This window comes from Rhododendron vialii, chromosome 9a (assembly GCF_030253575.1).
Source record: "Rhododendron vialii isolate Sample 1 chromosome 9a, ASM3025357v1".
Classification (NCBI taxonomy): Eukaryota; Viridiplantae; Streptophyta; class Magnoliopsida; order Ericales; family Ericaceae; genus Rhododendron; species Rhododendron vialii.
This window is the reverse complement of record NC_080565.1, coordinates 32553864-32698042: the sequence shown is the minus strand read 5'-3', so window position 1 is coordinate 32698042 and position 144179 is coordinate 32553864. Positions and strand designations below refer to the sequence as shown.

The following is a 144179-nucleotide window of genomic DNA, read 5'->3' as shown; positions in this document are numbered from 1 at the left end:
ATTCGGCTACATCTTTTTATAATTCTTTAAAAAGAAGGAAGGGTTATTCTATCTTGGAAACTTTAGGATGTTTGCTTGAGCATCATTAGAAATAAGATAAGTTGTTCAAATACTACGCAAAGAAACTTATAAGTTCTCTGTATCTCTGAAATTGAATTCTAGTATTCTTGGTGTTAAAACGTGCATCAATGCCAATGAATATCTGATCCACTCATCCTCTCATCCAGCCCAGAATGGGTGCTTCTTACTCTGGTTACATGATTCTATGACATTCCTTTCTTCCCTATTTAGGCCTGGCATGTGCATGAAAACAACCGTGAAGTTGAGCTAGTGGATGCTAGATTGTTAAAATTTGACGAGGAAGAAGTAAAGCGAGTTATACGAGTAGCTCTTTTGTGCACCCAGACATCCCCACAGCAACGCCCCTCCATGCCGCGTGTAGTGGCGATGCTTTCAGGAGACATTGAAGTTAGTGCAGTTACTTCACGGCCTGGATATTTTACTGACTGGAACTTCAACACAACCAGTTTTATGACTACGGATACTCCAAGTGCAGAAAACGAACATAGCCAATTCAGTTCATCAACGAGTCGGATACTCCAAGTGCAACAAACATAGCCAATTCCGTTCATTAGCGAGTGCAAGCATCGCAGCAAATTCGAGGTTAGAGATTTTCAACGTAATAAATGGGTTTTTATTTGGGATTTTTTGAAAAAAAAATTCTTTTTTGTAGTATGATTGATTTTTGTGAAATTTTGCAACACCTTTAATTTCACATGGATTATGACTTTATGTGAATAATTATAATGCTCATTAAATTGGAATGTGTTTATTCGGAATGGATGTGTAACATGGGGTGCCTACAAGGGGCATTGCCCTCCCAATTAATTGATGTCTACTGGAGGTATGGTTCTATGCAAAAAGGTGCCCTAGAAAGAGGCATGATTTTTCCTAATTAATTGCCTTCAAAAGACGTGATTCTTTTTAATGTGTGTCTAATAAAGACGTGGCTTTTCACGAAAGGGTGTCTGTAAGTATGTAAATAGATCCTTTGTAAAGTCATTCAACATATCAAAAACTTCATATATATTGAGTTCTTCTCTCCACACACACTCTCTGTATTTTAGGCTTACTAATATTCTGGTATTTTGACGAAATAGAATATTCGTTCTTGTTTCCTTTACGTTTGCTTAGTAGATATTATATCTATGATCTCCGTTATGCAATTGCAAACAAAAAGAATTCTGAGTTCGAACTTCGTTGTGACCATGCATGTCGTTTCCATATCTCAAATTAAAACAAAATTTTTACAACTACTGCATAGAAAAAGGCCAAGCTGTATCAATTTCAACTAATTTCTACTTCAATTCGAGAACGTGATTCAATTTAGTTTTTGTATTTTAAAACTGGGATATCGAAAGAGTTTCGATTTTTGTAAAGCAGTTGGAAAAAGTTAAAGGGTACGTATAGAATCTGATTTTCTCCTTCAGCTTGATTATGAACTGTCCATTAATATCGATTCAAGAGCTATTAGAGTAATTTTTTATACTCCAAATAAACCCACGGGTCTCTCCAGTGGCGGCTCCAGGAATTTGTAATAGGGTGTTCATAAATTACCTTAACTCTACTAGCTAGTGTATTGACCAATAATATATGTGCAAAACCTCTTATATTAGTATAAATAGTGCGGACAAAAAAACATAACCTTTATTCTAAAACAATTAACGACGAGGCAAAATGAGAACTTAAAAATATACACTATATTATTTTAAAAAAAATTTAAACTTTTTTTTAAGTTTTCAGCCGACCTTTTCGAAAATACATTGTTTGTTTGAATGACATGATGAGATTTTCTATCGCAACCTTAAAGTTGAAGGAATATCATTCAAGTTAATGGGGTTTTGCAATGTAGTTGAATTTTTTTAAAGTTTTGCCTGTAATTCTACAAGCTAACTAGATAAAAAATAATAATAAAGTAGTTATTGTCACGAATGCGAAACTAACACATTTAGACCATTGACAATGGAGATGGGATAGAGAACGCAGATCATAATACTTAAACCACTAGATTCTTCTTTTTTGCTCTATTTTTTTTCTACCATAATTTTTTTTTCCATTAGGGTTGTGAGTTTTGTTTGAGGTAATGTGTTAAGTGTTCAAGTATGAATTGCCTAGATTTATGGGCTATAATTGGGTTGTGATTGAGTGTTTAATTGGTTGTTGGGTGTTCAATTATTTTTGGGTTAAATGTTCAAGATTATTAGAATTGGGTGTTCATTGATATTTAAATTGGGTGTTCAAAACAAGACTAGCCCATAATTTTTGCATGTATTCTAAGCAAAACAAATAATTTTGGGTGTTCATGTGACCATGGAAGGGTCCATGTGCAGCCGCCTCTGGGTCTCTCGGCTATCAAGAGTTTACGAGCTTGCATGTGAGCAAAATATCATAGACGCATAGTTCAAGTGCTCTTATTAGGATGAGCTGTATCTAAGTACGCTTCGTTTAATAGCACGCCTTGACTTATAACAAACATGTGTACTTGTTTGACATTTAGAACTTGAGTTAATTCTAGGCTAGTCCTAATATTGGATTCCATAGCCCACTAAGTCTTATGGGGTAAAAGTGCAATGCTCATTAAGTCTTGTGGGTGTAATTTTATTTCTTTACCCCACTTTAAATAGCAACAAATGAACACAGCCCATCATTTAGGGTTTCAAATGAATGCAACCCCCCCTCCCTTGTTAGCCCCGCCACCATCGGCTACTCCTCCGCCGGTCTCAATCACGCCACCGACCACTCCTCCGCCGGTCCTAGCTCCACCGTCAGCTACTCCTCCCCCGGTTGTTCCACCCCCGCCGCCTCCATGGACGTCAATGCCTCTGCTGCCACCTCCGTCTGCAGCCTCCATGGACGTTGATGCCTTCGTCGCCTCCGTTTGGAACTGCAATCGCCGTTCTTACAATTAACAGTGTTAATTTTAAATTTGGACAGAATTTAACACTGTTAATTATAAATTTAGACAAAATTTAACACTGTTAATCGTGATTGTAATTAACACTATTAATTATAAATTTGGACAAAATTTAACACTGTTAATTATAAATTTAGACAGAATTTAACACTGTTAATCATGGCGGTGGTGATGGTGGCAGCGGTGGTGGTGGTCGAGTGGTGGTATATGAGGTTATATAGGCCAACTATTAATGAACACTGTTAATTGTGGTGTAAATTTATATAAAAATTAGCACCATTAATTTAGAAAGGAATTAACACTATTAATTTAGATAAAAATTAACATTGTTAATTGTGGTGGTGGTGGCGGCAGCGACATGGTAGTGGTGATTATGGTGGCGATGGTGGTGGCGACGTGGTGGTGATGGTGATAGTGTTGGTGGATGGTGAAGTGGTGGTGGTACGTGGTGGTGGCGGTGGCAGCGTTGTGGTGGTGGTAGTGTAGGAAGTTGTGTGGGTTGACTATTAATTAGACAAAAATTAACACTGTTAATTGTGGTGGTGGTGGTGGCGGCAACGACGTGGTGGCGATGTGGTGGTGGCGGCGACATGGTGGCGTGGTGGCAATGTAGTGGTGGTGGTGGTGGCAGCGATATGGTGGTGGTGGTGGTGGCGGCGGCAGTGGTGGGGTGGAGTGGTGGCGGCATGGTGGTGGCGGCGGCGGTGGTGGTGGCGGCGGCGGTGGTGGCTGGATCGTCTCTCTCCAATCTTTTTTTTACGAGGGGTATTTTTGTCAACAAAATAATGAAGAGGACTTACTAGGCTATAGGCTCTTTGGTAGGACCTAGTAGGCTATTCTTTAACCAGACAAGACCAGCCAAGAAGTTCCCCTTATAACTTCAAGTTCTTAGGATTGAAAGTAGAGGTGGCAATTTAGATCCAGTAATGTGGTTTCTCACCCAAACCCATCCATTTATAATTAGCTCAAACCCACCCATATTTAAATATGGGTTGTAATTGGGCCAACTTAATAAACCTACTGATTTTATGGGTTTAGATGGGTTGGATATGGGTTCAATATGGGTTGGAACTAAAAGATCCACTTGCCATTATTTTTAATTTGCACCCACCCATCTCAACTTATTTTCACAACTAAACTCCCGTTATTTTTAATCACTAATCTCTCTCTCTCCCCCTCTTCAATCCCGTTATTTTTAATCATTGCTCTCTCTCTCTCTCTCTCTCTCTCTCTCTCTCTCTCTCTCTCTCTCTCTCTCATCTTGGATTGTGTTTTGATGGAGAGATTAAAAATTCTACGAATTGGGAGATGATGATGTGCAGTAGTGTGCGCAGTACCGTGCTGCGCACCTCCGAACCATCGGATCGTGCATCCGATGGCGCAAATCTCATCTCAACAATGAGCGATTCTCGATCGTTAGTTGCCGATATGAGATCCGAGCCGTCAGATGCACGATCTGACGGCTCGGAAGTGCATAGCATCCGAAGTCCAAATTTCTACATGGTGAGAAGGGAGAGAGGGTTTTACTTTGGACTGTCCAACACACTTTTGGAGTGACTTATTTTTGTTTTTATTCAATTTTTTTTTGCATTTGTTAGATTTGCCTCAAACTTTTAGGAATTATAATCGAAAAAGGATAATTTTTTTCATCAAAACTTTTAGTTTTCTTATAAAAAAAAAGAAGAAGTAAAAAGCTGTCTTTTTTTATTTATATTTGTCCTTTTCAAAACAAAAAATATGAGTTTCAAACAAAAAAAATTAATTTTTTCAATTTCTCTCGCCGAGACGAATCAATAAGTCACAAAAATTTTACGCAAAATTAAACTAACAAATGCGATTTTTTTTAATAGAGAAAAAAAGTCACTCCTTACTTTTTAATCCAAACCACCCTAAACTATTTTGAAAATCAAAACAGACTTTTTTTCCGACTCGACGCATGAAATAAAATGGGAACGTCAGCCAAATGCCACATATATAAAAGGAAGGAAATGGGTTGGGTTGGGTTTGGGTATGAATTGACCCATATTTGACCCAACCCGTTTTAACACGTCTACTTTTGACCTGTATTCAACCGGCCCATATTCAACCCGTCCAAACTCGCCCATTTGCCACCTCTAATTGAAAGGCATCCTCCTTGAATTTCCTCCTTGTTCTTCTTTTGCATTAATGTTTTATTTTATAGCCTTGTTTCCAAATTAATCTTTTGCTTATATATATAGATTTTTTTTGGGTAACCGAGATGTCTAGGCCAGCTTACGCGTACCTCGAGGGATACTAGCACAGCAACCCACCGCTATGGCCCCCACTAAAATCATGATTTGCTTCAGGGGGGAATCAAACTCTGCCATGTTGCAGCCTTGCAGACTCATATTTGCCCTCACCATTGGGGCAACCCATGGGTGGGTATATTTTGCTTCTATTAAACAACACCAAACAAGATTTTTGTTTTTGCAAACAAAAATAAAGCTTTTTTTCTTTCCAATATATTATAGTAAGTATCACATAGGAAGTACTCCGATTCTCTTCAGCCTTTGACAACCACAACTGAGAAAGCAATTTAGACCCCCTCTGGAGATGGGAAATTTCTGCTAGAAGCCTGTACAGCTTGGAAAGCCCTTTAGAAATAAGAAGAAATAAGTCACGAGTTCACGTTAATCTTGTTCAAAAACAAAACAAAAAAGTCCCCTAGTTCACATCGTTTTGCGTCTCTTATACGCGATGTAGGCCCTGAAAGATGATAAATTTTTCAGTGCCGGGTGGGCACGGACCACATGGTGCCGAGCACTCATTTCGGCTATCCAAACGTGTTTTCAATGGCCAGATTTGTTTGGGCTTGGGGGGATGTTTTGGTAATTTTACACTAAAAAAATTACCTAAACAGATTGAGCTTCACTATATCTTGGAGATGGCTTCGCGGTAACCTGATGCACACCTGACTGATCACTCAAATTGGTTGGGGCGAATATCATTTTGTGATTCTTTTTTATTTGGAATGAACTTAATTAGTAGTCAACTACTCTTGTTGATTTGTTTTTTTTTTCATCGGCAAAAAATATTTTATTAATCTTTTAAAAGACTTATAAAGATTAAACCAATTGTCGAATTTGGTAGTCAACATTGATTTTAGAAAAATGGAACAATTTTTTTTAAAGAGATGTCTTATAAAAGGAAATGAGTTGGACTTTTTAAATGGTGCAAATACTTCGTTCAAGTTTTTAAAAATAATAACTGATACCAAAGGAAAGACACAATTTGACAAGAAATTATTTATAATTTTGAATAAAAATGTAAAATGCGTACAAATAATTAAGAGCTCTTTCGGAACAGTTGAAATTCCAAATTTTGTAATTTTGAGCCACATAAATATTAGAAAAGAGAAAAGGTTAATTTGAACAAAAATTAAATCCATTAGAAAAAGTAAAATCATTTTCAGAGCTTTATCAAAATAGTTAAATGTAACTTATTTTTTGAATAACTCGTCATTTGAAGAAAGAAATTTTACGCATTAGAAGAATGAATGCAATAGCAAAAAAGTCATACCGTTGCCACCAAGATTGTCAATACAGCATCGTGCCAGCCGGTACATACCGTTGTTTCATAAAACAGGAACCTCACTACTCTAGCTAGTTTCGTTCCGATTCCAATACAGTTCGGGTAACGGCCATATCGGAAAATACCGATCCTGGATGAAGGTAACACACAGTTTTTGTTTGGATTTTGCTATGTTACAGACATATTTCCACGGCTCGTGATCCTAGGGTATTGCGGGCCCGATATATGATTTCTATTGAAAAATAGATTGTGGAGTATAAATTTTGTGGACTCATATAGACTAGCTGCAGAAGAGTTGGTAACACTTGAGAGATTTCGATCTTAGAGATCTGAGAGCTATTCTTAACTCTCCGGACTTGACCACCAAACCAACCGCAACCATGTTTGCAAATCAATTAAGAAACGATCCCACACTAAAAATCTGAATTATATATATAACCAACAGATTGGAGATCAAACAATATCCAGAAAACAAAAAGTTTACTCTTGGTTCGTAAGGACTAGTACCGGGCCACTGCCCCCTTTTGATTTAGCAATAAAACCGATCTCCTTTCCGGGTTTAACAAAAAATGTGTGAAAGCCCACAACGACCCATGCATGATCGGTGCATCTCCTATTGCGGTAATGAGTAGAAGCAAAATAAAGTAAGCAGAGCAAGAACCAAAACAGAGTACTACATCAAAAAAACCATTGGAGAGAGAGAGAGAGAGAGAGAGAGAGAGAGAGAGTAATGCATACCCATTGCAGACTTCGGTGGCCATTGGGAGAGTGTCTTCTGTGTTTCTTTTGTTCATCCTTCCCTGGAAGTTATGTTTTTGTGAGTGAAACGTTGACCTTTGAACTTGTCCTAATTTACAGTTTAAACATTGTAACCTTCTTATTTTAATAATCAAATTTCTTTATTTTCTGTTCAAAATAAAAATATAGTAGAGGACACTCCGGGTCAGGTCCGGACTCCGTGATATAAGCTTAGGTCCGGACTTTTACTGTAAGCCGTTGGATTGTGTTTTCAATGGTCCGGATCTGCGGAAGATTTATGACCGGTCACAATTAACATTTTTCCTTAGAAAAATTTCATTAAAATCTGGACTACTGAAAACACGATCCAACGGTTGAGTGGTGGTGCGGACCTAAGCTCCGGTTAGGGCGCCTTGATAGAAATCAGACTGTAGTAGAGGATGTGTATTTATAGGTCCAACTCAACTAGCTATGGGTACCAAAGGGTTGCGTACTGATTGTGTAACAACTTCGTGCTATGCACGGGTTATCGCTAGTTCATAAAATAATAAGACAAACCCGGGCATAGCATGGGTCATCGCTGGTAGCTAGCACTTCTCATGATTTATGGAATTGGTCAAATCCGATACCTAGAGTGACTCCATTTGAATTCAGATATTCTCTATATACTAGTTGTGTGCTTAAGATTATATTCCTTAATCAAACTACTATAAACGATAGCAAGTCCTGGCCAAGAAGCTTTTGGCTCAATGGCATTAGATGTGCAACTAGCTAGGTGCTAGGAGTATAGATGTCAGGAGTCCAACTTCTCTTTGACTCTTCCAACGTGTTAATCTAATTTATTCTAACAGTATGGACTTTTGCCAATAAAAAACGATAGCAAGTCGTGATTTTGAAAATTAATTTTTCCATGATCACCCTGCTCATTCTCACCTTGCCAAACACCCATCACCGTCAATTCTCCACGGAGCACAGCCCGCCCACTTCTGCTCCTCCCTTATTAAGGAATCCATCACCGCGAACCATCATCGAGCAATATGAATTGTTATGCTGGCCATTGATTATATTTAGGAGCAGTACTTTGCTGATATTAGTTCATGTTAGCTCCAATTGGATTGGAGCTAAAAAGCAATTACTATTTGTCTAGTGGGTCTGTTAAATTGTTGTCCTGGAAAATCTGGATTTTGATTGATATTACAGACCTCTCCTTTTGGAAGGTCGTACGATGCACTCTTTTATAGGTGGAGAAATTTGGCATAACCTAGTGAAAAAGGCGAGTGTGTTAACGCTTATGGATTCCATGAATATCACTGGTTATTGAATTCTAGTACCACATATTCACAAGAACCTGGGGAGGTGCTGTGCGACGCTGTGCATATTCGGACCGTTGATCTTGGCAATCAGCGGTCCAGATTGCACGGTGTTGTGTGCAATCTCAACCATCCAAATTTTTGTTAATAACCTGTGCATAAGCACGGAGCATCGTTAGGAGTAATTTTGTTGTAGGGAAAAGTGAGTAATTAATGCCGATAAAATATAAAAGTAGTAATTAATTACTAATATGATGAGCCTTCTCAGTCTTTTTAAGGTGCTTTGATGAATCCCAGTTTAATGGGCCTACTCCATGCCTCATGGAGAGATAGTTGATGTCTATATATAGTAGGAGTATAAACTACGATTAAAGAAGGTGTTTTTTTTTTTTTAGAAGCATCCCAAATTTGCCACACGTCACCTACTTATAATTGTTATCGTATTTAATTAACATATAACTCGTGCTATTCTATGCACAGGGAAAATCCAATTATCCAAATGCACCCTGTTGGTGTACATCACACAAATTTTCGCTTGATGTACATTAAACAATTAAGTAAGCTTTTGTACTTCAAATTCGGGGAAAAAATATTCAGAAAATGTGATAAGATTATGTCACATGTATCACATTGAAATTTAACTAACAATCCAATGAATTCTCGGGACTAGTCGTATCCACGTTCCTTCTCACGAAAAATCATTATGCAATAATATATAAGATATATGTGCGTGCATAAGGGTCATCATTTAGCCCGGAGGCCCGCAGCCAGCCCCGCCCATCGGGCTTTTATCCGGCCAGTGGTTTGTAATGGGCGGGCTCGGGCCTATGAATTTTTACTTGGCCCGGCCCGTAGGCCCGCCCGTGGTACCCGCCCAATAGCCTGCCCACGGGCCCACCCATTAGCTCAAAATTCCACAAAATCTTTTCTTTTTTCCCTTGCCCAAGGATACGGTCTGTTCGATAATTAACTTGAGAGTCCCTGAATTAGTCGAAACATTGTTAGTAATTAAGCAGGTCAACCTTTAACTTTGGAGAAAAGTATTTGTATACGCATATTTGTGCAAAAAAAGAAAGAGAGAAAAAAGAAAGAAAGATGAGTTTTCCCACAGCAGCAAGTCTAGAAGGTGAAGAAACATGCCCACTAATAAACAAAGCCATGCCTCCTATTTTCAGCTAAAGGAAATTATGTACCACTCTTTCACTTTTTCACCATGCTACTGTCTTCTTCTTTTTTTCCGCCCGTTGGCACACCCGGCTTTTGGCCCGCTCATTGGCCCGCCCGATTTTTGGCCCGCTAGCCCCGTTAATTGGGCTAACCCATGGGCCGGGCTTGGGCTTCAATTTATGATAGGTAGCCCAACCCGCCCGTCCCGCAAAAAAGTAAAAGCCCGGTCGGCCCGGCCCCTGAGCGGGCTTGGATAGTGACTTGGCGGGCTGGGCCAGCCCGGCCCGGCCTGATGATAACCCTTATGCGTGCATGTATGTTGTTCAAAGACTCATAAAAAATTTATTTCATATCTAATTTCTATTCTCACAATCTTCCATGCGACGTTGGTGTAGTACAAAAAGGGACTTTTACACCACTAAAGTAAAAGGAAATTGATTTTCACACTTCTCTTTTATCTAAATGCACTCCTTCTTCTTCTTCTTTTTTTTTTGTAGTGATGTGAAATTACATTATTATCCTTTTTATGTCTGAAGAAAAATGTATAAAGGGTAATTTTGTAATTCTACATGAATAAAGACAAAAATGAAGTGCACTAGAACAATAGGGGAGTGTGAAAATCAATTCCCAAGTAAAAATTGGCATATGTGGGATGGAAGTCTATTTGTAGATGAAGATATAATAAGGACGAAGCATCGGACACATTTGTCGAATAAATCAACAGAGACTCACTCACCTATCAAATATAATACCATATAAATACCTACAATCGAGATAATCTTCTTCGTCTTCTTTTCTCTCATTTTTTTTTTTTATAATAAAAGCATCGGATGTCTCGAGATTGGAGTATGTGATCGAATGAATAAATAGTTTGGAACTAAATAATCTATTTGTAGGATGATTCCACCGTTATCAGGCATTGTTTGACTCTGCATTTTTTTATTCTCTTTCGAAAATATTTTTTTCGATATTCCTAATTGGATCAAGAGTATGCATATTACCTAGGAATAGGACCCTTAATTACTCCAAACCCAAAGTAGTAGTACTACTCCATAAATTTTTGGCAACAAAGGTCACAGCGTAGTTATTTTAAATTCAAATGTTTCTCACAATGCAGATGTGGACTCGAATAACTGATTTGTACCTGCCAAAGAATGCAGATGTTCGTTTGGGAATTTTGAAAGTAATAAGTAGAGAGAGATAGAAAAAATTTATTGAAATCCGTGCCTAGAAAATTTGTATCCTCTAAACGAAAAGGTCATTATGACCTTAAAATAAAGGAAACAAAAAGAAAGGCAAATAATGTTAGGGTTTTGTCAATGTGTGCCCCTAAGGCACATGATAAAGCACTTGATAATGTTCATTAAATGAGATTAATTAAACCCCACTATTGTAGAAAGTAGTGAAAGTAATTTGAATATTGGATGAAGAGTAAAATTTATTTTGGAGACCAAAATACCTCTTAATTTTTCCCTCCCCTCCATTTCATTTGTGTTCATACCTTTTTTATTTTGCCCTTTCACATTCTTGTCTTTTGACTAAGTAGTGACATTTTTCCTACCAAACACAGTAGAAACCCGACATGTGAAAGGATTTTGCTTCGTGTAACCATAAAATGTAATTTTATGGTTTGAAAAGCTTCTTAAAAAATGTCCCTGAAAATATGTACATGAAACTTGAAGGATTTTGTTTTGCGTAAACAAAAAATAAAAACTGGCGATTTGAACGAGTCATACCACTGTAAAGGGTGACGATTGTCTCTATATTAGTCGATATAATAATATTGCAAGTGTTTAGAGAATAAAGGCTTACACACAGAGCCATTAGATTGCCGTGTATTTATAATACAATTGGTTACAAGAGATAAACTTCACCATGGTCTAGGATACATACAACTGATAAGAATACAAAGATTAGATAACTAAACTAACTCTACTTATCTTTATCTAACATCCCCCGCAAGCTGATGGGGGTCGAGACCTCAACTTCGGCTTGGAAGAAAGCTCACAGAAACGGCTAGTGGGGAGGCCTTTGGTAAAGAGATCGGCAATTTGATCCTTAGTACTGAGATAATGGACCAGGAGATCACCATGGGCTACCTTTTCGCGAACAAAATGGTAGTCGATCTCGACGTGTTTGGTGCGAGCATGAAGAATGGGATTGGAAGTAAGATATGTCGCACCAATATTATCACACCACAACACGGGGGAAGATGGTTAGTACAGGCCGAGCTCAAATAGTAGAGATTGAATCCAAGAAAGCTCCGCAGTTGCATTGGCGAAGGCCTTGTACTCGGATTCTGTGGACGAGCGAGCAATGGTTCGTTGCTTGCGCGAGGACCAAGAAAGCGGCGATCATCTGGGCAACCCGCCCAATGGGAATCCGAAAATGCTTGCAATTTCAAGTGAGTTGAACGAGAGATAAGTAATCCAAGATTAAGCGATTGACTAAGATAACGTAGAATTCTTTTGACCAGGATCCAGTGCTCATCAGAAGGGTTTTGCATGAATTGGCAAACTTTATTAACAGCAAATGATATGTCCGGGCGAGTAAGAGTTAAATATTGCAGAGTGCCAACAACTTGACGGTAAGCGGTCGGGTCCGAGAACGGTTTGCCACCGGATTTGGAGGGTTTAATGGCAGCTGAAAATGGAGTTTGCATACCCTTGCACTTGCTCATATTTACTTTGGCGAGAAGCTCTTGAATATAGCGTCTTTGAGATAGCAAAATACCTTCCGAGTGAGGAACAACCTCGATGCCCAAAAAATAATTTAGTGGCCCCAAATCTTTCAATGCAAAACTAGAGCTCAATCTGTGAATGAGAGATGATATTATAGAGGAGTTGTTACTTGTCACCAAAATGTCATCGACATAAATGAGAACAAATATTTGAACCCCCTCATGAGAATAAATGTAGAGTGATGTGTCGGTTTTTGAGGCAATAAAACCAAGATTAAGAAGCTCAGCAGTAAGTCTGTGAAACCAAGCACGCGGCCGCGGCGCTTGTTTAAGGCCATAGAGACTGCGATGTAGTTTACATACATGAGTAGGGTGATCTGGATCAATAAAGCCAGGGGGCTGAGACATGTAAACTTCTTCTTTAAGATGGCCATGCAAGAAAGCATTGTGAACATCAAGTTGACGAACCATCCAACCACGAGATATGGCAAGCGCAAGAATAATGCGAACTGTGGTTGGTTTAACACAGGACTGAACGTCTCCATATAATCAACACCATACTGTTGACTAAATCCTTTAGCGACAAGGCGCGCTTTATAACGCTCAAGAGAACCATCTGCCTTGCGCTTGATGCGGTACACCCACTTGTAACCAACAATATTCTTGTTTGGAGATGAAGGAACAAGGGTCCAGGTGCCATTACGGTAAAGAGCATTAAGCTCATCCGCCATGGCGGAACGCCAATGAGGACTTCTACTGGCCTGAGAGAAGCTAGCTAGTTGGTTCGATTTCGGAAGAGGTGGAGGAGTTAGTAGCAAGGAGAGCATGAGATGATTGAGCCAATTTGGTATGTTTGCGCTTGGTCATGGGATGAGTGGGTCGTTTAACGAGGACAGGAGATTTTGGTGGAGCAGAGAGGTCAACAACTAGCTTCAAACCACTTGAATTGGATATAGGAATTGGATCCTGGGGAGGAGTAGTAGGTGGTGAGGATAAGGAAAAAGTGGTGGACTTTGGAGTTGATAAAGTTTGATCAGGTGGGTGGGGGGATAAGGGAAGAGTTGGAGTATTGATGTGGGAAGGAAATTTGAGTGGAGTGGGAGTCTGAGGGGATAAATGTGGTGGATTGGAATTTGTTGGAGATTGCAAGATATTGGGTGGAAAAAGGGGAGCAAATGCCCAAGGTGAGGGCGTAGAGGACAACAGTTTCAGGCCCAGTAGAGAGGGTCCGGAAAATGGGAATGTATACTCATCAAAACGGATGTGGCGAGCAATATAAATGCGATTGGAATTGATATCTAAACAACGATATCCGAGATGTGAGTTACTGTACCCCATAAAAACACACGGACTTTGCTTGCGATATGGACGGAGGTGGGGAAAACAAAGACAACCAAAAACCTTCAAAAATGAGTAATCTGGAGCTTTTTGAAATAGACGTTGAAATGGATTTTCCTGAGAAATGGCTGTAGATGGTAGGCGATTTATGAGATAAACGGCTCTTTCAAAAGCATAATTCCAATATTTTGCAGGAACCAAACTATGAGCCATTAGAGATAACCCAGTTTCAACTATATGGCGATGGGGACGTTCAACAGCCCCATTTTGTTGATGAGTATGTGGACAAGGCAATCGATGGACCATTCCAAGTTTTTCAAAATAAGTGTGGATCTTGCGGTATTCACCACCCCAATCAGATTGAATGTACTTGATTTTAGAGGAAAAAAGACGTTCAACCATTGCTTGGAATTTTGGAAAAATAGTGAACACTTCGGATTTATGAACCATGGGATAATACCATATGAACTTGGAAAAATCATCCACAAATATAACATAAAAACGATATCCATTATTTGAATAGATAGGAGACGGGCCCCATACATCAGTGAAAATGAGCTCCAAAGGAGCACTACTAATTGAATGGGTAACAGGAAGTGACAACCTAGAAGACTTCCCCAATTGACAAGCAGAACAAACAGAATGAAAACGACTAAAAGAACAAGGCACTTTATTTTGACGAAGCACATGACGGAGAGCCTCCCGATGGGGATGCCCGAGACGGCGGTGCCAACAATCTAAAGAAACACGCTCAACAGCAAAAAGAGAAGGTGGAGACGACACGGCAGATGAAGGAGTGAAGTGATAGAGGCCATCTTTATTCTGCCCGGAGAGAAGAGTTTTCTTGTTGACTTGATCCTTGACAAAGAAAGACGATGGGTGAAACTCAAAAAATACAGAATTGTCTTTGCAAAATTGATGAACAGATAGAAGAGATTTGGTAAGAGCGGGAACATGGAGAACATTAGAAAGTTTAAATTGAGAAGAAGGAGAAGAAAGAAAGGAAGTACCAGTGTGAGAAATAGGAAGGCCCTTACCATTGACAAAGCGGAGTTGGTCAGTACCGTGATAAGGTTCAGGATGAGTGATGGTAGAGAAATCAGGCGTGACATGGTGAGTGGCGCCGGTATCAGGGAACCAATCATAATTATGGGCTAGACCATTGTTGGAGAAGGCCGCAAGATGCGCGGCAGGACCTTGCTGAGCATGATTATACCTTTGGTTGCATGTGGACGCCATGTGGGAAGTACCATTGCAAATTTGGCAACGAGAACGATTGTCACCATAAAAAGGGCGAGAATCCTGACCACGACCACCCCTGCCTCGACCACGAGAGCGGCCACCAGAAATGAAGGTACCGCGATCACGGTTAAAGTTGCGATCACAGTTAGAATTGGAGGTACCGCGATCACGATTAGATGGGCCATTGCGCTGAACCAAATTGGCCATAGGGGAGGGGTCAGGACTCAGGAGCAGCAGCAGAAATTGTAACAGCCGACGCAAACGAATCAGCATTCAGAAACTCATGACTGAGGAGAAGGGCATGCAATTCAGCAAAAGAAACAGGATCGGGACGGGCTGCAAGTGTGGTAACAAGGTCCTTAAATTCCGAACGAAGGCCCTTGAAAACATAGATGTTGAAATCAGTAGGGGATAACGGATGACCAGCGGCAGCCAGTTCATCAGAAATGGATTTAGCCCGATGAAGAAATGAGGACACAGATTTATCCTCTTGCCTGATTTGTTGCAATTGCATGTGAAGCTGTAGGATACGGGTGTTGGACGGAGACACCAATGACGCCTCGAGAGTTTCCCATATGGCCTTAGATGTGGTGAGGCCAACTGCCAAGGGAAAAACTTCATTAGAAAGGGAACCGATGAGAAGACTCATTAGCATCTGATCTTGACAGACCCAAACATCGTAGGCCGGATTTTGTGGTCCCCAAGGATTAGCATCATTGGGTGCTAGGTGAGAAGGAGGACACGGATTGGTGCCATCAACAAAACCCATCAGTTTGTGGCCACGAAGAAAGGGAGCAACTTGTGTTTTCCAGTAAAGGTAATGGTGGTAGTTAGCTTGAGAGTGAGAAAATGGTGGGCACTCGGAAAAGACGAGGTGGAAGAATTGCAAGATATATATGGAGAGGAAAGAGGCAAACTGGTAGCAGAAGAGGAAGAGGATTCAGAAGCCATTTGACTTTGAAGCTCTGATCATACCATATAATAATATTGCAAGTGTTTAGAGAATAAAGGCTCACACACAGAGCCATTAGATTGCCGTGTATTTATAATACAATTGGTTACAATAGATAAACTTCACCATGGTCTAGGATACATACAACTGATAAGGATACAAAGATTAGATAACTAAACTAACTCTTCTTATCTTTATCTAACAGTCGATAAATTAACATGGGTTTTGTTTCAAATGGCGGGTTACAACTGTGTTTGGTAGAAAAAATATTACTATTACATAGATGCCAAAAGACAAGAAGGTGAAAGGACAAAATAAAAAAGGAGGGAACACAAATGAAATGGAGCGGAGGAAAAATTAAGGGGTATTTTGGTCTCCAAAATAAATTTTACTCTTCATCCAATATTCAAAATACTTTCACTACTTTCTATAATAGTGGAGTTTAATTGACCTCATTTAATAAACCTTATCAAGTGCTTTATCATGTGCCTTAAGGGCACACATTAACAAAACGGTTTTAGGGTTAATATGATATGGTCTATTAACTTGAGTGAAGATCGGAAAAAGAACTACGAAATCACTACCATTGGTGCAAATAAAGTTATAATCGTGGCAACACCAAATTATCAGAATATATATTAATTTGGGATATCGGGGACTCTGATGTCCCAATGAAACGGTTTTGGATGGCAGAGTGTTTCAACCCATGAAACAGCGCCGTTTCGGCGCCATCACATGGGTTTGAGGGAGTCTCTTTGGTTGTTATTATTATTATTATTATTATTATTATCAATAATAATAATAATAATAATAATAATAATAATAACCACCGAATATTCTGACCAGCTTCTTCCGCGTGCACCTCAACTAATTTTGGTATCCTGAAATAACGACCAGACAAACCCTGCAACAGTTAGTTTAAATGTTTGACCTCCGTGAAATTCGAACATGCAACCTTATGGAGGACAATCACTTGGAGTATTGCTTTTCTCATTCCTATTTGGCCAAACTTCTTAGGCCTAAGATTGCAAATTTTTAGATATCGGGTCCTACATAAGTTTCATTCTTCAACCTTTAAGATTTTATTTATCAATTAATGCTTTCTTTACTATTTTAACATTTAACTTATTTATACCAAACTAAGGAATTGGCTAAAAGAAATTATGCTCGGTCATATGTTTGATTACTAACGATCATGTAACAATCTCAAAACATTAAATATTAGTGAATGCAATTGGAAAAAGTGGTCTACGAATGGAAAAGTACATTGAATTTACAATTTTCGACCACATATCAAAAGGGTAATTTTGAAAAACCATAAAGTTGAAGACTGACGATGGCATTGCCTTAAATTCACAATTTAAGGCAATTTAAAAGTATTTTAGCATTTACTTTATACCAAACCAAAGGGTAATTTAGAATTTTGTTGACACGGATGATTAACTTAAAAAATAAACCGTGAATTCAACAAAAATACAAAAATAAAAAATACTGAAATGAAAAAAGAACAAAAAGGTAGCTCGAACTCACGTTACTCACCCTCATATATGGCTGTAAATGAATTGAGCCATTTGTGAACTATTCGAGGCTCAACTCGGAAAAGACTCGCTCGAGTTCGATTTGTTTACTAAATGAACCGAACCTGAACCTCAATTTTAGGCTCGTTTCATAAATGAGCCGAACATGAACGTAGCAGTATTCGGCTCGATTAGGCTCGCGAACCTGGAATATATGTATATCATGGGAATTTTATATAGTTACATAGTGAAAATTTTAAAACTTGTACAAGTCTTAAATGTTTACAATTAAAAAAAACTTACTTATGTTTATGTTTTTATTATTTTATATGTATATGAACGTATTTATGCACATATTAAAAATTTTATTTGTAGCTTTAGACCTGTATGAGAGCATAAATATATGATATTATTTGGTAGGCTCGTGAACAAGTTTAAGTTCGACCCAAACCTAGGCAAACTCGGTTCGAGTTCGGCTTGCCATAATTTCATTGAGTTCGGCTCGAGCTCGAGTTTGCTAAAAAACCTAATGAACGAATCTGTGCATTCTAATATTCAGTTCGTTTACAGCCCTACCCTCACATGAGAAGTTCATGTTTTGGATGGGTCGGTCATTAGCCCATTCCTCTAGACGTCAAAGTTTGGTGAGGTACGGACCAAGCAATCAGGCCTGAATTTAAAGTTGGTCCAAGAAGCCCAAACACGGGTCAACCCATTTGGTTCTGTATTCTTCTCTTGATAATTGAAGTGATTGATATTTGGGCCATCAAAACGGCATGCACACATAGGGGTGGCTGCCCGTTCTCCATGTATGGTTTTCGTATCAATGAAAGTACCCTCTAAAGATTGAAAAAAAAAAAAAAACCAGCATGCACGCATGGGGGCCGGTTTGGCCAATAACATGACGAAAGAAACATGAAACAAACAAATTCAACTGTTTAAAGCTGACTATTGTCTAGCTTCAATCACCAATGGAGAAATATATTTGAAAACCCCATGAAATGTAGCCATAACTCACACTACTTGTTTCACTCATAGAGTCATAGTAGAAGATGTTAGTAGGAAATAAAGACGAAAGTTGTGATCAGTGCTTGCGAGAGGTCTTCTCTTGCAGGTTCTGGAGGTGGCGGTAGCTAATCGGTGGCGGCTGCAGTGGAGTTTTTGGAGGTGGCGGTTCTATAGTAGCCGTCGGTCTGTGGTGGCGTCTTGGGGCTAGCGATGGCTAGGGTTTGTAGAGTAGGGTTTGGTTTTCTTAGGTTTTTTGGGTTTGGGCTTGGCCCACTTGATGTTTGAGCTTGGCCCATTTAAGTGTATGTCTAGAATTCGGGCTTGGCCTATTTGGTGTTTGGGCTTCGGCGCTATGGTGTTTCATTCAATACTCTATTGGATATTGATGTACCCATATCGAGTTCAATAAAATTTAGGGAAAATGACGCCCAATGACGTGTTTTGATAATTAATACCCGTCAAGGACATTTTGTTCATTAACAAATATTCTTAGCATGTCCTTAAAAGGTACTGTATTAATTATCAAAACACATCCTGAGCTGTTATTTTCCCTAAAATTTATATTTTGCCGATAAAAAAATAAAATACAAAAGTTGTGATTTCGGAGCCAAAATCAATGATATCGTCTCTTGTAAGAAACGCATTACATTAACCAGAAAATAGATTCACGAGTTAATCCAACCAAATTCTAATGGTTGTTTTGTGCTGGAGTTTTACCCGACAACATTAGAATTGGTATTGGTGATTGCTTTGTGCAATTCGTCACAAAATTGGATCAAAAGTACTAGGTATCCAAAAAATATACCCCGAATACATTTTTTTATTTATGACGACTTTTGGGGGTTTTCACATACACCTAGAGATACATCAGACCAAAGTCGCCAAACCAAGGCAAAACACAGCCAACACCGACAACCATAACAAAATTGCCTAAAACCATGCCAAAAAAACAAACTAAAAGAACCGGTGAACCCATTACAGGGAGAAGTTAGAACTGGCCCCTTCTTTGTCTCTCTTCTCTCTTTGACCAGTTTTATCACCAAAGATTGCAAAATAAATAAATAAATAATAATAACCACCGGATATTCGGACCAGCTTTTTCTGCGTGCACCTCAACTAATTTTGGTGTCCCGACAACATTAGAATTGGTATTGGTGATTGCTTTGTGCGATGGGTCACAAAATTGGATCAAAAGTACTAGGTATCCAAAAAATATACCCCGAATACATTTTTTATTTTTGACGACTTTTGTTAGCGGTAAGATCGATGTGATTTCGGGGTACCTTGCATTGCTCAAATTGGATTTCGATCGGTATGATCAGTCTCTCGCTTACCATTTAAGAATAATCATTCCATGGGAGATTCGACACTGTTAAACAATTCCTGCAACATTCTTAGTTTACCTTATCCATATCAATACAGAGGGAGAAGGGTGAAATTGCTAATAGGAAGGCTGCAGAATTTGCAGAGTTAGAGGATGTTGATTTTATATACTTGGAGGGCGCCCTCTCTTTCACCGGAGTTCTGATTTTTTATGTCCTTGTTTATTGGTCAATTGGCTCGGTTTGAGGTCTAGCAAGGGTGTTGACGGTTCTTTTAGTTTGTTTTTTTGGCATGGTTTTAGGCAGTTTTGTTGTGGTTGTCGGTGCATGTTGGCTGTGTTTTGCCTCGGTTTGGTGACTTTGGTCTGATGTAGTGTATGTGAAAACCCCCAAAAGTCCCACATCGGTGATCCGGTGGGTCCAGGAAATTGCTTATAATATATAAGGACATGCTTCGAGTTATTGTCTAAACTGATAGTATTAAGCTTTTGAACTACGTCAGTTGGCGTGGAGGTGCTCTGCCTTTCTAGCCTTTTGATTGGTTGGGATTAGGTCATCATATTTGCACATATATAAATACATCATAAACCCACTCTTAGAGAAAGAAGAAGAGAAATGATAACAAAAGACTTGTATCATGTATAGTGTGTAAGATTTTCATGTACCGGAGTTTTAGCACCAACAAGAAGAAAGGTCTTTTTCTTCCATGTAGGGTACTAATTGTTATAAAAAAACTTTAACAATTTTACATTAATGTGACAATATATATAAAATTTAAGAGGTAAACTGTAATTTTGGAAAAAAGAAACCATAAATTTTAAACGGCCTATGCGATATAATATTTATATATAGATTACATTGTACTCCGAAAACAAACATGAATGGTTGCTGCCTTTTAGTATTTGTTTGTTGTCTTGCTGTAATAGTGTAATGTTATGGAATGTAATATAACTAATAAGTGTTTGCACTTTGTATTTTTAGTTAGCAATAACATCATTTTATTTTAATGGAAGGAAATCCGTGGATAATATCGGGACCGAACCGTGAGATTTTTGGATTAGGACTGGATTGCATTTTTTTAAAAACCATGAGATACGGATTAATAGGATTGGATTTGTTGGGAAAAATATGCTGAAGTTTCCATGAAAAATCCTAGATCAACTAGGCTTAAAAATATTTGCTATTTTTTATCTTTTTAATAAATAAATCCACCAATCAATATATAAGCTAATCACTCGAACGAGAAGCAATAAAGAGATGAACACAAGATATACGTGGAAAACCCAAAACGGGAAAAACCACGAGAAGGAATCAAACACTACTAAACACGAGGTTACAAGAACTCTTACGATAAGTTTGAACTCCAGAAACCTAAACCTAGACGCTCTTGCCGAATCCACGTACACCTCTCTGAATGCTTGACCGCCGCTGTCTTGAATCTACAAGCCTTCCGTTTGCCGCCCGGAATCCACCGAAAGACTTTGCTCAGAGATTAACTGAGTTGACGTTGTAAACCTTTTGAAGTTGTCTTGAACGCTCAAAGATCCATCGATCTTCTTTTTACTCCAAGATTCAAAGCAAAGACAACCATCTTGATTATTTGAACTTAAAACCCTGCGTCACTTTTCGGCCTCCCCGTTCTCTCGTTATTTTCCACTTTAAAGCATATGGATTTTTTTGCCTTAATACCTCCGTGACCTAGCTGCCAACTAAAGGATACTATTCATCACAGTCAAATAGTCTAGTGCCCTAGTTGCCAATATAGTCTAGCTGCCAATAATTTAGACAGGAGTCCTCGATTGATCTCCGATTGATACCCCCGATCAATCAGGTCCAAATTAGCTCGATTTACTCATTCTCAATTATACAATACTGATTTCCTTCCACTTCCTAAACAGACACTCTAGAAATGAAAGAAAAGAAAATACAATTCGATAAATAGGGATACAAATAAATGTGTGTTTTATCTTGGAATTTGCCAACACAGAGAGGCCATGGCCCGTGGTCCTAACAATCTCCCCCTTTGGCACTTCCATGACTAAACACACTCAACACTGAAAACTTATCCCCTAACAGATTGAGGTCATGACCTGTGAAGCTGCAAAAACACTAAAAGACATAATCTGTTATAAGCGAACAAATTTCTCCCCCTTTTTGTCATGGATTGACAAAGAAAAAACAGGGATAAATGAACAACATATGCTAGGACTCGCAGATAAACCAATGAAGCACATATAGACTAAGCATAAACACAAATATATCGATGGAACCAAGATACTCCCACTCACCAAACAAAGAAATGCTCCCCCTCATTATATTCCGCCATATATACCCATAGAGAGGGATCTCAATGAGACAAAAGAATATAAAATGAAGCACTCAATCACCAAGATATATTGCACACAAAAGAAACATCTCATGGTACCCCAAGTTATGATTGCTTTCAAAGGAGTTACCCTAAGAAAATTTCAAAGAACGGCCATGGGTATGAAATCATGCAAGTGTTATAGTGAGTGTGTGTAATGATAGCCTTAACAATAGAATCAACTCATCCCTATGACGTCATATCAACTAAGAAGGGACCAACTTACATCATTCTCCACAAGGGTGGCAGACCAACTCCAACCCGCATGAAATATGATCATATCAAAAATGGGGTTAAGTGAGTATATAACATGATATTCTCCCCCTTAAGAGATGCCAACCTTATAACCAAATAATCACACAATATTTTTGCACCGTCATGGGTGGCTTTCATACATCTAAGGCCGTAGCTTAAATCCATGACGCAAAACGAGAATACATGAGGTGCAAGTCAATGGTAGCTTACACGTGCACATAGAGGTAGCCCTTTCCTCAGGTCTTTCAATTTTTTATATTTTCTTTTTTTTTAACCAATCAAACCGAGCCAATTGACCTCACATGGGGTATGCAAGTCAAAGGTCAATACCCAAGGTGAATGACATAGGATGTCCACCACAAGGACAAATATTCACCCAAAGAGATAAGGATCAATTTCTCAAGGCTATCAATGGGCGTGTACAAACACATGCAATGACTGCCATACACATGATTTTTTTGATAAAACTCTCATGAAAGTAGCTCTTAAGAAGGCATGCATGACAAGTACGAACCATGAGATGCACTATCATGAGATATAGCAAGGCATCAAGATGAAACATAGCATGCTCAAAGACATCCCAAACCATGTGGGTCATAGAAACAACCTTTTTTTTTATTTATAAATATTGAAAAACACAAAAAAAAAAAAAACAAGAAATGCAAAAATAGCTACGAAACTCATAAAGCTAGGCAATAGATTATTAGCATAAAATATCCTAGTCTATGAATAAGGACCATGCCTCAAAAAGCAAGGTCAACATCTCTAGATGACCCATTAGCATCTAGAGAGATACATGTATGATTCACTTGAGGCTTGACATCCGAACTTCTCACCCAAAGTGTTCGGATTCTCACTTTCTCTACTTTTGCCTTAGCCTTCGGAAATGACTTAGATTGGTGAATCACATTGTTCTTACGTGTAGGCATGTGCTTGTGAGTCCTACCCCAAAAACTTTTATCATAAAAATTAGAGTGAGAATGGGGGTATCCAATCAATTGATAACAATTTGGCCTTATGTGACCCTTGACACCACAATGGTGACAAATGGGTATGAAACCCCTTTGCATAGGGGGGCTAGGAGGAGTAAGCTTTCGAGGTGCATTATTATTTTTCTTGCCATAAATGAAAGATGAAGGATTAGAATAGTTACCTTTATCCTTACCAAATCCATGATTATCTTCGCTTTTAGAAGTTGATGCTTCCTTTTGAAACCCAAGGCCGGTTTTATTCGAGATTCCCCTTTGCACTCCAATGATCTCTTCTAAAGCCTTTGACCCTGCATTCATTTTCTTAAATGTAGCATTGGCTTTGTCAAGCTCAACTTGCAAATTAGCTACCTTCAAATCAAGAAGCTTGTTAGTTTCATAAGACACATGCAAATCAATCCCAAGTTTACCATTCATACTCTTAACATCGACAAGTTCATTAATCAAAGAATCTCTATCATTCTCAACTTGACTCACCCGAGCTTGAGCTTTCAAAAGCTCTTGCTTGAGTTTTACATTGGACTCATCGCTCTTCTTCGCTTCACTAGATAGCTCAATGTTAGTCTTAGTCAACCTCAAGCTTTCTTTATAGAGTTCATTGTAGGCTTTCTGCAAACTCTCTTCTTCCTCACTCTCGCTATTGCTCAAATACTCATTTTTCACTCTCTCATCTTCTAACTTAGACTCACTCACATGGGGATGCACAGAAGCTCCTAAAGCCATGACTTTACTATTTCCCCCACAATTTTCTTCTTCATCAGAGTCACTATCATCCCAAGTTTTGACATTATAGGATTTATTTTTTTGTTTGTTAGCACACTCTTGGGCAATATGATGGTTGCGACCATAATGTGTGTTGTAATAAGATTACCCCAAGCGTAGGGCTAGGTCGGTTGAAAGCATAATACCCGAAAGTCCGGGGTCGAATCCACAGGGAGCGCATCCATAACTTGTTTCAGAGATTAGCTTGTAGAGAGTTTTAGCGTTAGGACCGCCAACCGATCTTTGGCATTTAGACGGCCAACTTGAAGGATTTGGTTAACTGGCTACTTAACCTAACTACGGCTTTTTGACTGGAGATTAAACTAAAGGCTCGGTTTAGGGATAACTAACACCCGTAACGCAAGGATAAGCTCGATTCGTCTCTTTTTAACGAAAGGGTTAAAGATGCCTGGGGTCCTTTTTGAGCATTTAGACAAACACGAGGAGGGACATAGCTCTAGGTATCAAATGTGGCAAGAAGATTAACCTTTGCCTACATTTGATCCAAGAGAGTAACACCTCAAAGTTTTGATTCATAAAATAGGTCCTTGCCATGTTTAATCTGGAAAACAGGAGTTCTCAAGAGGAGAACGAGCCACACCCCTGGTTACGGGATGTTAATCATCCCATAACCTAGCCTTGCTACACTACTCACACATAATGCAAGGAGAAGTGATATGGATTAGGATTCGGAAGAGAGAACACGAAATCATGCTGAGAACAGAAATAAAAACTAGATTAATAAGGATCCCGAAGGAACTTACAACATTAATGAAAGCAATCACCCTCCAATTCCCCCAATCAATGCTCCATTAATGAGGGAGAAAAGAGTTGGTGAGAAGAGGCGGTAGAGAGAGAAAGAGCTGAAGTCCAATAACATAACATAACCCTAAAAAACAAGCAAGAGAGTATTTATAGCACCCCATTAAAGTTACAAAAGAAAAACCAAAAGAAAATAAGAATCTGCAGAAACTGGGGATTCCTACCGGTAGGCATTGATCTCCTACCGGTAGAACGGCTTCGAGCAAAAAGGGGGACACTGAACAATCTGGCTTCCTACCGGTAGGCATTGATCTCCTACCGGTAGAACTTGAATGATGCAAATTTGTGACCTCTCTGATCAGGCGTTGGACCGGTAGAGCAGGCCCTCCTACCGGTAGGAATGGGATTATACCAGTAGGCATTGATCTCCAACCGGCAGAACTTCCTTTTCTACGAAACTTTTTCAGCTTCTTCTGGGCTTTTCCAAACTCTCCGGGGCTTCGACACAGCTCCTCCGGACTCCGCTATCGATGCATTTATACCTCCCGGGTCCCCGATTCACAAAGGAAAAAGTTCACGGCGTACAATCCGCCTTATTAACGAAAAGAACCTGTAAACACCAAAAGCGCACCTTTCGCGCAATATCATTCAAAAACATAGAGTTATGTGCGCGCGCGTACCAAAAATGAGCGAGATTAGCCCGAATATAACCACAATTGTGGGCTTATCACACCCCCCTACTTGGACTTTGCTAGTCCCTAGCAAAAGATGTACACTACGAAAGCAACTACCAAATCTCCCCAACACAACAAGGTATGAAACATATGCTTGAACTTCAAAGTAGCAAGAATCAAACTAATTTTTGTTTTTTTTCAAAAGGGTGCAACAATCATCTCACAACCAGGCCATGAACTATATTAAACAAATCTCATTCAAGTGAACCACGTGAGGGGGAAAGCACGACCGAGTTTCGATTCCAGCACTCACAAAGGTAACACTCAACAACTCTTAAGCTTGAACGAAGCAACCGCTATGCAAAACATATCCCATGATCAAATACCAAAGGCTAAAGCGATAACGGGAACAAAAGAGTTACGCATGCAAACAAAGAACCGCTCGACAGAGAATTATAGTAAAAAAAAAACAAAGATTATTGAAATTCAAAACAAGACATAACTAGAGTAATAAAAGATTCCGACAATGCATTGCAAAAAGCACAACGGTGCACCTGAAATCAACTAAGGGCTTTTTGGCTTATAACGAATTACGGGAAACGAAAAATAGATTAAACAAAGTGATTCCTAGCCTATGCTAGCTTGGTAAATTACCCACGACAGGAACCACAGCCTAGGCTACCCAAACCACCAAACACCTAACCAAACAAAAATAAAGAACGAAAAGTAAACGACTGACTCAATAAACGAGGACTTGACTTAATCACGGACTCGACAAAAGCTAATTCTAACACCCGCATTCTCCAACACATCATATACCACCACCATCACTGAGCTCCCGGGCCAAAGGTGCGCTAAAAAACCATCGGGTCATATTGCTGCTCCTACTCACGGATCTCATCCTCATTAAGCTCATCCTCCGGGTACTCCGGGCTACGATGCTCCCCAATAGCGCGATCCGTTGCTAACTCCACTGGGGGCTCGTACCTCCTCCCCGACTGTTCAGCCATCTGCTCATAGTAAAAATTTGCCTTGTGATCCGCCCTCCTTTGGTCCTCCTGAATTTCAGCCGCACAGCACAATAGCTTAGACAGGAGCTTCTTTAAATTTGACCCTTTTCTTCTGAGGAACGGAACCTGAGGGGGCTTGGGAAGGGCCGGCTTGAGGAGGTGCTTGGCCTTGCGCCTGGGCCCGGGCTTGGGCTTGGGCGAGGGCACGGGCTTCCCGAGCCCTTGTCACATTCGTCTTGCTTTTATGCTCCGAAGTAGCATTGATAATGCTCGGTGAGCTAGGGTCAAGCTTTTGGTTGTCTAGGCGGAGACCGTTGGCTAGGCAAAACTGGGTGATCATTGCAGGAAATGGAAAATTCAACCCCTTCTTGTATGAATGCTTGAATTGCACCAATTGATCAAAAATCCATTTAGCATAGTCCATGGTTTCAACCGGATTCATAAACACATACAGCAATTTAAGTTCCAAATCTCCCGGTGTCTTCTTCATCCCACGGGGATAAAGGTTGTAATGCAGAACCTTGTTCATGGTCCTATACTCATCTTTCAAATCACCTCCTGCTTCCCCCAAAACACCCCCCTCAAATACTTCGGCGTAAACTACATTCATATCAATATCCTCCTCATCAGGTCGAGGATACGTGATGGTCTCAGCCTCCGGTCGTTCATAACCCAGGTATTCAGCAATGGTATCCGGGGTTATTATCATGTCAACACCGCCAACTGTGGTCTCAATTTCTGAATTCTCAATATCATATTTCATACGTGAAAAGAAATCAACAACCCAGTTCTTAACATAGCCCCTAACCTCCTTAAAGAAATGCTGCATACCTTTTTCCCGGATGACGTTGATGTACCCATTCTCCGCCAAGCTATGCTCGCAAACTTGCCGCTCGCATGTAACTTTTCGCCCCTTAAGGGTGGCCACCCACTCGATGTGTTTCTTCCTCTCTCCCTCCTCTTTTCTTTTCTTCCTGCGCTCCTCCTCTTGCTTTCTCGATGGCCCACTGTCCCTCTTCCGCGTACCCAGATCAACTCTCTTCCCGGTTCTATCCCGCGAATACATCACATTCGACATGGCAAAAGGCAAAAATTTGTGAATCTAGGGCTAGGGGGTTTGAGATATTGAGGTTTACAGAACAAATTGGGGAATGATTATGAAGGATTAGGGATGAGAGAAGATGAGAAAATGGAAATTGGGGTGTTAACTTGGTGGGTTTCTTGGGAAAATTTCGAGTGGAGAAGAGAGAGTTACCTGGGTGTGCACAGTGGAGAGATGTGGATCCACGAGTTTGAAATTAGGGAAATGGTTTGGGAAGATTGGTGAAGTTTTGGTGGGATTTGGAAGGGTTAGGGGTGGATTTCCATGGGTTTTGAAGAGGAGGAGATTGGTAACCGTCGGTTTGGAAGAGGAGGGAGAGAAGGAGTTGGGTTTAAAACAAAAATGAACCGACTAGGCCTTTTAAATTTTTTTCTGGAAGTCAGCCGACCTACCGGTAGGCACTGATCCCCTACCGGTAGAACTTCCTTTTGCACCGTCAGATGGCCTTTCTGCTTGCTGTTTGTACTGGTAGGCTCGACCTCCCTACCGGTAGAACTTCTGGAAATCTGAAAGCTGCAGATTGACTCGCCAAAGCAATTCTCCACCTCCAATTATTCCCAGCCACACCCAAAATCAAAAAGTGCAACCCCAAACGCCCTTCCAACAACCGGTTTCCTAAGCTTTTCAAAAGAATTGGACTCGGACACAGCTCAAATATGGATCAAAAGTGACAATATGTGGTTTATTCACAAAAACAATGCCTTGAATCATCTTTCAAACACACCTTAGCCTCCTTTGCAATGCACAACCAGAATAAAAAAATACCAAAGTATGTACAAGAGAAGATGGAATCCTACTCTAAGGGTAAGAAAATCTAAAGAAACATGGGATACGACAAAAATGAATCTCCACTCTACATGCTCAACCGACTCAAATGCACTTAAAGATTTGTTCCACACGGTTCATGGCATGTTAACGAGATGAGTTGCACAAATTTCAAGAGATGCATTCACATCGATGTCCTTGCTACATACGAAACCAAAACGAGCATATGCTAAGTAACTTAGAACAAGGGGAGATTCTGCAAAAAATTTTACAATATTTAAAATTCTAAGCAAAATCGAAAATGCAAACCATAAATAATCAATCCCCCCCAACTTGAAATATGCACGCCCTCGATGCAAAGAGATGGACGATAAGGGAAGGGAGAACAAAAATGTACCGACGGGGTGGAATGTCAACCACCCGATACCTCGACCAAGTTGGAGGATTTTTCGTCAATGCCACCGGTCGTCATCGGAACCGCTTCCAAGGCCCACTCTTTCGGCCCCGCCATCGGAACCATAGCTAGTCGCACAGAGCCATCGCCGGAGCTTTCTTGGGCTAACAACCGCGACACAGAGTCGCACCCATGCTTAGGGCTCCTGAATGCCTCACTCACCCTGGCTTTTAGACCCAAACTACCAAGGCTGGTGCGGTAGCATGTTACCCTGCAAAAGACTGAAGAACCAACTACCTACTAGGAGACAAATGACATTAGTACCGCCGGCTCATGGTAGCCCGGCACAAAAATTATTATGCACAAGTATGTAAACCATCGAATCGTCACGTGATTAAACGGGTACTACTTTTCTGCCCATGGTTCGCATAAGGTGTCGCAAAGCAAGATAGACAACACCCTAAGCGAAACACAGGTGGCTATACCGGACCACAAAAGATTTGCCCTTACTAACCGGAGCTGGGAACACGAGCCTTGTTTGAATAGCGGCGTGCGAAGCTATAAACCCAAGTCAATGATGGGTACCTCCGAAAAGGCCGGGCCTTCCAAACAATTAAGTCCAGAAGTACGCAAAAGCTCCCCGTGAAAACATTTTTTTTGAAAAGTCAAACCAATGGATCATCCACATACACCGGAGCGATCAAATCCTCCGTGATTTCATTACTTGCAAAATTTTCCAAAAACGGCTTAAGTCTCTGGCCGTTAACCTTGAAAACATTTCCATTCGAAGGGTTCACAACTTCAATTGCCCCATGGGGAAAAATGGTTTGTACTACATAAGGACCAACCCAACGGGACCGCAACTTGCCCAGAAAAAGATGAAGTTTTGCATTGTAAAGAATAACTTTCTGACCGACGCCAAAAATTTTCCGTTGGATGTTCTTATCATGGAAATCCTTCACCTTAGACTTGTAAATGTCCGTATTATCGTATGCATCCCTCCGGATTTCTTCCAGTTCATTAAGTTGGAGTTTGCGTTGCGCGCCAGCGGCGGGCAATCGAAAATTTAAAGCTTTGATGGCCCAATAGGCCTTATACTCCAACTCCACCGGAAAGTGACATGCCTTACCGTATACAAGCCGATAAGGCGAAGCGCCTAAAACGGTCTTATACACGGTACGATATGCCCATAAGGCATCGGTCAGACGGAGTGACCAATCCTTGCGATTTGGATTAACGGTTTTTTCTAGAATGCGTTTTACCTCACGGTTTGCAAGCTCGGCTTGGCCATTGGTCTGAGGGTGGTATGCGGTGGACACCTTGTGCGTGATCCCATATTTCTTCATGAGCGCTTCGAAAGGCCGATTACAGAAATGAGAGCCTTGATCACTTATAATGGCCTTTGGTGTGCCAAACCGGGACAAAATGTTCTCCTTGAGAAATTCCAGCACCACCTTGTGATCGCTGGTCTTGGACGGGATGGCCTCCACCCATTTGGAAACATAGTCCACCGCGAGGAGAATGTAGAGAAAACCATACGACATGGGGAATGGCCCCATGAAATCAATCCCCCAACAATCAAACACTTCAACGATAAGGATATTGGTGAGGGGCATCATATTCCTCCGAGTCACCGCACCCAACTTCTGACAAGCTTCACAAGTTCGACAAAAGGAATACGCATCCTTGTGAAGTGTGGGCCAGTAAAAACCACATTGGAAGACCTTGGCAATGGTCTTGGTATGGGAAAAATGGCCACCGCACTCCTTGGAATGGCAAAACTGCAAGATCCCTTGTTGATCCTCCTCCGGAACACAACGCCGAATAATGAGGTCCGGGCAAAATTTAAAAAGATAAGGGTCATCAAAGCCGAATCTTTTCACCTCTATGAGAAAACGCTTCCTATCTTGTGCATTCCATTGGCTAGGAAGTTGCCCGGTTACAAGGTAGTTGACAATATCGGCGTACCAAGGGGTAGGAGAAACAGCAAACAGTTGCTCATCGGGAAAGGTGTCGACAATTGGGAGATTGGCCTTACGGTCCTCAAACTCAAGCCGAGACAAATGGTCGGCTACCACATTCTCTACTCCTTTCTTATCTTTGATAGTGAACCGAGCCTTTGCGTCCTGCTTTGCAAAAAGGTACTTGAGGGCTGCATGATCAGTGAAAACTGTGATAGGAGTTCCCACCAAATATGATCGAAATTTATCCAAAGCGAAGACGACTGCGAGCAGCTCCTTTTCAGTCGTTGAGTAGTTCATTTGCGCGTCATTCAGCGTTTGTCTCGCATAGGAAATGTAAGGATGCTTATCCTTCCTCTGGCCAAGAACGGCTCCCACAGCATAATCACTTGCATCGCACATCAATTCAAACGGGAGTTCCCAATCCGGAGTTTGCACGATTGGAGGAGAAGTAAGACTCGATTTCAGTTTCTGAAAAGCCTCATTGCAAGCGCTGGTCCATTCAAAAGGAGCATCTTTAGAGAGAAGATGACACAAGGGATGCGATATGGCGGAGAAATCCTTAATGAACCGCCGGTAGAACCCTGCATGGCCTAGGAAGGAGCGGATGTCCTTTACGCACTTGGGCGTTGGAAGATTGGCAATCAAGTCAATTTTGGCTTTGTCCACCTCTATGCCTTTTTGTGATACGATATGCCCCAAGACGATGCCCTGTGTAACCATGAAATGGCATTTCTCCCAATTCAGCACAAGATTTTTCTCCTCGCATCGCTCCAACACTTTGTCCAAATTTAGTAAACAATCCTCGAAAGAGTCCCCGAAGACCGAGAAATCATCCATGAAGACTTCGACAATGCGCTCCACCATATCACTGAATATACCCAACATACATCGGGCGAAGGTGCTCGGAGCATTGCACAACCCAAATGGCATTCGCCTATACGCAAACGTCCCATAGGGGCAAGTGAAAGTGGTCTTTTCCTGATCATCCAGAGAGACCGCGACTTGGTTGTACCCCGAATAGCCATCGAGAAAGCAATAGAAAGCATGACCGGCAACACGCTCGAGGATTTGATCAATAAACGGGAGAGGGAAATGATCCTTGCGAGTGCATGAGTTGAGCTTCCTGTAGTCAATGCAAACTCGCCAACCGGTGGAGACCCGAGTGGGCACTAGTTCATTATCGGCATTGGCTACCACCGTGACTCCAGATTTCTTCGGAACAACTTGTATCGGGCTAACCCATTTGCTATCAGCGATAGGGTATATAATGCCAACGTCTAACAACTTCAAGACCTCTGCTTTGACCACCTCTTTCATAATGGGATTTAAACGGCGTTGGGGTTGACGGGAAGGTTTGATGTCATCCTCGAGATAAATATGGTGAGTACATAAGGAGGGATCAAATCCTTGAATATCAGCAATAGACCACCCAATAGCTACGCGACGCCGCTTCAATACCTCCAAGAGTCGCGATTCTTGATGCTCATTCAATGAAGAAGAAATCACCACGGGAAAAGTGGCATCGGGCCCAAGGAAAGCATACTTAAGAGTATCGGGCAAAACCTTTAACTCAAGCTTTGGAAATTGCACACTTGAAGGGAGACTCTTGCTTGCTACGGCGGTAGCGCTTCAAATTTTGGGGACCAAACAGCCGTCTCACACACATCTTCCATGTCGAGCAAAGAATACAAGTACTCCACCCCCGGTGAATCTAGAAATGCCTCCTCTTCAGCGGTAAGGCAAACTTCCTACGGATCCTTGTAGAAGAAAGTATCGACGTGCTCTTGGACCAAAGAATCTATAAGATTGACTTCATGAACACACTCGTCATCCCCCATTTGGCTGTCGATATTAAACACATTCATCTCCATCCTCATGTTGCCGAAAGTGACGTTTAGCAAACCGCTTCGGCAATGGATAACAGCGTTGGAAGTGGCCAGGAATGGACGCCCAAGAATGACCGGAGTCGACGTTGACACTTGCGAGGAGGGCACAGGGCATGTATCCAACACGATAAAATCCACCGGGTAGATAAAGTTATCCACTTGCACGAGTACATCCTCCACCATCCCGCGTGGGACACGAATGCTTCTATCGGCCAATTGAAGGGTAACGGATGTTGGCCTCATCTCCCCCAATCCAAGTTGCTCATAAACAGCATACGGGAGCAGGTTCACACTAGCCCCCAAATCAAGGAGAACTTTCTCGATCTTTGTGCCTCTGATTGTGATGGAAATAGTGGGACACCCCGGATCTTTATACTTAGGAACCACGTTGGTTTGAATAATAGAACTCACTTGCTCTGTCAACAACACCCTTTTGTGAACATTTAACTTACGCTTCTGAGTGCATAAGTCCTTGAGAAATTTGGCATAGGTAGGGATTTGCTTGACTGTATCCACCAACGGAATGTTGATCCTCACTTGCTTGAAAAGCTCATAGATCTCAGAGTTGTTGTTGGCATGGGCTGGAGCTTTCAAACGTTGGGGAAACGGGGCTGGAATTTGAGGAACGGGAGCCTTGGGTTCTTCTTCCTGAGATTTTGCCGATTGCTCACCAACGGGAGAGGGCTCCGAGGTTGGTGAGTCAATAAGAACATCCGGCTCTTGCACAACGATTGGCGTAACCCGTGGCTTGCTAGGCTTGGGGACAACGGCCGTATCAATTTCCTTGCCATTCCGCAATGTTATAATAGACTTGGCTTGCTCAGGACTGGGCACCGAAGAGCTCCCCACATAATTGGTTCCTTGCGGATTTGCTTGGGGTTGAGTCGGAAGTTTCCCCTTTTCTTGTTGGAGAATTCCCACCGTATTAGTCAACTTCACCATTTGATTCTTGATTTCCCCGAGTGTTTGAGTGGTTTACTCGTTGAGGGATGTTTGGCTTTGCATGAAAGATGACATAATCTCCTCTAGGGACCGCTTCTGAGGTTGAAATTGATTTGGCCCTTGCGGAGGTCCCGGAGGTGCAAACCCCGGTGGTTGTTGATGTTGAGAAAACCTCGGCGCTCCTTGAGATTGAGAAGGCCGGAAAGCTTGGTTTTGTTGAGGCTGTGGAACTTGTGGCGGTCCGGGAGGTTGAGAATCGCTCCACCCGAAATTAGGATGCATCTTCCACCCCAGATTGAAAGTTTGAGAATAAGGGTCAAACCGTTGATTAACGGCGTTGACCTCTGATGGGCCGGTTCCTTGAAGAATATCCTTGACGGTGGGGAGCATTTGACAATCCCCCGTAGCATGACCTGCAATTTCACATAAAACACAAATGTCTTCCGCCTTGGCCACAGAGGCCACCCCAGCGACTTTGTTAAGTTGTAAAGTTTCAATTTGGCGGGAAAGCTGGGCGACCTTGTGGGCTAGCTCATTTTGTTCATTCAATTGGAACTTGCCGGGATTGCTCGGAGCCGGATTAAACACATTCTTTTCAGAGGGGTCTGAGCAATCCCAGTTTTGAGTTTTTTTCGCTAATTCCTCAAAATAGTCCCACGCCGCTTCAGGGGTTTTTGCCATAACTCCACCGGTACACATGCTATCCATAAGGTGTCGAGTACTTTGGAAACATCCCTTTAACAAGTACTCGACCTTTTGAAAAGTCGGGAGGCCATGATGTGGGATGGAGTTTAGCAAATCCTTGTACCTTTCCTAATATTGATAAAATGATTCCCCCTCTTTTTGTTTAAACATTTGGATTTGATGCATGAGTTCCTTTGTGAGATGAGGGGGAAAAAATTTCATGTAGAAAGCCTTTGATAAATCCGCCCAGTTTGCCAAAGATTGGGGCCTCATATTATTCAACCAAATCTTTGCTTTGTCTTCTACTGAAAATGGGATGAGTTTTAGCTTTGCGGACTCAAGTTGAGCAGGCGTGGACACTATTGAGGATACCAACTCCTCGAATGCCCGCATATGAGTGTACGGGCATTCTTTGTCTTTGCCATAAAAAGATGGCATCATGTTAATGTGATGCATTTTCACGGTGAAAGTATTCGCCTCGGTTGCGGCCGGAAGGACTATAGTGGGCCGCGGAGTAGAACGGGCCGGATTCATGTAGTCACTCATTGTCCTTTCGGGCACGACCGGTGGCATTTCGCCTTCACCGTTTCCGGGCATTCTTTCTTGAGGAGGGGTTCTTACAGAAAAAGGAGTTCTTTGGGGTGGTGGTGTCCTTGCTCGAACCCGACGAGGAGTTTTGGGTCGAGGAGGAGAAAAAGATCTATGAAGCCTTTTAGAATTTGGGCTCCGAAAGGCACCACGATGACCACCACGCATACACTCTAAAACCCCTTCTCGCGAATTAATGGGCAACAAGAACAAAGTAAACAGACAAGAGGGGCTATGCCGCCGCCTCCTAACAACAGCTTCGAGGGGCTATGCCGCCGCCTCGATAAGAGAAGACAATAAAAGAAAAATGTGATATGTACTTACTCTAGCTTCGTTAAACCTCACGTTTGGGAGACTCAAGTTAGAGGTATCCACTGGGTTAAGTATAAATCACACCAAGTAAAATGAAACGGGATACTTACAATGGTTTGGGGAGCCTCCAAAATAAGCTATAAAAGAAAGCGCTCCCCGGCAACGGCGCCAAAAATTCTTGCGACCATAATGTGTGTTACAATAAGATTACCCCAAGCGTAAGGCTAGGTCGGTTGAAAGCATAATACCCGAAAGTCCGGGGCCAAATCCACAGGGAGCGCATGCATAACTTGTTTCGGAGATTAGCTTGTAGAGAGTTTTAGCGTTAGGACCGCCAACCGATCTTTGGCATTTAGACGGCCAACTCTTTTCTCCCTCCAATTCCCCCAATCAATGCTCCATTAATGAGGGAGAAAAGAGTTGGTGCGAAGAGGCGGTAGAGAGAGAAAGAGCTGAAGTCCAATAACATAACATAACCCTAAAAAACGTGCAAGAGGGTATTTATAGCACCCCATTAAAGTTACAAAAGAAAAACAAAAAGAAAATAAGAATCTGCAGAAACTGGGGATTCCTACTGGTAGGCATTGATCTCCTACCGGTAGAATGGCTTCGAGCAAAAAGGGGGACACTGAACAATCTGGCTTCCTACCGGTAGGCATTGATCTCCTACCGGTAGAACTTGAATGATGCAAATTTGTGACCTCTCTGATCAGGCGTTGGACCGGTAGGGCAGGCCCTCCTACCGGTAGGAATGGGATTATACCGGTAGGCATTGATCTCCTACCGGTAGAACTTCCTTTTCTACGAAACTTTTTCAGCTTCTTCTGGGCTTCTCCAAACTCTCCGAGGCTTCGACACAGCTCCTCCGGACTCCGCTATCAATGCATTTATACCTCCCGGGTCCCCGATTCACAAAGGAAAAAGTTCACGGCGTACAATCCGCCTTATTAACGAAAAGAACCTGTAAACACCAAAAGCGCACCTTTCGCGCAATATCATTCAAAAACATAGAGTTATGCGCGCGCGCGCACCAAAAATGAGCGAGATAAGCCTGAATATAACCACAATTGTGGGCTTATCATATGACCAAACCCCATGCACTCGTAACACTGGGGACCCAATGATTTGCTCTCTTTCCTCTCTTTACCCTTGGAAAACCTACCATTCTTTTCTTTCGAATTAGGACCAAAGGTTTTATTCTTTTTAAAAAACTTTCCAAATTTTTTAACAAATAAAGCCATTTCCTCTTGGTCCAATTCATCGTCATCACTACCCGAGACCTTATAACTATCTTTAAACTAGAAAAACCCAAGGATTTTTCCTCGTTTTTGTTCTTATCTTTTTGAGGTCTGTATTGTGACAATTTAGTTTCAAAAGTTAAGAGGTGACCAACAATTTCCTCAACCTTCATGGAATCAAAATTAGGCATGCATTCAAGAACTTCAACTTTTGTAATAAACCTCTCAGGTAATGAACGCATGATTTTCTTAATAATTTTTTCTTGAGAGATAGGCTCACCTAAGTTAAAGCTTGAGTTCACCACTTCACTCAACCTAGCATAAAACTCACCAAACGTCTCATTATCTTTCATCCTGATCATCTCAAATTCAGTTATGATGCTTTGAAGTTTTTGTTGCCTCACCCTACTATTCCCCTCATGAGTAATGGTTAAAATATCCCATGCATCCTTAGCAATTTCACAAGTGGAAATACATTGAAATTCAGGCAAAGACACACAACCAAATATAGCATTAAGAGCACATGAATTATATGTTTCATTCTGATGATCACCGTTGGTCCATGACTCATAAGACTTTCGAGCATTTTTACCATCCACGGTGGATGTAGGCTCGGTATAACCATTAACAACTTAGAGCCAGACTCGATTATTTTGAGACTTTAAATAAGCCTTCATCCTAGCTTTCCAATATGCATAATTAGACCCATCTAAAATAGGAGGTTTCGCAACAGCAGAGTTATGAAAATTAGGATTTTCCATAATAGCAAATTAGAAAAAAAATAGGATCCGCTCTAAGAATAATCCCTAATATTACGAGCAACCCGCTCTGATACCAATTGAAAAATCCTAGATCAACTAGGCTTAAAAATATTTGCTATTTTATCTTTTTAATAAATAAATCCACCAATCAATATATAAGCTAATCACTCGAACGAGAAGCAATAAAGAGATGAACACAAGATATACGTGGAAAACCCAAAACGGGAAAAACCACGGGAAGGAATCAAACACTACTAAACATGAGGTTACAAGAACTCTTACGATAAGTTTGAACTCCACAAATCTAAACCTAGACGCTCTTGCCGAATCCACGTACACCTCTCTGAATGCTTGACCGCCGCTGTCTTGAATCCACAAGCCTTCCGTTTGCCGCCCGGAATCCACCGAAGGACTTTGCTCAGCAACGTTGTAAACCTCTTGAAGTTGTCTTGAACGCTCAAAGATCCATCGATCTTCTTTTTACTCCAAGATTCAAAGCAAAGACAACCATCTTGATTATTTGAACTTACAACCCTGCGTCACTTTTCGGCCTCCCCGTTCTCTCGTTATTTTCCACTTTAAAGCATATGGATTTTTTTGCCTTAATACCTCCGTGACCTAGCTGCCAACTAAAGGATACTATTTATAATAGTCAAATAATCTAGTGCCCTAGTTGCCAATATAGTCTAGCTGCCAATAATTTAGACAGGAGTCCTTTGATCTCCGATTGATACCCCCGATCAATCAGGTCCAAATTAGCTCGATTTACTCATTCTCAATTATACATACTGATTTCCTTCCACTTCCTAAACAGACACTCTAGAAATAAAAGAAAAGAAAATACAACTCTATAAATAGGGATACAAATAAATGCGTGTTTTATCTTGGACTTTGCCAACACAAAGAGGCCATGGCCCGTGGTCCACAAGTAAATCACGAAGAAAATAATAAAACTGCAGCTAGTGAACGTAATCCAAAATGCGCAAACCACAGACCAAACAAACACAAGGAATTTTTACGTGGTTCCCCCAAAAACTGAGGTACGTCCACATGACCGGAGTCCAATTCCATTATCAACAAATGTTCTTACAAATGGGTTTACAAGAGATTCAAGATCTCACAAACACCCAAAGGTGTATCCAACAAACTCCAAATACAAAAAGAAAAGACCTCACCAAATAGATGAACAAAACCCTTCAATGTAGCTGAACGGAGAGCCCAAAATCAGAGAACAAATCAGCCCTCAAAGTTGACGAAGAAGCTGCCGAAATCAGGAGAAAACAAGGGCTGCACTTGCTTTCCATCCTCCATCGAAACACACTCTCACACACAGTGCACTCTCTCGTTTTTTTCTCTTTCTGGTAGTGGAGATAATGTTCAAAGCAGACAAAAACAAATTAGCTTCCAGGAAAAGCTTTTCTGATTCCAACAAATCATGTGTCAAACATGTGCTCCAAAGTGTGTAGAATATTCCAAAAACTAGCCCACACAAATATAACTCATTTGGGCCAAACAAAAATTATAATTGGGCTAACGAATATTGGGCTTCCACTAGGGAGGGAACCCAACATTCTCCCCCTTCCCGACTTATGTGGAAGGATTGACCAAACCTGACAAAGCTCGAAATTTATTATGTTTGTCCTTAGACAAAGCCTTAGTCATCATATCTAAAGGATTATCATCCGTGTGGATTTTCTCAAGTTGCAACAACTTCATGTCAAGCGTGTCCCGAATCCAATGATATCTAACATCAATGTACTTTGATCGAGAATGGAAAGTGGATTTCTTGCTCAAATGCATTGCACTTTGACTATTACAAAAGAGAACATACCTCTCTTGATTCAAACCCAACTCTTGCAAGAACTTCTTCAACCACAACAACTCCTTGCAAGTTTTGGTAATTGCAATGAACTCCGCTTCCGTAGTTGATGGAGTGACACATTTTTGCAAACTTGATTGCCAATTGACAGCTCCCCCTGCAAAGGTCATCAAATACCCCAAAGTGGACTTCCGAGAATCAACATCACCCGCCATGTCGGCATCTGTGAATCCATCCAACACAGCTTTACCATTTCCGAAACACAAACAAACTCTAGAAGTACCCCGGAGATACTTGAGAATCCATCTAACAGCTGCCCAATGTTTTTTGCCCGGATTTGAAAAAAACCGACTAACAACTCCAACCGCGTGAGCTAAATCCGGCCTAGTTCAAACCATGGCATACATCAAAGAACCAACTGCTGAAGTGTAGGAAAATTTTTCCATCTCCGCGTTGTCTTTTTCACTTGTAGGACATTATTTCAAATTAAACTTAAAATGATTCGCAAGCGGACAACTAACAGGCTTTTCCTTACTCATGTTGAACCTCTCAAGAATCTTTTCAACGTAACTTTCTTGAGACAACCAAATCAGCCCCTTCTTTCGATCACGAGTAATTTTCATGCCCAAAATTTGCTTTGCCGGTCCCAAATTTTTCATAGCGAAGGATTTACTCAACTCCAACTTCAACTTGTTGATCTTCATAGAATCTTGTCCCACAATTAACATATCATTGACATAGAGCAAGAGAATAATAAAATTTCCATCCGGAAACTTTTTCACAAACGCACAATGATCCGAAGTGGTTCTTAAATAACCATGATCCACCATAAAAGAATCAAATTTCTTGTACCATTGCCTCAGAGCTTGTTTTAAGCCATACAAGCTCTTCTTCAATTTGCAAATAAGGTTTTCCTCCCCTTTTTCTTTGAAGCCTTTGGGTTGCTCCATATAAATCTCCTCCTCTAAATCACCGTGAAGGAATGCGGTTTTCACATCAAGTTGTTCGATCTCAAGATTCAAGCTTGCGGGCATACCAAGAACAACACGAATGGAAGACATTTTCACAACGGGAGAAAAAATTTCATCAAAATCAATACATTTTTTCTGCCCAAACCCTTTCACCACGAGGCGTGCCTTGTACCTCAAACTTTGGCCATCATGCTTCAATCGGTAAACCTATTTGTTTTTCAAAGCTTTCTTACCCTTAGGTAATTTCACCAAATCATAAGTGCGATTTTCAAGTAAGGACTTCATTTCATCTTGCATAGCCTTAGCCCACTGACATTTCTTATCATGCTCTAAGGCTTCTTGGTAGTTCTCCGGCTCCCCCTGTTCTGTTACCGTCACAAATTCATCGAGAGAGTACTTTCTTGATGGTTGCTTGTCTCTAACGGATCTCCTCAACTCCGATTGCGGTGGTGGCTATTGAATTGGTTGCTCCTCCTCATTTTCCAACTCAACTTCATTCGGAACATCAACAATTTCACCAACTTCAAGAGGAGGCTCCACATCGTCTTCATTTTCAACATGTGTCGAAGGTGAAGGAGTTGGCTTCAAGTCAACAAGATCACTAACAATTTTCTCTGGTTGATCATCTTTGTCAAAGTCTTTAATTGTTTGATTTTCAAGAAAGACAACATCTCTACTCCGAATGATTTTCTTGTCAACCGGATCTCACAGTCTATAACCAAATTCCTCATGCCCATAGCCAAGAAAAATGCATTGTCTTGCCTTGTCATCAAGCTTGGACCTTTCATTTTTCGGAATGTGAACAAATGCCAAGCAACTGAAAACCCTCAAGTGATCATAAGTGACTTCTTTGCCCAGCCAAATTTTTTCGGAACATCGCCATTCAGAGGAACCGAAGGAGACAAATTAATCAAATCAACCGTCGTCGTCATTGCCTCCGCCCAAAAAGACCTTGGCAAATTCGCATGTGAAAGCATGCATTGTATCCTTTCCATCATAGTGCAGTTCATCATCTAGGCGACTCCATTTTGTTGAGGAGTTTTCTTGACGGTCTTTTGGTATTTAATGCCTCGGCTATGACAATATTCATCAAACGGCCCAAGATATTCACCACCGTTGTCGAAACGAACACATTTCAACCTCTTCCCGGTCTCTCTTTCAACCTTGGCCTGAAAATCTTTAAACACATCGAAAACTTGATCGTTAGTTTTTAACGGATAAGCCCATAATTTTCTCGAATGATCATCAATAAAGGTAACAAAATAAAGGGCACCACTATACGATCTAACTTTCAAGGGACCACAAACATCTGAATGAACCAAATCCAATACATTAGGTTTTCTAGTAACAGACTTGAAACGAAATGCAACTCTATTTTGTTTACTAGCCAATTAAGCAATGAACACAAGTTTTAAGAGGGGTACCTTTGATATCGGGTATGAGCTCTTTCTTGGCAAGAACATGCATCCCCTTTTCACTAATATGCCCAAGCCTATTATGCCACAATTCGGTAGAGGAGCCATCATCAAGTGTCTTTACAAACCCCTTGCTAATTTTTCCTTTCATCGTGTAAAGTGAGCAAGTCGTGTTCCCTTTAGCCACCACAAGAGAACCCTTCGTGAGCTTCCATTTTCCATTACCAAAATGGTTGTTGGAGCCTTCATCATCCAACTTTCCGGTAGAAATCAAATTGAGACGAATGTCCGGCACAAGCCTCACATCTTTAAGCACCAACTTGCATCCAACACTTGTTTCCAAGCAAATATTAACCATGCCAATAATTTTCGACAAACCTTCATTTCCCATATGAACACACCCAAAATCTCCTCCATTGTAGGAAGTGAAGAAATCGGCTCTTGAAGTGACATGGAATGAAGCACCGGAATCAATCACCCAATCAGTATCTTGGCTAACCAAATTGACATAACTCTCATCACATACAACCACAAGTTCACCATCGGAAGAGACCGCCGTTAAATTTTCTTGCTTCTTTTCACCATGCTTCCCACAATTTTCCTCCTTGAATTTGAGCTTTAGGCATTCCCGCTTCATGTGGCCTTTCTTTTTACAATAATGGCACTTTATATCTTACTTTGACAGTGATCTTCCCCTCAAACTCCCACGGCTTTGATCACGATTGAGGGGAGTGCTACTTCTACCTCGAGATCTCCCCCCTTGGGTTAACAACAAGTGCCTCCGAATGAGAAGAACCGGTGGATTTCCTTCTCGTCTCTTCATTCAACAAACTACTAGCAACTTGGCTCATAGAAACAACTCCATCCGGCGCCGAGTTTCTAACCGTAACAACCAAAATTTCCCAATTCTCGGGTAGAGAATTAAGAAGCATCAAAGCCTGCAATTCATCATCAAACACAATCTTCATAGAAGCAAGTTGATTAACGATACTATTCATTTCATTCAAATGTTCCGCAATAGACTTGCCCTCTTTAAATTTCAAATTCACCAATTTTTGAACAAGAACGCTTTATTAGTGGCCGATTTTCTATCATAGAGACTTTCCAATTTCTTCCACAAATCATAAGCCGAAGTTTCGGTGGAGACATGATGAAAAACACTATCGTCAATCCATTGACGAATAAGCCCAACAGCTTTTCGATTCAATGTGGTCCAATCCTCATATTTCATATCGATGGGTTTAGCCGTATCACCCTCTACAGGCCCATGTAACTCTCTATAATACAAGAGGTCTTCCATTTAAATTTTCCAAGTCACCCAATTAGTTCCATTGAAACTAATCATTCTACCCACATTTCCTTCCACGATTTACACCAAAATAATAAACCCTAGCCAACCGTCGGCTCTATACCAGTTGTTGGAAAAAATATGAGGAATTTCCCCCAAGTAAATCACGAAGAAAAAAATAAAACTGCAGCGAACGTAATCCAAAATGTGCAAACCACAAACCAAACGAACACAAGGAATTTTTACGTGGTTCCCCCAAAAAGTGAGGTACGTCCACGGGACCGGAGTCCGATTCCACTATCAACAAATGTTCTTACAAATGGGTTTGCAAGAGATTCAAGATCTCACAAACACCTTAAGGTGTATCCAACAAATTTCAAATACAAAAAGGAAAGACCTCACCAAATAAGCCCAAAATCCGAGAACAAATCAGCCCCCTACGTTGACAAAGAAGCTGCCGAAATCAGGAGAACACAAGGGCTGCACTTGCTTTCCTTCCTCCACCGAAACACACTCTCACACACAGTGCACTCTCTCGTATTTTTCTCTTTCTGGTAGTGGAGATAATTTTCAAAGCAGACAAAAACAAATTAGCTTCCAGGAGAAGCTTTTCTGATCCCAACAAATCATGTGCCAAACATGTACTCCAAAGTGTGTAGAATATTCTAAAAACTAGCCCACACAAATATAACTCATTTGGGCCAAACACAGATTGTAAGAGCATCTCCAACCCATACTCTATTTCTTTATTTTGGAGGAAAAACATTCTCCAACCCATCCTCTAAAACTCTCCTCCATTTGGGAGGATGAACTTTGATCCTTTAAATATAGAGGATGATGGAAAAAATAGAGGATCTCCTCCAAATATGTGTTGGAGTTGAGAAATAGAGTGTTGGGTTGGAGTTGAGATAAATAGTACAATCCTCTAAATCTACTTTTCAAATAAAATAGATTAATTTGATCCTCTCAAATAGAGATTTGGAGGGTGTTGGATTGGAGATGCTCTAATTGGGCTAACGAATATTGGGTTTCCACTAAGGAGGGAACCCAACAGAATTTACAGGAATCCAATCCAATCTGAACCGTGGACAGCCCTACTAACTTTGCATGATACCACTTTTAGAGAGAGAAACCTTTCCTCTTATATTCATGTGGTTTCTGATGCATTAATAGAATATTTTAAACTTGGTGTTTGATTATTTTTGTTTGTCAATTTAGTGTTATTCTCATACTCCATGAATACACTCTAGATTGATTATCTTTGTCCAAAATCTTCATCACACTCATATCAGACACCTGGGCTTTTATTGCACCTAGAAGACTAAAATATTTTTTAGTCATCTTTTGTTAATCTAGAGAAATACTCTAATAATCAAGTATTTTTTCTTGTTTGATTTGTTTTTCAAAATCCTTCACATTTTTAATTCAGCATACATTGTTGCCTATCATTCTACATGGCCAAATGATATTGGAGCCAGCTTGACCCGGAGAGCAAGGTGGTTTCGCTCGAGGAGTCCATGGAGTCAAGAAGGGGCACATGGTGCTAGCTAGTCAAGAAGATGAGTTAGGTGTGACTTGGGATAAAAGTAAGTAACTCATAACTTGAAGTCTTCTTGTTAAACATTTGATTTATGAAAGTTGAGTAGATTAGGCCGTGGTTTTATGTATAGGATTTGTTGACCCTAAGTAGTTTCCACGTATATATCGTATTCTTGCTCTTTAGCTTTATTGCAATTTACTTTGATGTTGATTTGAATTGCATAGTATAGAACTTGGTTTGTGTCTTTGAATTTTTGGTTGAGCTAATTTTTAATTGGTCGTCCCATCCACCTCCCCTCTGGAACTCTTTGAGTGCTTTTTATAATTTCACATTCATTCGTGCGTGAAGACGGGGTTAATTTCCTTGGAATGAAGACTGATGTTTGTTCGGAAAATATTTCCTGCCCTAAGTGATCAAACCACAACCAAAACGCACACACAAACACATGGTTATGTGGTTCCCAAAATGGGAGACTCCACAGCATAGTTCTGAATACCGTTTCGGACAGGGTACCGGTTTTCCTACTGGTACGGTACGTACCGGTACCGGTCAGGTACCGGGTACCGTTTCGGATTTACCGCAACTACAATATATATAATAATTATAATTCAAAAAATTCCCCCATACCATGCAATTTATCATAAAACACATATGTATTTGCCTTTTGTCCCACATTGCTTTGTTACAAAACTCTTTTCCATCTTAAATGATTTTGCACACTAGTGAACTTGTGAATGAAGATCCAAGAAGAGGTTTCGCGCGCTCAGGAAAATGGGCCGTGGCCAAAGGCAATTTGGAAAAACTGATTCCGAAATCAATTAACCGGGTGCGCGTCACGGGTTATTCGCGCGCAGGGGGGGTGCAAATCCGGGATTTGAGCCTTGCGCACGTACTATGGTTAAGCCCACGTTTTACTAAAATTCTAAAACCGGCAACGTTCCAGAATAAGCGTTCCGGAACGGTATTGGGGTGTTAGGGTACCGGTTTTCTGTTTGTGTGTGTGTTTTGGTTGTGGTTTGATCACGGGGTATCTGTTTTCCGGCTGGTATTTCCCGAAACGGCCGGTACCGACCGGTATTTGGTCCGGAACAGTATTGAGGTGTTAGGGTACCGATTTTCTTCAAATCCGGTACGTACCGGCCGGTACGGAACGGGATTGACAACTATGCTCCACAGAGGTAACCGGAGCAATTAATCAGAAGGCAGAAGCTTTACAAGTTGTTCCTCACAACACTCAACACTCTGATGAGTCTGACCATTACATTGCTCAGTAGTCAATACAACTGTCAACCTGGCTAATCTCTCAGATTTCTGATTCAAATACAAGAACCTCAAGCTTAGTGGCGGCTCCAGAAATTTATAATATGGTGTTCAGAAATTATCTTTAACTCTACTAGCTAATCTCTTAACCAATATAAATATAAGTACAAAATGTCATATACTAGTATAAATAGTGCGGTAAAAAAAATAACCTTTATTCTAAAAAAAATTAACTACGAGGCAAAATGATAACTTAAAAATATATACTTGTTTTTTCAAAAAAAATAATTTGTTTCTTAAAAGTTGCATAGTAGGTATTGTTTTGAGAATGGATGAGGATTTTTTTTTTTTTACAATTGTCCTAGATGAGATCTCATATTTTATGCCAACGTTTAATCGGTGTATTAATCTACTGAAACACTTTTTTGCAGAGAATATGTTGAGACTGACCTTCTCTAAAATATGATGTTCTTTAGGATAACATGATGAGATTTAATTTTCTATCGTAGTCTAAAATTTAAAGAAATATTATTCAAGTTAACGGAGTTTGCAATGGAGTTGAATTTCTTTAAAGCTTTGTCTTCTATTAGCTAATAAGACAAAAACAAATAAAATAGTTATAATTCTCATAAATGCAAAATTAACACATTTAGATCATCAACAATAAAGATGGAGAGGTAACGCAAAACATACTGACACCAATAAATCCTGCTTTTTTCGCATTCTTTTTCATTTTCTTTTTTCTCTTTCTTTTTGAGTCAAGTCTTCAATTCTTTTTGAGTCAACAGAAAAAGTTGGCCGTCCTGGCCCGTCCAACAAGTGGCTGAGACAGATGTGACCTGATTTTCTCTTTGGTGCATGTGCTTGTGAGTACGATGGGAGCCCCACCCTCCCTGGTCAACAAAGCAATAGGAATGGTACTAGAACTCCCTCTGTTCTAAATTAATACAGTAGTCTATTTCGGTCTCTAATAAATTTTTTAGATTGTTAATATCTTTATATCTATAGTGAATTTTATGTGTAATATGAATTTCATATGATAAATTTCAATTAATTCTATTATACAAAGTTCTTAAAATTTTTAAAGATATTATAAATTAAAAGATATTAACATTTTAAAAATTATATTGGAGACTGAACCGGAGATTAATTTGGATCCAAGGGAGTAGCTCGCCAGCTAGTATATCATTCCACTTTTGAAAAAGTTTATTTTTTTTCAAACGGAGATAATTTTAAACTCAAATATAATAAAAATAAAAATTATTTTTTCAATTTTTTTTGTTCCGTTTAAAAAATCGTAATGAAATCTATCAAACAAGATTCATATTTATAAAAAAATTATTTAAATAAATACATAATTTTTAAACTTAAAATTACATTCTTTCCAAAAAATTCTTCCCCCCCTCCCCCCCGGGTGTATACGCGTTCTGTCACTGTCCATTTTTGAAGAACCCTGTCCATTTTTGAAAAGCCACCCCACCACCCCCCCCCCCCCCCCCCCCCCCCCCCCGGGTGTATACGCGTTGTCACTGTCCATTTTTTAAGAACCCTGTCCATTTTTTAAGAGCCACCCCACCCCCCCCCGGGTGTATACGCGTTCTGTCCTTTGCCACTCCCCTTCCCCTCGAGATTATTCCATGCCCCCAGGCATAGTCACGTGGTGCTTCGGGACTTTCTGCACCACACATTTCAGTGTAAACCATTGAAATGTGTGGTGCAGAAAGCCCTGGAGGCACCACGTGGCAATGCCCTTGGGGCATAGTATAATTCCCCCACCCCTCCCCCCCCCCCCAAGAGATTATTCCATGCCCCCGGCGCATAGTCACGTGGTGCCCCGGGGCTTTCTGCACCACACATTTCAGTGTGGATCACTGAAATGTGTGATGCAAAAAAGGCCTGGAGGCACCACGTGGCTATGCCCTTGGGGCATAGTATAATCCCTCCCGGTGTATACGCGTTCTGTCCTTTTTGCCCCCCCCCCCCCCCCCCCCCCCCCCCCCCCGGTCTTTAATATTGTATATAATCTGAAGTTCTGAACACGAACATATAGGCTAGGCTTGAGTGGATCTCCCTTGATTACCAATCCATTTAACTTAGGAAGAGGAGAGTAATGGATGGATCACCAACACAATCAGTTCTTTGTGCCTTGGCCTTTTACTTTGTTTCCCTCCTGGACGTGGTTCAGATTGTCCAAGCTCAAAATGGTACTACTCCTCCTTCCGAAGGTACTCTCTCTCTCTCTCTCTCTCTCCTTCTATTTATCTTTTTTACCAAAACAATAACAGTTGCTAATAAATAATACATCACGAGGAAACTCTATTCTTAAACAAGGGATCAAGAGACTAGCAGTAGGGACTCAGTCCAAAAACTACATCCAACTCTAATTAAATCCACTACTCCAAACAGACGGAGTACTGTAGAAAATAACCAAAAACATCCACCCATGGGTGATAGAAGCCTCACAAACGGAGAGCAATCCTACACACGGACACCAAAGAAAACCAAAAAAAAAAAGAAAAATCGTTAACAAACAGTTGTCAGATACACGGCGGAAAAGGCGGAGGAGGGTGGCAGATGGTGGTTTGGGAAGGAGGAAGATGGGGGTGAAGGGGGAATGAGAAAAAACCCCCCGAAATCTAAGATCGGAAAATGAAAAAACCCCACGAGGAGGAGAAATTCCTCTCTTCCATCCCGTTCTTTCGTTGAATTGGGGATGGGTTGGCACCTTTCCCGCTACCCCTTTGTCAATGATTTATTTATTTATTGGTAAGTAAGAAAACATGGCTTTGCATGTGGAAGCGCAATAATTGGTGTTTGGGGGCTGAACAAATATACTCCTATGAGTTTTGGCATAATACATTTTTGATTTTTGGGTTTAGAGAGCAAAAACGGGAAAAGCTGCAGCTTTTCCCATTCTCCTTTTCTACTTCTCATATTTGTTGGAAACAAAAAGACCAAATTACCCTTTACTTATTTTGGAAATAACCACACTCCTAATAATTAAATATTAACCTCCCTCCTTGTCCCTACATTTTACATTTGCCTTGGAAGTTTGAAGATCAGCAGAAAGAGTGTTCCTGGGTTCCTAATCGTTAACTGCTTTTCGAACCCAACTCATCAATTCTGTATAGCATAGCAGCCCATTAGTTTTGTGTTTTTGTCTTTGGGATCATCTCTAAGGCCATTTACAGTGGTATAATAAAAAATTGATAACCAAAAGTTGACATATCAGCTTTTGATTATTCATTTAAGAGGTTGCTAAGTTTAACAATGTTGAGATTCACAATGGTTACTTCTAGTCCATAACCAAAATAAGAGGTCTACTACAATTTGACTCTCTCTCTCTCTCCCACCATTCATCCATTACGTTTTTTTTGGGCAAAAATATATCGATTCCCTCCCTTAATTTTGGGGAAAAAATCAGTGACTTTCTTCTCTCCTATTATGATTTTATTTTATTTTATTATTTTTTTTTTGGGGGGGGGGGTTGTCACACCCAAAAAATGAGAAGTGACCGGCCGTGAACCATGAGGCTAACCCATGGAACATGCAGCCTGAATAAATCAAAGTAACCGAAAATCAAATGATCGTTTTTTCATTATTAATCAAATCAAAAGCCAAATATGCTCATCATAAACATGGGGCACAACCATCCCATGAACCAAACAATATCCAATAATCCAACAATAATTAAAAGAATTTGTTATCTAACAATTGTTTCAAATGCGGAAGCGATTTTTAAAATAAAACTAGAATGAGATACCCTTAGGAGGTCAACAAAAGAAAATCCCCGAGATACCGCCAAAATCTTTTCCTAACTCCCCAACATGCCTGAAAGAGAAGTTGGAATAAATCCGTCAGCTGACGAGCTCAGTGAATAGCAAGTATGTATATTAAATAAAGTTGAAAGCGGGGATGAAAATAATTTACCATTAAACATAATTTGGCATACGAGGTGTCCAATAGAATAATAATTAATCAATGAAGTATTTAATCAATAAATATTCTTGGTGGTGATCACAACATTAACTCCATCAACAATGGGGAACCACAATCAAATAGTACCATGGCCAAAATAAATCTCATCAAAATTGGATCCAATATTGAACTTAGAGTCACAGGGTTGGCAGCCCGTGGTACTTTTCCCTAAGACGATCCGGCGAAAGAAAGCCTTTGAGCATTAGGGTCACCGGCCTAACATGGTCTTTTCCCTAATGGCCAGGGTCATCAACACGAGAAGGAATAAGTTCCCTGGACTTTCGAAATAAATGTTCCCATTAATATCCACCAAGTTCTCACCAAAAAGAATATTAACAATTGATCTCAGAAAATTCATCTCATGCCAATTTATAGAACAACTTTTAAACAGTTTTGAGTCTCTGAAAAACATTCATATAAATTTCTGAAGGAAATACTTTTAAGGGACACTGAGATCTTTCAAAAATACCTTTCAAAAATACCTAACATATTTAACTACTCACCTGGGTCCAAATATAATGCAACTCGAGTACGCAAAAAGATGCTAACTTGAACAAAGAGAATCATATAACATTATTATCGCTAACTGTATCAACATATCTAATATACGACTACCTAAAAAGATGAAACCTAAAGCTATAAACCCCACTTAACTCCAAACTCAATAATTTGTTTTCCTCAACGAAAGGGCTAGACACCTGTTCCAAAACTAATAACTTCACCTTCCAATAATCAACTACAATCTTGTTCCCAATATACTGAGCACATCCATAGCCATTGTCATTCATTGACATGGCATCAACAACCCCATGGCAAGAACCATATACGGCCAAAACCCCACTGATGACAACATTTAAAATGGAACTCATACCAAAGTCATCATTCACAGCACACACAAACCACCACACCGCCACACACATCGCACATCTCTCTCTCTCTCAAACTGCATCCGGGTAAATTAGACACTAAGAAAAAAAATGTGTTACAAAGGATTCTGACACTTCCTATCTAGAGGTAATACTTCAACTTAATGGAACCAAAATGAAGAAGAACGTGAATTGATAGAGGTGATACTTCAACTTAATGGAACCAAAATGAAGAAGAACGTGAATATATACCGCAACTGAGATTGAAAGCAAGATTATCAAAGGACGCCTCAAGAACCTTTACACGGCTGTTGCGGCTCTCCCAACGCCCTGCTCTCAATATTCGATCTCTTATAATATAACCCTAATCTAATATAACTGACCCACGTTCTCCCTAAATAATAGGTAACCACTTACTAAAAGTACTTAAATACGGTACAACACTGAATACTAAAACTATTTAGACTTTAACCCCAATACTATAGTGCCGACAACAATTTATATTATGTTGAGAGAGAGAAAATACCAATTAGGATCCAAACCCTAAATCATTTTTATTTATTTATTACAGAAATATAATTATTAGGAATAAGAAAAGAAGGGGTACTGTAACGAGGGGGGGGGGGGGGGGGGGGGGGGGGGGGGGGATTGGAAATTTATCAATTCCCTCCTTTCTTTAGTAAAAAATCAGAGGATTCAAAGCTTCCTCTTCCATTCTCCTTCCCTCTTAATGAAATTTTTGAGCACCTCTTCTTCCCAAAATGATGGAATCACAGTCACAATTCCAAAGCCCATTGGAAGAAAATCAAAAGAAAACAAGGAAAACAAATTACTTGCAATATGAAGATGAAACACGCGAAAAAGAGAAGAAGAAAATACCAGTTGAAACATGCGTGTATACAAATTTGGGAACCGGTTAACTTATGTGGTGTGGGGTTCACAATTTTTTATTATTAAAAAAAATTGCTAGTTTTGGTAATCCAAATTCCAAAATTTGATTATTTCTAAGGATGTTGCTAAGTTTGATTATATCATTGTGAGCCATCTTTTGAACCAACATTGTTAACTTTAAAAATAATTTGCTTTTGATTATACTATTGTGGATGGCCTAAGAGAAGGTATAATTGCTAATCTTCTGAAATTGGCAGTAATATTGGGATTTTAATCTTTGAAAATTTTCTTGGAGGCTTTCAATTACCAAAAAATAAAGAACAAAAAAGTCTTCAAACCAAAAAACATAATCTTTTATGTCACATCATTATTTTACTTATTTTTATTTCTTTCCTATAAATTGAAAAATAGTTTGAGATATATGTTCACATAACAAAGAAGAAAACAATTTCCCAATATAACTTTAAAAAATTATTAACACATTATTCATACACATTACTTATATACTATAATAAAGGGGCAACATGGTAAAAAAATTAATCCATAATTTATTTTCAACACATAGCTTCTAAACACTACTCTTGTTACAAAAAGTTAAAAAGGCAGAAAGTTGAAAATGAAAAGCCAAAAAAGTAGGCTCCCAAATATCTACGTAGTTTCTCTCGCTTTTTCTTTTTTTCTTTTTCCACGAATAGAACACTTGTATTTAGTAGCGCTGTAGCGGGCACCAACGTATTGCACAATGAGGAATTCAAGTGGCAATATTCCTTCGAATTCAGGAATACGGTAGTAAATCTCATCTTATCATATCCTAAAAAAGAGAATAATTTTAGAAGGTTGGCCCCAAGCCCCCAACCTATTCTCCACAATTTATTTCCCCAACCTATGCTGTCCAAAGATGTCCTTCAAAATAACTAGTTTGCTTCCTCTGAAATTTCTTTGTGTTGGAAATTCGATGGACCAACTACACTTAAACTGTTGGAGATAATTTAAAATTTTAACATTTAATATGGCTTTGGATTCTTTGCTCATTTATTGTGTTGACCTCATTACCCTCCCCTTATCATCATCATATATAACATTTACTACATACACTATATATGCTGGTTTCTTGATTTTGGAAATCTACGTATATATATACCTATACCAAGTCAGTACATAGAGATACACACTTCCCAGCATATTACTCTTCTATAGGAAAAGAAAAAACCAGAGAAGGTCATGGGGCGGAACACAAATGATTTTTTGGTCTTGAGTTTCACTACATACATATTTTCATTGTTTTGAGCATATGGGCGGTTTTTGGTTCAAAGAAAGTTTTAACTGCACACAAACCTTTTTAGGATTGTTTTATCTTGGGAGTGGAATGTCATAAAACTCGGTGCAAGAGGGGATGTATCTTCTCTTATGACAACTCTTTATGCGTGGCTCGATCTACATAAGTTTTCTCTTAAATTGCTACTTATGATGAGCTTATATTATTCTCTCAATATTTTGTTGTTGTGGTGTTTTTTCTAGTTATTATAGTTTGCAAAAATTCTAACGAATATTTCCCACATAAACAAGTAGGAGAGATTTGAGGGAGGAGATAACACAGTATTTGTGTAATAAACACTTCACGCTAGTTCATTTACACATAGACTACTTCATTGTGGTGCATAAACGCCACTCAACCTCACTCTTTCTAATCACTCTCTCTACTTTCCATCACCTTGGTAACACCTTAGAATCACAATCACTAGAGTACATAGTTTATATAGACTCCGCAAAAACTCAATGTTGCGCAAAGTTTTTAGATTGGTCCAGAAGAGCTGAACAAAAAATGAGCTTAGAAATAGCATAATAAAATTATGAGGTTGAACCAATACTTGATGTAGCGTCCCATCATAGATCAATATGAACATCACTAACTGCTCCATAAGAAAATCAGTTATTGCTGCTACCTGTTTTTGGATGTCTTTTTTGAAAAAATTGGATACAATGAAGAAATAAAGTTATTGGAACCTAGCCAACTATACAAACTACTAGATGTCTCTTTACACGCATACATGAACATTTCAACTAGACTCATGAACTGCATACATAAACTGCACCATTCATGTATCACGTGTCTACTAAAATCAAGTTTTGATCTTTTCAACACTTTCTTCAACGAATTGAGTCACCATCCAAATTTAACTCCTTTGACCTTGTCTTAAGTAAAGCTTTTGACCGAAGTGTGTTATTTTTTTTTTTCAAGCGGTAGTAGAAGTGTAAGAATTAGAGAATGAATTCTGTCCGGCGCCGGCAAACAAGGGGTTTTCCGCCACCCTAGTGTGGGCCCCCACCGCACGTTTTTTTTTTTTTGGTAATCCGAACTGTGCATCTTGTAGGGTCTGCAAAATAATGTATCTACGCAAAAAATTAACTTGTCCAAATATCGATGTATGTGTCAAAAGTTGAGTTTTATTCGGAAATATGGACGGCATGGATCTGTCAACTGTTTTTTAAGTTAAACTATCCACAGTCGTCTATTCTTTCATCTTAAACTCAACTTTTGACATATCTATCGATATCCGGACAAGTTGATTTTTCGCGTGGATACATTATTTTGCAGGCCCTATATGATGAACGGTTCGGATTATCCAAAAAAAACCACGAAAGAGGCCCACGGGGGTGGCAGAAAACCCCCCTTTTCCTCCGCCTCCGGAAAGAATGTTTTCTCTAAGAATTATACTATAAAACTGTAGAATTGTATTGCCAATTGACTGTTAATTTGCGTTATGGTTTAGTATTTTCTTTTCAAAACAAGATTACCATGTCAGCTCTAACTCTTTCTTTTCTTTTCTTTTTTGGAATTTCGGGCAGTGAGTGCTTTGAACTCCGTCTTCAACCAATGGAGAATATCCGCAAAATATTATCAATGGAACATAAGCGGAGAACCATGTAGTGGAGCCGCCATCGACACTAGCTGGGCCATCAACAATAGAGACTACAATCCCGTAATCAAATGCGATTGCAATGGGACTGTTTGCCACATTACCCAACTGTAAGTCTCGATCTTACTAGAAAATACTACTAAGAATTTTCTCCACGATCGATCCCCATATGATCCATATTGGAGTATGTCTAATTGGCACTATTCGCAAGAAATGTTGTACTAATATTGTCTAGTGGTACAATCCCAGGAAAAATGATCCTCGTCATTCACCCACCCCTAATTTCCTGTAAAAAAACAACCGGAAAAATGATCCTAAATCATCATGACCACTAACTTCGGAGCACAGTACTCCAACAACCAAATCCCCACCCCCAATCCCATTTCATGAAATCCGAATTCAAATCCTCAACGGGGTTTTCATCTTTTACCAAAATCACTCTTATCTTTTTCAGCTACAATCCCACTTTTTGAGCTCAAATTCGGACCCTCCATGGGATTTTCATCTTTTTATACCAAAGTCACGGCCTTTTTCAGCTTCCTTATTAACCTCCAAAGCCTTCTTTGCATCAACTTCAACATATTCAAGAACCCATTATTCGTCGACGGCGTCAAGCTTTGTTGCAACACAAGAAGGCAGAAGCACCACAAAATCAAGTGAAACCCGTAGAATCTCCTCCACGAACCGACCCGAAAGCCCTTGAACCAGTAAGCCGCGAGTCCCTTGGTGAGTACCGAGTCAAAATCGGCCACAAACACAACATTCTTGTCCGAGTCATGGTAGGCTCGGATGCAGACCTGAGAAACACAACCCTTTACCTTGTTTTCGCTTGTTTTGAACTAGGTTTCGAGGGGTTTGAGGTTTTTGCACTCTGTCTCCGATTCCTCCCTCACCCAAACCACTATCTTTTCTCACCACCACCTCCGTGAAACCCCCACAGCCACATCTCTCTATTCTCTTCTCTTCTATTTTTTTCTTTTTTCCCCGTTTTCTTTGACAGGAATTTGGGGTGAGTTAAATGACGAGGATGCCCCTCATTTTGACAGATGGGGTAACGACATTAGACTTGGGGACTTGATTGGTACAAAATTGATACGTTGGGGACTAAGTATCTTCAATGTTTACATCAGGGACGAAAATGAGACAAAAATAATACTTTGGGAACCAAAAAAATTAATAAGCCTACAATCCCAGCTCAGTCAAGCCAGAAAGTGATGAGTGCACTAGGGAAGAGTTTGGAGTGAAAACAACTACAGATTGTATTAACCATTGGAGATGGGATCGTCATTTGCAATGTAGGTTAATTAAGGAGGGTGATTTTGAATGACGACGAATGATAGAAAACGATTTGAGCCGGGATGATTTTTGAATTGTATTGAGGGTGATAAAAGAGGTAGAAGGCCAAGAAGAGAACTAATTACTGATTCCTGATGAAGTCATTTTGAAGTAAAGCTATCGTGATTTATTACTAAAATTCCTAGATTGATGCTAGGACTACGATTTGCCTTTGACGGGATTACTTCAATCACACCACACACACACACAAAAAGAAGGCTGTGCAAAATCATGAAAACCGGTCCAGACCTAAGAGATCCGTGTTTGTGCGGCAGGCCTCCGAAGGACCCAACAGAAATCTGACGATTATTGATGGTCGTGATATTGAGAAAATAACCAAACCAAACACATATGCGAAAAAGCAACGGATAAACCAAACCAAATAAACAAAATGAATAGGAAAGACCAACATATACGTGGTTCGGCTTACAGCGGTAAGCCTACTCCACGGGAGCGAATGAGAGACGATTCCATTATGTGAAGAGAACGATACTCCGAAGAGCTACAATAGTGACAAACAAACGAAGCCCTCACAAAAAGACTCTCACAAATCCCAAAATACAAGTTCTCTCACTAAATTAAAAGCCCAATTGGAATCTCTCACCAAATTCAGACTCTCTCATCAAGTCTCACAAAACCCCTAGGGTTTAAACCAAGAGACACAGATGGAATATTGTTCCACAAACGTGACCGGATGTCACACAGAAACAGTTGATTCTTACGAAACCGTACAGTTTCAACCAAAAAGAATCACTGAAACAAATGATCTTCCAAATGGTCAGTTACCCAAAAAGACAACGAGGGGGCGGGGGGTTGTGTGTGTTAATAGGGTTGCTAATTAAAATTGCCATAAAAATAATCTCTAACAATTTTTTAATCAAAACAATATGAGCAAGTAAAAGAGAGAGTTAGAGAGATAGAACCCGATTATAGTGGTTCGGTCTAGAGTTGTCCACAGTCCGACCTAATCCACTTCCACTAATCTCCAAAAAGATTACAAGTAGTAAGTATTGTGGGTGCTTACAACAATCGTACACCTCTAGCTTTCCCAAGGAGCTAGTGCAACAGCAAGAGTTTTCTCCGAAAGCTCTTGAAAACAATAACACCCAAATTCAACACAGATTTGGTCTTCTAAGCTTTCGAGTGTTTGACTTAAACACTCCCTTAGGATTTACAAGTTTGTGAAGAAAGTATAAAAGATAATTGCTCACGACTTGTATAGATTTTCTCTCAAGGAAAATATGAAAGTGGAAGAACAAGGAGAATTGTAGGCTTGGTCTTTTGAGGATTTGCTCTTTGAAAGATGTAGAATGTTGTAGCTTGTCTCTTGGTGCTCATCAATGAATTCTTCATCCCTTATATAGTTATCCATCCACCTACTAGTCGTTCATAAAATATTGGAGCTGTTGGAGAGTTGATCAGAGGAAAATATAGCCATTGGAACTTTACTGATCAGCAGAAATTACTCTGATCGGTCGTCTGGGTGGTTGACCAGGTTGTCGTCCGATTGTTCGTCCGGTGCCCTCCGGTTGACACACTTCTCTGGTCTGTCAGCCAACCTGTTAGCCGGTTCGTTAACCTATTCCTCAAAAATTCATCTAAATAGATTCGTTAGTTCATGTATTGAACTCACTAAGTCTATATGGGAATAGTACATTAAATCAAAGAGACTTGTGCAATATTTTAGGGTCAAGGGAGTTTAGTTCAGAAATATCTTTGTGACAAGTAATTTGTATTTTGCCGAGGAATAAAAAACACATCATCAAAAAATAAATAATCGTAATGCATATAATTTTCCAACATGGGCGAAGGCCTACAGAACCCATCATAGAAGGGGCAACCAGAAGCAGATGAAAATCAAACAGACAAACCCTAAGGTTCTACAGATGAGACCCCCTAGAGGCCTCTCAGAGGGATTCACTCACAGAAGTCCAAACCCTAATAAGAGGCAAGGCTATATTTATAGCCACAAATTGCTTCCTAAAGCTAGAATCCTTGCTAGATTATGTTTTCTTTGCATATAGAGTCCAAAACCAAAAAGAAAACTCCAAAACCAATCTTTAGAAGGTCCAAAATATATCCAAAATCGACTGAAACGCGCACGCTGGTCTGGACCAGCTTCGGACGAGACATGCTAAGAGCAAATTCTTCCTCCCCGGTGACCCATAGTCCAGACCACCAAAACCTTGGTCTGGACCAATCCTGCTACGAGCTCCAAAATCACATGTTGATCGCTTGTCCAGACCACCAAGGCCATGGTCTAAGCTACGGACGCTGGGAAGACCAAAATCGAGTCGAATCCAACAAATCTCCACCTCAGCGAGATATCCAAGTACCATACCAACAACGGCACACCAACCAAAATCCCACAATCCAAACCTTTTGAATTTTGTCCGTGGAATAGTAGTCCGGACACAGATTGAATAATTAGAAAACCGTGACTCACGGTTTGGCCCACAAATTTTCATTACAAAACCGTGGATTAATCGAACCAGACCGTGAGATATTTATTTTATGTAAATAATATATATATATACACACACACACACACACACACGGGGCAGTTCTGGGAACATCTAAAAAAACATCTCAAATCTCAATTTCATAGTTTTCGATCAAATTTTTATAATCCAAACCATTCAATGTATGTAGAATGTGATTTTAACGGTGCCCGCTAGAAATTAACAAAAAAAATGACCGGGAAAGGCTTGATTTGAGCAGTTTTTATTTGAACCGTTCAATAAAAAACTATTCGGAACTATTCAGATCAAGCCCTTCCAGGTCATTTTTTTTGCTGATTTCTCGCGGGTACCCTTAAAATCACGTTCTGATCACATTGAGCAACTCGAATCATTGAAATTTGATCAGGAATTATGAGAAGTTTTTTTAGATATTTTTATAGATGTCTCGAGAACCGCTCTGATATATATATATATATATATATATATATATATATATATATATATATATATATAGAGTTACGTTCCGGTGATGGATCTCTCATTTTATTAAAATGCGGGACTCCCCTAGCCGATTGAATTTTGATGATCCGAGCCGCTCAAAGTTATCAGAATGTGATTTTAAGGGTCCCTGTGAGAAATCAGCAAAAAAAATGATCGGGAAGGGCTTCATCCGAGCAGTTTTCATTGAACGGTTCAAAAAAAACTGCTCGGATGACGCTCTTCCCGGTCATTTTTTTTGCTGATTTCTCGCGAGGACCCTTAAAATTACGTTCTGCACACATTAAACAGTTCGGATTTTCAAAATTTGATCGGAAAATGAAAGTCCCTCATTTTATTAAAATGAGGGATCCCTCACTTGAAAATTCTATATATATACTAGTGCATGCCCGTGCCTGAAGGCACAACTCGAACGATCAACACAAGCGGACTCATGCACAATATATCAACCCCTGTCCAACAAATTCAACTATGCAAAAAATAATGACCCAAGCATATTCATGAAATCGCCCGTGCCTAAAGGAATGGCAGGGAGATGTTCGGGGAGATCATAAGTATAGGCTAGTACTAAACTTCTGGAAACAATGCCCGATTTAAAGCCATCTAATTCATGAGTGTAGTACTTAAAAAGGATGTAAGGATTCAACTTGGCACATTGATCACGATGACGCATCACAATTTTGTACATGAATCAGCCAACCTAAGATAGTTTTAATTCACGATTGAAGAAAGATAAACGACTAACATTAAACACCTACAAATTCCAATATAGAGAACACAATTAAATGAAAGGGTCAGCTTGACAAAGCTACAAAAGGGTCAATAAGCAACACCAAGTATTCTACTGTGACTGAAGCCTTAAGGTACATCTCCTCCCCATTTTGAAGCCAACAATTGATCCTACACGATTCTAGCTTTAAGGAACAAATAAATCCCCGAGGAACAATCTTGATAAGTTAACTACATCATGTAGCCACAATTTTACCTAAAAACACTTGCTCATATAGGAGAAACTCACACCATAAAGGTGACAATCATACATTTTCTGCAAAGTATGTTGTTAAGTGTGAAGTACATTTGTTGTGGTTTGTTGTTGTGTTGTTGCTCTTGTTACTCTTTGGTCTCAAATTTGGCTGTCACTTTTGCTGCATATGGACTTCCATATGGTGTCCTTTTCTGTTGCTGCTATTGGGCTCTTCCGTGCTCATTTCTACTGCTACTATTGTCTTCTTTGGTGGCAAGTTCTGATGCTGTTCTTATTGCCTAGAGGCTGTTCTTATTGCCTAGAGGTGTTTCAAGCTGCAATTTGAAGGTGTCAAATGGTTTTCTTCAGCTGTTGAAATTTCCATCAAAGGAATCTAACCAATCAGGTGGTGTACAAACAAAGGGACATAAGGATTAAAAAATCATCAATATCCGAAAAAACTCATACATAACCGACAAAGTCAATCATAATTCAAAATACAAAGGAGCAAACCCAAAATAATACATATTTTCCCAGTCTCTGAAAGCGTGTTAGTAAAACGCAGAATGGTCGGCACAATTCTACATCCTAAACCAATGATAGAGGCTTGTTATGATAGGGCCAAAATGAAAAACTACCCGAACAAAATTGCAATTTGGTAATTGGCTAACCATTGTCATCAAGAACTCTATAGCAGCGTATCCATTCCATAGAGGATTGTGATATGAACTTCATTTCGGGGGTGAATTTAACCTCTCCTCTAGGAAAATTCAGGACTTGATATAGTGAGAGATTTCAGAAATATAGATAGCAAGACTTATAGTTAGTTACATACAATTGCACAATGTAAATCCTGAAAATTTGACATAAATATGGAGTCTCATGATTAATTCTTTGACAAAGTTGGATGATTCCTGACAAAAACAAAAAAGGAGACTATAAGTCTCTAACGATTGAGGAGGAACATGCCTCATTTTAACTCTGGCAATCAATTTCTCTAACAAAGAACGTGCCTGATTTGAATCCAACCTCATAGCAAATGAAAAGCCCCTTATCCTGGTTGATTCGTTGTGTAAATTCTATGTTACTTAAAAGGTCTTTCGTAGGATGTCCCTGCTATACACCATTTTTCCCGTTTGTGTGGGATCGTAAGGGAATTAACAATCACACTTGGGACAAAAGAAATCCCAAACTCACACTCTATCAAAGGACTTGGAAGCTTCAGAGATAAGTTCCAATTTGTTAAAGGAATGGCTACCATCTAAAAAAGCTAGATTGATGAGCAAGTGACAATATAATAATCTTAGAACATGAAACTCCTCCTATTAAACGGCACGAGAATGGTTCTCACTAAAAAAGTAAAACTGAATGGTTCATCAAAAGTGTGTGTGGTAATCCGTGGAAGTCATCTTGTACGGTTGTACCCAATAAATCCATGGAAGTTGTCCACTCTTAAGAATCCGAAACAAAATCATATAAACTAAAAGCTTATTTGGACATAAAAATTGGATAACACAATTGCAAAAATAAAAACAAAAAATGTGGTTTTCCTATTGAAGTGTTCAAATCAGATATTTCATTAAATTGGGAATCATCGGAAAAACTAAGTTAAATAGAGCATAAAGAACAAAAATATGAAACAAACACGTGAGATGCATGTGTGTAAAAATAAAAACACATCCAATATTGACCACAAAAAAAAAAAGAAAAAAAACATCCAACCAACATGGAACTTTCTTTTTTTTTAAGAAGATACATACAGGAAGTATCAAATAGAATCATACCACCCAAGGGAAATTTGATGAGGACAGCCACCAAATCCCCTTTGCATGCATCACCTGCATATATGCAAGAGGAGCATAAAAATACACAAAACTGAGCTCTCAAAACAGAGGTGACAAAAACAATATGAGTCAAAGTCATTAGATGGGGAATCTGATAACTTGTCTTACGAATGTGAAGCACAGTGCTTTCTCCAACCAGTGTACTGCATTTCGAATGTGGTGAAATTTAGGAGAGGACCATCAAAATATACAAAACTAAGCTCTCAAAGTCATTAGATGGGGAATATGAAGCACGTACTGCGTTTCGAATGTGGTGAAATTTACTAATTCCAGTGAGGCGTAGCTTATCATTATAGTGCTAGCTATCCACTTCTCTAAGTAAAACAATTAGGAAATCCTTATATTGATTCAAACAACAGCATATGGAAACATGTAATCAAGCAAAGCAACCAACAAAAAAAAAATTACTATCTTAGATGCTCTTTAATGCGCCCAATGTGGGTGTCTTTGTTCCCAGTCTACCTCAACCCATTTTTCCTCAAATATACCTACATTGCTCCACTTTCAGTTTCTCCACCTGCCCAATTGCCACCAACGAACCAAATGAGTTTGAAAACCATAAAATTAGACTTTTTTGCAACTTCAAAAACCTATTCAATTTAAAACTCAAGAACAAAACTCAAAATAACCATATGAAACCCATTTGTTTACCAGTGATGGTGGAAGAGTGGTTACCTTTGACCTCGGTTGTTCCCGCTACTTGGGTGAGCGCAAAGTTCGATCGGCCACAGTTGGCGGTAGAAGAAATCCCTTGGAGAGAGAACAACCATAACCTGAGAAGTACTCATACCTACGACAACATGAATCATGTAGGTAATCGGTGTTCTTTCGGTCTATGCCATGGGAATGAACAAACCCTAAACCCGTACTTTTTTTTTAGTGAAAGATGAGAAGAAATACAAACCTTTTGGGGTAAAGAAGAACTACATGCCATCGATTCGAACCCTGAGAACCTCGAACGGTGGTGGTTCCAGTGTTGACTTGTCGCGCCGGTTGGTGGTGTTAGTGGTGTCCAATCGGGATCGCCAGAGAGGAGCGACTGGGATTCAGTTTCCGAGGGCTTGTGGTGGTGTTGTAGGTAGGAGGGAGAGAGGGATGTGGTGGGTCTATGGTGGTGGGTCGATCGAACAAAGAGAGAGGGAGGGAGAGGAGACAGCCGGAAAGTGATTTTTCCCAAAAAGAAAAAGAAAAAAAGGACAACAGGAGTGTGAAGGATGAGAATAACGGTGCGGGTAGGGTTTCCCACAAAAAGCCGTTTATGGTAACCCTTGGATGGATCAAGTATCTACCAAAATGCCATTGTAAAATGAAGGGTAGAGATTTATGGAATGATAGGGATAAATCTTGAGCGTTGGTTATCTATTGAATTCAAACACAGCTCTGTTTTACTATATATATATAAGTCCCTTACTTAGCTTACGTGCAGACCTCATAAATACCGATTGAATTTTGATGATCCAAACCGTTCAATGTGATCATAACGTGATTTTAAAGGTTCCTGTGAGAAATTAAAAAAAATATGTCCGGGCTTATTAATGTACTCCGTTGGATAAAACCGTAACTGATCCACGAGTCACAGATTGGATTGAAATTGAACCATGGGACTTTTGGTTCGGACACGAATTTCATTTTGTAAAAATCATAACTAATGGTTCGGTCCTTGGATTTCTAGGAAATTCGATCCGATCCGGACCGCAAACAGGCCTAACAAAAATACCAATCACACGGGGTATAGAGATTTACATGGAAAACCCTTAAATGGATGAAAACCATGGGAAGAAATCATGCACTAGAAATATTATTCTTACTCATCGAATCCTAAGAATAATTTCATGTCGAACCCACGTTCATTGTCCCTTGCATGATCACCAAATCTTGAATCCACAAGCCTTCTAAAAACGCTTTTTGAACTTCACAAAAGTTCTTCGTTCGAAGTTTGAACGTAGTTGATTGAAAGCAACTTGAAGATGACTTGATGCGGTGAAACTCCTTCGTACCAACATGAGTGAACAGGACATTTAGTGCTCGACTGCTTGTCGCCCATTCATTTTTCTCAGTCTTTGGTGTACTTCGCACTTGGTTATGGAATGACGACTCCAGTTTCAGTTGGAGGTGCATATTTGACCTCACATGCAGTACTCCAGACATCCTCGTCGAAAGCCTTTGAATAGGCTCAATCTTTTCCCTCCCGTGATCGGAGTTTGTTCTTTCTAGCGGCGAAGAGTTCATTCTTTCTAGTGGCCAAGGTGTTACATGGTCTTGGGTAAAACTCGACCCTGAAAGCTAGCTATTGAAGTGAGTGAACCCTCACACTTATATACTTCATATTACTTTGGTTCTCAGACAATGTGGGCCTTTGTTTCACAGGAGGACAGTTTGAACTCAACTCCATTGCAAATCAAGGGTCCGCTTAGAACTCAACGATTCCACATTATAGGGACCCGCTCTGATACCGAATGAAATTCCAAGATTGATGCAAGGACTATTATTGGCCTTTGACTAGATTACTTCAATCACACAAGGATCAAAGATAAATCACGGGAAGGAATCATGTGGCCACTGGCTTTGAAGTTTGAACATAGGTGATAGAATACCTCTTGATGTCATGACTTGATTAGGTTTAGAGATCCATAGATCTTCGCGTTTCTTCAAAATACACAGACCCTAGCACTCCCAGAAGTTTGGAGATGAAAATGAGAGCTCTGGGAAATGAATACAGCGCTCGGTACCGTAACTAATCCATTTTTATAGAGAAGCCGGTCACAACTTGACAATTTTGCTTGAGCGATGAAAAGTCACTCGAGCGAACTCATTTTCGCTCAAGCAAAAGCATCCAGTAGACCTTGCTTGACATCTCGCCTCATGGTCTCTGGAACAAATTTTCCAGCTTCAATATTGCTTCAATGCTTTCCGAAAACACTGGACTAATAATGACTACCAGAATCGTATTCAATAAAAATCAAATACAAATTCCTTTTCACAACCCTAGACAGACACTTCAGAAAGAAAGTAAAAGAACCATACAAGTCAATAAAAGGGAATACATGCAAATGCGTGTTTTGGTCAAGAACGAGCCAACCAAAAGCGAGCTCGGCCTATAGAGCTTACATTTACCATGCAGTTGAAGTCGGAACCTTGATTTATGAACTCAAGCTCTTAGTACCGTTTGTTGAAGTCTTCCCACTTACTGCTTCCCTTATTTACTGTTTTGTAACAGCAAAGTCCGTGCTCTGGATGTTACAGGACGAATCCCGGAGGAGCTGTGGTCTTTGACTTCCCTCATATATTTGTATGTTTACCCACTGATGTTTTAGTTTAAACAATGTTTCATTTTCCATGCCAGAAAAAATGTTACGTTTTCTCTATGTGAACTATGACACACTATCAAACTGAAACCTTCAAAATCGTGATTCTGATCGTCTCCATATATCTACATGTGTAATGCATCGTTGGATAATTTTTTTTTAACTATGTCATTCAAAATTCTCTCTCATCACACAATGGTTTACTAAGTTTCCTCCATATTTTGCAGGAACTTGGCCGAAAATTACCTGACTGGTCCCCTGTCTTCATCCATTGCCAATCTAACTCAAATGCAGTGGCTGTAAGCCACCTTATTTTTTATTTAACGTTGTTTGCAGGTTGTTAATATTTTATCCATGTCTAGCTTAACTCCTTTAACGGTCTGACACCTCATTTAATTGTTTTCAGGTACCTGGCGTTTAATGCATTATCGGGGGAGGTTCCAAAGGAACTTGGAAAACTAACTAATCTGTCACTATTGTATGTTATTCTTGTGTCCACAACTGTGTCATTTACGTAACATATTGTAATTTGGATTTTTTTTATATCTAAATCAGTTGTTTGCTGCAGTGGCATTGAGTTCTTTATTCCATTGAAATTTGGAGTCACTCGTACGTGTAACTGAAAGATGAGCCTATTTTCTGATGTTGTTAACTTGGTAATTTGCAGAAGCATTAGCATTAATAACTTCTCAGGCTCTCTCCCATCAGAATTGGGGAATTTGGTAAAATTAGAGAAACTGTAAGTGCTGAGACATTCCCTAATCTATTTTCTCTCTCTTTTTTTTTTTTTGTTGAGTAAAATGGGTGAGGAGGGGGCGACGGGGCATAGCAACTCTCTCTTGGGAGTGACCACAAGGACTCCAGACCTACGGCGGGCCCTGGAAGGGACCAAAGAGCCATAACAACTACCGCCCCACCAAGGGCTAGTGGACTACTACCGGGCTTCGCATGAGGACCAAGTTCGAGTGGGGGTTGTTAGCACGTTTCGAACTGGTGACCTCCTAACCAAAAATCAGCAGTTACAAAAATCCACCCGATTATAGGAAATTAGGAATTAAACCAAACCAAGTTCCTAACAGAGAAACTTTAATAATTTCGGTTTTTTAATACAGTTAATAAAACTGAAGTTCTTTATATACTAGTTCGTGGCGGACTGGCTGCTATGAATTCTACGTGGAGTAGCTGGCACATATTCTAGTTTCTCTCCTTCTCCACAACTATTTTGCAGAAAAGGAACCCTGATGTGTTCTCAAGTTTCACATATTCTATAAGGCTAGCATTGCATGCAAAAAGTTTGAGCATCATACTAACATAATTCTCTGCCTTGACAGCTACTTCGATAGTTCTGGAGTTAGTGGAGCTATTCCATTTACATTTGCTGCTCTACAAAGCCTCTCGACAGTGTAAGTTCTTTCTGGCTCATCCTTTGTCTTATTTGGTAAACTTGAACATGTTTTTAATAGTAGTAATTGTTTTTGTGATAAAAAAAGAATTTTTTTTGAGGGTTTCAGGGAGGGTTCGGATAATGAACTCACAGGGAGCATACCTGAATTCATAGGGAACTGGTCAGAACTTAGCTCCCTGTAAGCAATTTGTACGCTGTGTCCTCTTTATTTCGATCATTTTACCCTGATCAGTGTTTTACTTAATACTAGATAGTAGATACCAATGTTTGGTAATGGAGATACTTTTTTAATTAAAGTATTGATACTTCATTCAGTAACCTCTATTATATGTAATCAGTGAATTTACGTAGTTAGTTCATCTGTAGGAGGTTTCAAGGAAACGCCTTTGAAGGTGGAATACCATCAACATTTTCCAAATTGACCTCGTTGACGGACTTGTGGGTGTTAACTCTTTCTACATCTTTTCTTCATGTTTAGCATATGAATGATGTTCACTTCTCTTCTATAACATACTGCCTTATTATATAGGAGAATAAGCGATTTATCTAACGGAAGCTCTTCACTGGCATTTCTGAAAGATATGACGTCTCTGGAGACCTTGTAAGGCAACACTGTTATAGTTGACAATCAATATTGATATATTTTCGTCTTTATGATCCTCCATTAGGAAAAATTTCAAAAAAACTGCTGAACTTACACCGCAATGTCCCATACCTCCAAATTTCTATTAATATTAATTTAACCTCCAACGTTTACCAAAATTTTTCAATTATGCCTTTGCCGTCAACTTCCGTCAATTTCCAAACAGGGAAGGCTGAAGTGGCCCCCCTCTCCGTCATCCCAATTGTTACAAACCCTAACATCCAATCTGCAGTGGTATTAGCTCCTCTCCTACACCAGGTAAAGGATAATGAAAGCTCAGTCCGGAAGCTCAAATATCCGAGAAAATAGGCAAGCAATCCCATGGAGAGTCATCGGTGCCGGCGAAGGTGGGGAACTGCAGTGGCGGTGGGTGTAAGGGTCTGTGTTAAATTGAAAGTCTTGGACGGTGAAGATGAGTTAGAGAGAGAATTGGAGGGTCTTGGACACGTGGTGCTTCATAAGTGGGGACGGAGACCATGTCATGAGCATGTATACTTGTTACACAAAATATTTGTCAACATATTGCATCAAAAAATTGATGGATATTGACGGCAAAGGCATAATTGAAAAATTTTGGTAAATGTTGGAGGTGAAATTTACATTTACACAAGTTTGGAGGTCTATGTGACATTGCGGTGTAAGTTCAGCAGGTTTTTTGAAATTTTCTCCCTCCATTATTGTTTACAAACTTAACTAACCAAGTGGTTTCTCGCCTGGCAGAATTCTAAGGAATAACAATATTTCTGGTACTATCCCCTCCAATATTGGTGATTTTCAGAGTTTGTCTCAACTGTAAGTTATAGCTGCTAAATTTGCATCTGCCTCCATGCGCTTCAACCTAAAAGTTCGGCAATTGATAATCAGATTGATGAGGATGGGTCAACATCTCTCTATTAAGTAAACGTAAACGTCTAGTTTTTAACGTTTTAAAGCTAACTTGTAACAACCTTGTTCTGTCGAATTTTCAGGGATTTGAGCTTTAACAATTTAACTGGACCAATTCCCGATTCTCTCTTCAATTCGAACTCTCTCGCATACTTGTAATAAACATTCTCTCTTACTTCTGATAAACAAGTTGTGCAATGTTTTTTTCTAAAAGCATTTTAGAAAATATGAATGTTTATGAGTTGAACTAGTTCATGTATGTTCAGGTTTCTTGGGAATAATAAATTGACTGGAATGCTTCCCACGACAAAGAGTCCTTCTCTTCTGTATATGTAAGTCAGTATTACATAACCATTCATAGTTCAAGAAGATCGTATGCAGGTGGTACTTGGACGTTTATGGTCGTTATGTAGAGTTCCTAGAATGTCATGGTTAGATGATTTCAGAAGCATAACCCACTACTGTACAGTCATATGATTTGATTACTTATTAAATTGTATAGGTTCAATTTTGGGCAAATCATTGTGGAGTAAATTGTTTATAACTTTAAGGCCGCATCGTTTGTATTGATAGTTCCTTTAGACATAAAAGGAAACAAGTAGGATTGCCAACATGTCCATCATTCGTTGCTTGGAAAATTTTTTAATGTTAATGCGCATCTTTGCTACTATGTTTTGGCGCACAAATATGAGAACCTGTATAGTGGCAGAGCTAGAATTTTGATACCAGAGGGGCCGGCTTAACATTTATATATTTTTATCGGAACTTATACTTATTATATCATAAGGGTTTTGCTTTTCAGTTCATTACATTTGTTCATTGAAATGATTTTTTAGGCTATTTCAATTGTCACTTGTTTATTTTTTTATTTACAAAAGAAATTGAGAAATGAGAATGTAAAATAACCAATTTTTGTATCTAATCGAAGCAAAATTATTAAGATTATCAGGTATATAATTATACGCGAATAATTATCAATAACATTCACAATCAGATATATATAAAAGAAAATTTTTCAAACTCAGGACGTTCGGGGAGCTGGCCCCCCAGGCCCCTACATATCTCCGCCCTTGAACTTGTATCTTAAAGAAGTGTTTGGGAAATGGAAATCTTGATTCATGCAGTCATGGTAGTATATTGATATGTAAGCGGATGATGAAATATGAGGCTTCAGCGGTCAAATGTAAGACTGAACAATTTATCGGTTCTCAGTAGAACAAAAATCTCAACTAAGCATCCCCATTATGTCGTTGCCTGCAGAGATGTGTCATACAATCAATTATCGCCGGCACTTCCATCTTGGGCGATCAACAGGTGATTCTCTCTGTGCTGTATGTTTTTAACGGTATTCTGTGGTCTCTGAACATTTAGTGATACAAAAAGAAAGTTGTGTAATTTCCTATATACAATTCGAGTGTTGAACAACATGATTATGGTGCTGTTAATGCACGAGTTTGTCAGCTTTAGAGGATGTATGATCGTAAGTCCTAAATGTAAACGGAAAACAGATATTTTTCAAGTTGTTCTGATATGAGATACCATGTCTGAATTCTGCCGTTTATTTCTTCACTCACAATTTATGTACTTAGCTGAATGAGATTTACCACTTAGTTTTTGTATCCCTTTCTTATATTCAGTGTTCTTGTGTAATGGGACCGGACCCTTGACGAAATTGGCCGGCATCTATTTTTCAAAATTTTGCGATGTGATTTGTGCAAATTGATTGTTAGAAGTCCAGCAAATGGGGCCTATGTAAGAAGTTAACTAGACGTACAACTTTGGAAGCATTCTGTAGAAACTTTATATTCATCTCAAAACCAATTGGAATGAGTGGAGAGGTCCCAAATATTATTAAGTGATCACCCATTCCACTCCCAAGCAATGTGGGATACTCTATTTCTTTAACATCCCCCTTACGTGCAGCCGCGTTTGAGGTCTGTCTCGTGTGACCACTTTTTGGTTCTTATCATCGTGCAGCCTTTTTGCTCCGTGCTCATGTTATACATTGGAATGAGTGAATTTTTGGTTCTTATCATTGGAATGAATGAATTTTTTTAAACATTGATTGGACTGGAGTAATAATACTTGAAAGCTTAAACATTGATTAGTTATACTCCGTGCTCATGTTCTTTGTTTCCACAAGAGATGTTGCTAACTGTACCTGATGAATCATTCAACTTCAATTGCGTTAATTATGTGGGAAATTCAACTTGCACTAATCAATATCCATTCTTCTTCTGCATACAGTGTTATGGCTACAGGATTGGACTGTATTCCAGAGAATCTTCCCTGCCTTCGTAGTTCTCCTAAGTGTAAGTGCAATTTAGAACCTCCCCTTACACTTTCTATATGTTGCTGGAAAGAGGATCTTTGAGTTTAGTGTTCTTTGAACCATCAAATCCTTTTAATAATTCTAAAAGTAGGTCAACTTAGACTGGTAACTGTTAGCTGACTTGGTACACAATGCTGGGCTCTTTTCCTAATTGTTTAAGCTTTGGGAATACAGAAATCCTATTGGTACCGACGGGTACCATAGGGAAAATGTACCGACGGCCGCCGGACGGCCGTCTCCGGCCACCGGACGGCCGATCCGAGCCGTCCAAAAATTTTAAAAAATAAAATCGAGTGGGCCTACGCGAGAATCAATGGCATCCGAGGTGTGTAGGGTACTTGATCCGAGCACCCATTTTTCGTGTATATTTGTATATACGTGTATATACACGAAAAAGGGGTGCTCGGATCAAGTACTCTACACACCTCGGATGCCATTGATTCCCGCGTAGGCCTACTCGGTTTTATTTTTTAAAATTTTTGGACGGCTCGGATCGGCCGTCCGGTGGCCGGAGACGGCCGTCCGGTGGCCGTCGGTACATTTTCCCTATGGTACCGTCGGTACCAATAGCACTACTCTTGGGAATAATTGGTGACTTGATGGTATTAGAGCTTCAGTCCGTAGAGGTCGAGCCCGTTCCAGAACACCTTCTTAAAAAATAAGTACTTATTTCACATTTTCAAACTAAAAAATAACGTAAATAAAAAATAATTTTTCAATTTTTTTTACACCGTATTAAGATCTCATTGAGATCTTTCAAACAAGATCAATATTGCATATTTTTATATGTCAATAAGCCCATCATTTTTGAGCTTAAAATTGCCTTCTTAAAAAATAAGTACTTATTTCGCGTTCCGGAACGAGGCCTAAGTCAATCCAAGTCTCGTAACTTCTGTTCATTCCATTGTTTTATGTTACTCTGCACTCTTTGTGTGCGCATCTGTACACCTTATTCGGTGTTGCTTTGATTGCCTCTTGATATGGGGAATGGGCCGTACATGGTGGGGTGTTACATAGTTTAATATTTGCGTGTACGTTAGGATTTTGGTTTACATTTGAGAAGGAGATCCAATGAGTTAAGTGGAAGTTATTAAAAGGAATAATCAGAGTTAGGTAAAGGCCACTTACCTAAAATAATCAACAATGCTGAGGAAGATTAGAAGATGCAATGAATTTAGGTTCACCTACCTCATCTCTTTTTTTTTTCTTTTTTTTTTTTCAATCGGTCACCATATTATTAATTACCGTATATGGGACATGTCTAGCGAAGCCTCCCTACGATCCAATCCGGAAAATTTGTTGAAAAAATTGAAAAATCCTTTCATGCGGTTAATTTTTTTGAAGACCACTGCATTGAGTTTGATTGTGGTACTACCTTTGAGATTTGAAGGCTATGTAGATTTATTTAGTGCTCCTTTCCAATTTTTTCTTCTTTTATTTCCACCAAGTGTTGTTGCTAGTCAATGGCCTATTTTTGAGTTCCAATCTTACAATGCCCTTGGCCAATGAAAGGCTATAAGAAACCTTCTTCTTCTTCTTCTTTTTCTTTCAAGGTGACAATTTTATACTTGTCAGATGAAGTGAGAAATTCCTTTCCTTGTTAATATCAAAAACTTCACATGTAAAATGCAGCGAAGTCAAGTAGTTTGTCTTCATAAAGTGTAAATTCCCACTTCTAGAAGTTCATTAAACCCATAAGATGCATCACATGATCAAGGAGATGTGGCTGTTTTTTCTTTTTTTCTGGTGCACCTATTTGAACTCTAATCTGATGAATTCCTCTTCCCCAATGGTTTGCAGATTCCGACTTTGCGATTAATTGTGGTGGTCCAGAGATAACATCTAGTAGTCAGATTGTATATGAGCGGGATAACGAGGCTCTTGGTCCGGTTGCCTATTATGGTCCAGCTACTTATTATGAGGCTAGTACAAAACGGTGGGCAGTAAGTAATGTCGGGCTCGCCAACGATATAGACAATCCCCAGTATACGAGTGTCTCTTCATCTCCGGTCATAACTAATTCGGACTCGAGGCTGTTCCAGACAGCACGAATATCACCGGGATCACTAAGATATTTTGGGCTGGGACTTGAGAATGGTAATTACAATGTGACTCTCGAGTTTGTAGAGACAACATTCTTAAATCCCCCAACTTGGAAAAGTCTTGGAAGGCGTGTTTTTGATATATACATCCAGGTCAGTGCCGCGTTATCACAATTGGTATTTTTTTTTTTTTTTTGATAGTCCTAATCTTTGTTTGAAAGAAAAAATAACTACAAGCTAGGAACAACAGCAGGAGTCCTAGGAGCAATCTGCCAAGAACAGCATAGGGCCAAATTTAAGGGGGTCAGCTTTACATTGGAGAAATTGGAGGGGAGTGGCGTTAACAAAAAAGAAAGTTGCAAAATCAGCCGCCTATAAAAACTATAAATCATCCAAATTCATATAATCAATTGTTGAATAAAAATCGGCTGTTGAAATCTAAACAATCATACTTACTTGGAGAAGCATCCTCGTCGCCCTGGCCGGAGTGTTTAGCCGATCATGGAGTTTTTCCCTCTGCCACAGCCGCGGCTGTTATGACTTATGCGTGTAAAAAAGATCCCCCGAAGTCCGGTTGCGGTCCTTTTTTATATTCATCCCATGCCCCAGTTTCCTAACTAAGAGATTAACCCTCCTACAAGCACAGACCATATATTCTTTAATTTATTGGTGGAGCGTTGGGCCCACCATTTAGAAATATTTTATACCACTTAACCTGCACATGCTACATGACACTCACAAGCCTGAATTATCTGTTCAACTTCTGGATCATCTTCGCACTAATTAAATCGAAGTCCAAATTGGTTGGACTGTCACCATTTGTTAGCTCTTCACATTTAACTCCTCAATTTAGCTCCGAATGTCATCCAAACGGCTCCGTGGATCCTGAAACGAGCAAAACGAGTATCAAGCTCCAAGTAGTTTGCAAAATGGATATAACAAATCTAAGTTAAGGGGCATAAATAGGTGTATTTATCCACCTATTATCCTTAATCCTAAGGCATCCTCCAATGGCCATCCAAAGAATGAAAAAATGTCGAGGAATGGACATGGAGTTCCAGATTAGGTGATGCCAGTGTACTGTAGGTTGGTGGATTCTGATAGCATATCAAGTATATATGCAACCTTAATGGTCGAATGTGAAGAGATTGTCCATGGAACTTGATCAAGTCTAGCATAGTTAGGATGGAAATGTGGAAGACGAGATGTTGGGAAAGGCCAAGTCCATTGAGTGATATAAACAAGATTTGGACACTCCAGCATCAGTACGGATAACTGATGAAAGGCCAAAATATATGCATATGAGGCAGCCAATTGTCGTGCCAGAGGAATGTGCTATTCCCATCAACAATAATATGCTTGATAAAGGGTCTAGCAATAGCCCTGAAGGCTAAGAATTTTTCTCCATGTCCATGAACCGCTAGAAGGAACTTCTAGAGTCCAGAAACTCTTTCTTTGAATAAGATGCTTATAGCACCATTTAACCCATAGATAATTATGATGAGAGCAAATATATCACAGCTGTCTTAGGAAGTTTGCATGATTCCATTCCTTATTCCCTCTTAAACCAAGTCCTCCTTTTTGAGGCGAGCAAACATTAACCAAGCAGCTTTGTTAGAGTGGGAATATGCTTCAGTACCAGTCCGTAGGAAGTTTCTGAAGAGCTTCTCAATATTCAAGCAAACTGAGTTGGGAAGAACAACATGCATGGCCAAGGAAACTTGTATACGAAAAAGGACTGACTTTATGAGTTGCAATCTTCCAGCGTATGGTAAAGGACTTATTGGCCCGACTTCTGATTTTATCCTGGATTTTAGAAATGAGACCTTTGCAATCTGCCACAGAGAGTTTTGAGGATAATAGGGGGACATCCAAATATCTAACTTGAAGTGTACCCATTTGGAAGCCCAACAGAGAACACGTGATCTCCTTGTCCTGATTTTACATCACTAAAAATACACCCTACTCTTGATCTTGTTAGGCTGCAGACCAGAGTATTAACAACTTGAAAAGACTGATTGTTGGGGTAGCACAAAATAAACAAGTCATTGGCAAACATATGTGAGTAATCCCTAGTTCTTTCAACCGGGGGTGGTATGAGAACTACCCGAATTAATGTGAATTTGGAAGCTCCTGGAAAAGAATTCCATGACCAAGGTCAATAGGTATGGGGAGAGGCGTGTTACACTGTTTTGGGTAGAACTCATCCCCAAAAGTTAGCTATTGAGTGAGGGAGCCCTCGCGCTTATATACTTTATGTTACTTTGGTACCGAGGCTATGTGGTACTTTGCTTCATACCCTCCCTCAAGCGCAACGTGCTCACTCAGCAACACTTGCTATCTGTAGGTCCGAGACACGCACCCTACCCATTTTTGGTACCTAGCATTGATACTACAATAAACCATAAAGATCACAACTATTGGCGGCGATTGTTAGTTTTCCATCACGCTACTGCTACCGTGATAGATCTGGGTGTGATTTGTAAGTTTTCCATCACCCAGATCTATCAGATCTTTTGACAATCAAATGAAGTGATCGCAGATCTTTTGCCAATCAAAATTAGTTGTTGGTCACCAAAAGATTTTCTTGGGGCGAAAATTTTAGTTTTAGCTAGTAAATTTAGTAGACAATAGTGTTTTTTATTGTAGTGTTCACTTTGTATTTTATGAAAATTATCACAACCTGCAAATTGTAACATTATAGACAAACTTTAGATTATTTTTTTTTAAACTAACTATTTCACATGAATTTTGTGTTTATATTGAATTTCAATTTCAATGGTGGCTTCTCAATTGGATTTTGATACTTTTCAGATAAGGTTAAGCCATAATAATATAATTTCTTTTTTACCTAATGTGTCAAACGTATACTTGGAAGACATCCGAAATAACTAAATTTCACTACTACAATAAATCATAAAGATCACGGCTCGCCCACGTGAAAATTGGGTACTAATGGAATAATCCACCCGTCGTTGAAGAAACAACTGGGCACTGGTGGAACCCAGTTGTGGGATTTGCCTTCTCTCTCTCTCTCTCTCTCTCTCTCTCTGGGTGTGAAGATAAAGATGAAACGTAAAGATTTTTTGGGATGAGTGTAATTAGGGTTTATCTTCTTACCTTTTGTAAAAAAGAAAAAAAAGAACTTTTCAAAGTTCTTAAATGACATCATTTTTCTCACATAACTTTTCAAAGTCTACCTAAATGAGTACCATTCCACCCACGTGAAAATTCAGACTGCACGCCTAAGTGGATAGGCTTTTTATCTCGCCGCAAGAGTGAGATCATTTATCTCATTTTTTTCCACGCTAAAGTTTTTTTTCACGTTACAAGGATGAGGTCATTTCTCTTTTATCTCGCCACAAGAGCGAGATCTTTTATCTCATTTTTTTTCAACCTAAAATCTTTTATCACGCCACAAGGGTGAGGTCTTTTCTCTTTTTTATCATGCCCACAAGGGTGTATGAGGTCTTTTCTCTTTTTTATCACGTCCATAAGAGCGAGATCTTTTATCTCTTTTTTTTCCGCCCTAAAATCTTTTATCACGCCGCAAGAGTGAGGTTGTTTTTCTTTTATCTCGCCGCAAGAGCAAGGTCTTTTATTTCTCGCTAAAACCCACTTTTTATCTCAGCTTTGGACTTAAACTGAGATAAAAAAAAATTTAAGCACCATTTTTTATCACGATTTCAATGAAAATCGTGATCTTTGTAAATCTGCTTAGTGTGATGCATATCTATTATTGTAGTAGTGTTATATACCATAGTACACGGTTTTGGACAGAAGTCAACACCAAAAACTAGCTACTGAAGTGAGGGTGCTCTAACACTTATATTATTCATACTATTACTTTGGTACCCTGTGAGACTTCGCTTCACAAGGGGATCCCCTTAAGTTGTTACTATTTTTTTGGTTCTTAAGTTATCAACCTCTTCATTATAGGGGAATTTGGTTTGGAAAGATTTCGACATAAAAAAGGAGGCCGGTGGGGTATCTTTCAAAGCTGTTCAGATTGATTTCCGAGCTCAGATATCAAAAAACTACCTTGAAATCCATCTATTTTGGGCTGGTAAAGGGACTTGCTGTATACCTACTGAAGGTACATATGGACCTTCTATTTCAGCAATCAGTGCTATCCAAGGTAATATGTTTTGTAAATATTTGATGCAAGTTTAAAAATGTTAGTTACAATTTTCTTATGACTAAGATTTTCTACAGATTTCATTCCCACTGTTGGTAAAAACCCTACATCCGGCAAAAAGAGTAAGACTGGTATGATTTTGGAGATTGTTGTTCCTGTTGGAGTTGTAAGCTTTCTATCTTTCCTTGCGCTCTATTGGTTTGTCCTTTGCCGAAAAGGGCCGGGATGGGACGACGATGAAGGTAAAAATGATGATGACGAAGGTAAAAATACGCAGGAAATTAGTATGTCGAGTGTGTTATTGGGCTATGACTTTTGTTGTCCTGTGTGTGGTTCTGCTATTGTTTATTTGTAATGTTGTTTTAGATGTATGGTCCTATGCTAGTTATTTTTGTGTTCTTAGTAGCGTTAGGATTGCTAAATGCTTTCTGTGTGATTCGTGGCGTGTTCAGACATGATGGAGGTATGTGTAAATGTTCTCTTAAACACTCCCCTTTCTAGCCAACCAGCAATCCTATTATAAAATAGCTCATCCCTCCCCTTTCTTTCTCACCAGTGACTACATTAAATCCTCAGGTTTTCTTTGTCGAATGAGGGAAAAAAAGTAAACCCATAGTCGAAGAAACACATTTTGGCACTGCCCTTAGTGTCCTGCCCAAAATTAGTATGTTGTAATAACCACTGTCTTACATCATCTGCTACTCCCTATGTCTCATTTTTTTGTCCACTTTGACTTTAATAGGCGAAAGTACATAAACACCCCATCAACTATCATTTTTTCTCACGAAGACCCCCTCACATTTAAGAGCACCCATACAGACCTCCTCAACTAATATTCGTTACCCAAGTGACACCCTTCCATCTCTAAACCGTTTGCGATGAACCCCCTCATCCATAAATCGGACAAAATACCCTTATTGCATTACATATATACACCCCCTCTAACCCTTCTCTTTCTTCTCTCTACAAACAGCCTCCAATCAAAATCCAAAATCAGCAAACAGGTCTTAAACTTTGGTTCTTATTTATATATATATATATATATATATATATATATATATATATATATATATATATATATATATATATATTTAAACACTTCATCTCAACCATTAAAATCAATTATTGGATTAAAACTTAAAAGAACATTATTCTCTTCCCCATCTCAATCACAGGTAATCTCTCCCTCTCCATTTAAGCTATTCTCTCTCTATACCCTAACCAACTAACCACTGGTTCTGGTGACCTTTTTCCTCTCTCCTCCAATACATACACACACTCTCTCTAAAGAAAAGTTTTAAAAAATAGAGATGGGAAAAGCAACGTAGCAGCTGCGTCCGATCTACTACCACCACCATTCTCCTCGACTTCTCTTTTCCCACACCTCTCTCCTTTCCCTCATGTTCTTCCCTTCTCATTTCTTATCAGCAAAAGAACCACCGCGGCACCGGCCGCCGTCGCACCACGGTTTTGAGCTATTTTTTATGGTTATATATAGAAAGTTCTCTTTAAAATGATTGATATAAGGAAAAAAGAAATTGTATAAAACGAAATAAAAATAAATAAATAGAACAACGACTGATAGAATAAAGGTATAATATAAATGCTAAGGGGTCTTCGTGAAACAAAGTGATAATTGAGGGGGTGTTTATGTACTTTTGCCTTATAAAAAAAGGGTATCTTAGTCATTTCTTCCATTCCGTTAACAGAGTTAGCATTTTTTCCGTTTTTAGTAATTGAAGGGGTCTGTATGGACGCTTTTAAATGTGATAGGGTCTTCATGAGAAAAAGTGATAGTTGAGGGGGTGTTTATGTACTTTCGCCGACTTTTAATGTCCTAAAATATTGTATATTTTTAAAGACTAATGGATCAAAAGCTACACAATACCCCTTTTACACCTTACTGTTTGAGTTAAAGTAATAATTTTTCAAAGGTAGGAGGGTAACTTTTGGAACATTGAGCTTCTATTGGTGTAATGATTATGTTCCTTAAAATGTTCTATTCTAAATTGGTTAAACAAATTGGGATGGAGGGAGTAACAATGTGCTACAGAATGATAATGATCATCCTTTAAGCGTAATAGATACGTAAGTTGAGTATTAATTTCCTTGCATATTCACAAACACTGGTTTTAACTGTACTTGCAGATCTCCTAGGGATGGATGTTAGGCCCTACACTATCAGTTATGCAGAACTAAAGGCTGCAACAGAAGATTTTAATCCTGCAAACAAACTTGGGGAGGGAGGCTTTGGACCCGTTTTTAAGGTAAACATCCTTCTAATAAAAGACAGGCGGTCCTGGAACAACTTCATATTGCTTTTATGAAATAGCACCCATCAACGGACTCCCTTGAATATTGCCACTTCACCTCTGCTTTTCCCTTTTGTATATGGATGGCAGCAATACGCTTGTACCATCACATTTTTGCAGTGCTTTTCGTTAAAATAAGACCATGGAAAATACAAACCCTGCTGTTCTAGATTACTTGCTTAGAACAGCAATTTATTGGTCCATACCATTTTTGCTTTTCATCAGATCAGAAACCATGGTCGGGACTACACAATATTTCTCAAAATTTTAAAATTTTCATATTCTCTAGGGAACACTTAATGATGGGAGGGTTATTGCTGTCAAGCAACTGTCTATGGCCTCCCGCCAAGGAAAGGATCAATTTGTTGCAGAGATTGCTACAACATCTGCTGTTCAACACCGAAATCTTGTGAAATTGTATGGATGCTGCATTGAGGGGAACAAACGACTGATTGTGTATGAGTATCTTGAAAACAAGAGTCTTGATCAGGCATTGTTTGGTACAGGACATCACCTTTATTATCAAAGCAAATTATAGATCTTGAATATGGTGAATAAGTGAAAAGTTTAACTGTTTGGCATGTGTCAAGCAGGGAAGACAAGTTTGTTTCTTAACTGGCCCATCCGCTTTGATGTATGCTTGGGTGTAGCAAGGGGTCTAGCTTATCTTCATGTGGAATCTCGGCTTCGCATTGTGCACAGAGATGTTAAGGCCAGCAATATTCTTCTTGACTCTAACCTCAACCCCAAAGTTTCTGATTTTGGTTTGGCCAAACTTTTTGATGACAAAAAGACCCACATCAGTACCCGTGTTGCAGGGACATTGTAAGATTCTCCGCAGTCAATCTCCATGTATTCTTCAGTGTTATTGGTTTCAATATTCTATTTTGGTACTGTTTGTAGCTGAAGTATTAACTTACATGTGATATGAAATTTCAATGGTTACTGATGCAGAGGGTATCTTGCACCTGAGTATGCTTTGCTTGGGCAACTTACAGAAAAGGCCGATGTGTTTGGCTTTGGTGTTGTAGCTTTGGAGATTGTCAGTGGAAGGCCAAATACTGACTCAAGCTTGGAAGAAGAAAAGATCTATCTCCTTAAATGGGTATGTTTCACTTTCTTTTAGGCACTCATTAGTTGTTGATCCTTCGAAAAGTTCCAAATGGCTGCATATTTGGTCATGGGCACAGTTTGTTTTGACTGTGGTTACTGATTCGGCTACATCTTTTTATAATTCTTTAAAAAGAAGGAAGGATTATTCTATCTTGGAAACTTTGGGATGTTTCGCTTGAGCATCATTAGAAACAAGATAAGTTGTTCAAATACTACACAAAGAAACTTATAAATCCCCTGTATCTCTGAAACTAAATTCTAGTATTCTTGGTGTTAAAACGTGCATCAATGCCAATGAATATCTAATTCACTCATCCTTTCACCTAGCCCTGTATGGGTGCTTCCCACTCTGGTTATATGATTCTATGACATTCCTTTCTTCCCTCCTTTTTAGGCCTGGCATGTGCATGAAAACAACCGTGAAGTTGAGCTAGTGGATGCTAGATTGTTAGAATTTAACGAGGAAGAAGTAAAACGAGTTATACAAGTAGCTCTTTTGTGCACCCAGATATCTCCACAGCAACGCCCCTCCATGCAGCGTGTAGTGGCGATGCTTTCAGGAGACATTGAAGTCAGTGCACTTACTTCACGGCCTGGATATTTGACTGACTGGAACTCAGACACATCCAGTTTTATGACTATGGATATTCCAAGTGCAGAAAACGTACATAGCCAATTCAGTTCATCAACAAGTCGGATACTCTAAGTTTAACGAACATAGCCAATTCCGTTCATCAGCGAGTGCAAGCATGGCAGCAAATCCAGGGTTAGAGATTTTCAACGTAATAAATGGGTTTTTATTTGGGATTTTTTGAAAAAAAAATTCTTTTTTGTATTTTGATAGATTTTTGTGAAATTTTGCAACACCTTTAATTTCACATGGATTATGACTTTATGTGAATAATTATAACACACATTATATTGGAATGTGTTTATTGGGAAAGGAAGTGTAACATGGAGGTGCCTACTAAGGGCATTGCCCTTCCCAATTAATTGATGTCTATTGGAGGTATGGCTCTATGCAAAAAGGTGCCCTGGTAAGAGGAATGATTTTTCCTAATTAATTGTCTTCAAAAGACGTGATTCTTCTTAACGTGTCTAATAAAGACGTGGCTTTTCACGAAAGGGTGTCTGTAAGTATGTAAATAGATCCTTTGTAAAGGCGAAAGTCTATCGACACAGACAAAGGGTGCACATATCGGGCACAGATTTCGATGTGGGGCCTACTACGGGTCCCACACAAAAAATTTGAGTAATTCATTAAATTTAAAACATTTTTTTAAAGGCTCTTATGAAAAATCAATTCAATCCGATACCGATAAGTACTCGATCTAATCATATAAGTTTTCATTCAAGTTCAAAGTTGAATGAAAATTAAGTTAGATGATTAGATCGAGTACTTCTAGGTATCGGATTGAGCTGATTTTTTGTGCAGGGGGGGGGGGGGGGGGGGGGGGGGGGGGGTTGGGGGACCCTTGAAAAAATGTTTCAAATTTAATGAACGGCTCAGATCATTTATGTGGGATCCTTAGTGGGCCCCACATCGAGATTTATGCACCCTTTGTCTGTGTGAATAGCACCTCTATTTGTAAAGTCATTCAACATATCAAAAACTTCATATTGAGTTGTTCTCTCCACACACACTCTCTGTATTTTAGGCTTACTAATATTCTGGTATTTTGAAGAAATAGAATATTCGTTTTTGGTTCTTTTACGTTTGCTTAGTGGATATTATATCTATGATCTCCGTTATGCAATAGCAAACAAAAAGAACTCTGAGTTCGAACTTCGTTGTGACCATGTCATTACAATATCAAATTAAAACAAAATTTTTACAACTACTGCATAGAAAAGGCTAAGTTGTATCAATTTCAACTAATTTCTACTTCAATTCGTGAATGGGATTCAATTTAGTTTTTGTATTTTAAAACTAGCAATTGAAAGAGTTTCGATTTTTGTAAAGCAGTTGGAAAAAGTTGAAGGGTATAGAATCTGATTTTCTCCATTAGCTTGATTAAGAACTGTCCATTAATATCGATTCAAGAGTTTACGAGCTTGCATGTGAACAAAATATCATAGACGCATAGTTCAAGTGATCTTACTAGGATGAGCTGTATCTAAGTATGCTTCGTTTAATAATACGCCTTGACTTATCCGTTATAACGTATAACCTACCAATCAACTTTGCAAATAATAACAAACATGTGTACTTGTTTGACATTTAGAACTTCATGTTCTTAGGATTGAAAGTAGATGTGGCAATTTGTGTCCAGTAATATGGGGGTTTCATCTAAATCCATCTATTTATAATTAGCTCAAACCCACCCACATTTAAATATGAGTTGTAATTGGGCCAACTTAATAAACCCACTTATTTTATGAGTTTAGATGGGTTGGAACTAAAAGATCCACTCGCCGTTATTTTTAATTTGCTCCCACTCAACTCAACTGATTTCCACAACTAAATTCTCGTTATTTTTAATCACTACTCTCTCTCTCTCTCTCTCTCATCTTGGACTGTGTTTGTTGGAGAGATTAAAATTCTACGAATTGGGGAATGGTGCTGTGTGTAGCACTGTGCTGCGCACCTTCGAACCATCGGATCATGCATCTGACGGTTCGAATCTCATATCGGCAATGAACGACTCTCAATCGTTAGTTGCCGATATGAGATCCGAGCAGTCGGATACACAATCTGGCTGCTCAGAGGTGCACAACACCCAAAGTCCAAATTCTACACGATGAGAAGGGAGAGAGGGTTTTACTCTGGACCGTCCAACACACTTTTGGAGTGACTTATTTTTGTTTTTATTCTTTTTTTTTTTTTGCATTTGTTAGATTTGCCTCAAACTTTTAGGACTTATAATCGAAAAAGTATAATTTTTTTCATCAAAACTCATAGTTTTCTTTAAAAAAAGTAAAAAGCTGTCTTTTTTTATTTGTTTTTGTCCTTTTTTAAAAAAAAATATAAGTTTCAAACAAAAAATTTTACTTTTTCAATTCCTCTTGCCGAGACGAATCAATAAGTCACAAAAGTTTTACGCAAAAATAAAACTCACAAATGAGATTTTTTTTAATAGAGAAAAAAAGTCACTCCTTACTATTTAATCCAAACCACCCTAAACTGTTTTGAAAATCAAAACCGACTTTTTCCCGCCTCGACACATGAAATAATATGGGGACGCCAGCCAAATGCCATATAAAAGGAAGTAATCAGGTCGGGTCGGGTTTGGGTATGAATTGACCCATATTTGACCCAACCCATTTTAACCTGTCTGCTTTTGACCCGTATTCAACCCGTCTATATTCAATCCATGACCTGTTTTAACCCACCTAAATTCGCCCATTTGGCACCTCTAATTGAAAGGCATCCTCCTTGAATTTCCTCCTTGTTCTTCTTTTGCCTTAATGTTTTATTTTATAGCCTTGTTTCCGAATTAATCTTTTACAAGGGGGTGGACACGGTAGTTGTGGTCGTGGTGAGAGAGAGAGAGAGAGACTTTTTAACTTGATTGTGATGCTTCGGGAGTGGAAATTGGTGGAGTCCTAAGCCAAGGCGCTTATATATAGATTTTTTTTTTTGGGTAACCGAGGTGTCCAGACCAACTTACGCGTACCTTATGGGAGACTAGCACAGCAATCCACCGCCATGGCCTCCCGCTAAAATCATGGTTTGCTTCCGGGGGGAATCGAACTCTACCATCACTACAAGAAAATCGTTCTATAGCAACGGTCGAAAGCGTTGCCAAAAAACCCAAAAACCGTTGGTAGAGACCCGTTTAGGCTATACCAACGGTTCGGCCAAACCGTTGCAATTTATCCGTTGCTATAGAGGTATAGCAACGGTTTTGACGAGCATTGGTACAGATTTTTTTTACCAACGGTTTTATTAGCAACGGTTATAACCGTTGCTAAAGGCAATTTTCATTTTTTAAAAAACCAACCACTATGTGACGTAAGCCTCCACGTGGCACTGACGTGGCAGCCACATGTCGCCCGCGTGGCGCTAACGTGGCACCCGTGTGGCAGCCTACATGGTGCCCACGTGGCGCTGACGTGGCGGGTGAAATATTCTTGCTCCTCCTGAGAATCGAACCTCCGACCTCGTGTGTGCGCACGCGTGCACGAACCAACTGTGCTAGCCTATAACTTGTGAAAAATCATACACCTTTTAATATTTATACTATACTAACCGGTTTTTTTAATTCTTTTTTTTTAAATCCGGTTTCTATTAACGGTTAATGAAAACCGATGCTATAGACCAGTTTATAGTAACGGTTATTGAAAACCGTTGCTAAAGGTCAGTTTTTAGCAACGGTTAATGAAAACCGTAGCTATAGTCCAGTTTTTAGCAATGGTTAATGAAAACCGTTGCAATAGTCCTGTTTCTAGTAACGTTTTGTAAACCGTTACTATACACCATCTATACCAACGGTTTTTTTAACCGTTGCTAAAAAACCGTTGGAAGATCCTAAATTTCTTGTAGTGCATGTTGCAGCCTTGCAGGCACAGATTCGCCCTCACCATTGAGGCAACCCATGGGTGGGTATCTTTTTCTTCTATTAACTCCAAACAAGATTTCGTCTATGCAAACAAAAAAAAAATACAGCTTTTATTTATCAAGGTATATAGAGAAGAAAAAAAGCTTTTTTTCTTTCCAATATATTATAGTAAGTATCACATAGGAAGTACTCCCGATTCTCTTCAGCCTTTGACAACCACAACTGATAAAGCAATTTAGACCCCCTCCGGAGATGGGAAAATTTCAGCTAGAAGCCTAAAACAGCTTGGAAAGCCCTTTAGAAATAAGAAGAAATAAATCACGAGTTCACGTTAATCTTGTTCAAAAAAAAAAAAAAAAGTCCCCTAGTCCGCATTCGTTTTGCGTCTCTTATAAGCGATGTAGGCTCTGGAAGATAGAAGAATATAACGCGGAGAATGGTAGATTCTAAGAGCAAAAGCAAGTACACCTGTTCGTGTGAAATTTATTTGCCAGAATGACTATTGTTACTGTAGTACTCATAATATCAAAAGGTCCAAAAATAGTAATGGTGCGGCAGCCGTTTGGTGCCATTTTTGCTCAATTGCAAATTCATACCTTTGAATTGAATTGTCTCGATCATTGTTTTGATGCAATTTAGTTTGATTGGATATCGGAAGTTTGGCAAAGCCAATGTGTGTTTTTTTTTTTCTTTATTTGCAGCAGAGCGATATCCCGGGAGCAGATTGCCCACTGGCAAGGGCCATTTAAAGGCACATCACGAGGCAGCGAGACCCACCTGGGAAGGCAACCCGATAGCGTGTATTTTTTAAAGCGAGGGGAAGGGATCTCTTTTCTGCAATGGAAAAGAAATGGGGCAGATTTGATTTGGCACAACCTAACACCAAAACACCAGCAAGACCCTAGATCCAGCAGCCTCAGAACCGAAATCAAACTTAAGGTCCAAACAGCATTAACAGCGGATCTTGATCATGACCGGTACACAAGAACCAGAATCATTTTTAACAAAAACTATGAAAAACCATTGCATTTGAATGGCAGAAGCAGAAAAACCAGGAAATGGCACTCAGCTATATCAATAGCAACAGTCTAGGTTTGCAGAAAATCACCACCCAAACTACCTACATAGCACTTGTCTCCCCTCTAAATAGCAGCTTCTTCAACACCAGCAATAGACATTGCTAGCACCCCATACACGCACACAACAAAGCTGCTAGCCCACATACCCATCACACACATGCACAGCTTTGCACATACACCCACACCCACACAGCCAACCCAACAAAAACAAAAACACAACTTCGACAAAGCCAAAGTTGGTACCAAAGATGAGTTTTTCATTTTTTGGCAGCAAAAGATGACGGCGGATGGACTTAAAATTTGCCCACAAATTTGCCAAACTATGATTTCAGCAGCCTGAATGGCTCATGAATTGACTAGCTCTGACATAACATTGCGGAATCAATCTGCAGAAATCGTAGTAGCAACATTTGTTTCTCTAGTCATTTTTGGGCCACAGTATGGAAGGGGGAAGGAATGACTTTTGCTTTATTTGGCTTTAACTTTGGTTTTCTACTTTCATTTGCACATTCAATTTTGTCTTGATTCTAGATGATTACCAAGGCAAGGGCAAATAGACCCTAGGAAACTGCATTTAATTTTCCCATTTTATTATAGAAGTACAACACTATCAACAATATTTGACAGTTGATTTCATGTGCATTAGTTTGCTAAATACATAAACCTATACAAAAACAAAAAGGGATACCCATATACATCTGACATTGCAGATCAAAAAAAAATATATACATCTAACAAACAAACAAAAACATACATACCCGTGGAACTGCCAGCCTCCGTCTTTATGTATTTGCCATTTTACTATCTAGCTACCAAAACCGATCCTTGTTGACACTTAAATAGCCAGCCATAACATTTCCTCCTGTGTTCCTCATTCCGTCTATAAGAAAGCACCAACTGGAACCCAAGGCTCCGACGAAGAAATCTGATTCCGCAGCCATCAAGAAATTAACGAGAGGGTAATTCGGGCTGGTTTCCCTCCCCAGGCTGGCTTCGTAAGTAGCCATTGACATGTTTCCCACCTGGCGTGTCACATTTGTAAGTAGAAATTCTAGTGGGGGTATGATCTCGATCTATCAATTACTTCCTGAAGAAAAGTAGTCCTATGAGAATTTGATCACAACAGCAAAACAAAAGTTATCAAAAAGAGTAAACACTATGATCAAACAACTCCAATGGAACTCAATGGGTTTGTGTTCAACTTCTGCCAAAAACGACCGGACTTATCCAATGTTTGCGGCCTATGAAGCACCTACACTCCTAGAGATCACTGTAACCGTGTCAGACACTCCAGGGACACATAACGGTGTGTCCATTACATTTTTAATATTTGTTAACGGTGGGACACTCCGAGGACCCACATGGGGACACAGCATGGTGATATGTACAGATTTTAAAAGCTTTTTGACAGCAAAATATTTGTAATTTCAATAGTATTTAGCCAACAAAAATGTAATATAAAGCGCAAGTATATGTGCAAAAGCATACACCATCACTCAATAATGGATTCCGATTCAATAGGAGTCCAAACCTAAATATGTAGTGGTTACAATGTAGGTTTGCATAACTGAAAGAACCGTTTAAAAAAATATTGAGGTATCTCCTGCCGTGTCTTGTCTGTGTCCCCATTTCTTTAGAATAGTCATGTCACCTATCTGTCTCTATGTCCCCAGCCATTTCTGTTTCCATGCAACATAGTCTGTGACACTGTGGCTTTTAGTCTGTTTGCATATATCTGGAGTTTATCCAGTAGGGGGTCTGGGTCAAAAGAAACCCTGACTAGAGTTCCTCGTCACAAAAAAACTTAAAAAGGTAACTTGAATGCAACTCTGATATCCTCGCTGTATATCAGTGGCAGCGTATTTCAAATCAAAGAAAAAGAGCAATAAAGTTTAGAAGTAGACAATTCCTTAAATAACAAATAAATGAAAGGAAAAAAGGCTCAGCAGGCAAGGGTTTTGCTAGGTTTCTTTGTATTAGTAATTGATGGAAATGGGCAACCATAAGAATCATAAATATTGTCCCGGTTTGGAATGTAAAGAGATGGATGGGACTGCTATATCGATAGACCAATGAAAGACTTTCTCAAGATTCTTATTAATTCACAGGTTGATTGAATTTGAATAGACACTTGTGTTGTTGAATAAGGGCACACACCTTAATTGGATTCGGGTTGGATTGTACCCTTGCTATAGCATATTTATATTGTATTTGGTAACTATTTGCAAAGGAAAAAAATCGTGATATTTTGTTTTTTATGTAAGAATGAGAACCAGATCTACTACTTCAGCTAGGGTCTTTCTGTCTAGAAGATAAAAGGATATAAAGCACAAGAAAACTGTAAATAACCTGCATCTCCGTGGATAGCCAGATGCTGACAAGGTGCGGGAAGTGCTTTCTTATGCGTTCAGCACGTTTCATGTATTCTTCAAATTCAAATATCTTCATTTCACATGCCTTATCGCCCATCCTCACATGTATGCTTAGCAATGGCCTAGGCATCCACGGTTTGCGATTGGACCATAGAAATTGCTCCATTTCAAATTGCGGTTCTTCTCTAACTTCCTGAAGAGGATTTTCTCAAAAGGCATTACTCATTAGTTTACAAAAATAACTGACATAGATCTTCTTTCAACGATATCAAAAGTACGGATCGTTTCAGAAACACTTTCCGTAAGTTACACCGTTTGCTCTCGTTTGAAATTAATATCTGAACTCCAAACTTATCCAGAAACTTCAATTTGAAGCTTGACTTTGAGAAACAGGTTTAAGTGACAAAAAAAGACTTGGACTTTGAACTTGAAAGAAAGGTTCTAAGGACAAGGATTACAAATAAGCTTCAACAGAAAGCCTTCTCTTGTGGAATTGGTAATACGCGAGTCTTTTAGTTACTTAGTTGCTCTATAGCTATATAGCCTTGTTTTTTCAAGCTATCCATTTCAGTACTGGATTCCAAAGACACTGATACTGAAAGGAAAGGAGGAGGATGCCCTAAAAAGTCCAATACCCCTTGATATCTCTCGCAAGCTACTACATTAAGACATGTCCGTTCAGATAAGTTGATCAATTAAAGTACCAGAAGAACGGATAAAGCAAAAGAATCTTCTTAATCCATTAGGAGAGAGCTTCGTATTATATGGGTTTGCTTGACAAATGACAAAGGAATCTAGATTGACAAACCTCTGGCCATTCTTTAGCGGGTGTTGCAAGAACCAATTTTGCAGCTTCCCGTCCAAAGGCCGCATGACGTTCAGCATTTACCAAGTTGCACGTATACTCAGTCTGAAATCTCATTAGGTAGCGGACTGCCTGAAAATATTCAACCGATAACTTAATTGTGTCAGCCACTAAATAATACTTATAAGCATGAAAATATACTTTCATCTTAATTTACATACTTGCATAAAGCAATTCCAAATATGTTTGCGACTTCTCATTATGTAGACTACATTGGTGAGTATATTCACGATTGAAACTCAAATAGCCGTACTTTTATGTTTGACCGTTTCAGGACAATCATTGACCTTGTTATTTAGCTGGCAAACGAGAAGATAGAAAGAAGAAAATTTTTAATTTCATAAAAGTACTTTTGCGTACTTTGTCCTCGAAAGCTAAGCCAATGTCTTTATTAAAAAATATTCCCTATACCTGGGCTCGCCACCACCTTCTATCCATTTTGCGATGAGAGGCAATTAGAGTTCCATTTATATCTGTTGTTGGCTGTAAATATCTCCAAGGATTACCCCAAGCGCTGTTGCAAGACATTAGACAGAGTGAGATAAAGCACCGACAATGCGTTCGTGTTGATTTTTGAAGCCTGAATAGTACTGGACACCTCACCACATGTATATCAACAAAAAGCACATCTAATTTGGCAAACCTTGGCCGATGTTGGTCTTTTCTTCATTTGAGAATACAGTAACAATGTGGGGAATCTTGTGGAACCCCATATATCGGCAAGTCATGCTTCCTTGTCATGATTGCTATTAGTCTTCATGCTATTTTCCGTGCTTGCACCCGTGTTTGGTTCATTGTACAACAACACGTACTCTGTGTCTAAAATTTATGAAGAAAATAATGAATATGCACTACAAGAAAAAGTATGTTTAGTGACGAAAAAGTGGCGACAAAATTTAATTTCGTCGCTAAATGAGTATATTTGGTGACAAAAAAATAAATTCATCACTGTTTTGATAACTTCCTTGACGAAATTATTTTGTCACCAATTATAACTATTTAGCGACGAAAAAGATATTTTTGTCACCAAAGGCTTCTATTTGGCGACGAAATAAAATTTTCGTCGCCAAAAGAGTAAAAAAGGAGGCGAAATTATTTTTTGTCGCCAAAGATAACTATTCGGTGACGGAAAAAATATTTTGTCGCCAAATGAACCAATTTGGCGACGAAAAATATTTTCGTCTTCTTTTTACATTTTCAGTGATGAAAAATTTACAGAAATGATATGGTACCGACGGGGTCAGTACCGAAATCGTAGGGACAGCCGCGCCGGGCCATCTCTGGCCATCAGATACATACACGAAAAAAGGGTGCTCGGATCAAGCACCTTACACACCTCGGATGCCGTTGATTCCCACATAAGCCCCCTCGTTTTTTTTTTTAGAATTTTTGGACGGCTCGGATCGGCCATTCGATGGCCGGAGACTGCCCGGCGCGGCCGTCCCTACGATTTCGGTACCGACCCCGTCGGTACCTGTAGCATCTGTAACGCCCCGATTTTCCAAGGAATGTCGGAAGTATTAACCCTAAAATACACTGAATTTTATAAACTACTAGGCCCCTATTTATCGTTATACAAAATTTACATTAAAAATAAATACAAAAAGAATCTAACATTTCTATTTAAACATCTTCAGAGCAAATTGGTATTCCTCCTGTCTCAAATAGCTCCACTATTTAACCCTGCATCCTCTGGCAAATTGATCGCCAAAACAACCGATTTACTAGGATACAAACGTATCCGTGAGTGACAATTCACCCAGTAGAATAATCTCAATCCTACCAACCCCTTACTCTACAATTAACAGTTCAACAATATAACAATTGATAATACACAGAAGGTACAGAATAATAACACATCATCATTTTCTTTACTATCCATTAACTTATATGAAATCTAAGGATCTTCTCCACAAGATCCTTTCCTCCCACATCCACTAACTACAACCGTCTCATGGGTCCACCCTTCCTTTTGCTTGTCCTGCAATCTTGCTTGTCCTGCACCAGGGCCCTAGGTGAGCGCACCTAAGTTATGTACCTAGTATGTTCTCACTTAAGACCATAACAGGAGGATCGAGTCATCCCATGACGCATCGTACATTAGGGTCGCACATCACCTACTACAAACTATAACCGTCTCATGGGACCTATTTCCTCTTAAACAAAGAAGCAAATTTTCCCATGACACATTATACATTAGCATCACAACATTTCTCAACACTGGGCCTCGTTGGTTACCCATTTTAACACAGGGCCCCATTGGTTACCCTTGCCATCACCATGGCTCAAATCACAATCCACACAATCACACTTCCAACACTTTACCAATATTTACTTAACATCGTCTACGTGAATCACTACTCGTAACCACCCAATAAACCTAAGTCCATTCTAGCACGTACAACATGATACAGTTAATAACAGCTCATTTCATAGCATGATACATTTCAATAAGATAAAAGTACATATCAAATAATATTGTGCGAGTAAGTAAAGACATAATATTTTAATTATGATTAGGCCGATGCCCCTTTGGGTTGCTTAAACTTTTCATAAACATCTCTGTTCATTAATAGTTAACCAGGATAAATGAGTCGTAACACACATTCAAGATTTTTAATTATCAAAGTGTGACAAGTAGGGTAAACATGAAACAATACATAGTTTAGGGTTAATTGTGGAATCAACGTAAGCATGAGGGGCTAACTGCAATTTCAGTACCCTTTTTTTAAAATTTCAACGTTCATGAACAGTGCTCATTCAAAAAAAAACAGAGCAAAACTTCGGATCACTGGGTTTTGTTCCGTGAACCGATTTCTTCTATTCTAACTCATTAAAATCATCATTTAAGGACTGAATATACTTAGGGAGAGGTAGGAGAAGGATTATAATACCTCGGTTCCGGCCGAAACAGCGGTTAACGGGTTCGGACAGTTTCGGAAAAATCGGAGAAGACAACGGGAACGGGGGACCTCGAGTGGCTGATTCGGGACTATTTTTCTGATGGTATTATAGTTTTTTTTTTTCTGGGTTGAAGTGGGCTGTTTTGAAGTTGAAACGGTGCTGTGTTCGGGTTGTTTCAAAGCCAAAATAAGGTTGATTTTGGGACTGTTTTTTTTGGGCTAGAATGGGCTATTTTTAGAGCTACAATGGAGCCGGGAAAAAAAATGGAAACTGGAATGGATTGGTACGGTGGTGTTCAGTAGGTGGAAATGGTGCTTAATGGTTGTGCTTGTAAGTAGTGGTAAGTATGGGGAAGGAGAAGCAATTTCTTTGCCAAAGGAGTTTAAAAAAAAGAAATCAATAATGGAAATTGGCATATAGGTTTGCTGGAAGATATGGACGAAGGAGAAGAAATAAATAAGGCTAGTGGTGGTTATCCCTCTTTCACTGCCGAGAATAACGAGGAAGTGGGGTGGATGGTTTTGTAGAGATAAAAGTGGGGAGTAGTGGGAGCGTAAAGGTGGAGGTGGTGGAGGGAAGTGAGAGATAATCGGAGAGAGATGAGGAAGAGAGAAATGCTGAAAAGAAAGGAAGCATGAGTCATGTTTTATGGGTTTTCAAATTTAATATGTATATGGATGCATGTGTATGTAATTGTGGGAGGGTGCCGAATGGAGAGAGAGAGAGAGAGAGAGAGAGAGAGAGAGAGAGAGAGAGAGAGAGAGAGAGAGAGAGATTCGGGAGATGAGAGATGGAGCATAATCCCTCATTTTCAGAAAACAAACTATTGCTATATTTACATATACATATATCATTTCAAATATTTAGATGGTTAAAGTTAATTTTAACATGTAATCGATTAAATTTTGTTACATAATAATTATTGAACTAACTAGTTAAAAGAAATTAATAAAGTTTGGGATAACAATAAATCTTTTTATTTGAAAAAAAAAATTTGGTCCAAAAATCCGGGTCGTTACAGCATCACTCAAAAATTTATCCTTTGGTGACGAAATTTATGAATTACGCGTTGTCACCAAATATATTTCGGGCATAACTCTTTGCTCAGAACTCCCACTACAACAAATTACACAATTCCCGACTAAATTTGCCGACTAAAAAAACTTTAGTCGCCAAATATTGACCAATTACCGACTAAATATAAATTAGTCGGGGGAAGTGCTAATTATTCCCGACTAAACATATTTTAGTTGCTAATAATAGGTTTTTGCCGACTAAAAGTAAGTTTAGTAGGGAAAAATTAATTTTTTAACCAATTTAAAAAATTATAAATAAAATACATGTTCCCGACTAATTGTTGTGGTCGGTATTTATTCATATTACCCGACTAAAAATAGGTTTAGTCAGTAAAAATAATTTTAAAATAATTTTAAAAAATCAATAAATAAAATATATTTTCCCGACTAATTACTTTTGTCGGAAATTATTGATATTAGCCGACTAATATGAAGTTTAGTCAGTAAAACTAATTTTTTACGTATTTAAAAAAATCAATAAATAAAATATATTTTCCCGACTAATTACTTTTGTCAGAAATTATTGTTATTAGCCGACTAATAAGAAGTTTAGTCGGTAAAAACAATTTTTTACAAATTTTAAAAATCAATAAACGAAATATATGCCCCGACTAATTAGTTTGGTCGGCATTTATATATTTTTGCCGACTAAAAACAATTTTAGTCGTGGAATATCAATTTTTTCCCCCTTTTTAAAACTTTTAAGAATGGAAATATTTGTTTTGACTACATTGATCACGATGCAACTTTCCCAATCAAAACCATTCATTTTTTTGTCCTTCTTAATCATAAGTTTTTAGTAAAATTTTGGCTTGATCAGGTTAAAGTAGCCCCTTTATCGGCACACAAATTCTTAAATTAAAAACAATTCTTGTTTGATCAAGTGTTTACCCATATGGGATTAAGTTCATTTTTGGTACAAATGATCTTGTTCGTATTACGTCAAAGATAGATGATTTTGATTGCCAAGAAAGATCTCTGGCGAGACTCATTTAGTGCATTATAACACTTAAACGTCTCTGAACGCATTAAATAGCTTTCGATCATGTGATCGCTGATATCAAATGATCTTCGATTTTGGTGACAATACTACAATTGGTAAGATGTGAAATCCTAACGATTCAGATCGAGCATTATAAAAAATGACTTGATAGCTACCTTTGCAATCTATACGTTTGATTTACTTGATAATCAACTAAGCCTTATGTTGTATTCATTGTTATAGTAGCCACACGATTGCAAGACAATCATGACGATCGAGACCATTGATTTTGTTGCACTTGTGGAATTATTTCTTCTCGAAAATTTGCAACTTGATCAGATTTAGAAAACCCGTTTATCAAGACATGAACTCATTAGAAAAATAGAATTTTCCTTTCGATCAATTGTCCAACAAAAAGTTATCAACTATAATCTTGGTAAGAAAGATACAACTAGTAAAAAATTAAAGATATATTATTTTGATTGCACAAAAAGACCTCAAGCGGAGCTTGGGTGGTGTGCTATAAGACTTTAATGCTTTTGAACACAGTAAAAGTTTTTCGATTGTGTGGTCGCTGATATTGAATGATCTTTGATTTTGGTGACAATAATATAATTGGTAAGATATGAAATTCTAACAGTTCAGATCAACCATTATAAAAACATTCATTGTGATAAAATTTGGAGTTTGTATGCAATGGTGACGCAATTAGAGCCCACTAAATATTTTCCCCTAAATTCGAAATCAAACAATTGTCGACTAAGTTAATTTTAGTCGGGGACATTGTATATATTTTTGCGCCAAATTGAAATTTTTGCAAAACAAATGGCGGTATTTTGATAATTCCCGACTAACTCCTTAGTCAGCAATTTTGTTTCCCAAATGCGACGGCACCGTATAACCACACCTGATCTAACCCACCCCAATAATATAATCGGTTTCATCACTTTCCCAAATGAAACGACAATTTTCTCTTCCTCACTTTTCTTCTCTGCCCATCGCGCTCTCTCTCTCTCCCTCTCTCTCTCCCCGCTACTCTCGTCAACAAGGACCGCAAAATCGACGAACACCTCGACGACAGCACCAAAATCCTTTGGGTTTTCCGGTTTCAGTATCTTCTGTTCTTCTTGTTTGTTTTGATTTCACGTGAAAGGAAAAACTTTTGGAAAGTCCTAAAATATAGTAATCTGTATTATCCGACAAGACTTGTTGAGCTTTTGAATTCTAATAGTGGGTATCGTGTGGAAGCCTTTGTTTTCCCTTATAGAAAAACTCTGGTTAGCTGGAATTTTTTTTGGGTTTCTTAGGGACAGATCTATGAGGCTAGGAGTGGGCAAGACAAAATAATCTGATTGGCTTGAGTTGAAGACTTTGTATGGTAATTCATGCTCTTCTATACTTGAATCTATGATTTTATTGTTCAATTCCATACTTGGCTTGTAGCTAGGCACTGAATTGAATCCATGAGAGAGGGTTTTAGAGGTTGGAGTTGGGTTTAATTTCAGGAAATTTGTATATCTTATGAATATGCTAGACTATGTTTTTGAACAAATTGAATCTGTCATGTATTTGAGGAATTTTTATCATTGATGTGCCAATTGTGTTATTTTCTGGTAATTTTACTGGCGATGCCTCTATGTGTTTAGCATATGCTGTAAAAATTTCAGAATTTTACATGAATTGAGGAAAAAGATAAAAATCACGCACCAAACTGCTGTCAGATTCATGTATGTGCAGACAGCACCGACACGTCTTGAAGAAACAAACATATCTCCTAGCTCGGGTATTAGTTTTACGCACCGTTTCTTGATTCTGAAACTAGACTTACATACCTTTTTGAATATGTAAGGTTTGTGCCTTAAATCCTTTTAGGCAAAATCAGTTTTTGTTCCGAAGTTAATGGTTTGGTAATTCTGGAAATCTGGGCAACTTTTAGAGCTATGTTTTTCATCAATTTGTTCATAATTGAATGTGTTACTGACTATGGGTTCGCATGGGTCTTAAACCTTGATCAATTGGTGATGTTTTGGTGTTGGAATCATTGGAAAATATTGAGTATGTGATTTTTAATGAGCTTTTGAACACATTTATGGGTCACTTTTCTACACCAAAACAGAAGAGACTTTAGAGACTAAACTGTAGGCCCGTGAGAAAACAGTAACCTCGTAAAAAAAATCCAGTTTCATCATATATATATAGATATAATGAACCACTTATAGCTCAAAATTACATTTGCCTCTATTTTGTAGTGTAGAAAATACCGTTTGTTCATGTATCTCTAAATGAATTGTGAAATTGATTTCTTAGGGAGTTATTGTTCTCTGCAGCATCTACGATATGGATAGTTCAAAATTTTTGTTGGGCGGTTCAAATTTATAGTTGCACGTCCAAGATAGGACCAAAAAGTAATGAAGTAGGATATGGAGGGGAGCTGAACCCCAAGAAGTCTCGGGGAAAAAACCGATAACCACCAGGTACAATGAAGTAGTACCTCCAATTCTATTAGTACATTCAATTCTGGTAATACGACATTTCTGGTTGGACCCATCAAACGGTCACTTTCTTTTGTTATCAGACATTAGTCTTGTGTGTGGCTCTCTTTCCTTATCTCTACCTAAACCCCAAACCCCCCCCCCCCCACCCATCTTTTTTTCCAAACACAAGTACATAAAATGAGCATGCCAAAAGCCAAAAAAAAAGGATTAATCGTTCAATATAGTGCGTGCATTATCTCTAAATTTCTTCCCTTCTGTTAGTCTTTCGAAATCAGTGTTAAAACCAAGAACCTTGTCCGAAGAAAGGAACGAGAAGCCGGAGGAACAACAACGGCAACAGTGGCCCGAACTAAAGCTACCGGAGTTGCTATATGCGGCCCATTCTCCATGTGACTGCAGTTAGTTTCCTCACGTAGATACCAACTTTGATTTACCATTGCCTTATTGTGGCAGGGAATCTCTACTCTTGGGTAAGGGTAAATTATACCTTTCTAGATGTGTTATTTCACTCGTAAAATTTCCTACTTTTCATGAATTTGTTTATAACTCAGTGTTTGGGTCAACCTTATCCGCAATTCGACTAATTATACTGTACTTTGCCGTGACATAAAATAGCCCCTGATGGAAGACTTACTAGTTCTTTAACAAAGGCGACGCAAGGAGGAGCAGGAGGAGGAGAAGAGTTGACTGGAGGAAGAGCAAAAGCAACGTGAGGAGGAACAAAGGCGACATGTGAGGAGGAACAAAGGTAAATATCTGTTGGCCCTTTTAATCGGGAAAAAATAAAAACTCATCTCTTCTGTATCAATTGTTATCAAAGTTTTTTTTAAGAACTTACATGTTCTGACAATGTTGGGGCAAACCTCATGAATTCTTGGTACTAGTTAGTTTGAGAGACATATAATAGGAACATAGGATTTTTTTTTTTTATCGGCAACAAGAACATACTTATGAGGATCAACTCAGTCCTAATGCTTCTTGGGCTTCCTCCAGATTCTCCTCAAAAGACTCGGACACTTCCAATATAGAAATAGTACTTGTATTGGCACGCTTTGTTGGCTTTACCAAACAAAGAATCTTTTATGCTTCATGAATAAGTTGTAGTTTTTGTATCAGTCGTCCATTGAATTTGATGTACTTGATGTTTAATTATTAGCTGGTGTTAGTATTTTATTTTTCCTATGACAAAAATTTTGAAATTGCTGTTGTGCTTTTGTGGTTGCAGACTTGTCCTCTTGTTGGTGAAATGCTTGAAAAGGTCAAGATCGGAGGATGATGGGGGCATAACCATTTGAAGGAAGTTAGAGTTCGTGAATTTTGTGGGAGCGAGTCTCAAATCAAGTTTGCTATGCACTTGGTGAAAAAAGCTATCGATTCTTGAACAAATGGTAGTGTGACCATTAGAGTGAATCTTGTTTTTTGGTCATCCGTTTATTGAAGTGGAACTTTTTAGTATTTTGCGGTCTAAGGGTTTGAATACATTTTGTTACGAAACCTAGATTTTTTTATTTTTCCATTGTGGTTGGACGCATTATTTTGCGCTCTAGGAATTTGGATACAAGTTGTTTAAGTATTTGTTGGACACATCTACTTTTTCGCTTGTATTTATTTAATGGAATTTTTATTTTGTATTAATTGCATTAGGTTGGCAATTTTGTGGATGTAATGATTGTTGGCTGAAATTTACAGGGAATAATTATGTGAAAAAAGTTTGTAGAAAATTCTGAAATGACAAATTGGTATGGAACATTTCCCGACTAAAGTTTAGTCGGCAATAAGCCACAAATTAGTTAATTCGAAAAGACATTTGACGACTAAACAATTAGTCGGTGATAATTAAAATACATTTCCCGACTAAACAATTAGTCGGCCAATAGGTAATACCTTCCCCGACTAAATAATTAGTCGGCCAATAGGTAACATTCCCCGACTAAAAAATTAGTCGGCAAATAGGCAACACATTCCCCGACTAATCCATTAGTCGGCCAATAATAGCACATTCGCCGACTAAAATGTTAGTCGGCCAATAGTCCAATCTTTGCCAACTAAACATTTTTTAGTTGGCAACAACCTTTGCCGACCTTCTTCCATCAACTAATGTGCCGACCAAAATTTTTAGTCGGGAAAGGCTTTTGCCGACTAAAATGCCTACAATTGCCGACTAAACTGTTAGTCGAGAATGGTGTTTTTTCTTGTAGTGTCCGATTGAGATAATTTAAATTGGGTTTGAACAATAACATAAAGAGCTACGACTTTCGTGTTTATTAAAATTGCTAATTTTAATATTTAATAGTTCAAAATGCCGTTCAAAATATATTTTAATGTTCAATGTATGTGTTATATATTAGATATTTCAAACATATGATGAAAAGTCTGTGTGGTGTAGTTGGTTAAAGTTTGGGTGTAAAACCTAGGAGACTTGGGTTCGAAACCCCGCATGAGCAAGAAAGTGAGATTTTTTTCACATATAAGAATGTCTTTCGCGACGAAAAATTTCGTCACCGATGGGTCACCTTTGACGAGCCAAAGGAAATAATTTGTGACGAAATTTTTTGTCATCAAAAAAGCACAATAGGTGACGAAGAAAATTTCGTCACCAAATCATTTTTCCGTGACGAAATTTTTCGTCACCAAAAGGCACTATAGGTGATGAAAAATAGATTTCGTCATCAGGTAGGAATCCTCGACAACCTTTAGTCGACAAATTTTTTTTCGTCACCTATATTATTTGTGACGAAAAACATACAATTTGCGACGATTTTCATTCGTCACCCAATGCAATTTTTCTTGTAGTGATGTTCAGGAGCTTGCCTAGGAGTTCGTCCAGACCATATTTGCTTTGATTTGTATATAGTTGTCTTTTCCTGTTATAATTCCTTTTTCCCTTGCATCCTTTTCCTTCATTAACTGGAATGCACGATCTTGGCATTCTTGGGATGTTTCTAGAAAGAAGTAACACGACCAACTAGAACGTGATAGCCCTGAAACACCGCAGACACAGAGCAATCAGCATGTATCTAGTAGTATCACGGAAATCAGATGTCAATGAAGGAAAAGAAGTATGAAGCAATTACTAGCAACTCATACCTCTGCACTCATCATGGTCTGCCCGATTATAGTAGTTTGTTACAAGGACCTTTTTTTCATTGATGGCAATAGCAAGAAGTCCACACATTCCGGCAATCTGGCCTCCAATACCAAATCCTGGCAGCCTCTCCCAGTCAGTTACAAGAAACTTCACATCAGGATCATTGCAATTCAGAGGATGCTGATGAACCCATATGTCTCGCTGCACTTTCCTAGTGAAGGGATAATTTTCTTCATCCAATCCTGTTATCTGCAAATAAATTATGAACAGCTGACTTTGAAAGTTAAAGCATGAAATTTTGTTGAAAAGGAGGTAATCAGCATCACTATGTAACAGAAGAGTAGTCTCGCAACATTTTACGAACAATTTGATATCACACCAACAATTGGTCATTTAAATTGTCAGAGAATCACCTCATTGCTATTGCACAGACAAGTTGAAGCCTAATGCCAGAAAAGGAAAAACCAAATCATTTCATTCCCTTTAGTTTGCTTTTCTTTTATTTCGCATAATTGAAAGCTAGATCACTAACTTGGAAGTCATAAAATACCAGCAGGACAATCACCTCCAGATATGAGGAAATTTTCTGAACTTGCAAAATAAATATGATCCTTCTATCTTGTTTTGAAAAGTATATAGAAATGAAAAGAAGAAGATAGATAGATTCAACCGAAATGCTACAAAAGACATACTCCCTAAAACACCTGCAAATAAATGATTGACCCACTTATGCATATTTCTACATGATTACATAGAAATGATCGAATACATGTTCATAAACCATGCCGCTAAAGTTTCAAAAATGGTCAGAGGGTGAGCTTGTATCTCTGAGTTAGACAAATAGTTGTGGGTGAATATCAGGGAAGATACATACCCATGGAGGATAAGCACCTGAAGACTTTAGCCGCTCACCAGTTGTCGACAATGGGTAAGTATGCAAGAATCCCTTCCACAGAGTCCACGGAGGGAAGCTCTCATTCTCGACACGCTTATCAAGATTCTTGTTGACTTGTGAACTCAACTTGCAATTCTCCGAGTGAAAGGCTTTTGGCACATTAGATCTCCACACTCCAACACCTTGCAGCAACTCACCTTCGCCTTTCATTGATTCATTGAGCGAAGCACTCCAAGCCGAGTACAAGAAAGACACTCTCGCATCAATTTTACTGTCGAAAGTTAACTGAGAATGCATCACCCCCTCTATTTCTCTTGGTTTAAGATTGCAGTCGCCCTTTGTTGTCTGCATTTTTACATATATGAGGTGGTTGAGGTTTTTTTTTTTCTCTAAAGTCTAACTCGAAATAATCAATCTACCGTCCGGAAATTCATCATATAAGATTAAACCCAGAAAAAAGTTGTGGTTGAATTATCATCAAAACCAACTCTCTTCTCCCAGTCAAAGGTTTTTTAGTTTTTACCATGCAGATAGCAATTAAGAGTCCGTGATGTTCCAACATCTAGAAGAAGTTCGATACAGAAGGGAATAACTAAGTCTATATTAGAGGTAATCCCAATGTCAATAGGCTTCAAATGCACCCTATTATCTACATTTAAGTCTGTGACACATTTTCAGTCGAAGTTCGGTAAACAGTACTTCGATTGTACTTAGAATTTTCGAACATGCCACAAAGTGTAATACATTGCCCGTTTGTATAAGCGTAAGAGTGTTTCCAATTGCCATCTATGAGATCAAAGACTCGTTCTTTAAAACTCTAAATGCACAGTTTCTAATTCTTTGTTTCTGTTTGCTACTTCACGTTTCCTTTGATTCTTGGAAACCAAACAGAAATCTGGGATGTTTTACTTAAATGGGAAGTCACCTGTTTGAGTGGAAGTGGGTAAAGTCATTATACCTAAGCACAAGTACCTAATGAGATTTTGTCTTAGAAGTAATTCCCACCTTTTAGGTGACTTTAGATTCACTCTTTGAGGACTCTTATTACAGATGTTGATTCTAATGGACTTCAGCTGAAGTTTGAATAAATCTCAATTTTAAGTTTGAGTCGACTGGGCCAAAGTACACCAAAAGGCATTTGTTTTACTTTAGAAACATTTAAATGTGAAAATTATATATTTTTTTCCATCAATCCAATCAAAAGAGAAAAATCTTTTCTAAACCTTTTATTCTCAGGGACAACATTACAGAGGCCACAATTCTTGTTTCTGATTGAAATTCATCACGAATTCAACAACTGCAAGACAAACTCATGCCGAAATAGTGTTCTAAAAGTCGGCCAACTAGTCCCCGCCTACGCACTTGGCGGTGGTCCAACGCATAGACTAGGCAGTCAACGCGACCGACTAGTTGGCGCCTAGGTGCCCCTTTTTCTGCCCAACTAGCACCTAGCGAAAACTTAGGCGGCTATGGGAATTTTTTTAATCTTGGGCCAGATAGCGTAAAATAGAGTTGTGAGAAAAAGAAAACTTTGGCGGCTATGGGAATTTTTTTAATCTTGGGCCCAAACGCATAAAGTTTTGATTCATTCCCATGTGATCAGTAATGAATGAGACCCACCAAATGAAATTTGAAGGATTGGGAAAGGGTGTAAAGAGAACGAATCAAATCATTAGCGAATGAAACCCACGAAATGAAATTTGAAGGAATAGAGAGAAGGCAGCTTGCACTGAATTTCATTCGGGATACACACCATTTGGGTTCTCATCCCTTGGGTGTTCTTATTCCTGATTACAGGTACCTGCATGTTCGTAAGTTTACCAATGACAACGATCAAGCATAGAGGCGAACATGTGCGCGGATATTTTGGCGAAGGATGCACTTGGTCATTCGCTTGGCTTTATTTGATTTTATGTCTTGCCTTCTGTTATGTATTTTCATTTTCGTAATGACTTTGTAGAGGTGAAATATCCCAGACTTATTCCCATTTTGTAATCTATGTTTAGTACTTTTCTTCTTTAAAAAAGAAAAAAGAAAAAAGAGAGAAGCTAGGGCTGGAAACGAACCGAGAAGCTTTCGAGCTCAGCTCGAATTCGAGTTTTCGGCTCATTTACGAGCTCAGCTCGTTTGACAAAAGCTTAATTCGTTAAAAGTGGCTCGGCTCGATTAAAGAGATTGGTTTAGTAAATGACTCAGCTCGGCTCAATAAAAGCTTGGCTCATTAAGGCTCGAGCCGAGTTCAAACTAAAATCTCATGACAATTTTTTTTTGAACTGTATCTCAACACAATTAAATGATAAATACTACTCGAGTTTCATAAAGAGTAATTCACTCCATCATGTCAAATCACGAATTTATTAAGAAACAAATTCTCCAGGAAGATTTACTTTAGGGTGTTTCAACTGTAATCAACAACTTATAGCAAAAATCCTGACAGCAGAGACGATTTGCAGAAAACCATGCAGAGAAAAATGCATTTGAGCAGTTCGTCCCTACGAATTCAAAAGTGCCGCTGGAGCTGATTTTTTATAAGACCCCATAAAATAATATTCAAAAATTTATGGATATTTTTCTAGATTTTTTTGGAACCCGAAATGGGGCCAAACGCGTTTTTCTCTACGTGGTTCTCTGCAAATCGTTTCTGCGGATAGCAGGGCTCTACAAGTTATAGACTATAGACTTTTTGTTTTATTCTTATTTAATTTCTTTCACGTGTTAGTTTTATTCCATATTTTTACGTGTTATTCGTTCGTCTTGATGAGAGAAATCGAAAAAGTAAATTTTTTTGACTTACCCAATTTTTTTGAAAAATAACCAAGAAAAAGATCAAAAGCTGATTTTGTGGAATTTTTCTTGAATATTTTTAAAAAACACTTGTATAAAAGTCATAATTTGTTAGTTATCGGATTCCTCTCGTTGAGACGAACCAACAATTCATAAAATCTTGACGCAAAACTAATAAACGCGAAAAAACAATTGAATACGGGCAAAATGAAAAAATTTGGAATTTACAACTTATTGATTAGTGGAAACACCATTAATCGAATGAATAGATTTATCTTGAATATGGGTATAATTTTTCAAAAGCATTCTAACATTAAATAAAATAAAAAATTGTCCATTTTAGGGTACGTGGTGGAACTTTCGTTAATTTAATTTAGTATTAGGAGGAGCTGTTATGATGGATGCGTTAGCACTGGATCATTGCCGCGGCATTGAGAGTAAAAAACGCTAGAGGGGTTCGTTCATGTGACTGAAGGGCTTTTGGGCTGTGGTGATGAGGAGTTCGTGGTCTTTAGATCAGAACCGTTGGTACGGTGTGAAACAAATTAGGGACCACTGATAGACAGGTGGGCTTCGAGGAGTTGATTGCAGTTTTCCTCGTGACTCGCAAAAGGGTTACATCGGCCGTCAATTGTGGGCCCATTCCCATATACTTATGATGAAAATCAGTCTACGAGAATATCTATTTAAAATAACTTTGTGTGAATAGTTATTTATGGAGGTAAATAGCGCACTTAGTCAAAATAGAAATTCGAGATCTTGCGGCTTCGTAAATAAGGGAATCACGGCCCTTCCGTAAATAAGTTAATCTCTAGTCTTTACACCAAAAATTTTAGAAACTCCATTCTTGTAAACTTTTTTTCTTTTTCTTTTTCGTTTTAGTTTGTTTGGTTTGTTTTTTGAATTTTTATTAGATTCGAGTCATATTTTTAAATTAATTATTCATCTTGACGAGATGAGTCTAAAAAGTAAAAAAAATAAGAGCAAAAGCAAAAAAAAATTCAATAAAGACAAAAACATATCAAACAACTGTCTTATTTATCTAAAGTTTCGTCTTATGTAAACAAATACGAAGCAAAATAAACTATCACATCCCAAAAATGAGAAGTGACCGGCCGTGAATTATAAGGCTAACCCATGGCACACGCAGCCTGAATAAATCAAAGTAACCGAAAATCAAATGATCACTTTTTCATTATTAATCAAATCGAAAGCCAAATACGTCTCATCATAAACATGGGGCACAGCCATCCCATGAACCAAACAATATCCAATAATTCAACAATAATTAAAAGAATTTGTTATCTGACAATTGTTTCAAATGTGGAAGCGATTTTTAAAATAAAACTAGAATGAAACACCCTAAGGAGGTCAACAAAAGAAATCCTCGAGATGCCGCCAGAGTCCTTCTCTAACTCCCCAATTTGCCTGAAAGAGAAGTTGGAATAAATCCGTCAGCTGACGAGCTCAGTGAACAGCAAGTATGTATATTAAATAAAGTTGAAAGCGGGGATGAAAATAATTTACCATTAAACATAATTTGGCATACAAGGTGTCCAATAGAATAATAAATTAATCAATGAAGCATTTAACCAAATAAATATTCTTGGTGGTGATCACAATAATAACTCCATCAACAATGGGGAACCACAATCAAACAGTACCATGGCCAAAATAAATCTCAACAAAATTGGATCCAATATCGAACTTAGAGTCACCAGGGCTGGCAGCCCGTGGTACTTTTCTCTAAGACGATCCGGCGAAAGAAAGCCGTTGAGCATTAAGATTACCGGCCTAACACGGTATTTTTCCCAATGGCCAAAGTCACCAACACGAGAAGGAATAATTTCCCTAGACTTCCGAAATAAATATTCCCATTAATATCCACCAAGTTTTCACCAAAAAGAATATTAACAATTAATCTCAGAAAATTCATCGCATGTCAATTTGTAGAACAACTTACTATAAACAATTTTTAGTCTCCAAATAACATTCATATAAATTTCTACAGGAAATACTTTTAAGGGACACAAGGATCATTCGAAAATACGTAACATACTTAACTACTCACTTGATTCCAGAAGTAATGCAATCGAACAACGCAAAACGAATCTAACTTGAAAAAAGAATCATACAAATATAATTATCACTAACTGGGTCAATATATCAATAGCAAAGAAAGACCACCTTGAAAGAATATTTTACTAACCTAGACTAATTACCCAAGTCACTAGACAACTAGCAAGCCAAAACTCTAATTTACTATACCCACAGCAGCAACCGCAATCCACCCACGGAAACTCCAACGATTTCTTTGTTTTCCAAGAACAATACCATGAGTACACCTTCAAAATACTCACCTTTGTTCACCAATAAATACTATGTATAAACCTCATGTACTCATATCAGTCCAAAACCATTTATTCTGAAATCACTATTGTAATTAGTATCAAAATAATTTAACTAAGATCTCTCCCCAATACTAGAGCACCATGCACTGCCACACCTGACACCACACAACCCCGCCCCCCCCCCCCCCCCCCCCCCCCCCTCTCTCTTGCCACACATCCATGGACCCGCGATTGCTTTTTCAATAGAAAACAAGAGATCAATCAGACCACTGGCCAAATACCTTGATTTTAATCCACAAACTACACCACATGGTCCAAAAGCTTAAGCACAAAGTACTAGTAGTAGTCCACAAGGTTTGTTATATGCCCAAGATCATCCATGTAGACTTTCAATATGGGACGGGGTGTTACAATCTCCCCAACTTTATAGCCTCGCGCCCTCGCAAAGGGTTGAGCACTATAATCACCAATACAAATCAAACCAACAATCAAACCAAACCAAACTCCAAGGCCATATAGTCGTGTACATGGATGGCTTTGATACCACTTGTAACGTCCCAAGCAGACCACTGGCCCAATACCTTGATTTTGATCCACAAGCCACCACATGACCCAAAAGCTTAAGCACAAGGTAGTAGTAGTAGTCCACAAGGTTTGTTATATGCCCAAGATCATCCATGTAGATTTCAGATGTGGGACGGGGAGTTACATAAACAAATCCTAATTACAATGGACCATGCCATAAAAGGTTGCAAAGATGTGGTAAATAACATTTCACAAACTAAAAAGAGACAGTTTGGTCCATTATAATTAGGATTTAATGATTTTAGAAAAATTTCATCAAATTTTCTAGCGACTACGACAAGAGAGAAATTTGTTATGAGATAGGGGTATTTTGTAATTTCCCAAACATGAGGGGAGAAATCTGTAATTTGTATTTTTAAAAAAAAAATGTTTTCGTGTTGTAATAATGCAATTGAATAGTACCAAATTCGCATCAAAAGAAGAATAAATCTAATTTTTATAGATTCAAATGTAGTTCTAGTAGTTTCACTTCAGCCGACCACTATATACTACGCCAATACAAACAGAATATTGGTGGAAAAAACGAAATAGAATCACCTGGTGCAGGTGCAATATATATAGCCTTCTAAGATCCATGTTACCGAGTCATTATTTAGAGAAGAGTTGTCTCTGCTATATTTAAGAAAAAAAAATATCGAGCAAAAAATTTGGAAGAACAACGTTGTTTTTTGCTAGAGGAGAATGATAAAACATAATCCGCTGGCTGTTCTATAGATTGGAAAATTGTATTGAAATGTATGAAAATTGTATAGGAGTGTGTGAAAATGAAAGTAGATTAAAAAGTGTAAAAAAAAGTATTGAAATGTGTGATTTTTGTTTTTGTTTAGCTTATTAACAAATCTTTAGGCTTCCAATAGAAGGACCTTCCAAAAACAATTGAGTAGTGACAAGTTGGTTCCTTAAGAATGATTTCTTACCAATTTTGTCCCTTAGGATATGAACTTTCCCCTGTGGACCCTAAATTACTGAATTTGTTTCAAGTTGAAACCATTTTGCTAATTGTCGTCGAAATTTTTGCCACTTGCCAAACTTGATGCAATGTAGAAACCTGGAATTTGGAAATCCTATGGTGTAGCCCTGTACTAAATTAACTTGTATTCGGTTCCGTCCATGTCTCAACCCATTTTCACTTCTCCATCCAAACCCCATACCATCGATAGGACCACTCAGTTTCCATTATAACTAAGTCGATCACCAAAAACTAGTCAAGCGGTAACCCGTAACGACTCAACCTTCGACACAGTCCCTCCAAAATCCAAATTCGCACACATGGGCATGCATCTACACATGCAACACATCGACACTCGTGTAATTCAATAGCATTCAATCACTTATTGGTACCCTATGAAACTTCGCTTCACAAGGGGATCCCATTAAGTTGTTACTTATTTTTTGGTTTTTAAGTTATCAACCTCTTCACTATAGGGGAATCTGGTTTGGAAAGATTTCGAAATAAAAAAGGAGGCCGGTGAGGTCACTTTCAAAGCTGTTCAGATTGATTTCCGAGCTCAGGCATCAAAAAACTACCTTGAAATTCATCTATTTTGGGCTGGTAAAGGGACATGTTGTATACCTACTGAAGGTACATATGGACCTTCTATTTCAGCAATCAGTGCTATCCCAGGTAATACGTTTTGTAAATATTTGATGCAAGTTTAAAAATGTTAGTTCCAATTTTCTTATGACTAAGATTTTCTACAGATTTCATCCCCACTGTTGGTAAAAACTCAACTTCCGGCAAAAAGAGTAAGACTGGTTTGATTTTGGGGATTGTTGTTCCTGTTGGAGTTGTAAGCTTTCTACCTTTCCTTGTGCTCTATTGGTTTGTCCTTTGCCAAAAAGGGCCGGGATGGGACGATGATGAAGGTAAAAATACTCAGGAAAATAGTGAGCCGAGTGTGTTATTGGGCTATGACTTTTGCATCACAACAGATTCGTTGTTGTCCCGTGTGTGATTCTGCTATTGTTTATTTGTAATGTCGTTTTAGATGTATTGGCCCTATGCTAGTTATTTTTGTGTTCTTAGTAGCGTTAGGCTTGCTAAATGCTTTCTGTGTGATTCGTGGCACGTTCAGATATGATGGAGTTATGTGTAAATGTTCTCTTAAACACTCCCCTTTCTAGCCAACCAGCAATCCTATGATAAAACAGCCCATCCCTCCCCTTTCTTTCTCACCAATGAGTACCTTAAATCCTGGTTTTCTGAGTACCAATGATGGAGTTATATAATCCGCTACTCCCTCTGTCTCAATTTGTTTGCACATTTTGACTTTTAATTGTCCCAAAATGTTGTATATTTTTAAAAACTAATGGATTAAAAGCTACACAATACCCCTTTTACAATTTACTATTTGAGTTAAAGTAATCATTTTCCAACTGTTGGAGGGTAACTTTTGGAACATTGAGCTTTTATAGGTGTAATAATTATGTTCCATAAAATATTCTATTCTAAATTGGTTAAACAAATTGGGATGGAGGGAGTAATAATGTGCTACAGAATGATAATGATCATCGTTTAAGCGTAATTGATACCTAAGTTGAGTATTAACTTCCTTGTATATTCACAAACATTGGTTTAAACTGTACTTGCAGAGCTCCTAGGGATGGATGTTAGGTCCTACACTATTAGTTATGCAGAACTAAAGGCTGCTACAGAAGATTTTAATCCCACAAACAAACTTGGGCAGGGAGGCTTTGGACCCGTTTTTAAGGTAAACATCCTTCTAATAAAAGAAAGGCTGTCCCGAAACAACTTCATATTGCTTTTATGAAATAGCACCGATCGACTGACTCCTTTGAATATTGCCACTTCACCTCTGCTTTTCCCTTTTGTATTCATTATAGATGGCAGCAGTAAGCTTGTACCATCACATTTTTGCATTGATCAAGACCATGGAAAATACAAACCCTGCTGTTCTAGATTACTTGCTTAGAACTACGATTTATTGGTCCATACCATGTTTGCTTTTCATCAGATCAGAAACAGTGGTCGGGACTAAACAATATTTCTCAAAATTTTAAAATTTTCATATTCTCTAGGGAACACTTAATGATGGGAGGGTTATTGCTGTCAAGCAACTCTCTGTGGCCTCCCGCCAAGGAAAGGATCAATTTGTTGCAGAGATTGCTACAACATCTGCTGTTCAACACCGAAATCTTGTGAAATTGTACGGATGCTGCATTAAGGGGGACAAACGACTGATTGTTAATGAGTATCTTGAAAATAAGAGTCTTGATCAAGCATTGTTTGGTACAAGACATCACCTTTACTGTCAATGTAAATTATAGATCCTGAATATGGTGAATAAGTGAAACGTTTAACTGTTTGGCATTTGTTAAGCAGGGAAGACAAGTTTGTTTCTTAACTGGCCCATCCGCTTTGATATATGCTTGGGTGTAGCAAGGGGTCTAGCTTATCTTCACGTGGAATCTCGGCTTCGCATTGTACACGGGGATGTTAAGGCCAATAATATTCTTCTTGACTCTGACCTCAACCCCAAAGTTTCTGATTTTGGTTTGGCCAAACTTTTTGATGATAAAATGACCCACATCAGTACCTGTGTTGTAGGGACATTGTAGGATTCTCCGCAGTCAACCTCCATGTATTCTTCAGTGTTATTGGTTTCGATATTCTATTTTGGTACTATTTGTAGCTGAAGTATTAACTTACATGTGATGAAATTTCAATGGTTACTGATGCAGTGGATATCTTGCACTTGAGTATGCTATGCTTGGGCAACTTACAGAAAAGTCCGATGTGTTTGGCTTTTGTGTTGTAGCTTTGGAGATTGTCAGTGGAAGGCCAAATACCGACTCGAGCTTGGAAGAAGAAAAGACCTATCTTCTTAAATGGGTATGTTTCACTTTCTTTTAGGCACTCATTAGTTGTTGATCCTTTGAAAAGTTCCAAATGGCTGCATATTTGATTGTGGGTACAGTTTGTTTTATGACTGTGGTTACTGATTCAGCTACATCTTTTTTTAATTCTTTAAAAAGAAGGAAGGACTATTCTATCTTGGAAACTTTAGGATGTTTCGCTTAAGTTTTTCAAATACTATTGTATCTCTGAAACTGAATTCTAGTATTCTTGGTGTTAAAACGTGCATCAATACCAATGAATATCTGATCCACTCATCCTCTCACCCAGCCTAGAATGGGTGCTTCCCACTCTGGTTACATGATTCTATTACATTCCTTTCTTCCCTCCTTTTTAGGCTTGGCATGTGCATGAAAACAACTGTGAAGTTGAGCTAGTGGATGCTAGATTGTTAGAATTTGACGAGGAAGAAGTAAAATGAGTAGCTCTTTTGTGCACCCAGACATCCCCACAGCAACGCCCCTCCATGCCGCGTGTAGTGGCGATGCTTTCAGGAGACATTGAAGTTAGTGCAGTTACTTCACGGCCTGAATATTTTACTGACTGGAACTTCGACACGACCAGTTTTATAACTACAGATACTCCAAGTGCAAAAAATGAACATAGCCAATTTAGTTCATCAACGAGTCGGATACTCCAAGTGCAACGAACATAGCCAATTCCGTTCATCAACGAGTGCAAGCATGGCAACAAATCCGAGGTTATAGATTTTCAACGTAATAAATGGTTTTTTATTTGGGATTTTTTGAAAAAAAAATTTCTTTTTTGTATTTTGATTGATTTTTGTGAAATTTCCTAACACCTTTAATTTTACATGAATTATGACTTTATATGAATAATTATAACAATCATTAAATTAGAATGTGTTTATTCGGACTTTATGGGTGAGAGGATGAGTGAATTATGACTTTATATGAATAATTATAACACTCATTAAAGAACTCCGCCTGGTTTGTGCTTAGAGCCTTATCTTTATTTCCCAGCCGGTCCTAAGCCCGGATAAAGGAGGAGGGTTGTGCGTTAGGTAGCTGACAACTAGCATGTAAAATGCCCATCAGATCTCTATGACATGAATCCAAATATGACAACAAGACATGCTAGGGCGTTCCCTTTAAGCGACGCGTTGTGCTTGCCTTCGGTTGCTTCGAAAAATGAGCAAGGGGCGCCACACCTGCGCCCGGGTGTGGTGATAAGTGAGCAAGGGTTCCCGCGCGTACCTGGACGAGCACGGGTAAAGAAGCTAGCCCAGAATTATAGGATTCGTTTAGCCACTTGGAATATAGGGACATTAACAGGTAAGACTAGGGAGCTAGTTGACACCATGCTTAGGAGAAAGATTAGTATAGCTTGTCTTTAGGAAACTAAGTGGGTAGGGGAGAAAGTTAGGGAGATATAGAACACAGGTTATAAGCTCTACTATACGGATAAGGATAGACATAGAAATGGAGTAGGTATCGTAGTAGATAAACACCTGAAAGATTTGGTAATTACAGTCATGAGGAATGGAGATCGGATTATTTTAGTTAAGCTTGTGATCGAAGGGAGCATAGTTAATATTATTAGTGCTTATGCACCCAAAGTAGGTTTGGATGATCTTACTAAAGAGCAATTCTGGGAGCACATGGATGACATAGTTTAAGAGATACCTTTTGGGAAGAAGCTATTTATAGGAGGTGATTTCAATGGCCATGTAGGAGTGCATAAGCAAGGGTATGAGAAGGTACATGGTGGCTTTGGTTTTGGTGACCCTAACGAAGGTGGTCAGAGGATTTTAGATTTTGGAGTAGCTTTTGACCTTATAGTGGGGAATACTCTCTATAGGAAGCGAGAAAAGCATTTAATTACCTTTAAGAGCGGAGCCAATAGAAGCCAAATTGACTACTTTCTTGCTAGAGGTGCAAACCGCTTGACATGTAAGGATTGTAAGGTTATTCCCGGAGAGTGTCTAGTGGCACAATATAGACTTTTGGTATTAGATATCTGTCTTAAGGGGAACATTAGAAGGAGAAAGGAAACTAGATGCCCACAAACTAAATGGTGTGGCCTAAGAGGGGAGAAATTAGAGGTATTCAAGAAAAGAATGTCTCAAGAAATACAGTGGGGAGTGGAAGGCGATAGTGACAATATGTGGAATACCATAGCTGATGGTATTAGAAGAATATCGAGAGAAATTCTCGGGGAGTTGAAGGGAAAATGTCCAATTTCTAAGAAGACATGGTGGTGGAATGACGAGGTTCAAACCAAGGTAAAAGCCAAGAAGGAGTGCTTTAAAAAAAGGCAAAAGGACCGGAATGGAAAAAAATTTCAGGGTTATAAACAAGCTAGTAAGGAAGCTAAGAAAGCCGTTAGGGATGCTAAGTTGAAAGCTTATGAGAATTTCTACGCTAGACTCGATAGTAAAGATGGAGAAAAGATTATTTATAAACTTGCCAAGTTGCGAGAAAGGAGAGTTAAAGACGTTTCTCAAGTTAAGTGTATAAAAGATATTGATTCGGTGGTGTTGGTAAAAGCCGAGGCGATCAGGGATAGATGGAAGTCGTATTTCGAGAAGTTGTTAAATGAGAAACATGAAGGAGGCTTTGGTGGGGAGGAAGAGTATGTACCTTGCGAGAACATAGAATATGAATTTTATCGGAGAATACAAAAGTTCGAAGTGGTCAAAGCTTTGAAAAAGATGAAACTGGGTAAGGCATTAGGACCAGACGGTATCCCTATTGAAGTGTGGAAAAGTCTAGGTGACTTGGGGGTGACTTGGTTGACGAATTTTTTTAACAAGATTATTATGACTAGGAAGATACCCGATGAATGGAGAATGAGCAATCTAGTACCTATCTATAAGAATAAATGGGATATCCAAAGCTGCAACAACTATAGAGGTATTAAATTGATGAGTCATACGATGAAGTTGTGGGAAAGAGTTATTGAGTATCGCTTGAGGATGGTGACTATGGTATCAAAGAAACAGTTTGGGTTCATGCCTGAAAGATCAACCTTAGAAGCTATCTGCCTATTAAGGAGAATGGTAGAAAAACACTAAGGATGGCAAAGTGAACCAAACCGATGGGTACCTGAACCGTAACCGTAACCGATTTTTTTCCCCGAACCATAACCGAAAAATTCCCCGTGGGTGCGGGTATGGTGGAGGGTGGGAGATAACCAAACGGGTTCGGTTCGATTTTGGTTCAATAGATACCCGAACCGAACCGAAACAAGTTAATTACAAAAATACCCCTACATATATATATATATACACACACATACCACTACTTAGGGTTTTGTTCGCCTCATTTTAGCCTCACTCTCCACAGCTCCACTGCTCCACTCTGTTCCAGACTTCCAGTCGGCGATCTGAGGTTTCTCTCCTCTATCTCTATCTCTATCTCTCTCTCTCTCTCTCTCTCTGTCCGTCTTCCTCTATCTCTCGACTCTCATCCTTGCCTAAAGTCTACATCTTGCAATCAGGTTCCAAAAATCTGAGAGTTCAATGTTGGTGTGTCAAACCTCATAAAGTTTAGATTTTGAAGAAAACCCAGCTTTTGTTTTCCTTGATTTCTATGTTTTCTCGGAAAAAAGATTAGGGCTTGATACATATTCATCTATTTATTAGTCAAAAAGATTAGGGCTTGGTAGTTCACCCACACACACACCCCTAGATTTGCTTTGTTGTGGTACCGATTTGTGATGTAGGCGATATTATTAGTTATGTGATGCTGATTTGTGGTTGATTTGTGTTTTAATTCATGTTTTAGTTGAATTTTTGTAATAAGACGAATGCTTGAAAAAAAAATTTGACTGATTTTATTTCGGTTCAGGGCGGGGCCGGTACAAATTGGATACCACTACAAATTCGGTTACCCAATCGGTTCGGGGATTACCCAAACCCCGTTTGGTTCGGTTATGGTTTATTTCTCTTCGCCCCGTTCGGGTATTGGGGCGGATATGGGTAGCATTTCGGTTTCGGGGATCGGGTACGGAAATACCCATATCCGCCCTGAATGCCATTCCTGAAAAACACAGAGCAAATTAAGAAGAAGGATCTTCATATGGTTTTCATAGACTTAGAAAAGGCTTATGATAGGGTGCCTAGAGATATCATATGATGGGTTCTGGAGAGAAAGGGAGTGACCAAAGGGAATATCGATGTGATTAGAGACATGTATGAAGGTGTCATCACTGCAATTCGCTCACCAGTAGGGGAAATGAGTGAATTCTCAATCACTGTAGGATTGCATCAAGGGTCAGCCTTGAGCCCGTACCCTTTTGCCTTAGTTATGGATGAATTGACTAGACAATTTCAGGAAGATATCCATGATGTATGATGTTTGCAGATGACGTTGTCCTCATAGATGAAACCGTAAGAGGTGTTAATACGAAAATAGAAATTTGGAGGGAAGCATTAGAGTCAAATGGTTAGCCTTGAGCCCATACCCTTTTGCCTTAGTTATGGATGAATTGACTAGACAATTTCAGGAAGATATCCATGGTGTATGATATTTGCAGATGACATTGTCCTCATAGATGAAACCGTAAAAGGTGTTACTATGAAAATAGAAATTTGGAGGGAAGCATTAGAGTCAAAATGTTTTCGAATAAGTAGAAGTAAAACTGAGTATATGGTGTGAAAGTTTAGTGGTACCAACAGTGCGCACGAAAAAAAAGTGATCTAAGACAAGGAGATACCTAAGAGTGATCATTTTAGGTACTTAGGTTCAATCATTAGTAGAGATGGAGAGATTGCCGATGATGTGACTCATAGGATTCAAGTGGGGTGGCTCAAGTGGAGGAGCGCTACTGGTGTACTGTGTGACAAGAGGGTTTCCATAAAATTGAAGGAAAAATTCTATGGAACTGCCATCAGACCAGCGATGCTTTACGGGACAGAATGTTGGCCTATTAAGAAACAACAAGTGAACAAGATGAATGTAGCGGAAATGAGAATGTTGAGGTGGATGTATGGTAAGACTAGAAGAGACAAGATTAGAAATGAAACGGTTCGTGAGATGATAAGTGTAGCATCCATAGAAGAGAAGTTGAGGAAAAATAGGCTAAGGTGATTTAGGTGTGTCTACCGTAGACTATGAGATGCAGTAGTTAATATAGCAGATAGGATAGCTTTGGGTAGCAATGCCATGGGAAGGGGTAGTCCTAAATTGACATTAGATGCTATGGTGCGCAACGATATGAGTATAGTAGGTTTATGTGAATAAGTAGCCCTTGACAGAGCTCAATGGAGGAAAATAATTCATGTAGCAGACCCCAAGTGATTGGGACTTAAGGCTCGGTTTGGTTTGGTTTGGTTTGGTTTATTCGAAAAGGATGTGTAACATAGGGGTGCCTACTAGCTAGGAGCATTGCCCTTACCAATTAATTGATGTCTACTGGGAGATATGGCTCTATGCAAAAAGGTGCCCTGGTAAGAGGCATAATTCTTCCTAATTAATTGTCTTCAAAAGACGTGATTCTTCTTAATGTGTGTCTAATAAAGACGTGACTTTTCACGAAAGGGTGTCTGTAAGTATGCAAATAGATCCTTTGTAAAGGCGTAAGTGCACAGATTCTGATGTGAGGCCCACTACGGGTTTCACACAAAAAATCCAAATGATTCATTAAATTTAAAACATTTTTCAAAGGCTCTTGTGAAAAATCAGTTTAATCTGATACCTATAAGTACTCGATCTAATCATATAAGTTTTCATTCAAGTTCAAAGTTGAATGAAAAGTTAGATGATTAGATTGAGTACTTTTAGGTATCGGATTGAGCTAATTTTTTGCGGGAGGGCCTTGAAAAAATGTTTCAAATTTAATAAACGGCTCGGATCATTTGTTTGGAATCTGTAGTGGCCCCACATCGAGATCACATAGGAGGTACTCCCGATTCTCTTCAGCCTTTGACAACCACAACTGATAAAGCAATTTAGACCCCCTCTGGAGATGGGAAAATTTCAGCTAGAAGCCTAAAACAGCTTGGAAAGCCCTTAAGAAATAATAAGAAATAAATCACGAGTTCAATTTAATCTTGTTCAAAAAAACAAATGTCCCCTAGTCCGCATTTGTTTTGCGTCTCTTATACGCGAAATATAGGCCCCGAAAGATGGAAGAATAGATCGCGAGAGAATGGTAGATTCTAAGAGCAAAAGCAAGTACACCTGTTCGTGTGAAATTTATTTGCCAGAATGACCATTGTTACTGTAGTACTCATAATATATATATATTGATCCGAAAGTACTCATAATATCAAAAGGTCCAAAAATAGTAATGGTTTGGCAGCTATTTGGTGCCATTTTTGCTCAATTGCAAATTCATACCTTTGAATTGAACTGTCTCAATCATTGTTTTGATGCAATTCGGTTGGCTTGGATATTGGAAGTTTGACAAAGCCAATGTGTGTGTGTGTTTTTTTTTTCTTTATTTGCAGTCGATCGATATCCCGGGAGCGGATTGCCCCACTGACAGGGCCATTTCAAGGCACATCATGAGGCAGCTGCGAGACCCGGGAAGGCAACCCGATAGGGTGTCTTTTTTAATTTGAAGCGAGGGGAAGGGATCTCTTTAACCGTAGCATTTGAATGGCAGCAGCAGCAAAACCCGGAAATGGCACTCAGCTCTATCAACACCAGCAATAGACATTGCTAGCACCCCATACACACACACACACAAAGCTGCTAGCCCACATACCCACACACATGCACAGCTTTCCACATACACCCACACACAAAGCGAGGGGAAGGGATCTCTTTAACTTCTGTTTCGTACTTTCATTTACCCAGGCAATGGCAAATAGACCATAGGAAACTGCATTTAATTTTCACATTTTATTATAGAAGTACAGCACCATCAACAACATTGACCGTTAATTTTCTGTGCATTAGTTTGCTAAATACATGAACATTTACAAAAATGGATACCCATATACATGTGACAAACAAACTACAACATACGCACCCATATAACCGCCAGCCAACATCTTTATGTATATTTACTCTCTAGCTACCAAAACCGATCCTTGTTGACACTTAAATAGCCAGCCATTACTTTTCCTCCAATGTTCCTCATTCCGTCTATAAGAAAGTACCAACTGGAACCCAAGGCTCCGACGAAGAAATCTGATTCCCCAGCCATCAAGAAATTCACGAGAGGGTAATTCGTGCTGGTTTCCCTCCCTAGGCTGGCTTCGTAAGTAGCCATTGACATGTTCCCCACCTGGCATGTCACGTTTGTGTAGTAGAAATTCCACTGTGGGTATGATCTCGATCTATCAATTACTTCCTGAAGAAAAGTAGTACTACTATGAGAATTTGATCACAACAGCTATACAAAAGTAGTCAAAAAGAGTACACACTATGATCAAGTCATCAAACAACTCCAATGGAACTCAAAGGGTTTGTGTTCAACTTCAACCGGAAAAGACCGGACTTATCCAATGTGGCCTGTGAAGCACCGACACCCCTAGAGATCACGGTAACTGTGTCAAACACTTCAAGGACACGCCATGTGATGTTTCCATTACATTTCAATATTTGTTAATGGTGGGACACCTTGGGGACCCACATGGGGACACGGCACTATGGTAGGGTGACAGCAAAATACTTGTAATTTCAATAGTATTTAGCCAAAAAATTAGGGGTGTTCAAGAAAACCGCCCGAACCGTAAAACCGGTCCGATCCGGACCGAACCGTAATATTTGGTCTGGTTCTGTGGTTCTGCAGTCAGGTTATGGTTCCAAAAAAATAAGAACCGTTAATTTTGGTTCGGTTATTGATTCTCAATTAAAGAACCGTGGTTAGAACCGGACCGGACTGTTTAAAACTAATATATATAATTATATAAAATAAATATATGTGTGTAATTTGGTAAGTTAATCTCTTTTTTGCTAAACTTACTTTATTTAGAGATGAAATTTCATTCGTGAGGAAAGTTTTTATTTTCTTTCTTCTTTTTCTATTCTAATAGATTACCTTCTTATTCTTTTAATTCTTTGCAACCTTATTTAACGGATTAGTCTTTATAATTTCAATCTCACGTCTCTCTTTCTCACACACCGGTGATAGGTTTGGATGCTAATTGGATAGAATCGGAACCGGAGCCGAACCAAAACCGAACCGGTTTTGCGGTTTGGTTATGTTTCGGTTCCACTCATATATTGGTTAGGTTCTGGTTCTCAATTTCCTAGAACCGTTTAAAATGGTCCGGTTACTGGTTTTCTAGAGAACCGGACCAATCCGGACCATGTACACCCCTACAAAAAATTGTAATATAAGGAGCATGCATATCAGCATATATATGTGCATAAGGATACACCATCACTCAATAATGGATTCAATGGGAGTCCAAACCTAAATATGTAGTGGTTACAATGATGGTTTGCATACCTGAAAGAACTGTTTAAAAAAATATTGAGGTGTCCCATGCCGTGTCTGTGTCCCCATTTTTTTAGAATAGTCATTTCGCCTATCTGTCTCTATGTCCCCAGCCGTTCCTGTTGCCTTGCAACATAGTCTCCGGCTTTTAGTTTGTTGCATATATATATCTAGAGTTTATCCAGTAGGGGGCCGTGGGCCAAAAGAGACCCTGACTAGAGTTCCTTGCCACAAAAAATTTAAAAAGAAAACTTGAACGCAACTCTGATATCCACTGGGTATATCAGTGGCAGCGCGTTTCAAATCAAAGAAATAGAGCAATATAGTTTAGAGGTAGACAATTCCTTAAATAACGAATAAATTACAGGGAAAAAGGCTCAGCAGGCAAAGGTTTTGCTAGGTTTCTTTGCATTTGTAATTGATGGAAATGGGCAACCATAAGAATCATAAACATTGTTCGGGTTTGGAATGTAAATAGATGGATGGGACTGCTATATCGATAGATTAATGAAAGACTTTCTCAAGATTCTTATTAATTCACAGGTTGATTGAATTTGAATAGACACTTATGTTATTGAATAAGGGCACACGCCTTAATTGGATTCGGGTTGGATTGTGGAAAAAACCCTTGCTATAGCATATTAATCTTGTATTTGGTAACTATTTGCGAAGAAAAAAAAATCATGATATTTAGTTTTGTATGTAAGAATGAGAACCCCAGTTCTACTACTTCAGGTCCTAGGGTCTTTCTGTCTATAAGATAAAAGGATATAAAGCATAAGAAAACTGTAAATAACTTGCATCTCCGTGGATAACCAGATGCTGACAAGGTGTGGGAAGTGCTTTCTTATGCGTTCAGCACGTTTCTTGTATTCTTCAAATTCAAATATCTTCATTTCACATGCCTTATCGCCCATCCTCACATGTATGCTTAGCAATGGCTTAGGCATCCACAGTTTGTGATTGGACCATACAATTAAATTGCTCCATTTCAGATTGCAATTCTTCTCTAACTTCCTGAAGAGGATTTTCTCAAAAGGCATTACTCATTAGTTTACAAAAATAACTGACATAGATCTTCTATCAACAATATCAAAAGTACGGATTGTTTCAGAAACACTTTCCGTAAGTTACACCATCTGCTCTCATTTGAAATTAATATCTGAACTCCCAACTTATCCAGAAACGTACTTCAATTTGAAGCTTGACTTTGAGAAACAGGTTTAAGAAGTGGAAAAAAAAAAAAAAAAACTCGGCCTTTGAACTTGAAAGAAAGGTTCTAAGGATAAGGATTACAAATAAGGTTCTAAGGACAAGGACAAGGATTATATATAGTTTGACAAGAAATTATTTATAATTTTGAATAAAAATGTAAAATGTGTACAAATAATTAAGAGCTCTTTCGGAACAGTTGAAATTCCAAATTTTGTAATTTTGAGCCACATAAATATTAGAAAAGAGAAAAGGTTAATTTGAACAAAAAATTAAATCCATTAGAAAAAGTAAAATCATTTCCAGAGCTTTATCAAAATAGTTAAATGTAACTTATTTTTTGAATAACTCGTCATTTGAAGAAAGAAATTTTACGCATTAGAAGAATGAATGCAATAGCAAAAAAGTCATACCGTTGCCACCAAGGATATCAATACAGCACTGTACCGGCCAGTACATACTATTGTTTCATAAAACAGAAACCTCACTGCTCTAGCTAGTTTCGTTCCGATTCCAATACCGTTCGGGTAACGGCCATATCGGAAAATACCGATCCTGGATGAAGGTAACACACAGTTTTTGTTTGGATTTTGCTATGTTACAGACATATTTCCATGGCTCGTGATCCTAGGGTATTGCGGGCCCGATATATGATTTCTATTGAAAAATAGATTGTGGAGTATAAATTTTGTTGATTCAACTTATGAATTTTGTGGACTCGTATAGACTAGCTTCAGAAGAGTTGGTAATACTTGAGAGATTTCGATCTTAGAGATCTGAGAGCTATTCTTAACTTTCCGGACTTGACCACTAAACCAACCGCAACCATGTTTGCGAATCAATTAAGAAACGATCCCAAACTAAAAATCTGAATTATATATATAACCAACAGATTGGAGATCAAACAATATCCAGAAAACAAAAAGTTTACTCTTGGTTCGTAAGGACTAGTACCGGGCCACGGCCCCCTTTTGATTTAGCAATAAAACCGATCTCCTTTCCGGGTTTAACAAAAAATGTGTGAAAGCCCACAACGACCCATGCATGATCGGTGCATCTCCTATTGCGGTAATGAGTAGAAGCAAAATAAAGTAAGCAGAGCAAGAAAGAAAACAGAGTACTACATCAAAAAAACCATTGGAGAGAGAGAGAGAGAGAGAGAGAGAGAGAGAGAGAGAGAGAGAGAGTAATGCATACCCATTGCAGACTTCGGTGGCCATTGGGAGAGTGTCTTCTGTGTTTCTTTTGTTCATCCTTCCCTGGAAGTTATGTTTTTGTGAGTGAAACGTTGACCTTTGAACTTGTCCTAATTTACAGTTTAAACATTGTAACCTTCTTGTTTTAATAATCAAATTTCTTTATTTTCTGTTCAAAATAAAAATATAGTAGAGGACACTCCGGATCAGGTCCAGACTCCGTGATATAAGCTTAGGTCCGGACTTTTACTGTAAGCCGTTGGATTGTGTTTTCAATGGTCCGGATCAGCGGAAGATTTATGACCGGTCACAATTAACATTTTTCCCTAGAAAAGTTTCATTAAAATCTGGACCACTGAAAACACGATCCAACGGTTGAGTGGTGGAGCGGACCTAAGCTCCGGTTAGGGCGCCTTGATAGAAATCAGACTGTCGTAGAGGATGTGTATTTATAGGTCCAACTCAACTATGGGTACCAAAGGGTTGCGTACCGATTGTGTAACAACTCCGTGCGTAGCACGGGTCATCGCTGGTAGCTAGCACTTCTCATGATTTATGGAATTGGTCAAATCCGATACCTAGAGTGACTCAATCCATTTGAATTCAGATATTCTCTATATACTAGTTGTGTGCTTAAGATTATATTCCTTAATCAAACTACTATAAACGATAGCAAGTCCTGGCCAAGAAGCTTTTGGCTCAATGGCATTAGATGTGCAACTAGCTAGGTGCTAGGAGTATAGATGTCAGGAGTCCAACTTCTCTTCGGCTCTTCCAATGTGTTAATCTAATTTATTCTAACAGTGCTGACTTTCGCCAATAAAAAACGATAGCAAGTCGTGATTTTGAAAATTAAATTCTTCCATGATCACCCTGCTCATTCTCACCTTGCCAAACACCCATCACCGTCAATTCTCCACGGAGCACAGCCCGCCCACTTCTGTTCCTCCCTTATCAAGGAATCGATCACCGCGAACCATCATCGAGCAATATGAATTGTTATGCTGGCCATTGATTATATATAGGAGCAGTACTTTTGCTGATATTTGTTACGACCTAGAGATTTTATTTATCGTATTAATTATTTTGGCCATTTATTAATTGGGAGTTTTATGGTGTGGGTCTGTTTACACCATAATTTGGTAATTTAGTCTAATATGATCGATTGGGTCAAAATGTTACACGTGTCAGCACGTTCTAGACTAATTAATGCAAATGCAATGTGAAGCCTATTAAGGGAAAATCAAGTGGACTGATCGACGGTTAAAATTCAACTTCAAAACACGTTTCAAAGTATGTGTACAAACAGATCGTGGGCAGGACAGTTAATGCAAGCAAGCAGTTGAAGCAATTACAACATTGGGAACATGTGAGATCATGGAGATGCAACCGCCTCGAAGTGGAGCAAGAATAGGAAGCATGGAAGTAACTACTCAATTCAAATCAAAGGAGGGAATTCCATCTGATTTGAATTTCAAGTCGAAGACAGCCTATAAATACAAGAATAGAAGATATTTAGAGACCCCCCAATCAATCGCCCAAAGGCTTCTACTTTTATCTGTACTTTCCATTTCTTGCTCTAGGAGTAGCTTGTAACGTAACTGTCTGTTCGATTGTGTTCTCACCGTCGATCGACTTCTACCTCGAAGAATAATAAAGTCCATTTTGTTGTTCTTCTTTCATCTCTATTCACTTCATTAAGTTTGCTTCCAGAGAAGTCCTGAAATACGGCAAGGAACCAAACTCCACCACCACAAACACCCACATTTCCAGCATGCTCAACAACTCTTAGTCGATTAGTCGACTACAAGTAAAAAATAGATAAACAATTTTGGCGCTAGAAGGAGGGCCCTTACTAATTTAGAAGTAATGGCACCAGCAACAAGAAAGCAAGGCGACCGACCAATAGAGCCTTAGAATGAAGGCTTGGAAGCCCAAAACGAGGTAGTACATCCTGAACAAAGGATGCCAGAGAATAGCCAAGGAAATGGCTTGAGTGGACCAACGGATATACAGAGCCTTTCCAGACAGTTGGCACAGGTTTTGTCTAACCTAGAAGACGAAGCAGCACAGGAATTGATTACTCTAATGAGAAGGGTAGTTACACTCCCATCTATCATAGATGTTGATGCAAATGGTGTAGTTCATGAACAGTTGCAATCCGGTGATTTGCCTAGACAGGCCCCTCAACAGGTATATTCAAACCCAGCATTTGACTCAAATATGAATGTGCATAGTCGACCATTTGTAGGTCCAACTACTCTACGATCCACAATAAGGCCAACCAGTTTTTATCAGAAATATTCCATCTATATATGAAGTTGGAAACAGTAGTGGGAATGGTCTAAATAATGGTCTAAATCCTAGTCAGAATCCTCAAAATGGTTTCACAGGAGTCCATGTTATGAACAATGGTCAGCACATATACAGCACTGTACAAACTTTGCCAAATCATGGCAATTATACTTATCATACTATGCCAGTAGGGTCCAATAATGGAAATAATGGTCAGTACGTTCACAATATGCCAAATATTGGCAATGGTAACGGTCAGAATGTCCCTCTTGCACAACCGCACGTACCAAATGTTATTAGAGCCCCGGATCCCATGAACATTAACAGGGCATAAATATTGGAAGTCATCCAAGATGTGTACGGACTAGGGCTACGCAGGGTAGAAAAACCTATGTTTAGAAAGCCTTACCCACATTGGGTTGACAATGTTCCTTTGCCTAGGGGGTACAAATTGCCTGAGTTGTCACTTTTTAGTGGTACAGAGAGCCAGTCAACAATCGAGCATGTAGGCCGGTTCTGCCTGCAGTTAGGCGAACTGGGTTCTGATGATGTTTTAAAATTGAAATTGTTTCCGCATTCATTAACCAAAACAGCATTCACATGGTTCATAAGCTTACCTGCAAATTCTATCCATACGTGGCAAGATATGGAAGAACAATTTCATGCTCAATATTTCAGGCACGAACCAGAGGTTTCAATTGCTGACTTGGCTAAGCTAAAACAGAAGCCAAATGAAACAGCAGAACAGTTCTTAACTAGGTTTAAGAGATTAAGAAACCAATGTCACTGTAATGTACCAGAGACCGAGATAGTTCGAATAGCTCAGGATGGTCTCGAGTTTAATTTTAAAAAGCAGTTTAATGGATCTAATTTTAAAGATCTGTTTGAGCTTTCTATGAGAGCATCTCAATTTGAAGCTATTCTACAGGAAGAAGAGCAGTTGAGGAATACGTCTCTGGGAACATATTACCAAGATGTGGAAGAGGATATTGAAATTGATGTAGCACAAGTTGTTGGAAAGACCCCCATAATTTGTGATACCCTAGTTAAAGCAGAAAAGCCAATGAATATGCCTTCGTCTCAACCCAATAGGCGTGGGGGGCAAGCAAATTATAGACAGTATTCGTTTGACTTAGCACAAGCTGACCAAATATTTGATGAACTGTTGAAACAAAAGTTTATCACTTTAAGTCCTGGGCATATTATTCCTTCTGATAAAGATAGAAAAGGAAAAGAATACTGCAAATGGCACAATTCATTTAGGCATAATACTAATAATTGTGTTACATTTCGAAATCGTGTGCAGGACTTGATCCAGAAGGGGTTGCTGCAATATGCTAAAAGTGACAAGGACCCGATGGGTATCGAATCCAACCCTTTTCCAAAGATTGAAGTAAACATGGTGACGGCCGGCCTAGCTAAAAGGCTGGGTTCCAATGTTGTGAAACAGAGCAAGGGGATGAAGATCAAATGCAGACTGAAGAGGAGTCAGCAAAGTCTCATACCTCTAGATTCCCAAATGACTACCTCTGTATCAGGTGTGGACATGAAGTCCAGTATGGAGAAGCAATTATAGTAGAAAAGGAGCAGAAAAGTGCATTCTTCAAGTCAGGACTAAGGTTCAACACGATGGGAGGAAACAATCTACAAATATATGTTGGAGCCAAACTGATTTATGAGGGAATAGACCCAGGGCTCTTCAACAGGATAGAGTCAGAACATTGTTATGGGCCAGATGATGGACCATTCTTATTCAGAGGACACCCAGTGGTGCCTGCAAGGCCTGGAGTGCCTTCTTGCCAAGATCTTGAGGCAGTGGGGTACCAATTTCCCAATCGAGGGAGACACCCTAATCAAAGGGGTGTTGGTTTCTAAAGAGGTATTGGACCACGAGGTGGAGGACCTTATGGGCGTGGGTGGCACCAATCTAGGATGGTAATGCCGCCTAATCATGATCATGAGGATTGGAGCACGCTTAATCACCCAAAATTCCTAGCAGAGGGTTGGTATACCAAAGTATCCAGTTCATAGAAGAGAAGGCTTCAAAGGAAATTTGCAGCCAGGGCTTATGATGACCCATGGGATCATGTTTTTGAACCACGAGAAAGAGTGGAACCATCAAAGGTTTCAAACATGGTGTGGACCCGAGAGCAAGGAGAAGCCAGTGGTCCGAAAAAGCCAGCTCTCAAGCATGGGGGGCAAGAAAGTAATGCTGAAGTTTCTCCCCAGTCGACTGCCCAACCAAAGGGTAGGAAAGAGTTGAAGCAGAGCTTGAAAAAGAAGATGGAGGAATTCCAGAAACTCATGGAGGCAGATGATGATGATCTCTTTGATGAAGGTTCAGAACAAGAAGATCTGATCAAAGATGCTTCCCCGTCTCCACAGAAATCTGCAACATTTGGTGAAAGTCTGGCCGCAATCCAATTCGGGTCAGTACCTATAAACTATCAGTGTAATATGATTTTAGTTCTGCCAAAGCACTTCAAGGCAAAACCAAATCAACCTATGAATTTGGTAGGTGATGTTGAAGATAATACCCAATCGATTGTAAAAATAATGGATAAAGAGAAGCATTCTCAGTCACAGCCTATTAACGTCGAGACGGATGAACATGGAAACAGTATTGTAGTTCTTAGAACACCTGATGATGCCTCAATAAGGCATTTGAGACCACTATATATTAAACTTCATATGAATGGCCAGCCTATTTCAAAAGTGTTGGTTGACAATTGGGCACTAGTCAATATTTTGCCTGCTAGAATGCTGAAAGTCTTGAACAAAACCAATGACGATTTGGTCCCAACAGAAGTGACAGTTGACAGTTTCGCTGGAGGATGCTCTCCTGCTAAGGGGGTCATATCTTTGCAACTGCAAATTGGGACTAGAAGGATGAATGCAACGTTTTTTGTAATCGATTCTTCATCTAATTACAATGCCTTACTAGGCAGAGATTGGATCCATATAAATAGTTGTGTGTCGTCTTCTTTGCATCAGGCTTTGATCTTTTTGAAGCAGGAAGAAGCAGCAGGAATGGAGGTCTTTTGGGCAGACCGACATCCATTCAAAGCAGAAACCAACAATATCGAAGCGGATCTCTACAGCGAACAGTTGTGGCCAACAAGGATAGAAGACTCAGAAGTCAGGTCTAATCAAGTTGGGGTAGCTGAGAGTCAATTCCTCACATACATTAAGGAAGGATTCCAGGAGCTAAGCAAGGACTTCACCAGGCCTAACATTATATCAAGGCCTGTTAAAAGCGACCAACAAGTTTTTAATGTTTAGAAATTTATTAAATACAGGAAATGAAGAGTTGGCTATTGTTAAAGCCACTTTTAAGAGATTGTTTTCTTTTCTTGTTGACAGAAAGTTGCAGGCAGACGAGCCTATTTCTTTTAATTGGGCTGAATGTGTTTTTGATGATAGCCCATTAAACATGAAAGAGTTAGGTCTAGCAGACTTGAAACCAGCACCGGCTAAGCTGGATGATGATGGGGCCCAGGTGAAGGATCCCATGGAAGAGGTAAACTTAGGAACTCCAGAAGATCCTAAGATCACGTATGTAAACGCTACTTTGCCTGATGAAATAAAGGAGAAGTTTAAGTATTTATTGCGTAAATTTAAAGATTGCTTTGCTTTGAGTTATGATGAAATGCCAGGTTTAGATAGGTCTTTAGTCGAGCACAAAATACCTATAAAAGAGAATTATGTACTTTTTAAACAGGCACCCAGGAGAATGAAAGATGACGTTCTTCCTCAAGTCAAAAAAGAAATGGAACGTTTATTCGAGGCAAAGTTCATTCGACCGGTCAAATATGCTGAATGGGTCTCAAATGTTGTCCCAGTATTAAAAAAGAATGGGAAAGTTAAAGTTTGTGTTGATATTAGAGACCTAAACACCGCATCACCAAAGGATGAATATCCAACGCCTGTTGCTGATTTGCTAGTCGATGCAATGGTGGGTTACCAAATGCTGTCCTTCATGGACGGTAATGCTGGCTACAATCAAGTATATATAGCAGAAGAAGATACACATAAAACAGCATTTAGATGTCCTGGATACATAGGAACGTTTGAATGGGTGGTTATGGCCTTGGGATTAAAAAACGCAGGAGCAACCTATCAAAGAGTTATGAATTTGATTTTTCATGATTTTTTACACAAATTCTTGGAAGTTTATATAGATGACGTTGTTGTGAAGTCAAATTCAATTGATGAGCACTTACATCATCTTGAACAAACTCTAGAAAGGATGAGGCGTTACAATTTAAAAATGAATCCCTTAAAATGTGCGTTTGGTGTTACAGCAGGAAACTTTTTAGGATTCTTGGTACATCAAAAAGGGATCGAGGTTGATAAAACTAAAGCTGATGCTATCTTGAAAGCACAAGCCCCAACCAATAAAGAAGAGCTCCAACAGTTCTTGGGAAAGATAAATTTCCTTCGAAGATTTATTGCCAACCTATCTAGGAAAACAATGGCATTCTCCCCATTATTAAAATTGAAGTCAGAAAAAGATTTCAAATGGGAACAAGAGCATCAGAAAGCTTTTGATATTTTAAAACAATCATTGGTAACACCTCCTGTTCTGATGCCTCCAATAAATGGAAAACCATTGAAACTATACATATCAGCGACACACCATTCAATTGCAAGTTTGTTAGCTCAGGGTAATGAACAAGGCCGAGAGCAATCGATTTACTACCTAAGTAGAAGGTTAAATGATTGTGAAGGTAGATATTCATGTGTTGAGAAGATTTGTTTGGCATTATATTTCTTAGCAATTAAATTGAGGCATTACCTTTTGCCAGCTAGGATAAAGATCATTTCTCAAACAGATATAATAAAGTACATCTTGTCTAGGCCCATTTTAAAGGGAAGACAAAGGAAATGGATATTAGCCTTAATCGAGTATGACTTTGAATACGTGCCTCAAAAGGTAGTAAAAGGACAAGCCTTGGCAGATTTCCTATCTGAGCATCCAAATCTACCCCTGGAGGAGGATACCTTTGAAGTGCATTTTTTAGAGCTTAGACCTTGGAAGTTGTCTTTTGATGGTTCAAAAACAGACAATGGAGTTGGGGCAGGTGTTGTCTTGACATCTCCAAAAGGAGAAATGTTGCAGTTCTCCTTCCAACTCGATGAGAGTAGAGTTCTGACAAATAATCAAGCAAAATATGAGGCCTTAATCATAGGCTTGGAAATAGCAAAAGATTTGAATATACGATATTTGAAAGTCTCTGGGGATTCATAATTGATCATTCGACAAGTTATAGGCCATTATAAGTGCAATCACCCGTTATTGAGTTTGCAGCTTGGAAAAGTTCAACGTCTTGCTCAAAACTTTGATGAGATATGTTTTCAGCATATCTTGAGACTTCAAAATAGTGAGGCCAATCAAATGGCTCAAGCAGCTTCAGAAATTGAAATCCCTGAAGGGGACACGGCAAGAGTAATCAGAATCCAAAAAAGATTTTTACCCTTCTCAGTGGAGAGGCAAAAGGATCGATTGGATGTTTTGGTAATCGACGTTTCTGATGATTGGATGGTCCAATAAAGAATTATCTTCTGAATCCTAATGAGAAAGTAGAAAGGATTGTCAAATGCAGATCCATCAATTATGTTCTGATGGGACAGGATTTGTATAGAAGAACTTCTGATGGTCTACTACTGTTGTGTGTTAGCAAAGACTAATCGATGAGAATCATGGGAGAGGTCCATGAAGGAACCTGTGGTGCCCATCAAGCTGGTGATAAAATGAGATGGTTAATTAAGAGACACGGGTATTATTGGCCAAACATCCGAGCTGATTGCATTCGGTATGCTAAAGGTTGCCAACAATGTCAAAAGCATGGACCCATCCAAAGGATACCTGCTCATCAATTGCAATCGATTATCAAACCTTGGCCGTTTAGAGGTTGGGCAATCGATATGATAGGAGAAATCCACCCAGCATCTTCATTACAGCACCAATTTGTTGTAGTAGCAACTGATTATTTCACAAAATGGACAGAGGCAATACCTTTGAAAGGTGTTTCACAGAAACAAGTGATTGATTTCATTGAGGAATATCTTTTATGTAGGTTTGGGATTCCTGAAACCATTACTGTTGACCAGGCGTCTATATTCAATGGTAGAGAAGTTGCCCAGTTTGCACAAAAATATGGAATACAGATGTTGAATTCTACTCCGTACTATGCCCAAGCGAATGGGCAAGTCGAATCGACTAACAAAATTATAAAGAATACCTTGGCAAAGGTAATCGATGACAACCCAAGAGAATGGCATGATCTGTTGCCCAGAGTTTTGTGGGCATATAGAACATCACAAAGAGAGAGTACTAGGGTAACTCCGTATGAATTAGTTTACGGGCACGCAGCGGTTTTGCCAGTCGAAATCAATGTTCAGTCTTTAAGGGTGGCACGTCATTATGATCCAAACTTGCAATATGAGGAAGCAATGTTTTTGGACATTGATGGGTTGGAAGAAAAAAGGTTACAGGCCCTAAACCAAATTCAAGCCCAAAAGAAAAGAGTAGAAAGGGCTTACAACAAAAAAGTGAAACAAAAGTCTTTTGCAGTTGGAGACTTAGTGTGGAAAACAATTCTCCCAATCGATTCAAAAAGGAAGAAGGGAAGATTTGGGAAATGGTCTCCAAATTGGGAAGGTCCTTTCCGTATTGCTCAAATCTTACGAGGAGGTGCAGATCATTTAGCATCAATCGAAGGGATTCTTCACGAAAGAACCATTAATGGTAAATATTTGAAGCATTATTTTCCGTCTATGTGGGAGAACATGAGTTAAAACAAAATATTTCATTCATGATCAGAAGCTGCCCATGGGTAGAGCAGCATTACAAGAGATAGTCCAAACAAAAATAAAAGATCCCAAGAAGGATCTAACAAAAAAAAAAGATCCTTAGAAAGATCTAACAGAACAGAAAGGGAACCCAAAACGGGAACCCAAAAAGAAAAAGACCCCTGTGGGGACCAACCTACAAAAAAGGAAAAAGATCTCAAGTGAGATCTAACAAAAAACAACACCAGGACTCCCCCATAAAAGAAGGCCTATTCTTTAGGCCATTCTTTCCACTGACTAGAGGTGCTAGCCATGGAGGACCTGATGTCAGCAGGATTGATCGAAGGAGGCTTGTAGTCGATGGTGTCCTAGTTTGCCATCACAAGTTTGATGGCAGACTCCATCTTTTCCAGTCGAAGCGCCATGCCTTCCACTCGATCGTGGATAGCCTGAATCCTTCGTTTGCACTCATTATGATCTTCCATGAGTGCCCACGAGAGTTCGGTGGCCAATTGCTTAATGTGAGCGGGAGTGATTTGTGCAGAAAGAGGAGTAGAGGAGATGTTAGCCATAGCGTAGAAACACAAGTGCTTGAACTTATACTCAGTGTTGGTATTTATAGACCAAAGAAGATATAAAGACGTGGGTCGTGGGCAGTTACCCCGAGGGAAAATTGAGCGACGTGACAACTGATAGGGTTAGTGGGCTCTCAATTGTTGTTTCCCAAAGTAAGGTGGCTGGATTACTGCAGCACGGCATCATTTGCTGTACTTAACCGTCAGTTATTACTGTGAGTGTTCCCTAAAAGTAGAAGGGAAATGTCACCATGAATCATGACGTGGTATTGCCATGATTATAGGCGCCCACGATCCGGATATACAGGGATCAAGGGTTTTGATCATGTGGCTTGCTCACATCACGTTTGTAAGTAAAAGGGATATGAACCAATTATGTGGGGTTTATTCCTCAATTTGAACATTTGTGTGAGTTTAGTCCTTAATTCAAACATGTGGGTTTATTCCTTGACCCAAACGTTTGCAAAATTTTGTTAAAGGAAAGTCATTCCAAATAAGAAGTAAGAAAAGGGGCCATGGAAGGCCTAACACCCGTTCATTCCAAACAAGAAACAAGAAAAGAGCCATGGAAGGCCTAACACTCGTTCAATTGCCATTCATAATTTTGGCATGCCACCTGCTGCTAAGTAGTAAATAAACAGTACTTGCAATGTTGCACTGATACAAAACAAGTCGACAACTGTAAAATTAGAGTTACTCAAGAAGAAAGGAGGACTTAAAAGCCTCCCATTTAATTACAAGTTCATCACATTTAACCCTGTTCCTCTGCAAGTCCTCACGAGCAGCAGAAACATGAACTGAAACTCCTTTACCTTCTTCTGCCAATTGTTTGAAGTCCTTGTCAAGTTGGCTTGCTGTTACCAGGAGATGTTCTTTCTCAGATTGAAGTTGGCCCAGTCGATGTAACAATTCCCGTTCCTCCTGATCAATGGCCACAAGTCTCGACTTCAAAGTCGAAGCATTAGTATGCATAGTCGATAACTTAACCATCAGGTTGGACAGGTTGCCAATCAACTCTTGCTTTTGGCTTATCTCTTTCTGGTAATATTGAAAAAGGCTAATGTTATCACCCAGTGATGATGCATAGTTTTCCAAAATGATCTATTCCCTGAGAGGGAAGACATGCCTTTGAGACAAGGATTCAACACAGGCACTAAATTCTGCAGACTTCACTGTCATCAATTCCTCAAAAGGAAGTTTTAGAAAATCAAAGAAAACTTGAATTTCTTTCTGAGTTTCTGCACTGAATTGAAGGAAAAAGAAAGAGCTACTGGATTCTGAGGCCTCAGTGAGTAATCGAAAGGCTTGAGAAGTTGACTCAATTTCTTCCATCAGATGGTCTAATGAATCACTTGAAGACTTAACATGAGCCGAATCCTCCACACCCACAAGATTCACTGCAGCCTTGTTCACTGAACGGGGGGATGTAGTTAAAGCAAGAACCCTTGGAATATTTACAAGGTTAGGATTATTCATACCTACTGGTGATATGACTTGATTACTAGAGGGATTACCAGAAGGACTAGAGGCCACATCTTCTGCGCCTTGTACACTTCCTTTGATAGGACTGATTTGGGCAATATGGGCAATCTGGACAGGACTTTCTGTTGGTCTTTTCTGTTCCAATTCCTTTTCGATTGGTGCGGATGGAGCCTCTAGAGTAGGCACATCCGCCATCCGAGGAGAAGCCATTTCCTCCCTACTGTCACCCTGTTGATTCAAATCAATCTTTTGAGCAGTTGGGTCAGTAGCGGCATTTCTCCCTGGAACAGCATTGGCTGAGTCTGATGCAGTTTGGTTTGTTGTGACAATGCATGGTTGGGTGGAAAGTGCACCAAGCTCAGCCGTGCCCTCATCAATTTGCAGAAAAGAACTGTCGCCCTGCAACAAAGGATTTTCTTGATGTAGCAGCTTTTCTTGCAACTCTGGTAACCAATCAACTTGATCCAAAGGGTCCGATACTGCGGTATCAAAGGACTCATATTGGTCGATCGCTAATTCAGTGTCAACTGTCTCTCCTGCTGAAAAGGAAGACTTCTGAATTTGTGAGGATTTTGAAGAATTTTCATCCTTTTCCATTTCTTCAAAAGCATCCACAATTTTAGTGCCCTTGCTTTTCTGTAAAAGAAAGGGAAATGAGGATACAAAGAGTACGAGTCAATAAGGGAAAGAAGAAGGTGAGAGTGTACCCTTGAAGCCAATCCTTTATCACTCAAACTCTGTTTCTTGGTGTGTTTTCTTGTCGATTGCTTCGTGGGGTAGATACTTCATCGACCTGTCTCTTAGATCTACCAATGGAAGGACTTTTAGAAACTTTCTAGCTCACACCTGACTTGATTCTGAGAGTCTGTGTTCGTGGCCTAGTTTCAGAGTCCTTGAGTATTTCGGCTTTCCTTTTCTTGGTATTCCCACTTGGTACAGACGATATGGGAATAACTGCTCCTGCATGAGGCATAACGGCCTTGGAAGGTTCGTCAGGTAGTCGAGCTGTTACCTCTGTCAAGGAAACAATATCACAATGATCAGTAGAAGCATGACTAATTGAATTAAAAACCAATGAATAGCTTTGCTTACCAGCCTTGTCCTGAAGATATTTGTATTCTGGGTCAAACCTGTACAGGCAATCTGAAAGTGGAGCACTGAAATATAGAGCTCTCATAGTTGAGCACCATTCATCAAAAGCAGGCAAGGTCACACTATTGGTCTTAAAGTCAATAAGTTGAAAAGCTTTCACACGATGATGAAAATTGTTAACCATCAAGGATATCATTTGTGAGTCTTTGGCCTTAATCGTTGGCCTGCTTGAAGCCATCTCAGCAATATTTGGATGAACAAAAGGCATAGGGATGCCTTGTGAAAGGCCAAACTGTCGGGCAGATTGACAAGGAGAATAGTTTTCAAAACTACAATTTCCAAAAGGAGTGTTATTTAGGGCAAAGCCAACTGGGATAAGCCTTGGAAGGAGGATGCTGGCCCAGAATAACCGTTTGGACTGAGTCATTTTCTCTACGAGTTGAGGAGAGGCTGGTGGAATGCCCTCAAAACATGGCCTTAACCTTTCAGATGCATATTCGAATTTATCGAAGGGATAGAAAACAGGCCAATTCTTTTTGTTATCTTCATAAAAGAAAGTGAAGTACCTTTGGAAGGATAATTCCTCTGTTTGAGTCAGAAAACCTAGGAGGTGTTCAGCATAGCTACGGCATGTTTGCAAGGTTTCATCTGATCGAAGAGGATTATTCAGCTTAGGTTTTAGCTGAGGAAAATATGCATATAACCAAGCCTGAAAAATCCAAAAAGGACCACCACAAGAATCTGCTATCTTCTTGTCAACAAAGGTAAACAGGCCCTTATACAGGGATCCTAGAACAAATGGGGCAAGGGCCAAACTTTTTACTTGGGCCATGCAAACGGCCAAATTGAGATATTCTTTGGTAACCTTAAGCCCGGGAACTGCCATAAGAAATCTACAAATCCAAAATAGGTAAAACGCAACTTTCTCATGAAAGCAGGGTCCAGATGCTTTGGCTTTGTAGTGAGTTTTTAGCCATTTCTAGTAACTAACCCCAGATAATGGAACAATGAATGGGGGATCATATGGATCATGAGAAAGTAGAGCATTTACCTAACGGCCTAAAGAAGGGAGGCCGGTCAAATGAGAAATGTCCAAGACTGTTGGAGATAATAAACCACAATGTAGAACTAGGGTATTGGATGATTTGGACCAGAAGCAAGCTGCAGTAGCAAGAAGTTCAGGGTTCATCTCCAAGGGAAATTGTGAGAGTTCGATTGTCTCACAGATTCCCATTGTTTTCCAATCCTCAAAGAGAAATTTCATCATACGCCTTACCCAGTCTACCCATCCCATTTCAACGGTATAAGGCCAGGAGCGAAGGCAAGTGTTCTTACCCCAGCCTGACCATTCAAGCGATGGAAGTTGTAGGAGAAGTGGGTCACGTTCCCCCACAGGGTAGACTTCTGGAAGGCCATCCGGAAGAGCTGATGAAAAAGCTGGACCCAATATGCAGTGAGAACTGACGTTATCGTCGGGAATCAGGACTTGAGTGTTTTGATCAACCCCATTTCGGTACGACTTAGGGAATCGGAAGGAGTCCTCCGTCGCCGACTCAGTAGCCGGATCTTCAATTGGATCACTGGTAATCTGCAGTTTGGATTTCGGTGCCATTTGGGTTTGAGAGTCGTTTCAGGGTTTGAAAGCTGTTCCAGAGTTTTGGTGTGAGAAGAAACTTGATTCGTGCCCTAAAATTTGAAGTACTCTGCTTTATATAGGCAGTAAGTTACTAAGGGATTATTTACCCAAGTTAATCTTTAACTCAGGTAAATAGGGGGGCATTGTTTACACCATAATTTGGTAATTTAGTCTAATATGATCGATTGGGTCAAAATGTTACACGTGTCAGCACGTTCTAGACTAATTAATGCAAATGCAATGTGAAGCCTATTAAGGAAAAATCAAGTGGACTGATCGACGGTTAAAATTCAACTTCAAAACACGTTTCAAAGTATGCGTACAAACAGATCGTGGGCAGGACAGTTAATGCAAGTAGGCAGTTGAAGCAATTACAACGTTGGGAACATGTGAGATCATGGAGATGCAACCGACTCGAAGTGGAGCAAGAATAGGAAGCATGGAAGTAACTACTCAATTCAAATCAAAGGAGGGAATTCCATCTGATTTGAATTTTAAGTCGAAGACAGCCTATAAATACAAGAATAGAAGATATTTGGAGACCCCCCAATCAATCGCCCAAAGGCTTCTACTTTTATCTGTACTTTACATTTCTTGCTCTAGAGTAGCTTGTAACGTAACTGTCTGTTCGATTGTGTTCTCACCGTCGATCGACTTCTACCTCGAAGAATAATAAAGTCCATTTTTTTGTTCTTCTTTCATCTCCATTCACTTCATTAAGTTTGCTTCCTGGGAAGTCCTGAAATACGGCAAAGAACCAAACTCCACCACCACAAACACCCACATTTCCAGCACGCTCAACAACTCTTAGTCGATTAGTCGACTACAAGTAAAAAATAGATAAACCGGGTCCTAATTAGCAATTTTCTTTTCTGCGCAACATAGTTACTATGTGCATTATTATTTGTTCGAGGGTGCAGGTATAATTATTAATTTCATTAGTTAGTCTATATCAGTTGGATTTATTCGTTAATTAACTAATTAGCTATAATTTAGGAGAGAACGTGGGTTATAGGAGACTAGGGCTTTATATCGAAGTATATCGTTCGATCGAGAGAGAGAGAGAGAGAGAGAGAGAGAGAGAGAGAAGCGTAGCAGCCATAGTTGCGAAGGTTTTCAAAGTGGTCTCTTATACTCCTATTCTCAAGCTCGTTCTCGATCTTCTGTCGGGGTAAGTAAGATTATTCTTGTGGTTTTCTTACCTTGGAGTAGTAAAGTCTTTCTCGGAATCAAATTCTTGGATTGCACATTCTGTTTTTGGTATTTAATTTACATGGTGCCATCTGTGCTTTAGGCGTGAAGTGGTGTGTGGGTTGGCGTTGTGTGGTGCATGTGCAGCGGTGTGGTGATTGAGTGCAAGAGGCCGGTAATTAGGTGATGGTGTGTGGGTTGGCGTTGTGTGGTGTATATGGCTTTGGGTTTTGTTCATGTGCTACATCTAGTTCTTAATTACGTCAGTTATTATATTAGCATATTAGTAATCTGGTTGTGAGGATTGAACTGGGAATTGTTATGGGAAAATTAGATGTAGAAAATAGTGGTATGTGCACGTGGATTAATTGGAGGCATGGAGTTGGGTTATATAATTTTGGTTTGGCACTAACTAGAGTAGTAACTTACATTGGGGTTGGGTAGCTATTGGTACGTACATTATTCCTAGCTAGTTACATGGTCAGCATAATATTCATATTAGTTAATTATTTTGTAATATTCTTTTGTTCAAGATAACTTCATTATGCGTAGTCGAGTTGCAGTATTTTTGAATCCAGGTGAGTAGTTAAGTATGTTACGTATTTTTGAAAGTTTCCTGTGTCCCTTAAAAGTATTTCCTTCAGAAATTTATATGTATGTTATTCGGAGACTCAAAACTGTTTATAAGTTGTTCTATAAATTGGCATGCAATGAATTTTCTGAAATCAATTGTTAATGTTCTTTTTGGTGAGAACTTGGTGGATATTAATGGGAACATTTATTTTGGAAGTCCAGGGAACTTATTCCTTCTCGTGTTGGTGATCCTGGCCATTGGGGAAAAGACTTTGTTAAGCCGGTGACCTTAATGCTCAACGGCTTTCTTTCGCCGGATCATCTTAGGGAAAAGTACCACGGGCTGCCAACCCTGGTGACTCTAAGTTCGATATTGGATCCAATTTTGATGAGATTTATTTTGGCCATGGTACTTTTTGATTGTGGTTCTCCATTGTTGATGGAGTTATTGTTGTGATCACCACTAAGAATATTTATTTGGTTAAATGCTAAATTGATTAATTTATTATTCTATTGGACACCTCATATGCCAAATTATGATTTAATGGTAAATTATTTTAATCCTCGCTTTCAACTTTATTTATTATACATACTTGCTATTCATTGAGCTTGTCAGCTGACGGATTTACTCCAACTTCTCTTTCAGGCAAGTTGGGGAGTTAGAGAAGGACTCTAGTGGCATCTCGGGGATTTCTTTTGTTGACCTCCTTAGGGTGTCTCATTCTAGTTTTATTTTAAAAATCGCTTCCGCATTTGAAACAATTGTCAGATAACAAATTCTTTTAATTATTGTTGGATTATTGGATTTTGTTTGGTTCATGGGATGGTTGTGCCCCATGTTTATGATGAGACATATTTGGCTTTTGATTTGATTAATAATGAAAAAGCGATCATTTGATTTTTGGTTATTTTGATTTATTTAGGCTGCGTGTTCCATGGATTAGCCTCATGGTTCACGGCCGGTCACTTCTCATTTTTGGGGTGTGACAATATTAGTTCATGTTAGCTCCGATTGGATTGGAGCTAAAAAGCAAATACTATTTGTCTTGTGGGTCTGTTAAATTGTTGTTCTGGAAATTTTGGATTTTGATTGATATTACAGACCTCTCCTTTTGGAAGGTCGTACGATGCACTCTTTTATAGGTGGAGAAACCTTTTGAAATAACATAGTGAAAAAGGCGAGTGTGTTAACGCTTATGGATTCCATGAATATCACTGGTTATTGAATTCTAGTACCACATATTCACAAGAACCTGGGGAGGTGCTGTGCGACGCTGTGCATATTCGGACCGTTGATCTCGGCAATCAGCTGTCCAGATTGCATGGTGTTGTGTGCAATCTCAACCGTCCAAATTTTTGTTAATAACCGGAGCATAAGCACGGAGCATCGTTAGGAGTAATTTTGTTGTAGGGAAAAGTGAGTAATTAATGCCGATAAAATAGAAAAGTAGTAATTAATTACTAATATGATGACCCTTCTCAGTCTTTTTAAGGTGCTTTGATGAATCCCAGTTTAATGGGCCTACTCCATGCCTCATGGAGAGATAGTTGATGTCTATATATAGTAGGAGTATAAACTACTATTAAAGAAGGTGTTTTTTTTTTAGAAGCATCCCGAATTTGCCACACGTCACCTACTTATAATCGTTATCGTATTTAACTAACATATAACTCGTGCTATTCTATGCACAGGGAAAATCCAATTATCCAAATGCACCCTGTTGGTGTACATCACCCAAATTTTCGCTTGATGTACATTATACAATTAAGTAAGCTTTTGTACTTCAAATTCGGGGAAAAAAATTCAGAAAATGTGATAAGATTATGTCACATGTATCACATTGAAATTTAACTAACAATCCAATGAATTCTCGGGACTAGTCGTATCCATGTTCCTTCTCACGAAAAATCATTATGCAATAATATACAAGATATATGTGCGTGCATAAGGGTCATCATTTAGCCCAGAGGCCCGCAGCCCGCAGCCCGCACGCAGTCCGCCCCGCCCATCGGGCTTTTATCCGGCCCATAGTTTGTAATGGGCGGGCTCGGGCCTATGAATTTTTACTTGGCCTGGCCTGTAGGCCCGCCCAGGAGCCCGCCCGTGGTACCCGCCCAATAGCCCGCCCACGGGCCCACCCACTAGCCCAAAATTCCACAAAATCTTTTCTTTTTTCCCTTGCCCAAGGATACGGTCTGTTCGATAATTAACTTGAGAGTCCCTGAATTAGTCGAAACATTGTTAGTAATTAAGCAGGTCAACCTTTAACTTTGGAGAAAAGTATTTGTATACGCATATTTGGGCAAAAAAAGAAAGAAAGAGAAAAAAGAAAGAAAGATGAGTTTTCCCACAGCAGCAAGTCTAGAAGGTGAAGAAACATGCCCACTAATAAACAAAGCCATGCCTCCTATTTTCATCTAAAGGAAATTACGTACCACTCTTTCACTTTTTCACCATGCTACTGTCTTCTTCTTTTTTTCCGCCCGTTGGCCCACCCGGCTTTTGGCCCGCTCATTGGCCCGCTAGCCCCGTTAATTGGGCTAACCCATGGGCCAGGCTTGGGCTTCAATTTATGATAGGTAGCCCAGCCCGCCTGTCTCGCAAAAAAGTAAAAGCCCGGTCGGCCCGGCCCGTGAGTGGGCTTGGGTAGTGACTTGGCGGGCTGGGCCAGCCTGGCCCAGCCCGATGACGACCCTTATGCGTGCATGTCTGTTGTTCAAAGACTCATAAAAAATTTATATTTCGTATCTAATTTCTATTCTCACAAACAATTTGGGACGGAGGGAGTATTTCGTATCTAATTTCTATTCTCACAATCTTCCATGCGACGCTGGTGTTACACCGGACACATTTGTCGAATAAATCAACAGAGACTCACTCACCTATCAAATATAATACCATATAAATACCTACAATCGAGATAATCTTCTTCGTCTTCTTTTCTCTCAAATTTTTTTTTTTTTATAATAAAAGCATCGGATGTCTCGAGATTGGAGTATGTGATCGAATGAATAAATAGTTTGGAACTAAATAATCTATTTGTAGGATGATTCCACCGTTATCAGGCATTGTTTGACTCTGCATTTTTTTATTCTCTTTCGAAAATATTTTTTTCGATATTCCTAATTGGCCGGATCAAGAGTATGCATATTACCTAGGAATAGGACCCTTAATTACTCCAAACCCAAAGTAGTAGTAGTACTCCATAAATTTATGGCAACAAAAGTCACAGCGTAGTTATTTTAAATTCAAATGTTTCTCACAATATAGATGTGGACTCGAATAACTGATTTGTGCCTGCCAAAGAATGCAGATGTTCGTTTGGGAATTTTGAAAGTAATAAGTAGAGAGAGATAGAAAAAATTTATTGAAATCCGTGCCTAGAAAATTTGTATCCTCCAAACGAAAAGGTCATTATGACCTTAAAATAAAGGAAACAAAAAGAAAGGCAAATAATGTTAGGGTTTTGTCAATGTGTGCCCCTAAGGCACATGATAAAGCACTTGATAATGTTCATTAAATGAGATTAATTAAACCCCACTATTGTAGAAAGTAGTGAAAGTAATTTGAATATTGGATGAAGAGTAAAATTTATTTTGGAGACCAAAATACCTCTTAATTTTTCCCTCCCCTCCATTTCATTTGTGTTCATACCTTTTTTATTTTGCCCTTTCACATTCTTGTCTTTTGACTAAGTAGTGACATTTTTCCTACCAAACACAGTAGAAACCCGACATGTGAAAGGATTTTGCTTCGTGTAACCAAAAAATGTAATTTTATGGTTTGAAAAGCTTCTTAAAAAATGTCCCTGAAAATATGTACATGAAACTTGAAGGATTTTGTTTTGCGCAAACAAAAAATAAAAACTGGCGATTTGAACGAGTCATACCACTGTAAAGGGTGACGATTGTCTCTATATTAGTCGATATAATAATATTGCAAGTGTTTGGAGAATAAAGGCTCACACACAGAGCCATTAGATTGCCGTGTATTTATAATACAATTGCTTACAAGAGATAAACTTCACCATGGTCTAGGATACATACAACTGATAAGGATACAAAGATTAGATAACTAAACTAACTCTTCTTATCTTTATCTAACAGTCGATAAATTAACATGGGTTTTGTTTCAAATGGCGGCTTACAACTGTGTTTGGTAGAAAAAATATTACTATTACATAGATGCCAAAAGACAAGAAGGTGAAAGGACAAAATAAAAAAGGAGGGAACACAAATGAAATGGAGCGGAGGAAAAATTAAGGTGTATTTTGGTCTCCAAAATAAATTTTACTCTTCATCCAATATTCAAAATACTTTCACTATTTTCTATAATAGTGGAGTTTAATTGACCTCATTTAATAAACCTTATCAAGTGCTTTATCATGTGCCTTAGGCCATCCACAGTGGTATAATCAAAAGTCAATTGTTGTTAAAGTTAACAATATTGGTGCAAAAAATGGCTCACAATGGTATAATCAAACTTAACAACATCCTTGGAAATAATCAAATTTTAGGCTTTGGATAACCAAAACTAGCAACCTTTTTTAATAATCAAAATTTGTGAACCCCACACCACATAAGTTAATTGGTTCCAAAATTTATATACACGCGTATTTCAACTAGTATTTTCTTCTTCTCTTCTTCACCTGCTCTATATCTTTTTCACTTCAACTACAAACTGTTTCTCTTTCTTTTCTTCCAAAAGTGAAGCTCATATTTCTCGATCATCTACAATTTAACCCATCGTTGCCGGATTACGGTATTTCACTCTTCTTTCCCGTTTCTAATTTAGGCTGCATTCTTATGAACTTAACTTAAATCTGAAAATTGTCTTTTTTTGATTTTTTTTCGCATTTGTTAATTTTGTGCCAAACTTTTATGGGTTATTGGTTCATCTCGACGAGAGAAATCGGAAAAATATTTTTTTTTACTTTTACCCAAGTATTTTGAGAAATAATTACTTTTTAGCGAAATAAATAAATTTTTCGACTAAAAAGTGGTTATTCTTTTTTGTTCCTCCTGTTATAGTTTAGTAAATGAAGAACCCTGGAAAAAAAAAAAAAAAAAGGAAGAACCTTGCATTATTTTTCAATTTCAAGAACGCATCTAATTTTTTTTGAAAGATTAAGAGAGTGGTGGATTTGTGATATAGGCTACAGGAATAGGAAGAAAAAAAAAGTTTCGGTGTTGTTTTGATAAATAACACTAGGAAGAACACCAAATGTTCGATATATTTTTGCCCAAAAAAAACATAATGGAGGGAAGTGAATGGCGGGAAACAGATGGGGAGAGATAGATTGTGTAAAATTGTAGTGGACTTCTTATTTTGATTATGGACTAGAAGTGACCATTGTGAACCTCAACTTTGTTAAGCTTAGTAACCTCTTAAGTGAATAATCAAAAGCTGATGTGTCAACTTTTGGTTATCCATTTTTGATTATACCACTGTAGATGGCCTTAGGGGCACACATTAACAAAATGGTTTTAGGGTTAATATGATATGGTCTATTAACTTGAGTGAAGATCGGAAAAAGAACTACAAAATCACTACCATTGGTGCAAATAAAGTTATAATCGTGGCAACGCCAAATTATCAGAATATATATTAATTTGGGATATCAGGGGCTCTGATGTCCCAATGAAACGGTTTTGGATGGCAGAGTGTTTCAACCCATGAAACAACGTCGTTTCGGCGCCATCACATGGGTTTGAGGGAGTCTATTTGGTGGTTATTATTATTATTATTATTATTATCAATAATAATAATAATAATAATAACCACCGGATATTCTAACTAGCTTCTTCCGCGTGCACCTCAACTAATTTTGGTATCTTGAAATAACGACCGGGCAAACCCTCCAACAGGTCGAAGGTTTGAATGTTTGACCTCCGTGAAATTCGAACATGCAACCTTATGGAGGACAATCACTTGGAGTATTGCTTTTCTCATTTCTATTTGGCCAAACTTCTTAGGCTTAAGATTGCAAATTTTTAGATATCGGGTCCTACATAAGTTTCATGAGTTAGGTTCCGGTGAGGGATCCCTCATTTTATTAAAATGCGGGACTCCCCTTCCCGATTGAATTTCGATGATCCGAGCCGCTCAAAGTGATCAGAACGTGATTTTAAGGGTCCCTGTGAGAAATCAGCAAAAAAAATGACCGAGAAGGGCTTCATCCGAGCAGTTTTCATTGAACGGTTCAAAAAAAACTGCTCGGATGACGCCCTTCCCGGTCATTTTTTTTGCTGATTTCCCGCGGGGACCCTTAAAATTATGTTCTGCACACATTGAACGGTTCGGATTTTCAAAATTTGACCGGGAAATGAAAGTCCCTCATTTTGTTAAAATGAGGGATCCCTCACTTGAAAATTCCTCTAAGTTTCATTCTTTAAGATTTTATTTATCAATTAATGCTTTCTTTACTATTTTAACATTTAACTTATTTATACCAAACTAAGGAATTGGCTAAAAGAAATTATGCTCGGTCATATGTTTGATTACTAACGATCATGTAACAATCTCAAAACATTAAATATTAGTGAATGCAATTGGAAAAAGTGGTCTACGAATGGAAAAGTACATTGAATTTACAATTTTCGACCACATATCAAAAGGGTAATTTTGAAAAACCATAAATTTTGAAGACTGACGATGGCATTGCCTTAAATTCACAATTTAAGGCAATTTAAAAGTATTTTAGCATTTACTTTATACCAAACCAAAGGGTAATTTAGAATTTTGTTGACACGGATGATTAACTTAAAAAATAAACCGTGAATTCAACAAAAATACAAAAATAAAAAATACTGAAATGAAAAAAGAACAAAAAGGTAGCTCGAACTCACGTTACTCACCCTCATATAGGGCTGTAAATGAATTGAGCCATTTGTGAACTATTCGAGGCTCAACTTGGAAAAGACTCGTTCGAGTTCGATTCGTTTACTAAATGAACCGAACCTGAACCTCAATTTTAGGCTCGTTTCATAAATGAGCCGAACATGAACATAGCAGTATTCGGCTCGATTAGGCTCGCGAACCTGGAATATATGTATATCATGGAAATTTTATATAGTTACATAGTGAAAATTTTAAAACTTGTACAAGTCTTAAATGTTTACAATTAAAAAAAAACTTACTTATGTATATGTTTTTATTATTTTATATGTATATGAACGTATTTATGCACATAATAAAAATTTTATTTGTAGCTTTAGACCTGTATGAGAGCATAAATATATGATATTATTTGGTAGGCTCGTGAACAAGTTCAAGTTCGACCCAAACCTAGGCAAACTCGGTTCGAGTTTGGCTTGCCGTAATTTCATTGAGTTCGGCTCGAGCTCGAGTTTGCTAAAAAACCTAATGAACGAATCTGTGCATTCTAATATTCAGTTCGTTTACAGCCCTACCCTCACATGAGAAGTTCATGTTTTGGATGGGTCGGTCATTAGCCCATTCCTCTAGCCGTCAAAGTTTGGTGAGGTTCGGACCAAGCAATCAGGCCTGAATTTAAAGTTGGTCCAAGAAGCCCAAACACGGGTCAACCCATTTGGTTATGTATTCTTCTCTTGATAATTGAAGTGATTGATATTTGGGCCATCAAAACGGCATGCACGCATAGGGGTGGCTGCCCGTTCTCCATGTATGGTTTTCGTATCAATGAAAGTACCCTCTAAAGATTGAAAAAAAAAAAAAAAAAACCGGCATGCACGCATAAGGGCCGGTTTGGCCAATAACATGACGAAAGAAACATGAAACAAACAAATTCAACTGTTTAAAGCTGACTATTGTCTAGCTACAATCACCAATGGAGAAATATATTTGAAAACCCCATGAAATGTAGCCATAACTCACACTACTTGTTTCACTCATAGAGTCATAGTAGAAGATGTTAGTAGGAAATAAAGACGAAAGTTGTGATCAGTGCTTGCGAGAGGTCTTCGATCTCTTGCAGGTTCTGGAGGTGGCGGTAGCTAATCGGTGGCAGCTGCAGTGGAGTTTTTGGAGGTGGCGGTTCTATAGTAGCCGTCGGTCTGTGGTGGCGTCTTGGAGCTAGCGATGGCTAGGGTTTGTAGAGTAGGGTTTGGTTTTCTTAGGTTTTTTGGGTTTGGGTTTGGGCTTGGCCCACTTGATGTTTGAGCTTGGCCCATTAAGTGTATGTCTAGAATTCGGGCTTGGCCTATTTGGTGTTTGGGCTTCGGCGCTATGGTGTTTCATTCAATACTCTATTGGATATTGATGTACCCATATCGAGTTCAATATAATTTAGGGAAAATGACGTCCAATGACGTGTTTTGATAATTAATACCCGTCAAGGACATTTTGTTCATTAACAAATATTTTTAGCATGTCCTTAAAAGGTACTGTATTAATTATCAAAACACATCCTGAGCCGTCATTTTCCCTAAAATTTATCTTTTGCCGATAAAAAAATAAAA

General features: G+C 39.0%; 2 protein-coding genes, 2 long non-coding RNA genes, 1 other non-coding gene and 3 pseudogenes across 5 annotated transcripts; 5 read left to right on the top strand and 3 right to left on the bottom strand.

The window, feature by feature from the left end:
- Window positions 1–820, top strand: part of LOC131301133 (probable LRR receptor-like serine/threonine-protein kinase At1g56140) — a 3104-nt pseudogene extending 2284 nt beyond the window's left edge.
- A 33619-nt stretch (window positions 821–34439) lies between these two features.
- Window positions 34440–34546, top strand: LOC131302215 (small nucleolar RNA R71). The gene has a single exon (XR_009191677.1). It is a non-coding gene; the product is annotated as a small nucleolar RNA R71 (small nucleolar RNA).
- A 13040-nt stretch (window positions 34547–47586) lies between these two features.
- On the top strand, window positions 47587–80420 carry LOC131301123 (probable LRR receptor-like serine/threonine-protein kinase At1g56140). The gene is made up of 23 exons (XM_058327286.1): window positions 47587–47771; window positions 54129–54309; window positions 64520–64591; window positions 64835–64906; window positions 65014–65085; window positions 65275–65346; window positions 65939–66010; window positions 66119–66190; window positions 66379–66450; window positions 66542–66613; window positions 67376–67447; window positions 67624–67695; window positions 67807–67872; window positions 68801–68854; window positions 69788–69852; window positions 71673–72067; window positions 75854–76052; window positions 76130–76315; window positions 78201–78319; window positions 78654–78864; window positions 78958–79189; window positions 79319–79469; window positions 79872–80420. Exons 1-23 carry the CDS (start codon window positions 47657–47659, stop codon window positions 80181–80183), a joined length of 3006 nt encoding a protein of 1001 aa, XP_058183269.1. The 5' UTR covers window positions 47587–47656; the 3' UTR covers window positions 80184–80420.
- LOC131301177 (uncharacterized) lies at window positions 61717–62645 on the bottom strand. Its single transcript, XR_009191190.1, has 3 exons — window positions 62207–62645; window positions 61978–62092; window positions 61717–61819 (listed from the first exon to the last, which is right to left on the bottom strand). It is a non-coding gene; the product is annotated as an uncharacterized LOC131301177 (long non-coding RNA).
- Window positions 80421–85804: 5384 nt separating the features above from the next.
- LOC131301159 (uncharacterized) lies at window positions 85805–100101 on the bottom strand (annotated as a pseudogene).
- Window positions 96136–97392, top strand: LOC131301174 (uncharacterized). The gene is made up of 2 exons (XR_009191187.1): window positions 96136–96500; window positions 96978–97392. It is a non-coding gene; the product is annotated as an uncharacterized LOC131301174 (long non-coding RNA).
- A 5498-nt stretch (window positions 100102–105599) lies between the features above and the next one.
- LOC131299805 (probable LRR receptor-like serine/threonine-protein kinase At1g56140) lies at window positions 105600–110112 on the top strand (annotated as a pseudogene).
- A 6032-nt stretch (window positions 110113–116144) lies between these two features.
- On the bottom strand, window positions 116145–118829 carry LOC131301146 (uncharacterized). The gene is made up of 2 exons (XM_058327322.1): window positions 118488–118829; window positions 116145–116598 (listed from the first exon to the last, which is right to left on the bottom strand). Exons 1-2 carry the CDS (start codon window positions 118731–118733, stop codon window positions 116320–116322), a joined length of 525 nt encoding a protein of 174 aa, XP_058183305.1. The 5' UTR covers window positions 118734–118829; the 3' UTR covers window positions 116145–116319.
- Window positions 118830–144179: the final 25350 nt, after the last annotated feature.

Excerpts from the sequence above, each read along its gene's own strand:
- LOC131301123 (XM_058327286.1), top strand. The coding sequence starts at position 47,657 with ATGGATGGATCACCAACACAATCAGTTCTTTGTGCCTTGGCCTTTTAC. Across the intron at positions 65,086-65,274 it reads CTAACTAATCTGTCACTATT|AAGCATTAGCATTAATAACT; the intron begins GTATGTTATTCT and ends GGTAATTTGCAG. Across the intron at positions 76,053-76,129 it reads AGCAATCAGTGCTATCCAAG|ATTTCATTCCCACTGTTGGT; the intron begins GTAATATGTTTT and ends GATTTTCTACAG.
- LOC131301146 (XM_058327322.1), bottom strand. The coding sequence starts at position 118,733 with ATGCCTTTTGAGAAAATCCTCTTCAGGAAGTTAGAGAAGAATTGCAAT. Across the intron at positions 116,599-118,487 it reads GGTTATCCACGGAGATGCAA|GAAGTAATTGATAGATCGAG; the intron begins GTTATTTACAGT and ends ACTTTTCTTCAG.